This window comes from Leptidea sinapis, chromosome 24 (genome assembly GCF_905404315.1).
Source record: "Leptidea sinapis chromosome 24, ilLepSina1.1, whole genome shotgun sequence".
NCBI lineage: Eukaryota > Metazoa > Arthropoda > Insecta > Lepidoptera > Pieridae > Leptidea > Leptidea sinapis.
Genome location: NC_066288.1, coordinates 9,442,347 through 9,565,005, shown reverse-complemented (window position 1 = coordinate 9,565,005; position 122,659 = coordinate 9,442,347). Strand labels below are relative to the sequence as shown.

At 35.5% G+C, this 122,659-nt stretch overlaps 4 protein-coding genes across 6 annotated transcripts; 2 read left to right on the top strand and 2 right to left on the bottom strand.

Moving 5' to 3' along the window:
* Positions 1–5,123: 5,123 nt before the first annotated feature.
* Positions 5,124–11,136, bottom strand: LOC126971806 (transcription initiation factor IIE subunit beta). The gene is made up of 6 exons (XM_050818232.1): positions 10,886–11,136; positions 10,221–10,322; positions 9,813–9,975; positions 9,107–9,216; positions 7,555–7,732; positions 5,124–5,407 (listed from the first exon to the last, which is right to left on the bottom strand). The coding sequence occupies exons 1-6, from the start codon at positions 10,945–10,947 to the stop codon at positions 5,147–5,149; spliced, it is 876 nt and encodes a 291-aa protein (XP_050674189.1). The 5' UTR covers positions 10,948–11,136; the 3' UTR covers positions 5,124–5,146.
* Positions 11,137–17,222: 6,086 nt separating this feature from the next.
* Positions 17,223–70,585, top strand: LOC126971773 (chitooligosaccharidolytic beta-N-acetylglucosaminidase). 2 transcript variants are annotated; one of them, XM_050818171.1, is made up of 16 exons: positions 17,223–17,368; positions 19,284–19,346; positions 21,588–21,727; positions 22,058–22,188; positions 34,225–34,330; positions 50,435–50,598; positions 56,787–56,895; positions 58,949–59,070; positions 60,244–60,378; positions 61,122–61,227; positions 61,862–62,037; positions 64,736–64,834; positions 65,355–65,480; positions 66,511–66,598; positions 68,624–68,771; positions 69,889–70,585. In XM_050818171.1, the coding sequence occupies exons 2-16, from the start codon at positions 19,291–19,293 to the stop codon at positions 69,968–69,970; spliced, it is 1,788 nt and encodes a 595-aa protein (XP_050674128.1). In that variant the 5' UTR covers positions 17,223–17,368; positions 19,284–19,290; the 3' UTR covers positions 69,971–70,585. The 2 variants fall into 2 exon arrangements, with proteins under 2 accessions (XP_050674128.1, XP_050674127.1); XM_050818170.1 differs by lacking the exon at positions 17,223–17,368 and adding an exon at positions 17,479–17,498.
* Positions 70,586–70,873: 288 nt separating this feature from the next.
* Positions 70,874–117,770, bottom strand: LOC126971817 (transmembrane protein 50A). Of its 2 annotated transcripts, XM_050818251.1 has the most exons (5): positions 117,548–117,770; positions 117,233–117,364; positions 114,284–114,419; positions 105,101–105,247; positions 70,874–71,178 (listed from the first exon to the last, which is right to left on the bottom strand). In XM_050818251.1, exons 1-4 carry the CDS (start codon positions 117,641–117,643, stop codon positions 105,138–105,140), a joined length of 474 nt encoding a protein of 157 aa, XP_050674208.1. In that variant the 5' UTR covers positions 117,644–117,770; the 3' UTR covers positions 70,874–71,178; positions 105,101–105,137. The 2 variants fall into 2 exon arrangements, with proteins under 2 accessions (XP_050674208.1, XP_050674207.1); XM_050818250.1 differs by lacking the exon at positions 70,874–71,178 and having other exon boundaries at positions 103,478–105,247.
* Positions 84,052–103,764, top strand: LOC126971760 (nidogen). The gene is made up of 7 exons (XM_050818152.1): positions 84,052–84,271; positions 92,944–93,434; positions 93,546–95,197; positions 95,286–96,284; positions 96,642–96,816; positions 98,337–98,621; positions 102,064–103,764. Exons 1-7 carry the CDS (start codon positions 84,089–84,091, stop codon positions 102,287–102,289), a joined length of 4,011 nt encoding a protein of 1,336 aa, XP_050674109.1. The 5' UTR covers positions 84,052–84,088; the 3' UTR covers positions 102,290–103,764.
* Positions 117,771–122,659: the final 4,889 nt, after the last annotated feature.

The window sequence follows — 122,659 nt, the reverse complement described above, 5'->3', positions numbered from 1 at the left end:
ACGGAATCCAATCTGTGACTCATCTAACCTTCTGCAGTAGCTCGGGCTGCCAGCACCGCTTAAACACCTTGCCCACTACGGGGCCCAGAGAAATAGACCTATAGTTATTAGTCGAGCTCAAGTCTCCTGTTTTGCACTTGACGATAGGCACAAGTACTGTTTTCATGAGAGGATCAGGAAGGTATGCATACTTCACACATAAAGTAAAGCACATATTGCTTTTAAACCAAATGACCTTACCCGCACATAGAATGTGCTCTATACTAAGATCGTCATGGCCCGGAGGCTCTCCCCACTTCTTTCCACGAATCGCTTTGGCTACATCGTCGACTGTAAACTGTACCACTAGTTGCGCAGCAACAACAGGGCGAGTTGCAAACTCCCAGACTTGAGCTGGCATCGAGTTTACTTTTGAACTTCGAGGCGAATAGTTCTGCTATTTCTCTGGGCTGCTGCAAGCCATCCACAGATACATGCAGTGTTTGTGTTGTAATTTTTTTGCTGCATTCCAAAATTTTGGGAAATTTTTCTCCCTTCTATACATAGCTAAAATGTCCATCTTAATCATTTCACTTTTTATTTTTAAATACTTTTCTACTAGTTACCTACCATTCTATCATATTATATTATGTCGCCCGTGGACAGCCTGCCAGTCACTACCAGCATTAAGGCGACCAGCTTGATGACTTTCCTTGACATGGAGTTTCCATTGGGTTACAGGTTTCCGATTTTTATTTATAGGATATTCCGATTTTTATTACAACTTCTATAGCATTAATAATCCTATCACACACATTCATTCATTTTCACCTTCTCAAGATCACGCTTACAATATTCGTAATAGCTTTCTATTTCATTTCGATTCCCCCAACGTATCTTATAATTATTAACGGGCAGTGCCCGGCTCTCATCTGCATCTACATCAAAACAGCTGGCTGGTGGTCTGACGTGTACACACCGTACATAACACTGACAGACACAATAATGTTGGGCGCCGCCTGAGTCGTCACGTTATGGTCCAACCACCAAGGAGAACCGTGTGCGTCGCTGACAAACGTATTTGTGTCCGAGTTTATACCTAACACGTCAATGTCCGCACTTAGAAGTTCTTGCTCGTCACAAAAAGTCAATAGTTGATATCCAAAATTGGACTAGGGTGGGAATTATAATCACCTAAAATATAGTGGAATGTCAGTTTTCCTCAATGGTGGCACTCATCCACGCCGGTACCTACACACTAAACACCACAAATGACTGTGCACCATTGACCACGAATAGCTAATGACCCTATCACTTGAGCAATTCACAATAGAAACGTTAGGAAACTTTCTCCAAAGCAGCGCGAGTCCGAGTAGGGCCGGCCCCTCAGGACCCCCGCACAGTGGTCTACTTAGGACCTAGCCAGGCAATTAAAATCCTCATCAATGGTGTCCAACATTCCAAGGTCATGTGGCAAGAGCCAGGTAGGGCTAGATCCGCCACTCCACACAAATCCCGTATTTGTTGCATCGACGTGTTGATATTTTTACAATTAAACGCACTTAATCATTTTTATCTCCTATAGTTATATGGTCGTATTTGCCATCATTTTTTATAAATATAAACCATCTTTCATAGATCTCTCACCGGAACATTGTCGTTCCGCCATGGCAGCGAGTGAATAGGTACTGAAAGAAATCAAATCGCGAAGCGCTTACATTTATTACAAGCGAAAACAGACAATGTTATAATCAATCCTAATTACTATTGAATTATATATGCATTATGAGAGCAGACTGTGTGCATACCGCCACTGAAAGAAAATTGATTAAACTTTTCAAAGTGACGTTCTGTCGGTTATAGCCCGCAGAAATCCCCGTGAAGCCGTCATATTATGGTAGTCCACATTTCTTTAAAACTTTTCTTCCACCGAAATATTCCGCTTTACCTCTATAGCTTGAACATAATATAAAATTATAACTATAATTATAAAATATAAACTTGCTTGAACCTTCGGCCAATTGTACTAGCCTTAAAAATTTATTTCAAAGTTTTAATTTGTTCAATGTATTTTGGGAACCTACTAGAATCACTTCTACAACAGCAACCTGTTTAGATAATATTTTTACAGATGTTACTATTACTAGTTAACTCATAATTAATAATCTTCAGTCCGACCATAGTGGGCAACTTATAAAAGTAAATACAAGATTGGACAATGTCAGACCAAAAAAGGTGACGATTATACCAGTTACGGTTAGCCGTCTTGAGAGGTTTAGAAATAATTTGGTAAATACAATACCATTTTTACACTGTGGCGAAACTGCTAATTTTCACTACAACTTAGTCTTCAATTCCTTCTGTGAGGAATTTGACAGGATTTTTACTCCAGTAACGGCGACAGTAAACAACAAACATAGTTTTAATGATTGGGCAACAATGGGTATCCACAAAAGTCGTAAACGCTTATATGACCTTTATTATGAGAAACATTACAATAATAGTGAAGAATTTAAAATATATGTAAAAAAATACTCCAAGCTTTTTAAAATAGTTTGTCATGAAGCGAAAACACGTTTCATTGCAGATAAAATTAAAAACAGTAATAATAAAGTAAAAGCGACTTGGAGTGTAATTAACAATGAAACTGGTAGATCGAATTGCCGTAACACCTCTATCTGTTTAAATATTAATAATCGCGTTATAAATTCGGAAATAGAAATTGCAAATGAATTTGATAAATACTTCTCCGAAATCCCGATTGTCACGACCAAATACCTTAACGCTTCGCCAAAAGCAGCATATGATATGCTTAAATTACACGTACCAGTATCTTCTACTGACTTGAAATTTAAGTATGTTACAGGTAGCGATATAATAAAAATCTTCAAATTAATTAACCTAAAAAATACAAAAGACCTATGGGGCCATTCGACTAATATTGTTAAATACATACTTGACATTATAGCACCTGAATTAGCAATAATATTTAATGAATGCATAGATGAGGGTGTGTTCCCTGACCTCATGAAATACAGCAAAGTTATACCTTTGTTTAAATCGGGCAGTTCTTTTGACCCTGCTAATTTCAGACCTATTTCAGTGCTGCCTGTTTTTAGTAAAATTTTTGAAAAACTTTTGCTTCAACAGCTACAAATGCATTTTTGTAAATTAATGAACAAAAATCAGTTTGGTTTCACTAGAGGCTTATCAACAATTAATGCGGGTACTAGACTCATTGAGCACATCTTTGACGCCTGGGAAGAGTCACAGGATGCATTGGGCATTTTTTGTGATTTGTCAAAAGCATTTGACTGCGTCCACCATGAAACTTTACTCCTAAAACTAAAGCATTATGGAGTGAAAAATAGAGCCCTAAATCTGTTAAAATCATATTTAAGCGAAAGAGTTCAGATAGTCGATGTAAATGGCAAACGGTCTTCGGGTAAACCTGTGGGAATAGGTGTTCCACAGGGTTCTATTCTCGGTCCTTTCTTGTTTCTTATATATATTAACGATCTACCGTTTGTGGTAGATGATAGCCATGAGATTGTATTGTTTGCTGATGATACTTCACTTATTTTTAAAGTGAAGCGACGTGCGGATATTGATGACGAGATAAGCAATGCACTCTCAAAGATAGTGCGTTGGTTTGAGACGAATAATCTGCACTTAAACAGTAAAAAAACAAAGTGTTTACGGTTCGTTACACCAAACACAGCGGAGGTACAAACCAACGTACTTATAAATGACCAGGGATTGGAACTTGTGGACACTACGGTCTTCTTGGGTATCACGTTAGATAAAAAGCTTCAGTGGGGTCCACATATTACCCATCTAGCAGATAGACTCAGCTCTGCGGCATATGCAGTTAGAAAGATTAGAGAGTACACGAATGTTGCGACCGCTAGATTAGTGTACTTTAGTTATTTTCACAGCATCATGACGTACGGTATATTACTATGGGGTCATGCTGCTGACATTGATATAGTGTTTGCACTGCAAAAGAGAGCTGTTCGTGCTATATTACAGCTTGGTTATAGACAGTCTCTCAAAGAAAAATTTAAAGAAATAAATATTATGACTGTTTATTGTCAGAACATTTATGAAAATTTAATATATGTTCACAAAAATCGTCACCTTTTTGCTCTTAATAGTGATTTTCATTATTATAACACTAGAAATAAGGGATTGCTTGTAACTAATTCTAGTAGGCTTCATAAGATACATAATAGCTTTAAGGGTAAATGTATGCACTTCTACAATAAAGTCCCAGCCACTGTTCAGGCATTATCTATAAATAAATTTAAATGTTTTATAAAAAAAATGGCTCTGTCTTAAGTCCTATTACTCCACTGCTGAATATCTAAATGATCGGACAGCCTGGGACTAGATTGTGATTATTTTATAGGGACTGTACAATATTGTATATTTTTATTGAAAAGAGCGCAAAAAAAAGAATGCTGGGAGAGTTTCTTGCGCCGCTTCTTCTCTCTCAGAGCGCCATTTGTTTCCGAAGGGGTAGTAGTATCTAGTAGTATAAGAAATGACATCAAAAAGAATTCTAAAGGAATCAATTTTGAGAAAATAAATGCCTTTTATGCCTTTAGCTAGGTCGAGATCCGAGCTTACCGATACAAGGGCTATCAGTAAGACGTCTGTGAACTCCAATTCCGATTGGAATACTCTCCCACTAACTAAGTCAGTAAATCCTTACAGTTACACTTGTACCTTTTACGATCTACATCATTTTTGTTAGAATATTTTCTTGTTTGGAGACTGTTGTTTACAAGGAACTATAGCTCCTCTCATAACTAGAGACAGACATATTTGGCACCATAAATAGGATAAGTTCTAAAAAACAAACCAATAATATTTTAATTTTTCCAATAGATCCATCGTTCATAAAATTTTGTTTTTCAAGTTTTATGTGTGTATTAATCCTAGAAGTGAGGGTTATCACTTTAAAAACATAACAAATTATATTAGGGTGAAATTTAAAACGTACATTTTGATGCTTACATCTAACAAGAATATTTAGTCGATCTGGGTGTTTCAAAGAATTTCTGCAAAAAGGACTACACATTGGAATAAGCATGAGTAAATGTGGGTAAAATGTGGCAAGTCATGTAATAAATCAAGAATAACACACAACACTGTAAATTATTTATTTAATCGATACTCCTTTTTGTGTCAATGTATTATCATCATAAGTTTCTAGGACATCAGCAAGATGCTCATTATCTCGGGGCTTCTTGAATTGGCGTCTCTTTTGAGAAACCTTTTTCCTCTTTGGCACAATTGGTTTACGGGGACCATGGTCCTGCATAGATTTGATTCCTTGCTTTTCTAAGTATTCCTCAATTTTTGCGTCATCCATGGCGTCTACAGCCGTTGCTCGCCATAATTTAACAAATTCCTCATCAACCTTTAATACAAAATAGAAATAATTCACTATATTATTTGAAAAAAAAAAATGTAAAGCCATTAAAATAAAATAATTTGCAGCATATCATTGATATAAAGAAGGAACAGTGTAGCTGATAGCACACATCCTTCCGGGACACCTGCGTATATGGGTTTTACGTCGTGGCATGCACAGAGGATAAAAATCTTGATGAAAAACTGTAATCATCAAATAATGATAGTGAGCCATTTGCATAGCTTCTGGAGAAGCCATAGGAGGATAGCTTTGCGCAGTGCTTTGTGCCACACCCAATCGAAGACTTTCGCCATGTGCAGACTAACCGAACATCTTCCGTCCATCTTTGAGTGAGATATACAACGAGAACACCAACTGAGTGACCTTAACGAAATCAGTAATCGCTGATCATCTGGTGGTTTTTTAGGTATCCCAAGACTCCATAACTTTGGATAAAAAGGGATGCAATGGGCAGTAGAGCGTATCCGACCTTTGTTAGGAATCTGGTGCACTAAAGGCGCCTTTCACAATTTCAGGACTACGTCTGATGAGTAGGAGAGCCGGGAAACACAAGTAAGGACCGGTGCCAATTCCGCATCACGTGTCCGTAGCACTATCAAGGGAATGCCATAGGGCCCGCTTGATGGATTTCAATCCTTAGATACCGTCGATAGACCCAATCCAGATAGCACTAATGTTTTCGGCGCGGTGTTTTTCCGGAGCGAACAACGAAGGTTGAAATCTGTAAACGACAGGCACCGAAAAAATTGCAGAGTTCAATAATCTACAGTACCATCAGCAAAAGAGGAAGTTCTCAATCTGTTAAAAACTGTCTGCACGAGTAGCATGCAAGAAAAAACCGCATCTCAGTATAATCTGCTGACATTTCAGCAGGCTATTAAGGTCAGATCGGCATGGAGATCCGGGTCAGGCAGTGGTTCTACGACCGAAAACGAGGATTGCTAACGAAATCAGGTGTGATGCAGTGATGTGTAAGCATTACTGTGTTTCGGTCTGAAGGGCACCATAGATAGTGAAATTACTGGGCGAATGAGACTTAACATCTAATGTCTCAAGGTGTCGAGCGCAATTGTAGTGTCGCTCAGAAGAAGAGCTCTCAGGATGTGAGTTCAACAGAAGGTTGAATAGTGATGTGAAAAATCATATTTACGTATGAGAGTCGCGTTGATGCAATAACCGGTATTGAAAAACCATATGATAAAGCAATTTCGAAAACTGATCTTTGCTGGGGAACAGCCCCTAGACAAAATCTGTAGAAATTAGGATGTGCTCACTTGAGCACTTGCTACACTTACACTGCTACTTAGCTCTAAGTTAGCTCTCTCTGTGTTACCACTAAGGGGCCTATACAGTATAGAGGCATACTATGCATAGATGCGGATAGACATCGGAGTCTACTAACGCTGGAAGCGGAACAGCCAAAGCATGGGTAGTTCCTGCCGTTCAAGAATAGGATAAGGCTAGTAACCATAGCATCCATAGTAACCCTAGCCAAAGGCGTCCCTGACGTAATAATATTATTGCAGTTTACACCTAAGGTATGTAAGGACGTAAGGTAAGGGTGGTTAGAAGTATGAGCTATATGCCTTAGTCAAAAAGGCACAGATATCCTCTGTAGCTGAGCAAGTCTGGCTTCTACACCTTAAGATGAAAGTGGATGGCTTTTAAATCTGAATAAAGTCCACAGGGAAACAGGAGCACTTAGTTTTCAGTCTTTTGTTTGGTTTGCTCTAGGTTAGCAGTTCTGCTCCATCCAGAGTACCAGGGTCAGCCTAAGAATCTACCATTACCTGGTTGTGGACATCTAGAGACAGATTCTCCAGAACTAATACATCTGGTAATAAACTAGAGTAGTCCATTTGAAAACCTGTTTTATGTCAAAACTATTTATTTATGAAATAAGTTTTTTTAAATAAGTGACAAAATAAGCAGATGACCTGCTTGATGTATGGGTGTGAAAAGCCATTATGAAATGAAATAATGCATCACAGAAAGCCGACTGTATGCATACACACTGTCTTTCAAGATACACAAATCATATTGAAAAACTTTTTTAATCTTTTCTTATCTTACTTTGATCATATCCAGCAAAGTTTATGTATTATTCAATAATAATAAAATACAATACTCACATCAAAGTTAGCTGTTTTATCATTATAAAACAATATTTTCTTCTTATCTGTCGGCCTGATGATGTACAATATTTCATTAGCTAGATGCTTTAGTGCCCTTTCACAATGAGGCAAGGACTCTTGAACATCTTCTAAAAATATACCTCCCAATCCTTTGAGATCTTGTTGTTTTAATAACCTATACAAATGTATAATATATGGTATATTAATAAAAAATAGTTCAACAACTATAGCAATTAATTGTAGTAATCATTTATGTATTTATTCATCCTCAAAAGAATATAAAAATAATAAACTAGGACTTTTCTTAAGACAGCTTCAATGGATGAGCAATAAGCATGGCATTTCCAACATGGATAACATATAAGAGCAAAAACAGAGGAAGTGAAGAGAGAAACTTGCCTTAGGAAAATCTCTAAAGCTGTTGGCGAAACGGGCCAAAAGGCCAACAAGACGAGATAAATAATGTAAACAAAGTTCCACGGCTTCAAAACATTTGAATAAATTTTATACAAATTATAGACTCCCTATTCTAATCACTGCCGTCTGTATTAGACAAAGGTAATACTTTGGAAAAGTCCTAATCATCTGTATTCATGACAATATAATGAAACTCAGTAGGGGTCTGTTTGTTTACATTCTTTATCTTGTCTCATTGGCCTTAGTATACAAAGTGGCTCTACAATGGGGACATTAAATAAACACACGGGTAGAACAACTTAGCAATATATATATAACAAAAAAAAATATATAAAATACATCATTAGTACTTAAATGAATGTTATACGTTACATTCGTTGTTGCCAGTGTAAACACTGTCATTGGATACCAGGCATTTGTTTCTTCTGACGAATCCGTCAGAACTCGTCAGAACAATTTTTCGTCAGAACTCGCATCCATAGTAACCCTAGCCTTATACAACCACTTAAGGGTGATTAAATTTTTTTAAATATATAAGTAATTTGTTTGTTTGAATATTTCAAGATTTCAATTATTTACTTTAAATTTTAGAATATTTTTTTTACTCACCTTAATAGATAGCTAGATAGCTCTACCAGTGTGTTCATTTAATGTCGCGATTAAAGGGCTACACTATATATAAAAAGCTTCCAATATTATATCAAACAATATTAAAAATTGTATGTAGCTCTGATATGTCTACAATACTAAACTATCTTGAATACTATAGCAAAATATGTACTTGGTATATGACAAACTCAGATATTTGCAAACATCTAGCAATAAAAACAGTTAAGCATGAAGATTTTGGAACACACAACCTATTGCTTGGTAGGCACTAATTGTCCAACACATTCATCAATTATTATTAAGTGTCTGTCGACAAACCTTGCAAATATGTATTGCTTTACCATGATGTAATGTATGCATAATACATGTTTGTTCGAAAATATTGTGCATTTTAGATGGATATTAATTAAGTACTAATATTGAAAAAAGGAAGCCAAAAGAAAATTTTGGAGAAGCCACGTCATAGATTTACATAAGTTAGTCTAGGGAGGGAGGTAGGAAAATTTGTATAATTAGTACTTACCTAAGCAATGATTTCTTATCCTTAATCTTGTACACAGGCTTAAATATATACTTGCTATCTGGTGTGCATTCTATTTTAGGGTTATTTTGTAAAGCCTCTGTTTGAAGCCACTGAAATATATGTTAAGAAATATTACACAATCTCAAAAACTCAATAAAAATTCTGAGTGACACTGCAATTGCACTCATCATCTTGAGACATAAGATGTTAAGTCTCATTTACCCAGTTATTTCACTAGCTATGGCACCCTTCAGACCAAAACAGAATAATGTTTACATATAACTGCTTCATAGCAGAAATAGGTACCATTGTGGTATAATCTAGCCAGCATCCTGTGCAAAGGAGCCTATTAATGTCCATAAGATTAATAGGTCAAGAATAATTTTTATTGCCATGTATCTTAGTTAGTTTGGTCTACTCAAAAGACTTCCATCAAAAGACCAGGACATATGAGAAGTAAATTACCTCTAAAATACAATCGGACATCAGCATATAACACATTTTCAATTCAAGCAAATGTACAATAGATACAAATGTCACTAAGATTAACACTGGGTCCTAACATAACATCTTTAGTTGTGGTAAGTACAATTTCTCAAGATTTGATTTCTATTTTATAACAATGTCCAAAATACATCTTGATTAGACCTCAGTTCTAGCAATGTTTAATTACCACTCACAGTTTTAATTTTTATCAATATAACACCTGCTTTATCTTGTTTCCGACGTCAAGTTGATTTGTTTCATCAAGAATATCATCAAGTGAAAGTGGATGATCATCCCCTTCTTGATGTCTAGCTTTCATGTGCCTCACAATCCTCGCAAGTACACCAAATCTATATGAGGAACTACCCGCCATTGTTTTGTAGCTGAAAATATAAGAATTATTATAATAATAATGCCACTATGCCAAATTTTTTGGCTTTTCAACAATCTGAGTGGTACTGCATTGTAATAGGCAGAGTGTATCAATTACCATCAGCTGAATGTCCTGCTCATCTCGTCCCATATTTTCATAAAATGTAAACTAGAAAGTGTAGCAGCCATTTTGAAACCAAATCAACTATTTGTTGATATTTGAAGTAGGAAGTAAATAGAAAACAATTATGCTTACTTTGATGCATCAAGTTTTGGTCCAGCACTGACCGAACTTGTGGTCTTTTTCTTCTTACTATCATCTTTATATGAAGATTCATCTTTTTTCTTTTTCTCAACACTGAAAAAACAAATTAACATTGAAATTGTGAAATAATGTATGTTATTAGCCCACAATGGTTTGTACCCTGGTTTGTACTGAGAAATGAAACATACTTACCAAAAATGAAAGATAAATTTTATTTATGTTTATTTGCTAATTATGGGTTTAATGTAGTATTGGCAATATTGTTAAATGATTAATTACAAATTAATTCAACTATAATTTTAAAATTGTGACCAATTATTAAATCTATCACACATTTAGAAGTACAGATTTTTGTTTTGATAAAACAAAATAATGATTCCATCACATAGGTCTATCTAATATAAATATAAAGTTGCAGCATTAGCAGCTTTGCATCTAGTGGGGATACAAAAATTCTCATAATAATTGACAGCACTGTGTGAGTCAGTAATCTAAAACATACAGCACAAGCTTAGCACAACAAGTTTTCAGTTTAGTTTGTCATTCCAGCTTTAAGTGTTGAAGAGTGGGATTACTAGAGCTAGACTAGGATTGCAATTATACTTGTTTAATAACATTAATATCATAAAACAACAAGTGCTGGCAATAAAACGCACCTCGGTGTCGCAAGTGCTCTCTTTCTGAAGGCTTCACGTTCTCTTAAAAGGGCAGGGTCCATGCTGAATGTCACTACCTCAAACTCAAGGATCTATAGATTTGTAAGTATCTTTTAATTTTTTATTAAATTGAAAGATAGTCAATAATTTATTGTTTCTACTTTCTACCCATTACTTCTACTCTAGTTTGACTTTGATAATTGTTAATTTGAAAGTTTCGCTTTCTTATACCAATGACCGACGTCGTTAGTGAAAACTGACAACTGTAAATTGTATTTGACTCTTGTGGCGCCACAGAATAGATAATTAAGAATTATAAAGAAGACGACGAATTATATAGAAGGACGTTCGTCAAAAACTTAGTAGATTCCACGTAAAATTATAATGGTTACATTCATGTTTATGGAATGGCTATGGATGGGCACTCCAAACTTTAAAAGAAAGTGATCCTACATCTTCCGTGTAGAACACGGCTTAGCATACATTGACAATTATTTTGTTTACAATTTGCTCAAATATAGTGATAATAATCTAAGCTCAAATATCTTATCACTGTGACGTTTCTCCCGTGAAGCACCAATGCGTCTGTTGATTAGATTTAGAAAAAGGTCACTTAGATTAAATTTAAAGAATTTGATTGTAAACAGTTCTTCTGCGACAAGATCCCAGGTTATGTTCAAAACAGATGTATTAAGTACGTTATTTAAACGAATTGTTAAAAAACGTTATTTTGGTAAAGGTTACTATAACATAAATGACTTTCTTAATGATACCACAGATTGTTGATAAGTTTAATTATACAATATTACTTTGTAAACATAATTTTTTGATGAAAAAATAAAGCCCGCAGAGTTTGTTGCGCGCATTCTTCTCAGGTCTGAGGCATTCGTCTTGAATGTGTGGTAGATTTTTTGGCTTTCAATAAGTGATGTTACAACCTATTTTGAATAAAAATATTTGAATTTGTAGTAACCTACACTGATTTGCTCGGTCATCGGCTGTTTTCCGCAGTTTGTTCATCACACACCTTCCTCCACACATTTTCTTTAGTTTTTTCTCGGTCTGCTGCACCGCCGTGATAAGGTTTTACACAGCACTTTTCTTTCAAAGACGATCAGTTTCTGCTCATGCTTTTGAGTTAATGTCTAAGTCCCTAAATACATGCATATTATGTTCCTACTCTTGTGTTATTTATTTGTACGAAGTGATTTTAGATTTAGTTGCTACTGAACATTTAAGTAAGGAAACAACACGTGTTGCCATCAGCATGTACAATCAATATAGGTACACCGTTATTTTAAAATTACCAAAAATAACTGGTTTATCATTTCCCATAAACATTAAACACTTTTATGGAAAAAAAATCAATGTCAATTTATCATTTTTTGCACGACATTGACTTACTTACTGTTATTGTATGCGTTAGGGCAATTGACAATCTTCTTCGAAAATCGCTTTGCAAATCTGAGCTCGCATCAACTCCCTCGTTTCTGGTCCCACGCTTGTCCCTCCGCGCCACCGCATCGCTGCGGTAAGACAAATAAAATTATGTTGATACACATTAAAACAATTTTACAAAAACAGCACGGTTTATGTTGTTCATAAATATAAATAAATTTTAAGTCTTTGCTGGAAATTTTACTACCTACCTAATTATGTTGGTGCTTTTAAGAATACTGAGTGTTCTTCATGTGCCATTTCTTCTTTCGCCTTCTGCTCTTAACCGACAAAAAAAAGAATTCCAAATTTTTATAAGGGCTAACTGAAAGAAATATTTAGAACTTCAATAATTTAATATCAATTTCTTCATCACTCTGTCATTATTTTCCTCAGAAAATTTATTCCGGCACTCTTATTCCAAAGACGTAGTCCCTGACTCATGGAAGTCAGCCCTTGTCCATCCGATCCAAAAAAAAAGGAGACAGTTTGGATCCGGCAAACTACAGGCCTATTGCCATTACCTCCCTGCTCTCCAAAATCATGGAGAGCATAATTAGCCGCCAGCTTTTAGTATACCTAGAGGGTCACCAGTTGATCAACGACCGACAGTACGGCTTTCGCCATGGACGGTCGGCAGGTGATCTTCTGGTATACCTAACACATAGATGGGCGGCGGCTATTGAAAGCAAGGGGGAAGGCCTGGCAGTTAGCCTGGATATAGCGAAGGCCTTTGATCGTATATGGCACAAGGCGCTCCTCTCAAAACTTCCATCATTTGGGCTTCCCGAGAGCTTATGCAAGTGGACCTCCAGCTTCCTCACTGGGCGCAGCATACAAGTCGTTTTCGACGGTTTTTGCTCGAATCCTAAGCCCGTGAACGCTGGAGTGCCTCAAGGCTGTACTATCTCCCACGCTGTTTCTTCTGCATATCAATGATATGTTGGACACCTCCAACATACATTGCTATGCAGACGACAGCACTGGTGATGCCGTATACACGGGCCATGCAGGTCTCTCTCGGGAAAATGTCGACCAGTGCCAAGAAAAACTTGTGTCTTCTATCGAGTCCACTCTCGAGAAGGTCGCGGAATGGGGTAAATTTAACCTTGTCTAATTTAACCCCCAAAAGACTCAAGTTTGCGCGTTTACCACTAAAAAAACCCCATTCGTCGTATCACCGCTCTTCGATAACACTTCTATTAAAGCCTCACCTAGTATCGGAATACAGGGTCTCGACATCTCGAGCGATTGCCAATTCCGTTGCCATCTGGAGGGCAAAGCCAAATTGGCTTCGAAGAAGCTGGGTCTCATCAATAGAGCACGGCAATACTTCAAGCCGGCCCACATTCTATCGCTCTACAAAGCGCAGGTCCGGCCACACATGGAGTATTGCTGTCATCTCTGGTCTGGCGCACCCCAGTATCAGCTCGATCCATTTGACCGCGTGCAACGCAGAGCAGCTCAAATTGTCGGGGACCCAGTGCTCTGTGAACGGCTGGATCACTTGGCGTTGCGTAGAGACGTCGCTTCATTGTGTGTCTTCTACCGCATTTATCACGGGGAGTGTTCCGAAGAGCTGTTTAACCTGATTCCTGCCGCTGAATACCACCTTCGCACGACACGCCACAAGTTAGGATATCATCCCCACCATCTGGATGTGTGGCGGTCCTCCACAGTGCGGTTTTCAAGGAGCTTTCTTCCACGTACTACAAAGCTGTGGAATGAGCTTCTTTGTGCGGTGTTTCCGGGACGATACGACATGGGTACCTTCAAGAAAAGCGCGTACACCTTCCTTAAAGGCCGGCAACGCTCTTGGGATTCCTCTGGTGTTGCAAGAGAATGTGGGCGGCGGTGATCACTTAATACCAGGTGACCCGTACGCTCGTTTGTCCTCCTATTCCATAAAAAAAAGAGAAAACTTCACAAGTGCCTCATTACACTGGTATTGCAAATGATTATATTGATGAAGTATAACTTGTGGTGTATCTATACTATACATATATCTGGTCAATAGATAGACGCGGTGGAATATTCATAACGGAGCGACGCCCCCTTCCAAATCAAAGGGATCACTTCTCAGTCTCTGAAGCATATTAAAATCTTGCGTTTACATATATGCAGGCACGGTCTTTGCTAAAACACACAAGTTCACGCGGATGTCGCATTCATTTATGTCGACATGTCAATGATTTATAGCTAGAATACAGTATCCGTAGCTACAGTAATCATAATCTCTTGAATGGGTCTAGATAAAATTGAAGATGATAATATTGTTACTAGGCATATCTCATTTCGTTCGTTAGTTTTAAATACAACAGCGGTGAAATACCTCGATTTCAACCGAGTGAATAATTAAGCAGTACGCACTCAAGAAAATACTTTTAATGTTCTGTTGGTACAGATGTTCATAATTCTGACGGCGTAATTAATCAACGTTGATTTCGTTTGTTATTTCTTCTAGAATCTAGAAGTTTACCAGTGAAGTGTTTGAATGGCGCTATAGTCAGTAAAATTACAGGGCTAATGAGTTTTAATATCTTATGTTTCAAGTGACGTGTGGAAGCGCAGTGCCGCTCGTATGGTGATTTTTTTTTAAACCACCTAGGCATTGCTTTGTACGTATGTTGCTCCAGGGTGTATTATTTAACATCAGGTAGACATTTTTATAGTCGCCTAGAAGTTAAAATAAAAACGATCGGGGTTGACTGACATTTAAAAATTTAATTGAAACAGCAATTTATTTTTAAGTGCTTCTTAGGGTTTTAGGTCCCAGGTGAGAGAAATAAAGAACCCTTATAAATAGGATAACTTTGTCTGTCCGTCTATGAAGACTTATTTTCTCAAAAAACTTTGAAAGTATGCAGTTTAGATTTTAATAATATGCGGTTCCTTGCAGCCATAAAAGATTCGAGTTCTTTCGAATTCGAAGTCAGTATATAATATTGATCTAATACGAAAGTGACTGAATAATTCATTTAGAGTACTTTGCATATTTATATTAATTGGCGCAAGCTGGGAATTGATTCACCTGATTGAAATTGGATCGCCTCAACCATGGACATCCGCAATACAAATGAAAAGATGCTTTACCGGTCTTTATTCTCTAAGCTTTTACATGATCTCTTGTATTGTTTAATTCGTATTGGTTCAGGAATACTGCAGTGAGTATTCGAGGCTTGAATCGGGCAAGTGGTTGTGTGAGGCTAAAAGTTTCTTGCGAAACACGTGGTTGTGGGGAAGCAGACATCAAAGTGTGCGGGTAAAATTTCAGATTTTTGAAAAATTGGCCAAAATTTGGCTACTGATTAAACAACAACTCTTCCGAAATTTCCCCGTCATGTTTGATACATGCAGAAAGACCTAACATTTTTACGCAACGTCAAATCGATCGGCGTCGAATCGATGACTAAATCGTCGACGATGAAGTGTGGAACCAACAAATTTAGAATACAGTACAATATTGTATATTTTTATTAAAAAGAGCGCAAAAAAGGAATGCTGGGAGAGTTTCTTGCGCCTCTTCCTCTCTCTCAGAGCTAGTATATTCTTAAAATCAATTTTGATAAAATAAATGCCTTTTTATGCCTTTTTAATATATGTATAAAAATATTCGAAACATGGCTTGAAAGTCGTTACCGCAGGCTACAAAGGATTGCAACAGCACACATTGGGCTGGAGATTACACTTTGGTATAAATAAAACTAATCAATATGAACAGTTCTCGAATATACCTCTATCTATAACTTACATCTTATTTCAAACATTAACTGATAATATTTAATAATATCTGTCGTTATCAATTCTTGTAAGAAAATTGTAACAGCTAAACGTATTGATTTTAGTTCATCGGGTAGGTCACCTCCCTAGACATGCATGATGTGTGATAAAATATGTTCGAAAACCACTTGGCACCATATTTCAATTTAATATTATTTAAAATCACACCTAATTTTACTGCTAACACAATACTCGACTTTTCACATGGTTTATTAGATGTAAATTTTTATGTGTGATAATTTTTTTTTTCACTTTTAACATTTTGTAAGATTAAATTTAATTAAAAAAATAATAAAATCCTATTACTTGTATGTGCTACTTAATGATAGATTTTAAGTCGGTGCCAAGCCCTAAATAAAATATAACTTAACTTTATAAATAGCTTACTTACTGTAATTATCAACAACGACTGTCCACTTGGGTTGTTTGTTCTAGACGAAGCTATCCCGCTCAAAGTTACACGTGGCGAGTGTAGGTACCTCTTTGACATTTGGCTTGGCACCGGCTTCAAACATAAATGGGTTTGCATAAGAGTTGTATTAAATTAAATCTTAAGTTATTTGAAGTCGGTTCTTTTTAAACGTACTTTATTTTAATTTTTACTTTTTAGTGTCTGTAATAGGTTGTTCTGTAAACTGTAGTAGGTTTTCCTCAATGACATCTGGAATATCTCGTTGCTTTATTTTGCCACTATATTAAATAGTATTTTTTTTAAGTACCTGGTAGGCGAATGGTGCCGCGCGCCTCAAACAATATAGATCCCAATAAACGGGAACGCAAAACTTCTATTTCACATTCTTGTGAAGTAATGTAATATCGTGAAGAACGATTGTTAGCTATGAATGACAGGTAGACTAAGACACACTTATTGGGACACGGGCAGATAATAATATATTATATTCAACCTAAATGAAAACTCCAAATGTTAAAACAATTTTTATTCCAAACCGGTTCCAACGAATTGTCTCGTTATATGATTCTCGCATTCGTACTTAAATACATAATTATATGTTCTTTATTTAAGTAGGTAGTAAGAATTCTGAAGATGATGTTTGAAAACAAGTAAGAAGCCTTAAAGTCGATAACTCTAAAGCAATTAGAGTAAATAAAGCAAAGCAAGTAAACATATTCAAGTTAGGATCCAAGTAATGTCTAAACATAAAACAAAGTATAACCAAACATGAGGCACTCAGAAAGTCAGCATTCGCGTGCCCATGCAGACGTGAATAAGGCTTGAGTATATTCTTGGCCGAACATAAATTATTTGTGAGTGTTTTGTTACGTCTTGTTAAGTATTTTTAAGCCTTGGTTTATTATTATCCAAATAAGTGGTTATATTTTTAAATGATTGTGTTGTCTGTAGACATAAACATTGCTGTTGAATATCCACAATGAGGTTAATTTTGTAGTTTTAGTAGCTCTGCAATATTTAATTTTTAATAATATGATATAGTCCCGTAATTCAGGTGATAGTGTCATATACCGAGTTATTTTATTGTTTAAATATAATGTGTTAATTATTGATTGTTGATTATTTGTACTTTAATAAATTAGTGACCTCGTAGGAGAATCACTTATGGATTTGAGGATAAATTTTTCGAGTTGTCCTCTACTATCCGTGAGTTTTTAATGAACTTCGATAGTGCGAAAGCAAATAACAATACTTGACCGATTCGTAGCTTAATTCTTAACAGGCTGTATACAGCAAATATCGTTTTTAATTTATCATTTTATTAACAAGTATATTAAATAACAAAATGATAAATAAAGTACTTAAATAATTAAATTAATTGAAAGTTGAAGTTTCAGAAAAAAGTAACCATGGTCCTAAGTGAAAACTTAAACTTGAAAATTTTATTTGGGTTTTTTAAGACATGTTTTGAGTTGATACGAACTACTTTTTTTTAGTAGAATTAATTTATTGAACGTATTTTAAATGTTGATTAATTGATTATTATTTTAAGTCAATACTATAATATTACATTAAATATAGTGACTTTTGCCTATACAATAAAAACCAATTTATAAATACATAATTATAAGAGTTTTATAAAACTTAAATCATTGTATTTTCAACATTACTCTCATCAATTTTCATTCCTAACGATAAGTTTTCTCTCATTATTATGATTATATTTAAGACGAGTTCTTACAGGCTTATACCACACCTTTAGTTACTTAGATACTTACGACCGTTCCCAATATACTATCAACAGATAGAGATAAATTACTACCTTCTACTGTCAGTAATTAGCTATCAATAATCTGAAGCTGTCCCAATTTACCCGATAAGTCATTCTTATCGCCTTATTGGGACGAGTGAATTGCAATCTCCATACAAACTTCTATCGCTGGTAAGCCATACGTCCTCATTGACAGACAGCGTGTACGGATAAGGTGAGTTACCGTCGATTAGTTTATTGGGACAGAAACCAGAGATAGACTGAATATTGAGAACGGGCCGTTAATCTATCTGTACTGCGTGATTATTAAAATATTTTGATTCTACTTTCGAATTTCTGTCGAATATCAAACGCGTGACGGCAAAGTGGTTGTTGGTAAATTTTTCATAGAAAAAGAAATTGTTTTGTCTGCTCTATGTCATTTATATACTTTTTTCATGCGAGTTACTGCTCTTTAAAAGTGTCAAAGGAAGTTTTCACTTCAACATTTTAACGATAAGTTACCAATGATAAGTAGCAGATAGTCTCCTGACGCGGCGTCGTCTGCTACCAGCTAATGCATCACAAATCCAACTACAGTGTAACGTATAACCCCGGGGGATAGAATGTCTCATGTACTTGAAATATCTATTTTATCTTGGAGATAGTAAAAGTACCTACCATTAAAGAGTACTTCGTATCAACTTTGAAAGAAGTAGACAGCGACATGCCATTGCATGTAACGAAGAAGAGTATAACACCGAATGAATTACTTCGAATAATATTCATAATCACTGTGGGAATTAATATTAACCGCGAAGTAAAGTTATTCCAAATTTAAATATTTTTGGTTTTATGGTACCTTTGTCACTACATAATTACATGAGAGGGAGAAGTTATTTTAAACTTGGAGTAACTTTTCATTGCGCTTATTAATAAGACTAATAATTTGTAAGTAACAGAGTATAAATACATTTAACATACAAACGTAATTTAAATTAAATTTCTTCTTGTTTTAGGTTCACAATGGGGATTCATCGGCTCTATCACAATATTGTGTATCTTCTAATAGTTCTTCAATGGTAAGTGCCAAGGAAATAATATTTTTAAGTTTATGAACACCACGTCAAATATTTATTAAAAATAGCTGTGCCCGCGACTTCGTTCACGTAAATTGGAGTGCATTTGTATAAATGCTTATTTTTAATGTCGCATGAAAACAAATACATTACTTTTATCTCCGTACACCGATATTGAACAAAATTATTAAAACTGATCAAAAACTACCAGCCTTAATGTTTGCTGTACGCTACGCGTAGTTGCAGATATTAGCGAGTTCAAAGGAACAAACAAATGTATATTTTATAATATACTATAGTATCCTACTACTTCTATAATATATAGGTAAACTGAGTACTTTAATATTAATTTTATTTCTATATTATGCTGTCTATCAATGTCGTTTTTAAAGCTTAGGGTTTATTATAGGTTCGTATCATAGGTTCACTTTTTCTACCGTGAAGCTGTAATGTGTAAACATTACTGTGTTTCGGTCTGAAGGTTGCTGTAGCTCGTGAAATTACTGGGCAAATGAGAATAAACATTTTATATCTCAAGGTGGCGAGCGCAATCGTAGTGCCGCTCAGAATTTTTGGGTTTTTCAGGAGTCCTGAGCGGCACTGCGTTGAGCAGGGCGTATCATTTACCATTGGCTGAACGTCCAGCTCGTCTTGTCCCTTATTTTCATAAAAAAAAACTTCAAGCAGAACCTGTTTATTCCATACTTCTTCTTCTTCTTACATATTTATGAAGGAGGCTACTTGACAGCTGTAACAATAAAATCTATACATATAATAAAATCCCAAGCAATCTGCTTCTGTACATTAAATATTAAAAAAAAATAATGCACTTTGTACTTTTCATCGGTTTAATTGGGCACACTGATCTCAGAAACCGCTAAACAGATTTGAATGTTTTAACACTGTTGTATTGTGACATCAGTGTTACAATACAACAGTGTTGTATTTTCTTCTATCAAAATAATCCTTTTGAAAAGCTTGTTCAACAAAGCGTATAAGCGTACGTATGATAAAAAAAAGTAAACTTTAAAACACTTCACGAAAAACATTCAAGTAGGTAACTGTAAACGATCTTCTCCCCGTCGGAACTATTTAATTAAAAGTAAAAACCCCTGAATTATAATTAAAATTTTCAAATATATTAAAACCTTTACCATTACTCTTATAGCCATAAAAACTAAATCGCTAACCGGCAGGATATGTTAAGTGACTTATAAGTTATTGTGGCTTCGGTTTTAATTGGATTTCTTGTGCGAAATCGATTCTAGCCTGTCAGTAGATCGTGGTGTATGGTATTATAAGCGACCCAGATTCTTTAAGCCAGGCCACATTAAGCTAAGTGAGGCGCGGCTTAGTGAGTAATGTAGAATCGTCAGCGGTAGCGATTGAGGCATACAAGATGGCTTTGTCTAAACCATTTTGTATAGATCATAGGCAAACGAGGTATTTATATGTCAGTAATGCATTTTGAAAATAATGGTTTGTTGCTAGTTCAGGAAGGCCGGTATCTGTGCCTCTTTAATGATTCACGTAAATATATTAACATCTGTTTATTTTACCGATCATTAATACGAAATGGGGGCCATCTACTAATATTATAAATGTGAATGTATGTTTGTTTGTTACGCTTTCACGCCTAAGCCACTGGACAATGATGATAACAAAAAAAATCATTTGATATTATTTAAATTGGGAATCGAAATTGCTAGCTGAATCCCGACTTCCAATTCCGAATCTCAATGCTTCTTCCCACGAGTCACCTATTACCATTTAAAAGGAGATTTTGTACCGTATTTCTACATTGTTATTCCTGACTCATTCAACATTATCATATATTCATGACGGAGGTAGGTAAGTGTTGTTTAATAATATCTTGGATTTTCTAGATATTATATTATAATATTTTTCGAGGATACTGTTTTATTAATGCGTTAATCTACTCCTCTACTTTTATCTGTCAATTACAGAGCCACGATCAGTAATACTATAAGTACAAGGTACATACTTTATTGAGTCTTTGAAAAACTCTATACTCTATGGCCTACAAAAGCATTGTTTACGTTTACGTTACGTTTGTGACCTAGTTATACAACGTGTCGCATTCAATGTATTTTAAACGACTAAGTAATTTTAAATAAGAAAGTAACACACGTTAATTAAGTCACACGACTATTCTTTGAAAAAAAAACTCGGATAGGTCTTCTAGTCTGTCTGATAATTTTAAATGGATAATTTTGGTGTTAGCGCGAGTACAGCTGACGAGGATACGTCTCCGTGGCGTTGGGTGTGTGAGGATGGCCGCTGTGTGAAGAAAGAACATGACCCACAGAGCAAGGAGCCAGCGTTGGCCCTGGAGGCCTGCAAGATGTTTTGTAACGAAAATGGTATGCAATCAGGCGACATTTATCAGTAAAGAATAAGTTTCGGAGACGTGCTACGACTTTGTTTTTTTTCTTTTTTGGAAATATGATTCATAGAATTGAATAGATTTATGCGCATTGATTGTCAACAGTATGTTTGAATTTTAAATAGAGAATCAAAGCTACAGACACATCTGATCTATTACTTTTTTTTTTGTATTTAGGATACATGCAAATGCTTCAGTCAACAGCCTAGATGGCCGGATTGTTCATGACTTGACTTAAATTTCTTTTTTCTTTTCGAGACTGTTTTTGGTTTGAATTTCATTAACACGATATTAAAAACTGTAACAGGATTACTTTGGCCGAAGCCGACTGGGGAAGTTAGTCTGGGAAATTTCTTGTCCAAAATCAACATCAACAACATAAAAGTGGAGATCGACAAGCGAGGAAGATCTGATGATTTGATGGATGCTGCTGGAACGGTGAGGCAATTTGACACACACACTCACACATACGCACGCCTTGTTCCCGCCAGGGTAGGCAGAGACAATAGAATGAATGCCACTTGCTTCTATCCTTTTAAACCTCACGGGCTTCTTCTACATTCATTACTCTTTTCATACATGCTCGCCGGTTGCCTTTTCTCAAAACGTGCCCAATTTGGTCGACGAATTTTCTACGAGGTCTCCCACGACCGACTTGTCCACACGCACTTGCCTTATATGTTTGATGCGTCATTCTCTCTTTACTCATTCGCTCCGCGTGTCCAAACCATTTCAGCATTCCTTTCTCCAGCAGTCCTTGTCACAACATCTTCTTTCAGACCACAGCGCGCTCGTATGAGGCAATTTTATCGAAAAGAGCGCAAAAAAAGAATGCTGAGAGAGTTTCTTGCGCCTCTTCTTCTCTCTCAGAGCGCCATTTGTTTCCGAAGCGGTAGTAGTATCTAATTATTAGAAATAACATCAAAAAGAATTCTAAAGGAATAAATTTTGAGAAAATAAATTCCTTTATGCCTTTTATCAATTAGGTACTATTAAGATCCTACACAGTACATTGGACCATATACAACACAGACGAAGGTGTCCACTAAATCATACCATATAATAATTACTAATAGGTCTCAATATACAAATATACTAAATTTAACTCGACTTGTGGTCCACATAATACTACGAATGACCACGAAGGAAAGCTAACCAACGAAAGAGAAAGAGCGAGCATAGACTTAGAATATAGTAGCATATAGTCGACTAGACAGGCTGATAATTTCTGATTAGAGAGTTAAAGTAAACCAGGGTAAAGACAAAAAAAGCGTGTAAGAGGAGGATCTTCAATGGAGATGAAAGAAAAGGTTAAAGCTAGCAATCAGGGTAGGCATAGTATATACTCTTGCATTTTTATTTGTAGTTTATGAACTTGATAGAAGCGTGTATTTTACCTGATAAGTACTTTTTGGTTTGACTGATAAAGTAAATATAATAAAGAGGTATAACAATAGGGGTTAAAGTATGAAATTTCCGTATTATTGTAATAGGTACTTCGAATTCGAATGTCAATTGACATAGAACCCTCGTGGTTTGAGATTTTTGAGTGAAACTTTTTTCACATGGTACCTATGGAGTTCTTCTTTTAAAAAATGTGCAACATTCGATAATCGACTTTCAGTTGTTTTTTTTATTCAAATCAGGCAAGAAAGATGGATACTTCGACAGTTCGAGTAATTTTTGAATACGAGTTCCGACGTGGAACTAAAGCGTCAGAAAGCGCAGTTTCATTGTTGCGTTTGGAGAGGGGCTAATGAATGCACAGTGCGATTTTGCGAACCACGTGGGAGACCCACACAGGTGAATAACAATTAATTGAAAGAGATGGTGGAAGCCGATCTGAGCCAGACTACCCAGGAATTAGCGGCAGGGTTTAACGTTACCTTACCAACAATATAGACTCATTTGCGTCAAAATCAATAAAATAAAAAAATATGAAAAATGTGTGCCTCATGATTTGACTGATCTGCAGAAAGAAACGCGTGTTGAAACTTGTCTGTTGCCTTGTTTAATCGATACAGAAATGAAGAAATATTGGATCAATTTGTGGCATGCGATGAAATGTGGATTCTTAACGATAACCGTAAGCGAAAAATGCAACGGCTGACCCCAGTTCAAAAGCCGCAACAGAGTCTTAAAGCAAAGCTTACCTATAAATGAAAACTGTTTGGTGGTCTCAGCATGGTCTGTTATTTACTATAGCTTTCTGCGATCTGGATAAGCAATAACGGCAGATGTCTATATGCACCGAACTTCGAACAATGACAGCAAAACTAGCAGTGAAACAGCCCCGACTTATGAATCAATCTTCACCATAATACCGCGAGACCTCTTCCCTTCTCAGCACGAGAAACGCTTTGATCTCTACAGGCTCTAAATGCAATTTGAAACCCTTCGTCACCCACCGTATTTGCACGACCCTGCTCCAACGGACTACCATTTCTTTCGTGATTTGGACAATTTTGTACGTGATAAAAAGTTTTCTTCTCAAGAGGCAGTACAAAATCCTTTCACACAGTTTGTCGAATCTAGATCACCACAGTTCTATCGCAAATGCATAAATGACCATCCCATTAGATGGCAGCAGTGTAATTATTTTGATTAAATTAAAAGAAAACAATTTCAAATTTTCAGTACAAATTAGCAATTTCACACATTAACCCCTATATTATATATACGAAACTGTAAGATTTTATTCGACCGATACCTTACAAATTGATGTAACATTAAATATAAGTGCGGGATTGGAACCCAAACCGTATGATAAGAGAACATTAAGGATCTATTAGCATTTAACGATACTGTGGCGCAGCATATAAATATCGACACCAAATGTAAAAACAAAACCACATTTATTCCAATACAGCATTTAATTTACCTCCATGAATAAATTTACAATGTAAAAATGCCTGTAAAGATATTGTCATTGTAACAATTCTCTATTAATATCAGAATACAATCTGTTATTTGTTTCAGAGAAATCTGTAATAGACCTCTGAATAGTTCAATAAAACCATGTTTATGGTAAGAATAGTACATTGTACATATACTATGGGCAATATCTTAATATATATAAATCCAGTGTCCTGATGTTTATTCCCAGTGAACTCCTAATCTAATAAACGGATTTTAATGGGCTTTACTTCATGGGGTGCAATTTAGTCCAACTTGAGCGATAGTATAATTTTTATTTCGATTTACCCACAGTTATTTTTATTTCCAATATTTGTTTTGTATGGACATATTTTCAATGAGAGAATTGATTGACGCACGGTTTGACACGGTTTGTGAAGCAATTTCATTGAAACAACAAGGGGGCATATTTTACGAAATAATTCTTATTGTTAAGAAATATTATTGACAAAATATTCATACAAAACATGATTTTATTTTTATTTAATATATACAGAACAACGTCTGTCGGGTAAGCTAGTACTAATATGCAGCAACGAACATTTCTCCAATATAAGTACCACTAAGTGTACATTTCGGCCTCAATGTGTGAATATCTTCAGTACTTCAAGTGAAATAAAAAAAAATACCCACGCGAGTTATGTTCGGACGATCATAAAAGGTCTTTTTAAAAATTATTATTTATTACACAAAACTAATTACAATGATATTAAAATATGACGTGTTACTTATAACAAGACTGGAGCGAAAGTGAATTATAAAAATATTAAATTATAGACAATCGAAGTTCAGCGTCAGCATCTATTCACTTGTTCAATCTGCCACTCAGCTCTTTCACACCGATGGGGCCCCGGTAACGCCTCCCCCTTCAAGATGGAAGCGCAACTTGCAGCTTCCTCCAGCGTCCTCGCTGGCTTCTTCACTGGCTCTTGGGTTAGGCTTCATCCGCTTGCTCTTAAGCCATTGATAGATCTTTTTGGATATTATCACGAAGCCTATGAAGTATAATATTACTGTAGTCCAACTCGGAGTCGCCATGATGAGGGGCAGATTAACTTCATCTGGATCTTCCACCTCTCGTGCCTGGTTAATAAGACGACGGATGTTGTCTAATGATATATCCTCGATATGCAAAGTGAAATCAGCTGATGACTTATATGAATAGTCTTGTTGATGTGGCAATGGTATAATTTCATTCATATTTAAAAAAATTCTATGAGCTTGAAGTGTTCTATTCATTATTTGAATCACGCATCCTTCTGAAATAGAAATGATTTGGGGTCCCTTTATTTTTTCGTAATGAGTCCTTCCATCACACATTTTCCTCACTAGCTCTTCCGTTGTTGGAATAACAATCCAGCTGTTGTCGTTGATCTTCTGAATTTTCCCACTACGCAAAACCATTTTAGCTAGTGTGCAACTGGCAGGTTTGTGTTGCACCAGTGCGATGATGCAGTCTTCATTTTTCTTTATAGACAATTCATTTAGTTGGCTGCATAGAAGTGTAGTCTCGGAGATATGCCGGCACCCGTCATCAAGGTAAGCGTACCCCTCACTTCCAAGTGCAAGGTATTTGGATTTTGGGATTATCGTAAGGTTTTGTTTATCGGGGATGGAGTACAGGTGAATAAGGTCTCAAATCTGGAGGTCAACCGAGGGGAATTCTAATATAAAATTTAGTGTGTGCATTGTTTTATAAGCTTTAACCACCACAGATTTCTCTATATCATCTATTGTACGTATACCTATTTCCGAGATTGGGTTGAGAAAATAGTTTTCCTTGATACTTAGTAATTCATTAATTAAATTATGAGGATTAATTATACTAGGATGCATGACTTCCATTCGGGCAAACGTAATTGCATTTTCTAATATCATTAGCTTATTTAAAATTAATTGTAAACTAAAACTTAATTGGACGTATATATCTAGAAAATGTAATTGATTATAAACTAAATTAGAACAATTAATTAGAACATTATTAACTATCGAGGCTAGTTTATTCTGATTCTTATTAATCTTTTCTAATTCTGAGGTAAATTCTCTAATAGTATTTTCAGCCAAAAAAAATGATTTTTGTTGCTTGTTTTTAATATTATTAACGGTATTCTGTATAGAACTAATTTCTTGTTCTATTTTTTCTGCGTCATTATTGTCCAAATTTCCAGTTATTGCTTTGACTATTGAGCCAAGCCCGTTTACTAATCCTCGCTTAACTCTATAATTATTAGAATAAGATCTAAATAAGCTAAGTTTCTTATCTACCAAAGTAAAAGTGTAATTTAACTGATCTTTGTATTTTTTATGCGAATCTCCGGATACTGTATTTACTTCTAAAGACTTTGTTATCATAAAAAGTGAAAGTAATTTCAGTGACGAAGATTGAAGTGCTGTAATATTGTATACACATACTAGGCTGAAGGAATCGATCTGCTTAAATACTTGCCCTTCTTTAATAAGTACAATGCCATTTGTATTATCTATTGAGTCTATAACTACGTCAGCTGATGCGTAGAGCACGAGGGCTCCTGCGTAGAGCATGAAGGCTCTTGAGATGAAGATCCTGTAACAAGATGAGGCCGTCTGAGCAGCTTGTAATGAACTCTTATCGATTTGGCATTCGGATGACTACCAATAATTTCGGCTATATTATTAGGATGCAAGTGAATTATTTTATACGGACCTTTATAAGTAGGCTTTGTTTTGTCGTCTCGCGCCGTTTTTGCCACCTGTTTGTAAACAGTTTCACCTACCTTGAAAGCCGCTTCATGTGCTGCCTGGTTCCTCTTGCTAATTATCTGCTCCTTATTTTTAGACATGTATGCTGTAACGCACTCTTGTACAGCTTCTGCGTTATTTTTATGTTTTAGAACATAATTTTGATAGAATTCCTATCCTAATCCTATCCTAATCCTAAATAATCGGGTAATACAGTTCAAGTGGATTCCTAGATGCTGTATGTCCAAACATTAATTCATGTGGTGTATACCCAGTACTGGAGTGAATTGAATTATTATAGGCGATAAGTGCATATTTCATTAATAAAGGCATAGGATCGTCTTTATTTGTCATTCTCTGAATTCTTATTATTTCAGCAATAGTGGAATGGAATCGTTCTATGGGAGAATTTGAGTTAGGGTTGTAAGGGGTTGTAAAATGTATGTTAATATCATGTAATGCAAAGATCTCTTTTATTAAATCATTTTCAAATTTCGAATCCGAATCTGTAGTGATTTTCATGGGTAAACCGAAAACAGAAAATATTTGTAATAGTGCATCTGCTACGTGAACGCTACTTGGTGCAGTTAGGTTGATGGCTTGTGCAAATTTTGAGAAATTATCTGTAACTGTTAAAAAAGTTGCCCCACCTGTGGAGTATAAGTCCATGAAGAGATGCTCCATAGGTTTTGTAGGCGTGTCCGTTAAAGCCAAAGGTGGTCTCAGTGGGTTTCTTTCATATTTAGCTCGCAAACAAACATCGCATTGATTGATGTATTTTTGAATGCTAAATAACATATTTTGCCAATGATATTTTCTACGGAGTTGTTTATATGTTTCTTGTATTCCCCTATGAATTGTTTTTCCTATATGATGTTGTTTTATTAAATCCTCCTGTTCAGTTTTATTTTCCACTAAGGTTACCCGTGATGTGCACTTAAATAATTTTGGACCTCTGTCGTTAAATACTGTTGTATACACACGTGAAAATGCAAGGTATAACTCTTCATTATGAAAAAAACGTATGTTCCTTTAAGAATTTAATTATTTCCTCTTCTGTATTATTTACAGGGATAAACACATCTTTAATTACTTTCCTAGAGCTTGTTGACCTATTTTCTATGCGGTAAGTTGATCCTGGGGTCGACCTAATATGAAATTGTTTTTGTTGTCTATCTATAGCGTCAGATATTATAGGTATACCCCTGTTCTCATTATCTGGCTGTGTGTGATTAGTGGATACGAGTTGTTCAGGGTCATTTGCTACCATTATATTATCTCCTTCTGTGACTATAATTGATGGTGTGACGTTTTCGTTTACTTCAAGGTTGTCCGTTTGCAGTTCGCCTGCCTGTTCCCTACGTGCATGTTCAAATATTCTATTTATTATTTCATCATCATCATTATCATCGAAGTTGACTGCTAACGAATCTATACTATTATGAAAAATTTTTGCCCTTGACAATGCGTCTACGTTAGTGTTTTGCCGACCCTTCTTGTAAACTACTTGATAATCATATTCTGCCAACTTTAAGCGCCAGCGTGTTAATTTTGAGTTTGGATCTTTAAGTGACATTAACCAAGTTAACGGACGGTGGTCGGTGTATATGGTAAACTTCCTACCATACAAATACGGCCTAAAATATTTTACTGCCCATATGATCGCTAACAGCTCTTTCTCTATGGTAGAATATCTATTTTCCGTTTCAGATAGAGTTCTAGACGCGTACGCGACTGGTTTATCTGAACCCACACGTCCTTGGGACAGTATTGCACCAATTGCTACTTCTGATGCATCTGTCGTAAGGATAAATGGTTCATCAAAATTTGGATATTGTAATAGAGGTGCATTTGTTAATATTTGTTTACATTTGTTAAACGCATCGATGAACTCAGGTGAATGAATGACTGAATGATTTTTCTTGAGACAAATGGTCATAGGTTTCGTGAGTTTTGCAAAGTCTTTTATAAATTTTCGATAGTATCCAACCAAACCTAGAAAACATTTGACTTCCTTCTGCGTTTTTGGAAGTGGAAAGTCTAGCACTGCTTTAATTTTGTCCCTATTTGGCTTTAAGCTTTGGTCTGTAAGTTCATGACCTAAAAATGTCACTTGTTTTTGGAGAAACTCTGACTTATCTAGCTGTATCTTGAGATTATGCATTTTAAAACGTTCAAAAACCTGTGTTAGCTTATGTATGTGTTCTTGTAATGATGTAGAAATTATAATTACGTCATCGAGGTAAGGTAATACATTTTCTACACCTCGTAAAATATGGTCCATAAGACGCTGAAAAGTACTAGGCGCATTCTTTAAACCGAATGGCATCCTAAGGAACTCATAATGACCTCTTTCTGTTGAAAATGCTGTTTTTTCTACGTCACTCGGGTCCATTTCCACGTGATGGTATCCGCTAGCTAAATCAAGCGTTGTGAAATATTGTGCTCTACCTACCCTATCTAAAATATCATAAATATTTGGAAGTGGATATTTATCTTCAATTATACGGTCATTGAGTCTTCTATAATCTATTACAAGCCTCCATTTTATTTTTCCTGATGCATCTGGTTTTTTTGGTACAATATGCACAGGACATGACCATGGAGAAATGCTTTCTCTAATTATTCCTTGTTTAAGGAGATTATCTATTTGATTACGAATCTCTTGGCGTTGTTGCGGAGACTGCCTATAACTTCTAACATATACAGGTGTTTCATCCGTAAACCTAAGTTTATGCTTCACTGAATTAAATGTTAATGAAATATTTTCAGAGTGAAATAATTCTCTGTACTGATAACATAAACGTGATATTTCTCGCTTTTCCTCTTCGTTCATGTGATGTGTTCTAATTTTCTCTAAGTTTTTGCAAAGTTCTCTATCTATCTCTGATCTAGTAGTAATTGAATGAAGCTCACAAGAAGTTTCCGTACTATTATTATAATAAGGCTCTAACACGAACGGAGCTGTTGATTTTATAAACCCTTTTTCAGTATTGAAATTTAGTACAGACGTCCGACAATAACCATTCTCTACTTTAATAATTGCAGCAGGACAAATTACACCATTATTCCAAAAGTAATCTTCGTGCAAATATTGGCCGTCTACATAATTTGTAAAACCTTTATTAATTTTTGACATCTTGGTTAAATACTAATATTTCTTTTTGGGTAATCGAAATTAATAGGTATAGTTGCGCTTGACGTACGTAATTCTTTATTTTTTATATCTATATTACTGCATAAGACCTTAAGCAAATCTAGCCCTATTAGACCTTTATATTTAGGATCAAAGTCAAAGATTAGAAATTTGTGGATTAATTCATTATTAAAAACCGGTGGTAATGGAAGGTGAGCTACTAAGTCATGTCTAGTAACACCATGCGCAGTTTTAACTTCAAAAGGTTCATGATCTATACAATGTTCAAAAATTGTACCGATTATAGCGTCGGGTGATATCATCGATCGCGAGGCTCCTGTATCTATTAAAAACTTACCTTTATATTCAGGTATCTCGATATAGGGCAAATGATCTTTATAGTGATGATTCAGTTTTACTAGCTCTGGTTGTCGGTGTTGTTGCCATCCCGAAAATCCAGTTCATCACATGAGGTAATTGCCTGATTTTCCCCAATAATTTGTTTATGAATTTCTTCAGAAGGTGGCTGCTCCTCAAAATACTGGTGGTGATCATAGTCAATTGGGTTACTTACCTGAGAGTAGTCGTTCGGGGTGTAGAACAACTCTTCGAAAGCAAATTGTGGCTTCTCTGGCTTATTGACGGACCTCATACTTACATCTGATACTTTTTGAGTCGGATTTATATTTTGTTGAGGCATATTGGGTTGATGTCCAAAATTATTATGTACATTACCTGAAGTCTTGTGACCTTGGTGAGAATTCTTCCAAGGCAGGCTGGACTGTATCCACTGCTGTCGTTGTTGTGAATTCATATTATTTTGTTGGGGTACAAAATTAGGATTGAATAATCGTGGAGGGTTATTATTAATAGAACGCAAATAATTATTTTGTGGGAATAATCTAGAATGATCTGTTTTCTGTCTTATTTGCGAAGTAGATGCAGTATTTGTACCAGGATTTGCTTGCCTATAATAAAGTAGTTTAGCTTCCTCCTGTCTAGCCGCAACAATCGTAAGCTCTAACGACGTGGGTTTCATAATCCTAACACCTATTCCTACGTTAAATTCTAACTGACTTATATAATGTTCTATTACCATACTTTCATAATAACTTTTATCGGTATGTTTTCCGACTGTAAATAATGTATCTAATATGGCCCTAAGTCGTTTTCCAAATGTTTCGGCGTCCTCCGATTTAAGGCGACGCATTCGAGTAAGTTCCTGCATTACTTGGATCTCGTTTCTCGTTTCTCCTAAACGTCTTAATAACGCATGTTTAACCTCCGGCCACGAGTCCAGTGAGTTTTCGTACGCTATAGCATCTATAGCTGCGCCACTAAGCCTACTCTTAATTAAACTTATTAACACGGGGTGCGCTTGCCAGCCAGGCTCTATTAAACTAATAACGCTCTCTACTTCTCGTATATAATAATTTAATGTTTTGGGGTTACCGTTATATCTCGGAATTAAATCACCCATAGTCTTAATAACACTATCGCAATCTTTAAGAGACATTATAGCTTTCACTGTATCCTAGCCTTACTTAACAATGCAATAATTCTACGAAGTATCCTATATCCGTGTGAAATCCGTGGCGATTTTAGCCTAACGACAACACAATAAAATATATGTTCATATAAAATTCAAATTATTTTCCAATTTGAAGTAATGATTAAAATAATATCTAAAAAAAAATACGACAGGAAATAGAGCAAAGGAACTTGGAAGTAAAAGAGTACTTACCGAAATCTCTGCATCTCCCGCCGGACTTTGCCCCAGAACAGGATTTTCAATTTTCCGAAATTCCCGTAATTCGTCCTTTTAGGTTCTTATATCCCGATCGCGGTTATTACGATTAGAACCGTTCACTTGATTTTGAAAGTGCCGCGATCCTACCGACTGCGCCAGTTATGTTCAGACGATCATAAAAGGTCTTTTTAAAAATTATTATATATTACACAAAACTAATTACAATGATATTAAAATATGACGTGTTACTTATAACAAGACTGGAGCGAAAGTGAATTATAAAAATATTAAATTATAGACAATCGAAGTTCAGCGTCAGCATCTATTCACTTGTTCAATCTGCCACTCAGCTCTTTCACACCGATGGGGCCCCGGTAACGCGCGCCTAAATTAAATAAGTTCCTGGTTATTTTTCTCTTTTTCTGTCTACTTAGGTCGTGTGTGTACGTATATTTAGTTTTTAAAATATTAACAGAAACCAAACAAGATTAAAATATTTTATTTATATTTTACCAAAAATTAAATAAAATGTTAACTTTACTTTTTTCCATCAAAAATTTAATTTTCTATGCGGTTAAGCTACGCCTACACCCAATAAAGTTTAAGCAAACGGCAAAAGTGTGCATATAAAACAATGTAAGCACACATTTCTCCAGTCAACTGTCATTTTCCGAATCGTGTTCTAAATTCAACTTACGTAACCTGAACAGAAGAAATGTTTCACATTGCTGCTCATTCACCAAGAATACTTTAAACAGCTGGAGTAAATGCGGCAATGTATTGATATAGCAGTCATGTTCCATATTTCGCCTTTATTTTATTACGATGTGATTGAACTATTTATATAGAACGTCATTGCCTACACCGCTTGATGATCCCTGTTCGTTGATAACTGACATAAAAATGTCGTTAAATTATCATTATGATTGCAACCATATAATATCTAGTATATTAACGAATATACAAACAATGCATGCTTCCATCTTGCAACATCTCTAACGGAGATACTTCAAGATAGATAGGTATGCGAATCTATAGTAGATTCATTTACCTTTTCTATCTTACTGTAGCTGTAACTGATTTTGTTTGTCAAGTCGTAAACAGTCAGCCTATTATTAAATCTGTGGCCTGATGCTAAAAGGGCCAATGTACGTTTTTGTATGAAACGAGATTGTAATGCCAGTTTATTGCAAAAGTATGATATGTTTTTGTGCTAAAAGGGTGTTAGTGTATTAACAATCTTTCAAAAGTTACTATCTAAACAAGGCGAATGTAGTGTGCCCTTTCATACAGTTAAGTAAAAAAAAATGATAAAAGGGCTGCAGTATACTTAAGCCGCTAAGAAAATAATGATTATTGATATTGTCCCTATTAGCACCAGGCCACAGATATGATGATCTTACAGATATATAAATATATATATATACTAGCTGTCCCAGCAGACGTTGTATTGCCGATATTAAAATCGCGATACAAAAGTAACTGTTGATCGTAGATGGGTGAAAATTTGAAGTTGTATGTATTTTTTAATGCTAACTCATAACCAAACAACTTAAAAATAAACTGTCAAAAAAATTTAAAATAAAAATTTGGCGTGGACCACCCTTAACATTCAGGAGGATGAAAAATAGATGTTATCCGATTCTCAGACCTACCCAATATGCACTCAAAATTTCATGAGAATCGGTCAAGCCGTTTCGGAGGATGTCAAAGTTTAACACCATGACACTAGAATTTTATATATTAGATATATATATCTAGAAAGGACAACATTTAAAAGAAATACTAATATTATCTCTATATGATGTTAATCCTTGTTATGTATCCTAAAATAATGTGAATAATTTATCCAATGCCAACTTACCGCACGTAAACCTTAGCGAACATGTCTTGTTGTAATATATTATGAATGATTATGAAAACAATTTTATTCATTAAATGTATATTTCTGCAGCGTTTCCAGCACATGGTATCTGTAGTGGTACCAGCAGGGTTGACTCCGAAGGCTGCCGGAAAAACTGTCACCGTTTATCTTGTTAACGAGAACCCTGATGTCAGAGGTGAGTTTAGTGCTACTAGCATTATAATGTTAACTTTCACACAATTATCTTACCCCAAACTAGGCATAGCCTGTACTATGGACTCCAGAGGATATACTTACTTAAAATAATAAATAAACAAACATCCATGACTCGGAAACAAACATCCATATTCATCATAATATAAATGTTTGCACCTACTGGGATTCAAACCGTGGTCGTCAAAAATATATGTGTAGACGTGTCGGTTTAATTATAGACATATTATGAGACAATCCATTTTAAGTGTCAGAATGTCGGGTGCAGTTTGAAGAGATCGAGCTTATATTGGTTAATGCTACGCCTTTTTTATGAATATCAGGGTCAAGACTGATCTGAACTGAATCAAGATGGTAATTGATACGCCCTGTCTATTACAATGCTGTGCCGCTCAAGATTTTTGAAAAACCCAAAATTTCTGAGCGGCACTACTACTGCGCTCGTCACCTTGAGATATAAGATGCCCAGTAATTTCACTAGCTAGGGCGCCCTTCAGACCGAAACACATTACTGCGAAACGGTAAAAAATCAAGCTGGCATCCGGTGCAAAGGAGAATCCCACTAGTAAAGCCTTAGGTACTAGCACATTATATTGGCACTGTTGAGCGTCGATACAAGCGCGATTCGCCATAGGTGAACCGTTGACTCTCACTACAGTGCCCCGGTTCGATCACCCGTCACGTACCAACGTAGTTTCGCTTTTCTAATTCATATAATGTACGTTTATTCGACTCTCTATGGTCGCCAACGCTCTTGTGATTCCTCTGGTCTTTCAACAGAGCATACTCTGTTGTCAGGTTCATTCACTTAAATATACATACATTACATAAGTAATGTTCATAATTATATTTTTATTCAAAATAGGATCTGACATCACTTATTCAAAGTCAAAAACTACCACCCATTCCAAAACGAATGCCTCAGACCTGAGAAGAACGGGCGTAACAAACTCAGCGGGCTTTATTTTTTCATCGAAAAAATATGTTTACAGAGTTATAATTTAATAGACTGAGGGCGGTCGCTCCGTTACCAATCTGTGGTATCATTAAGAAAGTCATTTATGTTATAGTAACGTTTTTTAATGAACTTATCTAAATTTATTTAAATATAAATAAGTCCAGCCCATAGGCTGCCTCGTCTTCCATAAAAAAAAAACTTAAAATATCATTTTTCTACATTAAATATTTTTTTTGTACTGCTTGAAAAACTTATATTATAATGTTGAAATCCGGCTTCTCAGGTCAAATGTAAGGCGTCAATTAACGATTTATATTACTAGTGGCTATGATAATATTGTAAAATCCAAATAAATTATATCATCTTTCGCACAGTCGTTATTCGACCTGTTATCCATAAACTATATATAAAACGGGTTACATTAAAAACCTTGGTGTATCCTTTTTATTTTGTTTTCGATTTTTATAATATTGAAGCTTCTTTAATTCGTTAAATTGCATTTTTATTATCGAAATAATGTAAGGTTGTCAATATCTTTAATAAAATAAATCAATTACTTAAAAATATATAAAGGTAAATAAAATAAATAATACCTCCTAATGGATTGTGATATCAATAAAGATAACCAACCATTAGGTTGATATTTAAAGGCTCATTAGTGACGTTAATATAATTGTCGTGTTTATAAATATCTGAACCTTTTCCAAAGTATTCAATACTATTTTTATTAAGGTTTGCATCGAAAACCGATAATTTATTTAAAGTATTTGGCCTTTTGGAATAACCGTCTAACAACTTCAAATTATATATTTTTTACAGTTTAACAAAATTTTATTTTTAAAGCTGATTGACGTCCACCTTTGGTACCTTGCCTTGATCTCAATGAGGATCGGTCCTGTATTGGCCTAACCCAACCTGTCCCGGTGATCTTGACCAGATCACTGGTACAATTTGTGGCTACCAATACTGCGTCTCCCAGTACGTGGTCGCCATTCGTTGACTTTACTGCCCCAATCACCATCTGTCCGTTGAACTATGTGCCCTGCCCATATCATCCGGGCTTTATCAATGACTTAGGTTTACATAATAATCTCCTCATTTCTGATTCGATCACGCAGGAAAACTCCAAGCATAACCCTCTCCATTGCCCTCTGAGCGACCATGAGCTTTCTCATAAGGCCCTTAGTTAGCGGCCACGTCACATTTTTGTTACATTGTTATAATTATACTTAGAAAGTAGGTGTTTTCTTCTTTATTATATATATTACTAGCTGACCCGACAGACATTGTTCTGTATGTAATAAATAAAATAATGTTTTATATGAATTTTCAATAATATATTATAACATCAAAAATTACTTCGTAAAATATGCACCCTGCTGTCGTAATGAAATTATTTCACAGCAGAACTGTTTAACCGTGCGTCAATAAATTCTCTTATAGCAATTATGTATGGACACATCAAAAGAAAAACAAATTTGTTGTTTTAATTTAATTTAGCAGAATTTTCCTATTTATTCACCTTTTAAACCTTCCCTGGACTTCCACAAATAATTGAATACCTAAATTGGCCAAATCGGTCCAGCCGTTCTCGAGTTTTAGCGAGACTAACGAACAGCAATTCATTTTTATATATATAGATTAGAATAAATTATAGTCTCATGGCGTTTCACAACAATTCCAATAAGACAACACGAATGACAAACATTTTTGATTAATGCAATCCCGATCTTACATCTCATTCATGATGGGCCTTTGTGGTATAAATCGTCTTTGCATCAGTTCTATTTCAGCAAACGATACTTATCCGTATTCGTATAATAATTTCCGTAATAAAGCTTTACTGGTTGTTGAGGGGTTGAAAATACTTTATTCTCTATAGAACAAGTATCTCTTGTATACAAGGTGTTCCAATTTCAATGATAAGCTGGTACTATGGCGTGGACACGGTGATGATGATCCCAGGAAGATCCCTGGGAAAAAAGAACAGATTTTTTTCAATAATTATTAAAATTGGACTTTTCCTCAATATAAGGTATTTGCAAAACATAAGTGTATTTTTTATATCAGATTCTAAAACGGTACAATGAATATTGTTGTAGAATTAGTTGAACACAAACAAAAACTTTTATATTTTACAAGAACCCTGCGGATCTTAAATTGACTAGTAAAAAAAGAAGGACTCCGCGCCGTGATATTAGCAAGTGAGGCACCTTTATGCTAGTGTGTGTGCGGATACGGGGGATACCAGTATCACAATTTTGTTCTCCCTTAATTAGTCATTTATGGCCACAAGTTTTGATGTTCCGTAGTATTGTTTTTGCACGTTTTCACAACGCACGACGGCATTTTTAAAATATTTTATTGAGACGCAAACTGATCTGGCACAGACGAAGACAATTCTCATAATGGCCGCCTATCGGCCTGTAATAGTGTAAGTACACACTTACACTATTACAGGCCGATAGGACCACGCACACGCGTGGGGGTATGTATTTACACGTTAATTGGCTTGTTTTGGTGCTACACTGTTATGTAAGGCAACACGGAGTCCTTACTTTTTACTAGCACGGACTAGTCGTGTTATATTTTTAAAAACCTTACTTAATATTATGTTGGCAAGTATAATATATTATCCAAAACTATTTAAATTACGACTGAGATAGAGGTTTTTTTTCAAAATTTTATAATTTTTTCAAATATTCTTGTAATTTAATTCCCCTTACCTTAATTTATCGGAACTTTGTGCGTACAAATTTTAAAATTTGGTATCTTGAAAATAACCATGTTTTAAATCTTAGATAATTTATACGTCTAGAAAGAGTCTCTTGCTGCTGGACAACCGAAGAAACCAGGCCAGGAATATTAGTTTAGTGTGCGTAACATGCTAACTACGACTCTCACTCGCGATTTGAATGACAATTTGTGTTATTTATTATCTTATTATTTATTTATACTATTAATCATTTACAGAAAGAATCTTAAAATAGTCCCGCAAAACTTTTTGGACAGTTTGTCTGCAGGATCAAGTCTCTTGTAAGAACATTGATGCTTATTAGAACATTGATTTTATACAATGTGATTGTATAGTGTAATTAACATTGATAAAAATATAATAAAAATATTATTTTAATTTTAAGGCAGTGTTGACAATAAATATTTCATTTCGGACTCTTTTTTTTTTCTTTCGGATTTGCTCAAAATAGAGTTTAATAGTCAACCTAAATTTTTTCGACGTTTTCACAGCTTTCACAGTCTATCTAGACCATAGTTTCTCAACATTATTCTGCTCACCGCCTACTTTGACAATATGTTTTTTTCTAGAGTATTTTCGTGTATTTTTTGCCTTTTTAGAATATATTTTTTAATCTACCCACGCCCCATCTCAATGCCCCCTAATTTTCTCTGGGTCTTCTACTGCCGCTAGAAATAACGTTTTGATTATTGTCTCGTTCACAAAAGGAAAACAAACAAGTATTTCCCAACTTCCGTTTAAGTGTCTGATTTGATAAATGTAATAATAGTTTTAATACTGTTTTGCGTACACAGTGTGTAAGAAATATTATTGATAACTTTCAGATTATCGCGGAATTTATTGCGTTCACTAGTAAACTGGTCCACTCGTAATATGAATCACATGAACATGTCTCATGGTGACGAGCGCAATTGTATTGCCGCTTGGAATTTTTGGGTTTTTTTAAGAGTCCTGAGCGGCAATTCATTGTAATGGGCACGGCGTATTAATTACCATCAGCTGAACGTCCTGCTCGTCTCGTCCCTTATTTTCACAAAAAAAAAACCTATTATTGCATTTTTTAAATCACACTCACATTCTCATTTTATTGCTGTCAGAGTAATAAAATACTTGTTTGTTTTCTTATCAGTATTTCATAGAAGGAATTGAGCCATGTATATTTTTCTTATATGTAGCGAATTATTTTTAAAGGACATGTTTCTTGAATATTAGGTTTTCTTCTAGTTTTCAGATGAATATCAAAATAGTTAATAATCGATACTGCTAAAAACAATGTATCCCAGAACAAGTGAAGAGGACTTTTTTTATGAGAGTAAGGGACGAGACGAGCAGGACGTTCAGCTGATAGTAATTGATACGCCCTGCCGATTCTCTAAACATCAAAAACCTCTGAGTGCCACTACAATTGCGCTCGTCACCTTAAGACATAAGATGTTAAGTCTAATTTGCCTAGTAATTTCACTAGCTACGGCGCTCTTCAGATCGAAACTATAAATTCGCGGTTCTAATAAAAAGCTAAATTTAACTATTTGTATGATTTTACAAACCAGTTGCAAGACTCGAATACTCCCGGGTTGTATTTTATATCTGTACATATATAGGTCACCAAAAATAGACTGCTTTTTTATATATATTATACACAGTAGGTACTTATGTGAACCAGAATACAAAGTCTTAAAAGTAATGTCTGTCTGTCGTCTTTATAAGAACAAGGTAGTACAATACAAGGTTGAATAATAATGTAATTATACCGCTCTGCAAGAGCATAGCAACATTATAGGGCTGATATATGATAGCCATGTCACAATGGCATAAAAGGAAATGCACTCGATAGATTGATTTCATATGTAAACAGTTGAATTCAGAAGGACGCCGTAAATGCCAGGAGACATCCTGGAACTCCTCAGTACGGGGTACCACAAGGGTCTATTCTTAGACCGTTCGTCTTTCTTATCTATATATATGATCTTCCTATCCTAATAGAAAAATAACATGAGGTAGTATTGTTTGCAAATGACACTTCACTGATATTGAAGGCAAAAAGAAACCAAGTTATGTATACCGAAGTAAACGCGCTAATAATCTATTGTTAAATAGCAAGAAAACTAAATGTATAAAATTTACCTAGTTACATAAAATTTATTGTACCAAATGTCAAAAATGTAGATACAAATGTTTTTTTAAACGGAGAGGTGATAAAACCGGTGGAATATGCTATATTTCTTGGCATTACTCTGGATTCCAAGTTACAATGGGGCCCATATTGATGAATTGGCTAATAGAGATAGTTCTGCAGCACATGCGGTTATGAAATTATGCAGTTAACTGACAGTTGACTGACTAGACACGGCGCGACTAGTTTAATTATTTTCATATTGTTATGAAAATAAGGCTACTTATATTGCTATGGGGTAACGCTGCGATATTAATAGATACCTAATAATTTGAATTTGAAATGAAAGAATTTGTGCTGCAGAAGAGGGCCATTCGCGCTATCTATAACCTAGTCCTACAGAAACATTGAGAGCAAAATTTAAAGAAATAAACATCTTAACTGTTGCTTCTCAATATATTCTTTATAATATTATGTATGTACATAGGTACGTGCATTTGCTAGAAACTGGCATAACCATAATGTTAACACCAGGAACAGACTGTATAAACATTCTGAATAACGGTGCCGAGTGATGAAACTACTGACACGGTTGCGTGTGATATTTTAATTTATGTCAAATGTTATTATTTTGTTTGGTAGAATATTTCCGAAAAAATTAAACAATAAATCATGTCCAGTTTCACCAGTGGGAGGCTCCTTTGCACAGGATGCCAGCTAGTTTATGGGTACCTCAACGGCGCCTATTTCTGCCGTGAAGCAACAATGTCTAAATCTTACTGTGTTTCGGTAAGAAGGGCGCCGCAGCCGTAGCTAGTGAAATGAGACTTAACATCTTATGTCTCAAGGTGATGAGCGCAATTGTAGTGCCGCTAAGAATTTTTGTGTCTTTCAAGAATCCTGAGCGGCACTGCATTGTAATGGCAAGGCGTGTTAATTACCATCAGCTGAACGTCCTACTCGTCTCGTCCTTTACTGTCATAAAAAAACGGCAAAAATAATAAGAAAATTTCGATGATCTCAGTTCAATTGATCCAGGGGAATTCAATCCTGTACTCAATTTATTCAAATTGTTAGAGCCGATTTGATAAAACGCAAAATGTAGATAAAAATATAAATCGTTGAAAATTGTGGGCCTGTCCAGTGGCGGGTCTACCAGCAGGCTGAGTAGGTTGCCAGTAGGCTGAGTAAATTTTTTGTTTCGATTTACAAATTGAAAAAATAACATACACACACAAAATACGATTTTTGAAAATTGGAGAGAAATTAAAATATTTCACAAAAATCGAAATATTGTTCTATAAACAATGCAAAATAATAAGTATCTCTACATAAACAATTGCTAAACGCTTTATTAATTAAAATAACAATTTCTCGTTAAATCCGATATGAGTCTATCTATGACAACGAGAAATGTGCTAACCCTGAAATAATATCGAATCGCTATTGCGTTATTCTAAAAATTTATGATCTAACACGGTAGGTACCATAGTTCTCAATGATACTAACCATACGGGAAAATTTGATGTAACGAGGATGATGGAGCACAAATCATAAAGTTGGAAATTTATTGATAGAAAATTGATATGATTTTGTGGACTAAAGATATCAAAATTTTGAGGCGGCAAAAATTGAATAGCCTGCGGGCGGCAAATCTGTAAATCCGCCACTGGGCCTGTCGAATTACGTCGGTATGAGTATACTAACAATCTAATTAATATAATTATGAATTTAATACATGTGCATCATTACATTAAGTGTTTTTACTTGCTTATATAACTTGACAACAATGTATAAAGTAAAGATAAACACGAAAAACTTTTAGTTTTTTAATACTAAAATATTATCCCAACTATCAGTTCAACGGTATGACTAAACAGCGCCAAATCTTTTAGGAGTTGCGCGGGACGAAGTTGCGACGTGGGGGAGGGGAGGTCGCATTCCTTCGAAGTCCACACGCATTTCCGTGAAGTATACAAGAATTGCTCGTTTAAAAAAATATAAGAGAACCTAGGGACGACAAATCACGTTTTATAAAAAATGAACATTATTCTAGATCATATGTTCGCCCACACTAGCAGCTATTTCTAAAATTTCAAACAAATCACTCCGAATTCTGTTAGATATATATTGAAGCTTATTAATCAACATTTGAAATGATCAAAATAGATTGCCGATTGTAAATTCAAACCGCGTAATATGTTTCTATATAGATACGTATTGGTGAATGCTTGTCAAGCAATGTCGAAATGAGAGGTCAACACACAACAGAATGGTGAAAGTGTTTCACTGTCAATATCACGCGTGTTATTATTGTTTAAATGTTAATAATTAGAAGCTTTGTCATTTAAAGTATAATGTAATTCTCTGTTATAAGTTACCAAAGCTGCTGTATTTGATAATGTGAACATGAAAACATTGGTGGGAGTTATGAGGGAGAGAGAGTTGGTATTTGGTTAAAAGGCATAAAAGGCATTTATTTTCTCAAAATTGATTCCTTTAGAATTCTTTTTGATGTCATTTCTTATACTACTAGATACTACTACCGCTTCGGAAACAAATGGCGCTCTGAGAGAGAAGAAGCGGCGCAAGAAACTCTCCCAGCATTCTTTTTTTTTGCGCTCTTTTCAATAAAAATATACAATATTGTACAGTCGCTATAAAATAATCACAATCTAGTCCCAGGCTCTCCGATCATTTAGATATTCAGCAGTGGAGTAATAGAATTTACGACAGAGCCATTTTTTTATAAAACATTTAAATTTATTTATAGATAATGCCTGAACAGTGGCTGGGACTTTATTGTAGAAGTGTATACATTTACCCTTAAAGCTATTATGTATCTTATGAAGCCTACTAGAATTAGTTACAAGCAATCCCTTATTTCTAGTGTTATAATAATGAAAATCACTATTAAGAGCAAAAAGGTGACGATTTTTGTGAACATATATTAAATTTTCATAAATGTACTGACAATAAACAGTCGTAATATTTATTTCTTTAAATTTTTCTTTGAGAGACTGTCTATAACCAAGCTGATATATAGCACGAACAGCTCTCTTTTGCAGTGCAAACACTATATCAATGTCAGCAGCATGACCCCATGTAAGTAAGTTAGGCTTACAATGCGAAAATTAGCTAGCTGTCACACAAACGATGGTGGTATTAAAAATAGTAATGAGTATTTTTTAAGAGTTTGGAAGAAAGGAAATAGAAGTCTACATACGGCCTTAGAGCGCTTTCGCACTTCGTCCGATCCGTACCCGTGAAAAACGGTCTGGTGTAGTCGTAGAACTATTTGTCGGATCTATTGCGTGAAATACCATAGAAATAGTTCTACGACTATTTCGGACCATGTTTTTACGGATACGGATCGGTTTCGGATCGGCCGTAGTGCGAAAGCGCTCTAACAAATAAACTTGGTATAAAATTATGCCTGAGAATAAACGAGGAATATGCCAAATGTTGACTATATCGCTGACACTACTGTCAATACAATGATAATTCTGTAGTTTTCCGAATGTCAAGCAGCCTTGCCAATAAACGCGGGAAACATAAAACGTCCGAATAAACCAATCCTATGCAAAATGTCTATTTGTAAACATTTGGCATTTTGGAAGTTTATTCTCAGGTATAACTTTAAAGTTTATTTGTAAGGCCGATACAGCTTAACAAATTTGTTTGTAAAAATTCTCTAAACAATGATTACAATTGGAAATCAGTCGTAAATCTCAAAATGAGCTGGAGTAGCGTACTGCGTAACAGCTCTGACGCTCTCTCACGTCACAGTGATACTGAGGTCTTTTTCCAGAAGGTATCTTAATACGAAAACGGTACTTATGTGTATATGCAAATTATATTTGAAAACAAAATTTTATGAATGGAAAGCGAGAGGTCGTGGGTTCGAGTCCCGCATCGTTCATAAAAATTTATTTTTCAAATATAATCTATACTCTTGATCCCAGATTACGTATTAAGACACGTCCTAGAATACGTACCTATTAGTTACGAAGTAGTTCAATCTCTATTAAACCTCCTTGACGATGTTGATTGATTAATTTCTGTTGTTGATAAATGCCAGTGTTTATTCAATTAAGATAGTAAAGGTCGTATAAAATAGATTCGAACTGCATTAACGTAATCAAATCTATTGAAAACTTTCGAAAAAGTACTGTTTCTGTATTTCTGATTATGAGATCTGCTGATAGGTCTGGTAATTTTATTACTTATATCATTTTAGGTTACAGAAATTTGACATACCTCCACTGAATACCTTCTACACACACACACACACACACACACACGCTATATTATTTTGCTAGTAATCTAACAAGCGTATAAATTATCTCGTTTATAAAAAAAGAGATGGTATCTCATATTATAGGTATGTGCAAACTGCACTCAATACAATTGAAATGTCAAGTTAGCTACCTATCTGTGGCATGCGTGATATTGACGTGTTTATCAACATTACATTGTGTACAAAATTAGGTTCTGATCTGAATGTACTTTACTCTCTGTTGAGTTTATTGTACAATTATGAATCATTTAGTAGTGTAGATATTTCTGTTCGGTTCTTGTGTGTAAACTTTTCGAATAAATAATTCTTTTTTGTCTCAATATGTACATTCAGTCGGGAGAATAAATTGATCTAACAAATATTCTTCATATAGAAAGCCAATTAGATAGACTGCAAGTGGTAGGTTTACCACTGGGAGGCTCCTTTGCACAGGAAGCCGGCTATATTATGGGTACCACAACGGCGCCTATTTCTGCCGTGAAGCAGTAATGTGTAAACATTATTGTGTTTCGGTTTGAAGGGCGCCGTAGCTAGTGAAATTACTGGGTAAATGAGACTTAACATCTTATGTCTCAAGGTGACGAGCGCAATTGTAGTGCCACTCAGAATTTTTGGGTTTTTCAAGAATCCTGAGCGGCAATGTTATTTATTATTGTCATAAGAATTATCTATATATGTATGAGCCATGTGCTGTGTCTTGATCTGTTTCTAATTAAATAATAATGAAGAACTGTATAATAACTGAGTTCCAGAAATACTCAATATGAATTGAGAACCTCGTTGTTTTTTAATCCATTTTAATTTTGTATAACGATCTTCTATGTATGTAGAATTGAAGGTTGAATTTCGCATTTCAAGTTGCCTCTCGAACTTATTGGCTGTTATAGCTATTGAGAACAATTTCATGATATGGCTCACAAATGAGCGGTTTTTATTTTATTTTATTTTATTTTATTTCATTCAGAGACATCTCCATATATATTAGTAAATGTATTAGTAACAATATTTATTATGAACTACGTTAGTATTATTAGTGAAATATATTTATAAACCTAGAGCTAACTGTATCCAGTGTTTCTGGAAGGAACAGTCAGCTCTGGCAGCAATCATCTTTAGGATGCTGTTACTGCTTACACGTAGACGCTGCAACATGGAGACCGCTTTATTGCGCATTATGGCATGGAAACCGTCCACACATGCCTCAGCAAACATTCCAGAAGCTCTACAACGCCACGGCAGCCCTAACAGCCTCCTAAACGCATTATTATATGTGACACGTAGAACGCTATAAGCCCCGCGCGAATATGACACCCTCAAGCTGCTCGAGTAAAAAGACTGGCAGAATGCTTTGAATAATAACGCTTTAACATTATTTGAGCTTCGAGCAAACCTGCGGGCGAGCATATTACTCCTAACTGACAGCGCTCTACGCTCCCGCTCTATATCATACATAGTCATCTCTTAAGTCATTCGAAGTGATGTGACCTAAATATTTGAACTTATCAACAATCTCTAGCTTTTTATTTGCGAGAAATAAGCATGGATAATTTCGTGACTTGTGTTTTGGAGTTCGAAATATCATAACTTGACTCTTTAATGAGTTATATTTTAAGCCGTGAGCCGCTGCATAAGTCTCGCAAATAGAAATAAGCTTCCTAAGTCCTCCGATTGAGGGACTAAGCAGTACCATATCATCTGCGAAACTGAGATTATTGCAACAGGTTTCATCTATGTGACATCCAACGTGTGTGCTGCTCAGCTCCTCAATTAAGTGATTCATATAAAGATTAAAGAGTAACGGAGACGTTAAACCTCCCTGTCTAACGGTTTTAGTATAATGTTTTATTGTAATACTAAGTAGAAAAAAACTGTGAGTGTTAAAGACCACACGACGGTAAAACTTCACCTTGGTTACGTTAATAATACATAATAAACCTATTTTAATTGTTTTAAATTCAAACAAAATATAAAATTATTATTGTGTATCACTGACCTGTATAAATACCACTGGACAGGCTGTTCCATATGTTTGACAGCAAATTTTTTGTGCCTATTTGAAGCGCCACTCGCGAGTGTCCAGAGAACAAATTTTGACGTATAATACAAATGGCTCCAAATGAACGTACAAAACTCTTGAAGTATTTTTGCATTTTGAATTAATTTCGTTCATTTTCCTTGTTATTTATACTTCAAGAATCAACGTAATAAAGTACACATTTTTTTTTTCTAAATAGTTTCCCACCATCTATCGATGTTTGCTGAGGTTGTCTTCAATAGTTTTAGTACCGCAGACTACTCGCTACATGGCCAACAGCGCCAAAATGGCGAATATCAAACAGGCACAAAAGCACTTTGACAGCCGCCAGTCAAGTGGTATATAGTAGAGGTCAGTGTTGTGTATAAATAACTCGTTTAACCGAACGAGCTTAGAGAACGAGCATAGGCAAACGTCATAATACAGTATCACTCACCCGCAGAATAATATGCTCGGCCCTGAAAAGACATAACTGTAGTGTGAAGTCATGGACTTTTTGCTTACTATTTCTATAATGTTTATTATTTTGTTATTAGTCTGTTACTTCAACAGTACGGAACTCTCGCTGTACGAGTCAAGCTAAAGCCTCTTTTCCACTATCGGCGGTAATCGTTACTTGTACGATCGTCTGTCATCGGCAAGTTAATCGTTGATCACAGTGTAAGTATCTACACGATCATCCGTGGACCGTGATCATTTATTGAGCGGCAGTCCTTCAAGATGGACGTGTAGTTTATAGCTGCTCCTACCATTCAATTAATTTCAGTATACAATATTTATGTTTGCGATTCCATATTGCTGGGTAGTTCTGATAAAGTTCAATGAATTTAAATATTTCTTCATTTGACCACCCAGTAGACATTGTTATCGTACTCGCGCTATGTAAATAAAAGGAAAACAAAACAACGCCGCGACGACAGCGACCAGGCGAAGTTCGTACGGCTTCGCTCACTGTCCAGTGTCCTCCAGTGAACGATTCACCGGCGATCGTGTGGGCACGCGCACGCAACTACACGCGAATTCCCTTTGATGCGTGCCCGAAAAACCGACCAGTCCCCGATCGTCGCGATCACTATGGCGATTATAGACGATGATCGGTGACTAGAAGCGAATAAGCCGTGCTCGCGTGTAATAGCCGATTGTGAGAAGGGGCCATTACACTAATTGTCCGCTCTTCTTAAGGTAAACGTAGGTTACCTTTTGTGTTTATATTTCAGCTTTACATTGAAGTACTTCTCTCAATGCGCTTTTCTTTTTAACGTCCGATTTCTCGTGTTCATTGTTCCGAGAGCATACTTTAAGTATTTTCTTTGTTTTCCGTTTTTCGCATAACAATAGTTTGGTTCTAGGTCTGAGTAATGTCCAACAAAGAAATAGCTTGGCTAGTTTGCAATTGCTTACTTAAATTTTCACAAGCGTTCGAGTCATTTAATGATAAGTGATCATGATGTTCAAAGTCAAATAAACTTTATTCAAACAGGCTTAAGCTAAGCGCTTTTTTATCGTCATTTGAAGTGATTTAAATTACTGAATCTACCATCGGAATTCATGAGTGTTTTCCAATTGTTGTATGTAGTATCCTTACATATCAAAATATTACTTTGTAAGGTTTTTTATCCGAGATATGATCTTTTACATCAAATATTTCATGGAAAATAATAAAAAAATCTGTAAAGATATAAATTTTCATCAATCTATAGAACTCATTGTTTGTGTAAGGATGCATCGTGAACATGATGGTCGTGATTACTGTCATAATTAGTAATCGCATCAAATTAATACAATAACAGGTCGACTAGGCTCTACAAGCAGCACTCGTTCACGAGTTTAGGAAGGCGTGAACAACGTGTTTTCTGGCCTAAAACATTCTTTATGTAAATCTGAATTATGAAATTAGAATTTTTTGGTTTATTTCCATTCCACAGTTAATAGGAGGCGGTTAAGTAATAGCTACAGTACAAGCAGCATTCGTTCATGAGTTTAGGAAGTCGACGATCTGGTATACGATGCCGCCGCAAGCGTTGCCATTTTGTTAGTGAGCGTGTTTTCTTGAAATACCAGAAGAATTACCGACACACTTAGCCGGCTTTTTCATCCGAGCCGTTTCCCGGCATCTCTTAAAACATGCAGTATTCGGGTGCAGAGCTTTCGAACCTTGAACCAGAGGGTGATGCAAAGAGTCTCTTGTACTTAGCTCATTTTATCAATAATAATAATACAGTACGAATTTGCGGACAAGTAATTATTTTCATCAGTGTCAGTGAAATTCAAGTCGAAGTAAAATGCAAATATTTTTATACAAAATAGATTTTTGAATTACTTCTTGAACGTTCGACTACCCATTCGAAAATGGACGCCTCAGACATGAGGAGAACGACCGAAAGAATTAAGAAACTCAGCTGGCTTCTTCTTTTATTTAAGTATTTTATAAAGTCTGAATGTGTGGCGGTCATCCACAGTGCGGTTTTCAAGGAGCTTTCTTCCTCGTACTACAAAGCTGTGGAATGAGCTTCCTTGTGCGGTATTTCCGGGACGATACGACATGGGTACCTTCAAAGAAAGCGCGTACACCTTCCTTAAAGGCCGGCAACGCTCTTGTGATTAATCTGGTGTTGCAAGAGAATGTGGGCGGCGATGATCACTTAACACCAGGACCCGTACGCTCGTTTGTCCTGCTATTCCATAAAAAAAAAGTCGAATTCTAGTCTTTGAGTTTTATAGCTTGAATAGTCTGTCAAGCCGTTCTCAATTTGTGGTACAATCTGTAGACGCATATAAAAGAATGCGTTCACTAGGGTACAATATATTATTTTTATGTATGTGACACGTATAACAATTAATTATTATTATATTGAATAGACCAATGATTATTTGCGATCTAGTTAACATAAGGTGTACAAAAAAAATACGGGTTGCACTCAGATAGTGCCGGCAGAAGTGAAAACTTAAACATTAACGTGCATTTTTGAATATTTTGAGATGGTCAGGGAATAATTTCGCACGAATTGCTTTATTTATCAGTATAAAAGTAGTAGCATTTATGTGGTGAAATACAATAGTCATTTATTGCAGTATCGAACACAAAAACGACATATTTATCTATACATACTTTTATAATCTATAGATATAAATAAAAAGGGAGTGTCTGTTTGTAATATTGAAATAACCGTTTCCAACTACATGTATATGAATATGTATACATACATTAAAATAACATTTTTTACAATTTTTGTCTGTCTGTTTGTTCCGGCTAATCGCTGGACCGATTTTGACAGAACTTTTATTAGCAGGTAGCTGATGTAATAAGGAATAACTTAGGCTACGTTTATTTTAAAAATATCTTTTACTTTAGAAAAATAAAGTAATGTTGCAATGTCAAAGATACGGTCTAACTCTAAAAATAATTTATATGGCAAATCAACGTTTGCTGGTTCAGGTAGTATTACATAGAACATTTAACACTTCAGAACTATTCCAATTATTTTACATTAAATAGTTTATCTCTCGGAAAAATCAACTTTTATCCGTAATAATCTGTAAAAATATTTCACGGCTTAGATTCGATCCTTCGACCACGCGATGTTTCGTCTACGCAATCACAATGATTCAACCACTGGTCCAATGACCGTATGATCATTTAGTTGAAATAGCTGAATTATAATTAATTTGGAGTATAAATCTTTGATCAATAATTGCAACGACTGTCTTACGAATTTTCGATCAGGCCACGTGTCCTGACGCGAGTTTAACATTTTATACCCATCCTCTGCAAAAATCATTTCTAAACTATTAAAGGGGTAATTTAGTTATTTCACTCCATGCCATTCAGGAACAAAAAATCCTACAAATGCAATAAATCATAAGAAAAATTTGAATTATGGTCGTATGGCTGAACTTTAGTAATTATTATTTAACTTTACTTTCAGAGTTTTCTCTGGAAGCAGACGAGGGTTACAGCATCCGAGTAGCGGCCGCAGCAAACGACAGAATCAACGCCACAATTACCGGGCGCACTTTCTTCGGTGTCCGCAATGGCTTGGAGACTCTCTCTCAACTCTTCGTCTACGATGACCTCAAGAATCAACTTCTGGTACAAATACCTTTATTATCTAATATTAGCTTAAAGTATTAAATATTGAAGGTATGATAAGGGCATCGTCGTGGAGATCTTTGGGGGGGGCCTTTGTCCAGCAGTGGACTTCTTACGGCTGGAATAATGATAATTATGATTAAATATTAAATTTTATTACTCTAATAAAAATTTAAAACAATATTTATGAACGATGCGGGTCTCGTACCTGCGACCGCTCGCGTTCCGTGCGAGCTCTTCCAACTGAGCCAATCGTTCGAGTGAAGTATCGTTTATTAATATTATGTTCTTTGAACATGGCATTTGTACAACGTAACAGATGAGTGTTAATTAAAGTAGTGCACAAAATGGCCCATTTTTAACCGACTCCAAAAAGGAGGAGCTTCTCAATTCGATCGGTATTTTTTTTTCATCTCCGAGATAAACTCGTCTTGTGGAGAGTAACGTCTGGGAGGAGGGGGGAGGTTCTTACTTTCTAGATACTTATAAGTATGTAGTCGAAACATAAGTTGATGTATTTAAAAAAAAACAAAATGCCTACCCTTTGTTTAAGAGCTCTACAAAACTAAGCGTTTTATAAGAATTATTAATTTAATAATATCTTAAAAAGCACCCCACCCTTTTTTTACCCCACTATTTTCAATTTAAATTTATTAAAATTTATTTTCTATGTTTTAGTTGAATTTTATATAAAGCGTGTTTTTTTGTTTTTTTTTTAAACTATTATTTATTTTTCATTTTTTAGTTAAATTTTCTATAAAAGCGTATTTTTAAAACTATTAAGTACTTTAACATCAATTCCTGCCTTATCGACTCGACTATAGATAAAAAATATATAAATTGACAAAAATCTTAGTTTGCAAATTGAATAATGGAATAATCTTATCAAATTAGTGTATTGTCATCGGTCCTCGATAAATCTACAAAGTTTGAATGAAATCTGGCTGTTTAAAGTGGGTCAAAATCGCGTCTAAAGGGACTCCTTAGAAACCTAAGTGACTACTTAGAAACATACATACGAACATACAAGTGAAGCTAATATAAAGCGTATAAAAATACGATTTAAGAAGTAGGAAATATTTTGTAAATATAAAGTTTTTTTCCTTAGCGATAAAGTCGACCGGTTAACCTTATTAGATATTTTCACTGAAACTATCGACAGTTCTTCTGAATGACGTTGCATAGAGACGTAACTACATACAAGTGAAGCTAATATAAAGCGTATAAAAATACGATTTAAGAAGTAGGAAATATTTTGTAAATATAAAGTTTTTTTCCTTAGCGATAAAGTCGACTGGTTAACATTATTAGATATTTTCACTGAAACTATCGACAGTTCTTCTGAATGACGTTGCATAGAGACGTAACTTCTCTGTGTACCTTCTGCCGCATTTATCAATTTCGACGAGCTGTTTCAAATGATTGCTGTTCCCAAATTCGACCATCGTATCACACATCACAAAGTAAAATATAATCCCCATCTGGTTCGTAAGGATTTCGAGGAAATTTATTTTACCTACAACTTTTTAAACTACCTTTAGCTGTGTTTACATGCGACATGCGAACGACCTACATTCATATAAAAGGTAATGCTCATGTGATTCTTCTAGACCATCACCATCAAGTGACCCGTATGCTCGTTTATCCTCCTCTACAATAGTCGTATAATCACAGAACAGGTAAAAGACAAAAGCTAATTTCGATGAAATATGATCCGCTGATCATATACGCGGCACGCCTGCCCCGCCCACAAGGCCATCCTAATCTCTTTAAACTGTCCTGTGCTTATAATGATGTTAAAGAGTTCTTAAAAAAAGAGTACCTATTTGAGATCGAATTTAATATCCAGGTATGTATATTAAGAGGTAAATTTTATGAGAGAGAATTATTTTTTATGAGATATATGATAATCTCTGGATCTACTGATCCGGATCTTAACAATTCTGTTACCAACAGAAAGCCACATTATTTAGACTGTCATAGGCCATGCATTAACCCGATAAATGAAAGCACTTTTCTTGTTATAGTCTGATTTGGAAAGTAAGTAAGAGATAAAACAGTCGGAAGAAAACGTTTCCTAAATAATAGTTTTAAGGGTAAAATAATATGCTTTATTTAAAATGGCTCTGTCGTAAATCCTACTACTCCACGGCTGAATATATAAGTGATCAGACAGCCTGGGCTAGTGCCATTATGATTATTTCGTAGCAATAACAATGACAGGACAATATTGTCTATTTTAAAAAGAGCGTAAAAAAAAGCGAAGCGGTGGTCGTGTTAGAAGTGACATCAAAAAGAAATTCTAAAGGAATCTATTTTGAAAAAATAAATGCCTTTTATGCCTTTTACGAACTGCTTGCTGCCTTAACGATGAGAGATATAGGATTGTATTGTTTATATGCATGTGGCAGCATTGGAACACCAACTAAAATGGTAACACTAGTTAAGTATTAATTAAGTAGTTAAAAGATTTATATAAACGTCACGGACGAGTAAAAAAATAAGGACTCCGTGTCACCTTACATAACAGTGAGGCACCAAAACAAGCCGGTAAACGTGTAAATACATAGCCCTACGCATACACTTACACTAATACAAGCCGATCGGCCGCCATAATGAGATTTGCCATCGTCTGTGACAGATCAGTTTGCGTCGCAATATTTTTTTTTAAATGCCGTCGTGCGTTGTGAAAAAGTGTAAAAACAATAATATAAAAGTATTTGTGGATATATGATTATTTAAGGGAGAAAAAATTGTGTAACTAGTATACCCCGTAACCGCAAACAGACTAGCATAAAGGTGCTTCACATGCTAATATCACGGCGCGAAGTCCTTCTTTTTTTACTAGTGCGTGATAAACGTATTATAATTACTTATTCACTGACGTATAAAAAGGTGACAATTCGAGATGGTTCGTCATAATGGCGACCGGGCGTGAGCGAAGGTGATCAACCTATCTTTAATATTCGACCTCCTTCGACCTGTCATACAATAAATATGTAATTATGATATTGTGTACGATACCATCATGTTTCTCGACTGCGAAATGGCCGCGAACCGGTTGAAGTTCGCTGACTTATTAATGTCTTTGTAAACGAGGTACGGTGGCATTTCGACTGTCATTAAAATAAACTAGATTTTTATACATCTCATCGTAGATTAAGGATTGGTCTAACTACGTCGCACTACCTAAGTAGCAATAGCTTGTGTGCTTGACACTCAATGGCATCTTTCAAACTTGTAACATACGCTTCGTGTTATTTTACATTGAAATTAATAAAATACAAAACAATCGCTGATGATATGTGATCCCAGGGTCTTTCTTGTAGTTTTATTTTTACAAAGGCTTACTGCGCAACCCGTCATTTTAGTTTCAATTATTAGCAAAGTTTAACAGAACATGTGGCACGTCAACTACTACGTACTATTAGTCGCCGCACTTTGCGACTACGCCTGCGGTATTTAGTTGGAGCGCAGTGGAGACCAATCCTTTATCTACGCATCTCACTGTCTGTAAAAAAAGTTAGGAGTTTTCTTGAAGGAGAACCACTTCGACCCTTTTTTTGCCTGCGAATGAGACATCCTCAGATGATGAAATGACTCGAGAAAGCTCATAACGTTTGATCATTGTTGAATTCCGCAAAATTAACGCCTAATTTAATAGATTTATCCGTCAAAACATTTTTGTTCAAAAGTTGGTTCGAAGTTTACGAAGCATCCTTACACAAACAATGAATTCAAGCTCTAAAGGTTGATGTATACAATCTACGATAACTTATATTAATTTTTATGAAATAATTTATATTATTTAAACACGTCTAATTTATTATGTATATTACAGCCATTGTAAAATACTCTATTTTATTGAAAAGAGTGGCCGTTGAGTTTCTTATATGTTCTTCTCACGAACTCAATTTTTAATACGAACATATGGTATATAAGTAATTTAAGAGAAAAATTGGTAGTGGCGATTCCAAATAACGTTTATTTGACTTTGACTTTGAAGAAGTTGAACTTTTAGGTAACATAGGGCTAGGTACTATTTACTATGTTAAGTTATATCGATAAAATATAAGATATTAGTAAAAGACCCCCTTTGGTCTTCCTATTCTGAATAGGTTAGATATAAAGATACTGACTTATTATTATAAATATGTGCCACAATATACACGAAAAGCTAGTCATATTGAGCTGCCAATAGTAAAAAGTAATTATGTTAAAACAGACAATAATAACCTTTGAGTGAGCTCAGATATATATTTATTCAGTTGTTTGGAACCCACAAGAGAGCAAATATATTTTAATGATCGAACAAGTCCATAAACAGTTCCTTAGACATTTGTATAGGAGGCAATATGGATACTATCCATTTATGTACCCAACACTCTTTTAAGAAGGACATCTGGGCTTTGAATCGTTTCAGTTACGTAGGTATGTGGCTCTCACTAAATTTGTTCTCAAAATAATTTGTGGCAGAGTGGACTGCACATTCTTATTACAACGTTTGCTGCGTTTCTTTGTACCTCGTACGTACGCGCGCGGCGACATGCACTGTTAAGTTTGGGTCCCATGGTCCGAAAAATCGCGGACGCACGCAGACCAGCTCGCACGACGCACTGTCGGACTGGCCTCGTCCGTGATAGCACAGACACGTCTGTGGCGGTGCGCCGGTATCCATCGCTAGTCGGTAACTTCAAAGGTGCGGTCAAGATATGGTCTGGCCTGTGATGACACAGGCCGTGGGACCCCACCCTTAACATGTTGGACTGGCACTAACGACAGGCCGGTACAGACCGACACGCACCGTTGGAACGGCCCTGCCTGCGGTGCGTCGCCGTCCGTGCTCGTCGACTGTGCGTGGCTGATCCGTAGAATAGCGGACCGTGGAACCCCAGCTTTAGAGCAGCTGCCTGCACGCACTCAAGCGCATAAGCAGACGCCTGCAATACGAGCCATCTGTCTTCTAAACTCTGTAGGTACTTGATGTAGCACCACAGTGTGATCTATTTGCCAGCTCGATGGGATATTTGGTCAAAGAATGTAAGAAAATATTTGAGAGTGTGATGCCTGTAAGAAGATATAAAATAAGATAACTAGTTTTATAAATTGATTTAATCTGTAATGTTACATTGTTTTTTTTTTAAATAAATAACAACCTACCCTCAGAAATAAGAAATGCCAAAAAATTAACTTCTTGTCTTCAAAGGCATATACTCAATAATTTATATACCGGCTAGATTATGGGTACCAGAACGGCGCCTATTTCTGCCGTGAAGCAGTAATGTATAAGCATTACTGTGTTTCGGTCTGAAGAGCGCCGTAGCTACTGAAATTAATGGGCAAATAAGACTTAACATGATATGTCTCAAGGTGACGAGCGCAGTCGTGCATTGTAATGTGCAGGGCTTATCAATTACCATCTGCTGAAGTTCTGCTCGTCTCGTCCCTTATTTTCATAAAAAAAAAAAAAAATATGAAACGATCGGTTGTTTTATGTTTTATCTATTTGCCTAACATTGTATTGCATCCTGTACCTACAAATATCATTGCTTGTAAGTAGGTACCTACCTTAATAGTTAAAATATTCATTTCTCATGTAAGTGACAATAATTCTAGAATAAATTTATTCAAACCTAATATAAATCTGTGCATGTAATTACATTTTTTGTGACAATTCTACGAAATTCTGTCTGACAGTGTAAATGTTCTGTTATAACTCATGAACGGCTTTCATGATCTTGATGACTATTGTTACAGGCTAATGAATTGGCTATATCGAAGACGCGGGACTCGAACCCGCGCCATTCAGGTTCTTACTCTTACCAAATAACAATAATAAATAACAAACTCAGTGACATCTCAAGTCAATTTCCTATTATGAAATTATTTGGGTCGAGAAGGTTATCGACTGTAAATTAGATCCTGTAGATGTAGCCACAACCTGAGAGTTGAAGAACAACCAAAATTTCGGTGGATGCGTCATTCGGATGGTTGGCTTAGTTGGTAAAAGCTCTCGGCCGAAACCCGAAATACGCGGGTTTGATCCCAAAAGTGATGGATCACTTGAAAATAGCAAACTGTTTATCCTTGAACTAGAAATGCACCCAACTAGTTTGTGAAAATGATATTTAAGTTTGTTGCGTGTAAAAAAATATACTTATACTAATGACATTACATTTTAATTACAGTTGGTTCGAGATGTTTCTATAACTGACCAGCCCGTGTATCCATACCGGGGTATTCTGCTCGACACAGCGAGAAATTACTTCAGTCTGCAGTCCATCCAAGCTATCATTGGTAGGTTTATACTTGGTTAACAATTATTATATTAAGTACACCAATATATATGTCACATTTAGATTAAGTATTGGTCTCCTCTGCGTTCCAACTAGATACCGCAGGCGTAGTCGTAAAGTGCGGCAACTAATGCTACGCCCAAGTGGGCGTACTCGAACCAGTCTCGAACAATATGTGACGTTGACGTGCCACATGTTCTCACTTTGCTCATAATTGAAACTACAAAGCTGAGCTGCGTAGTAAAACTTTTATTAATTTCAATGTAAAATAACACGAAGCATATATTATAAAATTTGAAAGATGCCATTGAATGTCAAGATGCCACGCACACAAGCATCTAACAGTTGCCGTAATAAAAAGCTATTGTGATTAGGTAGTGCGGTATCTACTTGTAGCGGAGATCAATCCTAAATCAAAGATGTCACATATACATAACAGCCGATCAGCCTTTCGTGCAACACTTTATGCTACAATTTCTCGAAAAGTGCTCATTGACGTGACTACCGGACCGAAAGTACGTCACTTATTACGTACATTAATATTATGTGTGACGAAAGTTGTATGAAAATCCATTACTACTTCTAGTACATAGTTTATGTATGTACACACATTACTCTGAGATTTATGATCAGATTTACGTAATTTTTCTTTTGTTTGATGCGAAATAGATGCCATTTGGTCCCATAAAAATTTTACATAGTTTGGCCCAGTAGTTTTCATTTTATGATCATTTATGTGAAAATTTTCGTCTACCTGGATGACATAATTGTTTTCTGTGTACGGATTTTCTTTGGAGTTTTCATTCAGGTTGATTATATATTATTATTAACTGGCACTAAAATGTGAAAAAAAAAACGTTTAAAAAAACCGACTTAAAAAACTGTAAAGTATCACTGACTTAAAACCTATCAATAGGTAGCACATATAAATAATAGTATTTTATTAATATTAAAGATAAAGGTTTGCATAAGAGGTGTATTAAATTAAATTTATAGTTATTTAATACTTTACAGTTTTTGAAGCCGGTTTTTTTAAACGATTTTTTTTTGATTTGCGTATTGAATGTTTTCATACGCCAAAATTCTATAAACAATGAACCGCAATTCCCGCTAGGACTCTTTCGCAATGCAATCATCAAAGAATACTTCAGGTCTTCTTCTATCTTTGATATTCAAGACATGCCTTGAATATATCCCTTCTGTTAAAGATAGTGGCTCAATTGAAATGCTTGCAGTCACGAATCGTGGGCGGATAGTAGTTACAGAAAGGTCTTTTCACTCATGAAACATTTGAAGAGCACTTCAACAAGCAAAATGACGATGAAGTATTCGCTCATAGCTCCAAAGTGGTCAGCAAAGTATGACGTCATCATCCTGCGTCCATCATAGTTTACTATATGATGAAGTTTCAGTTTTGAGCAAAAGGAGTGAAGACTTCACACAAAGCGTATCAAGAGACTGTCTTAAATAGTGTTGTGAAACCTCTTTTTTGAAAATCGACCATTTACTTTCCACCAAGACCCTGCACCTGGTTACAAGGTAAACTGACAAGCGTAGCTGGAAGTCATCATTCCGGACTTTACCAGAGCTGAATCTATGACCTTTTGGACTACGATTATGTTCAGTTTTAAATGACACAATGGTCGCAAGGTAAACTGCCAAGCATGGGTCATCATTCTGGGCTTTTAAGGGCTGAATCTATCACCCTTTGGACTACAATTATGGGCAGTTTTAAATGACAAAACCTATACGATACGCCAATATCCAGTCGCAGAAGAAATCTCAAGAACAAGCAGTGACTAAAATCTCATCGAAACAGTGCTTTAATCCTCAGATTTGTGATCAAGCAGATTAAATGCCTGCATTATAGCTAAAGGGATTTGAACAACTTGAGAACATTTAGAATAGAATTGTTTTTTTTTTTGGTGAGGCAAATATTCAATGAAATTTTTCAGACAAGCATTGCGAGGCCTTTTTTCCTTTTTTTTCCAATGGTCAGGATTAAAACGTTAACCAAAATCATTAGTTGATACAAGGTATTTGATCTTCAACAGAGGCCATGGCTGTCGTCAAGCTGAATACATTCCACTGGCACATCACCGATAGCCAGAGTTTTCCGTTTGTGTCTCGACGAAGACCCAACCTTACCAGATACGGAGCGTACTCTCCTAGACAGGTAAAATAGTTAATGTTCACTAAAAGTTACCACTGTAGAATTATTTTCCTTTTATATCTTCTCTCCAACTGTAAATCCAAACTAATTCTATTGCGAATCCTTTTACGCTTTCACGTGATAACTAACGTAACCGGTATTATGAAGTTTTGCACACGATGCACTTGAAATGTTCAAGAGTTTCCCAAGAAGTAAGATATGAATAGAATTCGGAATTCACCGAAAGAAGCTATTAATATTGTAAAGAGGAAAGATTTTAATGTTGCCTTGTAATGGATAAACGCTAACTTAACGAATTTTAAATCCTTTTATCTATTTAATCGCTGATAACAGCGAGTAAAATGCTGTATTTAATTTCCAGTTGAATATTTCAAAAATGTATCTCAAGGTATAAAACATTGAGCTTTGCTTTCTTCGAATACATCAATAATGTATCTCAAGGTAATAAATTACACAATAAAAAATTAAGTAGCCATAAACCATCTAGGATAAATTTCGCATCGAATAGTGGTAGTTTCATGTCGATACGATTAGTGGTTTAGGCGCGAAAGAGCCTCAAACAATGACCATTTTCATTATATAAATATAGATTATAATGTCAATAACCTCTCGCTAAGTTTCTAGTTCGCAACGTTGGCCATTTCAGAAAGTTGTGCAGTAAATTTATTTTTTTACCATTTTGAAAAAGGATGCCTCAGACCTGAGAAGAACGGGCGCAAGAAACTCTTTTTAGGGTTCCTAGCCAAATGGCAAAAAACGGAACTCTTATAGACTCGTCATGTCTGTACTATACTAACTATACTGTTGGAACTTGAAAAGTAGATGTGAACCGTATTAAGATTTTCACACAAAAATAGAAAAAAACATTGAATTTTGGGGGTAAAATGTTACTTGCTGCTACGGAACCCTTCATGGGCGAGTCCGACTCGCACTTGGCCCCTTTTTTAACCTCATTTCGACAAAGATAAAATCGAACAATAAAATGTTATACTAAATAACCTGAGAGTGGTCTCTCCAATCTACTAGTAAGTACTTGATAAAAATAATTGAAACTAAGAAATACAAAAAATAGGGATTGACGGTGGCATGGCATACGCCTGTGACTTTTTCCTTTGGACAACTTATAAAATATATACCTATGAAAAATGATAACATCTATTTCACAACTCCTGATAGATATACACTCGAGAGATGATAGAGGAGGTGGTTGAGTTCGGGCTGCAGCGAGGAGTGCGAGTGATGCCGGAGTTCGATGCGCCTGCGCACGTGGGCGAGGGTTGGCAGAACACCAACCTGACCGTGTGCTTCAAGGTAATGTTGTAGATAGATACATTATGGTCGAACTTGTCTATCGAGGCAATACTCATACTGCCCGGGTAATATGAGTGATGACTTCCGTGTGCTTCAAGATAATGTAGTCGATAGATACTTTACGGTCCAACTTGTCTGTCGAGGGAATACTCGTACTGCCCGGGTAATATGAGTGATGACTTCCGTGTGCTTCAAGGTCATGTTGTAGACACGCTACGGTCCAACTTATTTATCGAGGCAATACGTATACTGCCCGGGTACTTCAACAATACTAATTTTAACATTAGGTATTTATGAAAATATGTGGCTATTACGAATATTACCACGCCTAAGTGATAACTGGTGAAAAATATATATAAATACTATAATACATACATTCCCACTGAATAATTTATATAAATGTGATTTGTTTAGTAAAAGTCCGGTGAATTTCTATATTCCTAGACGAGACGTGATGGTAATTGATACGCTCTGCCCATTACAATGCGGTGCAACTCAGGATTCTTCAAAAACCCCAAATAGTCTGAGCGGCACTACAATTAGGCACGTCACCCATAGACATTAGATGTTAAGTCTCATTTGCCCAGTAATTTCACTAGCCACGGCGCCCTTCGGACTGAAACACAATAATATTTACTCACGGCAGAAATAGGCGCCGTTGTAATACCCATAATCTAGCCGGCATCCTGTGCAAAGGAGCCTCCCACTGTTTGATTTGTTTAATGATGATATTGGTATGTCAGGCGGAACCGTGGAAGTCCTACTGTGTGGAGCCTCCGTGTGGACAGCTGAACCCGACCCGCGAGGAACTGTACGATGTGCTGGAGGATATCTATACTGACATGCAAGGTATTAATAATAACATAACATTCATGAGCTTTTAGGTCTGTGTTCGTAGGTAACACCAATACAATAGAGGTTGCTACTAATTTAAGTCAAAAGAAATTTAATTAATTTCTTAATAAGCCGAATTAAACCAAATCTATCAAGTGTACTTTGTTTCATTCCGCTGTTTTTCGCTTTTAAATAGAGAATGAATTCCTACTTAGCTCGCCGACATAGCAAAATGATTGCGAAACTGAAGTAGCAGTGGGCAGGGCACTAAGTTACACAATTACATGGCCGGTGGGTCCTCGAATGGCGATCACGTACCGGAAGATGCAGTGTTAATAGGTACAAGATGGACCAACGATCTGGTCAAGATCGCTGCAATACGTTGGATGAGGGCAGCGCAGGACGGATCGTCGTGGACATCTTTGAGGGAGGCCTTTGTTCAGCAGTGGACGTCATCCGGCTGATGAAGAATTCCTACTTATATACTAAATTAAGAATATCCTCGATTCCTTCAGCATGAATCAAAAATTTCGAGTTTGTCAAGTCAGATTACCAAAAAATAAGTAAAAAGATATTGATCGACCATAATTCTCACAAAGGAGCTAATCCTGTTCCTATAAATACTATGGAACTCTTTCTTCTATTTCAGAGGTATTCAAGCCAGACATCTTCCACATGGGAGGTGACGAGGTCAGCGAGCGCTGCTGGAACAGTTCCCAGGAGATCCAGCAGTTTATGATCCAGAACCGCTGGGGTCTGGACAAGACTTCGTTCTTAAAGCTCTGGAATTATTTCCAGACCAAAGCCCAGGATAAAGCTTATAAGGTAAAGCTTCAAGTTCTAATTTCAACTAAGTATTTAATTTTTATGTCTCAATATTTTTTCCCCTTTCGCTCCAGTCCGTAGTATCATTAAGAAAATCATTTATGTTATAATAACCTTGACCACAAATTCGAATTTGAACAATTATTTTAAATTTTGTAACACATTTGATTTTTTACATTTTCTGGGATCATGTTGTAATAGCTAATTATCTACACCCATACTTTAAATCCTGTAATAAAAATTCTAAAACAGTTAGCTTACTGCCAACATTAAAACACCGAATGTCTTATACTAACTATAGTAGATTGTTAACCGAGGGTCGAAAGAATCATTTCCCGAGGTATTTAGGCTATAGTCCGAGTAGGAATTGATTCTTTTACCCGTATTAAACACTGTACTTTTCATTTCGAATATGAGGAAAATAAAACTAGTTGTTTATCTAAACTATTTTTTCATAATATATAATAGTATTAGTAGTACCTATTTAAAATTAATTGTCAAATTAGGACAATTCGTGAAATTAAAAGTTACATTTTTGTTTGGAATGTTTATGCTCTTTGATATCTTATGACATATTTGGCTGTTCTGGATATCTGTAAAAGTGGATCTGTAATCTGGAGACTCTGGTATTTCATCAGACGATGGATTCAATGGCGGATACTCCTTGGAAGTCGTCCGCTGAGGCAAATTAGGGAGTATTTTTATAGTTTCAGTTAATTTGGTTGAAATTTTAGTTTTATTTTGGATTGAATCCTCAAACTAGCCTTCGGCGACTCTGGATTTCCAGCCTTCATGTCTTTTTAACGTTGTCATGTTTGCCCCAGCATCGGCTAAAAGTGTTGCTGACGTTCGTCTATAACAATGTCCGGCTCAAAGCTTGGTAAATCCAAATATGTTGCTATCTGCTTCGCCTGAGATTTTATTGTTACCGATCACTTGTTTATAGCATTTTCCCTTCAGACAGTTGAGAAAAAAACGGTCCGTTTTTACATCACTAGGTCTCATTTTTTGATATTTATTTACTATTTGTGCAAACATTTCTTTTACTACAAACGAGCGCTCAATATTTGTTTTTGTTTTAGTCAGTTTTACTAGTAATAATTGGCCTTGACTTTAATTGTCAAATTTGTGAGTTCACTGCTTCTGCAAGCGCCGTTTTACCGAGTATCAATACCACCCGTGAAACACATGTAATTTTTTAATATTTGTGTAAAAAATACGTTCATTTTTAGAATAAATACTTAGGTAAACTTACCTTCACTGCCAAATATATCTCGTCAAGAGCATCATTTAAAAAAAATCCACTTCATGAGAAGTGAAAACCTTAGATTTCCTACTCTTGAATCCCTGAGACTGTCTTTTCAAAAATGATGTTAAATTATGGATTTTTTTCAAATTTACATTGTGTTTTACACTAAGTGTACTCTTGAGCATTGAATATCGGCTCCATAGCGTAGAAGGCTGTAGTTTTCTACACAGTCCTTTAAAATATGTAAGAAATACACTTTCGGAAAACGATTTTTAATTCTTCTCTACTCGCCACTTCATAAAATCATTGTATGTGTTTATATGTCTTTGTATTGAGATTTCTGGCAAGATATTTTCTATAACACAATTTGCCTCTTCCCTAATTGAATATGGTGTCAACATTTCAGAATCGCTTGAACTCATTTTTAATATTCAAATATTAGCATAAAAGATTATAACTTATTTTTTTAATTCCGTCACATACATAACAGATCAGTATCCCGCCAATTTATGTCGATTTTTTAAATTTTAAATATGGAACTCACCGCGTAATTGTTGCGGCTTATTCCGCTCAAACAAGTTTGCGCTAAGTTCACACTGGCTGTTTAGAAAGTCACATGGCATTTCTTTTAGTTTTTATTTACATAATACTCTTCATAGCTGACAGCAGTTCTATTTTTAAAGTTCATTCCGGCCCTTAGATGGGAAGTATTTTGTATGAGGTTTTCCCTCTCTATGGAGGGAAGCAGCATTTTCCACCCAATAATCAGATCGAAATAACATTACTTTCCGAGTATGAGAAATGAAAATAAACATTACATCATCCAAATGAGTGTTGTAATGAAATTCAGTACAACATTATACCATCCGTTTTCATAATAACACTCCTTTGGATGATATTATGTTTACTAGGACTGGCTTTTTTAATGTTAGCAGTAAGCTAACTGTTTCAGAGTCTTTTATAGAGGATTCATATTATGGGTGTAGATAAAGTCTTGTATGCAACAGTTGCATAATAATGCTGAATTTTATTACAACATTCGTTTGGATGATGTAATGGTTATTAGGACATTGGGTGTTTTAAAGTTGGCAAGAAGCTAACTGTTTTAGAATCTTTAATAGAGTATTTAAAGGATGGGTGCATATACATCGCCTTATAAAAGACTTAACCGAGTAGTATGGTATGGCAGGCATAACAAATTCTTTAGGGCCTTGGTTAACTAACGAAACATTATTCTTTTTTGTTTAATTGTAATGTGTTTGTCAAAATAGCTATTATATAGAACAGATATTTGTTATATTACATGATTTGAAGTGCTATTGTTGAGTTTCTTGCCGATTTGTTTCAATAAAAGCAGCCTTTTAAATCTGTTGTAGTGTAAAAAAAATTAAATTAATACGGTCACGAATTTAAACAAGCGCATGTATTTAAAATATTTTTTTTCGACAGGCATTCGGCAAACGTCTTCCGATTATTATGTGGACTAGCACACTCACGGACTACACACACATAGAGAACTTCCTCAATAAAGATGATTATATCATTCAAGTAAGTATCTTAAGAGTCTTAAATGACTCATGTAGATGTTTTGAAATAAATCCTTGGTTCAAAAGTGACACATATTTTTAAATCTTTACATCTAAGATAGGAATTTTTACATAGATCGATATAAAATCACTTATTGAAAGTCAAAAACTACTACCCGTTCCAAAAGGTATACTTCAGACCTTAATAAATAAGAACAAAATATTTATTAATATCTTATGGGTACCACACCGGCGCTTATATCTGCCGCGAAGCAGTAATGTATAAGCATAACTGTGTTTCGGTCTGAAGGGCGCCGCAGCTAGTGAAATTAATGGGCAAATGAGACGTAACATCTTATGTCTCAAGGTGACGAGCGCAATTGTAGTGCCGCTCAGTATTTTTGGGTTTTCCTGATTCCTGGTAATCCTGAGCGGCACTACATTGTAATGGGTAGGGCGCTACAATTACCATCAGCTGAACGTCCGGCTCGTCCCGTCCTTTTTTTTGATAAAAAAAAGTAGACCTATATTTTATTGTACAGGTGTGGACCACGGGAGTTGACCCTCAAATAAGAGGTCTGCTGCAGAAGGGGTACAGACTTATCATGTCCAACTACGATGCGCTTTACTTTGATTGCGGCTTCGGTGCCTGGATCGGGGAAGGTAACCTTTTTATATTATTAAAAGCCAGTAATGTCACACTATATCTTAATATAAGTATACTGCAGCTGACCCAGCAAACGTTGTATTGCCATATAAAGTAATTACAAAAATATTCAATAATTAATATTTTTGGGGTATAAAAAATAGAAGCAACCGATTCTCAGACCTACCAAATATATCGTACCTACTACAATTATTATTGTATTCGATTGCCATCTTGCAACCCTATAGCGGATTTGTGGATGGAATAGAATAATATAAAAATCGTAATACAAAAATAGATGTGGATCGTAGAAGAGCGAAAATCTTGCCAAAAAAGTAAAAAAGATATGGGTTATCAGGGGCTATTATCATTTAGGGGTATGAAAAATAGATGTTGGCCGATTCTCAGACCTACCCGATGTACACACAAAATTAACTCAATAACTTAAAATTTGAAAAAAGTTTTATGAACGATGCGGAACTCGAACCCAAGACCTCTCCGTGCGAGTGCTCTATCGACTGAGCTAACCGTTCGAGTGACGAATCGTCATAAAATCTTGTATGCTTTGTACAACTCTCAGGTTGTGGCATTCCCGCATCGTTCATAAAATTTTGTTTTCAAATTTTATTTGTGTATTAATCCCAGAAGTGTGAGTAATCACTTTAAAAACATAACAAATTGTCATTAATTCTTGTTTTTACGTATTAATTTACATTAACTGTTTTGGACTTACTCGTCTAAGGCGTTGAGTATTATTTTTGTTGCATCACTTTACTTAAATTGTAACTGAAATAATTTGTAAGTAGATTAAGCTGTAAATATTGATTTAAAAGAGTCACAATAAGTTTCGTGCCACTTCTTCTCATTAAGCTTTTCTGAAGTGGCGGTAGATATAAAAACAAAAGAAAACTCTTGACATTCAGAAGTGTCATTTCTTTGACCTACATGACTAAAGTGATCACAGGATTCAGGCTAAATGCTGCCATAGCAACGCTTCCTGTGGGAGGCCTAAAAGATCTCGTGTTTTTACTTATAATTCGATTGAAGGTAACAACTGGTGCGCTCCATACATCGGCTGGCAGAAGGTTTACGAGAACAGTCCTCGGGACATGGCGCAACAATACCAGGATCTTATTCTAGGTAAGCAGGTCTTTCCTAAGCGATATATTTTCCTATACGCTTCCAAAACAAAATGGAATTGATATAAAAGGATTAGAGACAATTTTGAAAATTGCAAAATGTCCTGTATTTTAGGGTATGATACCAGAAGCGGTGTAAATAAATTTTCGCTGTAATAAGTGTTAAGTTACAGTCTTATAAGAATTCTTTGTAAATTTTAACAACTCGTGTTACTAAAAAATAAAAATGATTGTGTGGTTTTCTGAAACCACGGTAAAATTGAAACATTTTTTCACATTATAGACAAAATAGTGTGGAGCACTGGCACAAATGAGTAATAGTCTGTACACTACACGGTCAGCTGTTGCGAACTATAAGCGCCGCCCGTCACGCGACATGCAACACACAGACGAAAAAGTTTGAGACGATGTAATAAAAGATTCACTTTAAATTTACACAATTTTTATAAATATTATAAATACAATAGTTGAATATTTGAATTAAATTGATGTTATAAGTAATTATGTGAAAATATTTAGGCTTTATTATGTGTATTTTGTATAATTTGCACGTCATAAATATAGCTAACATTATACTTAATAATATTATAAAAACAAATAAAGACTGACAAAGAGGATGTAAGACTCAGTAAAAATTGAAATTTAGTTTAGTATGAAACGTACAGTGATGCGACATAAGTTTGAAATAGTAAGTACAATAATATTATGGCAACAAAGAATAATCCGGCTAAGTTAGAATGCGAACAGAACCTCTCTATCCTTAGTTTAATTTACTAGAGGTAGACAAATCTATCCTTTTACGCTTACTTATATTTCAATAACCTCTCGACAGATTGCATTGGACTGTAACTAATAACAATATTAAAATGCAGGCAATATTTTCAAAATTCTTGCGTGGAAAACAGTTTATATGCTTACAATCCTCGTTATTCACTACTAATCTGAATAAATGAACCTACACAAAAAAGTACAAGCTAAAACAATAACTTTTTTGAGAGAAGTACCAAAAAATGCGTCACGCCATGCCAAAAAACTTGTTTAACTTAAAAGAAAATTGTTAGTTAGTTCAAAAGGCTCGGCAGTGTTAACTATGACCAACAGCAAGCATTAGCAACCTTCAAATAAGACTTAAGGATATGTATGACAGGATTAAGTAAGTGATCATAGCTCGAAATGCTATACTTTCACCACAAAACTTGTCTAAAAACACCATGTTTGCGTGGTTTCTGCTTACTCTTTGCCTTAAACGGTTACAGCAATTTATCCGTAATTAGATATACGTTATTGAAAGGCCGTCGGCCGTAGTGGATTTCGGCTATCTCCGTTTTGTACAAGATTATAGCCGTCATCTGTCAATCTATCAATGACTACACGTTTCATACAATTGCTTTTTTCTTACGGTCGTTCCCAATGTACTATCTACAGATAGAGATAAATTACTAACTTCTACTGTCAGTACGTCCGTTTTTTGCACTAATGAAAGTAAATACAAACCTGGGTAAACATTGTCCAATCGAGCGAATTGCAAGAGAATATAATGAGTACCTAAATAAAATACCAGACTTGGACATTGGTGCAGATGGGTTTACAATATTTATAAATAAATGTACTAAAATTTATAAGAAGTAAATGCTGTTGTTTTGTATTGGGCTTAATTTTAATTTTAACATAATATTTAGATAAACTGTAATCTTACTAATAATATTTAACTTTAAACAAGTTGTATAGTATGCTCGGGAAGGTAACAGATAATGAAAGATGTGTAACCCTGTAAGTCATCTGTACACTTAGATATATATTTTTTTTTTTAGTTTTGTAAGTAATTTATGTATTAGTGTGCGATTGTTGGGTTTCTGAATAAATAAATTAGCTATATAGAATCTGAAGCTATTCCAATATACCCGATAAGTCATTCTTATCACCTCATGTTGGGACGCGTGAATTGCAATTTCTTAGTTATTTCGTTCGTGTTTCGTCTATCTTGACAATCATATATATTTTATTAAATAAATATATTATAAATAAGGTGGTGAAGCTGCTTTGTGGTCCGAGCAAACTGATTCATCTACTGCTGAGAGTCGACTGTGGCCGCGTGCCGCCGCCATGGCAGAGCGACTGTGGGCAGAACCTCGCGAAAACTGGCGCAGCGCTGAGCGACGTATGCTGGCAGTCAGGTAGCTAGTCACCAGTGGGAGGCTCCTTTGTACAGGATGTCGGCTAGTGAAATTACTTGGCAAATGAGGAAACTTAACATCTTATGTGTCAAGGAGACGAGCGCAATTGTAGTGCCGCTCAGAAGATTGGGTTTTTCAAGAATCCTGAGCGGCACTGCATTGTAATGGGCAGGGCGTATCAATTACCATCAGCTGAACGTCCTGTTCGTCTCGTCCCTTATTGTCATATCTCAATATTATTACCAACAGACGGAGAAGTCACATGACTGTGCAACCGTGTGAGAAAGGGTTGCATGTCGCAATTTTTTTATATCTGATGCCTGACTCCAGAGTAGCTCTAAGGCAAAAGGACCAAGTTAAATGATCAAGCCTTCGACTTTTGGACAAAAAACGCACTTTTTTATATAACAGGGAGCAAACGGGCAAGAGGCTCACGCAATAAAAAGTAGTAAGGCAACCCATTAACATCCGTAGCACGTAGATGCGTTGCCGACCTTTAAGTTTGGGAGCATCATCTAGCCTTGAAGGTCGTTTAGTGGTTATTTAGTTGGTTAAGTTTTTAGTTTCTTCTAAATAGGTATATTATGTTTATACAATATGGCATCAAACTTGACTTTCATTTTCGTACAAATGAATTAAGATCTATCCTTTATTCAAACAAAACCTTATAACTTATATTTACAATACTACGATTATATAAAATTAAAACTATCATTACGTGGAAGCGTACCAAGAATACTGGCAGCATTTCCGCGTTGGATAGCTAGGCTGAGCAGTTGACCGAAATAGCTGCCAGCGCTTGGGTTTCCAGTAGCCTTATTGAGGCGCGAATACTTTGTATATTCTCTGGGCCCCTCGGGCGAAGTGTCTCGACACCAAACGGCACAAAGATGTATGACTCACTGAGACCAACATATTTGCGACGCTTGCTGTCTTCAACAGTCGAAGCAGCAGCCTCAACACCAACTGACGTAACTTGGACATGAGAAGGAGGCAGAGTGTCGATGCAAGTCGCGTCCTACACCAGCGCCCTTCACGCAATGAATAAATAAATTTAGATTTATTTCATTTCAAATGGGTAATATGTTTTTAATTGTTTTTATTTTTTTATTTCTAGGGAGCGTCTTGTCAGACTGGGTATACAAGCGGACTCGGTGGAGCCAGAGTGGTGCTATCAAAATGATGGCTACTGTTATTAAACAAATATATTTTGATTTAAGTACTCAAAAAATTTATTCTATGAGATTATTATACAAAAAAGTTGCTCGAAGCTTACTCATACTGCAGGAAATTTTTCTGAAGAATTCTCTCATTATTTAGTATATTCGATTTTAATGATGAATATTGAGTAACGGCCGTTCCCAATATACTATCTACAGATAGAGATAAATTACTACCTTCTACTGTCAGTAATTAGCTGTCAATAATCTGAAGCTGTTCCAATATACCCGATTAGTCATTCTTATCGCCTTATAATGGTACGCGTGAATTGCAATTTCCATACAAACTTCTATCGCTGGTAAGCTATACGTCGTCAAATTAACAGACAGTGTGTACGGATAAGGTGAGTTGCCGTCGATAAGTTTATTGGGACAGAAAAGTCAACAATAGTTACGATTTTTATCTCAAGTAAAAGATAGACTGAATATTGGGAGTGGCCGATAGATTAGATATATATCAAGTCAATATTCGTGTTATAACTTGTAAAATAATACTAGGTCTGCATATATGATTTTCATATTAAATTATGTTACTCAATTGAGATTATGTTTAATGTAAGTAACAATCTGATCATAATAAAACTCTATTTTGTATTCAGTATTTTATTTCAACATCGAAAATACACATTTTACTTATTAAATAACAAAATTATGACATTCGTGAAGTCTTTAATGTTGTGATATTTTATTTTTTATTTTTAATTGACTTTCTACACAGATATTTTATAAACTCATATGTTTTAATAATGTGCCATAGGTCCATATGGTCCATTGTTGTAGTAGATTCTGTCAGATACTGGAATTTCTCTGCTCACGCCAACCTCTGCTTCGCCAGACCCATATTGGACCGACCCCATGCCAAACATTGGCAGTTCGCCTTGAACATCAACTGTTCCAAGGAACGGCATTGAACCCATTACAGATACAACTCCGTTAATTACTAAATTATCAGATGAAATCATAAATTTCGGTCTAGGTAACTGTGAGATGGCTTCCATTGTCAATTGGCTTGTAAATCCCTGTTGCATACAGGCCGTATCAAAGAAAGTCTCTCTGGCAAGTTGTCTGGGGTATTCTGGCATGCCATAATATAACGGTTCTCGTAGCGGAGTATCATAGAGTCTGTTTATTCGTGCCATATCAAAGTAATTTGTTGGTGTAAGTCCATAAGTTTGAGCTATAGTTTCCTGTAAACAATGACTTATTTAAAACAATTTTACAATTTAATAGTTTTGTACTGGCTTAGATAATTTATACGTCTAAATAGAGTCTCTTGCTGTTAAACAACCAATAAAAACAGGCCAGGAATATTAGTTTAGTGTGCGTGACAAGCTACGTCTTACGCTCGCCATTTGTATGACACTTTGTGTTAGTGTGCGTGAATTACTCAAAATAGAGGTTAGTTCTAAACAAAATTTTTTTCAACATTTTCACAGCGATCATAGTTTATCTAGATGTATAAATTAAAAAAAAAATATACAAAAATTAAAAATTGGTTTACTTAAATAGCAGGCGAACTTTAAGTATAAAATATTTTTGACTAGAGAGTTCGTTTTAAAATATATAAATTAAATATTTAAAAAATATATATATGGCAAATATGTATATGTACGTTAAGTAATACATAATTATTTAAATGTGACATCAATTAAACGTTTTTATCCAAATGAAAACTATGACATGATTTTGCTTGAGTAGTGTTAGCACAGTTGGGAACTACTTAAAACATTGCTGCATTCGCCAATTATTTGCCATACAAGAATTGACTTTATATAATATTATTCTAGCTGACCCGACAGACGTTGTTACATAATAAATAAAATACTGTTTTTATGAATATGACAATAATATCTCATAACATCAATAATTATTTCGTAAAATATGCTGCCTGTTGTGATTAAATTATTTCACAGCAGTACAGCCAATAAATTCTCTCATAGAAAATATATCCATACAAAACAAATATTGGAAATAAAAATAATTATGGGTTCCAAATCGAAATAAAAACTATCCTATCTCTCAAGTTGTACTAAACTGCACTCCATGAAGCAATCCCCAATTAAATCCATTCATTAGTTTAGGATTTCACCGGAAAGAAACATCACGACACCGGATTTATATATCATCATCATCAGCCGGAAGACGTCCACTGCTGGACAAAGGCATCTCCCAAGATTTCCACGACGACCGATCCTACGCTGCCCTCATCCAACGTATTTTGGCGATCTTGACGAGATCGTAGGTCCATCTAGTGGGGGGCCTACCAACACTACGTCTTCCGGTACGTCGAACTATGTGCCCTGCCCACTGCCACTTCAGTTTCGCAATCATAAGTGATTTATATATATTAAGATTTAAATATTATCTTATTGGCGTGGCGTACCTACCAGAGTATTTTAAACTTTGGCTCAAAAAATAATCCTCTCTTGTGCACGCTTGTAAGGTACACCACCAATGGTAAATGAATACCAGTATACCAGTAGGAAGTTCCTTTGCACAGGAAGCCGGGTAGATTATGGTTACCACAACGGCGGCTATTTCTGCCGTGAAGCAGTAATGGGTAAACATTACTGTATATCGGTCTGAAGGGCGCCGTAGCTAGTGCAATTACTAGGCTAATGAGACACTTAACATCTTGTCTCAAGTTGACGAGCGCAATTGTAGTGCCGCTCAGAATTGCTGGGTTTTTAAAGAATCCTGAGCGGCACTGCATTGTAATGGGCAGGGCGCATCAATTACTATCAGCAGAACGTCCTGCATCGCGTCCGTTATTTTCATGCAAAAAATGAACATAAATGAAACCATAGATTGACAATATACTAACCCCCTTATTCATAATAGTCTGCTAACTTAATGCATTGCTAATTCTCACTCTGTCTTCTTCTATTGACCTGAGTCAGAATGAGAAGAATCACTCCTAAGCGGCTGTTTAAAGTTAGCGGACCATTATGAATAAGGGGGTATATCTTTAACGGAAATACAGCAAGATAGAAATGGTAAGCGATTATATTATGTTACTGTAACTGATTTTGATTGATAAGTCGTAAACAATCAGACACGCTTGGAATTCGCTCCTTTGTATTTTGAATATTAAACCACTAACTAACGCACACATTTAAAATTAATGTAATTGCTCACGCACGTGGATCGGGCTGTCAGATGGTCTATACGCTAATATATTTCTAAGTCAATGGATGAACGTAAGGCTGGAATGCATCATATTAGCTGTTATACTCGTAGTTAAGGCTAAAGTCATAACAACTAAAAATTTAATGTCTGGGAGAGTTTCTTGCGCCGCTTCTTCTCGCTTCAAGCGCCATTTGTTTCCGAAGCGGTATTAGTATCTAGTTCCTATATTAGAAATGACATCAAAAAGAATTCTATAGGCATCAATTTTGAAAAAATAAATTCTTTTTATGGCTTTTAACGCTAACTTGAACATAGACTGCGGAATGTGTTGCACCATCGTATTCCTTGGCATAGTTAAAGTTAAAAAGTGATATATCAAGTCAGTATCGAATATTTAATTGAAACTTTTGACAGGTCACTATTTAGCTATTTAACATTTAGCGATAGCTTTGACCGGCGAAGATTGGACAGTTACGGTTGACAGTTAAAAGTTATGTCGTCATCTAAAAATTGTCAAATGCTGCAACGCATTTTTTGCTTAATCGGTAGTTTAACAGTTATTTTTCATGAAAATAAAGGACGAGACGAGCAGGACGTTCAGCTAAGTTAATTGATACACCCTGCATACAATGGAGTGCCGATCAAGGTTCTTGAAAACCCCCAACAATTCTGAGCGGCATTACAACTGCACTCGTCACCTTGAGACATAAGATGTTAAGTCTCATTTTCCCAGTAATTTCACTAGCTACAGCGCCTTTCAGACCGAAACACAGCAATGCTTACACATTACTGCTTCACGGCAGAAATAGGCGCCGTTGTGGTACCCATAATCTAGCCGGCATCCTGTACAAAGGAGCCTCCCACTGGCAGGTTTGTTATTGCTAAAGTTAGTTGGTGCAACACAGCCTTAAGAAAATTTACAGCACTTACCTCAAATACAGAAACTAGGAAACAGAATAGAAACACTTGAGCCCGCATGTTATTTGATAATGTCACACTTTTGTTGACTCGATACATTAACCCAATGCCCTATTTATACACAAATATTTATACACAGCACTGATCGCGTTATAAAAGACGTTACAACACACTTACGTGTAACACGTATTTAATGCTATTCATTACAAAATTTATGATAAGGCAAAGCAAAAAAGTCACACACTGCAGTTTAGTTATAGAACAACAATACAGTGATTTCGTCCGTTTCAAAGTCGATTACATTCCGCCGCTAAAGGTAGGCCCTATTCAAAATTTTCGGAATTGTCTGGTGTCTAAGTATATCACTTTGCCTCATATACAGGTTGTCCCAAACTTATGGGACATGAAGGGAAAGTGCCTTAAATATCGAAGATAGGCTTTTTTACTGAAAGAAGACTTTATGTTATTTTTAAAAGTTAGTAATTCTGCATTCAAAGATTTTCTAAAAATTACTTGCTTCGTCTGGGAATCGAACCGACTTAAATTAAAAAAAAAACACCACTTTTATGATGCCAATCGAAAGAATAGCCAAAAACTAATAACTCTTTTTAAGTAACATAGTATTTTAAAAGAAAGTAGTCAATTAAGTGGGTATTTTTTTGTAAATTAATTAATTAAATGCTCAAAATGTGATCCCTCTTGTCTTACCCAAATCGCCAATCTTTTAATGAGACCTCTGCCTGTTGATTTTCTTATAATTTTATGGTGAATACTCGATGTGATACGGCACAATTCTGTGTGTAACTCGCCCACGTTCTCGTATCGCTTTTTGTATAGCATATCTTTCACGTATCCCCAAAAGAAGAAATCTAACGGTGTAAGGTCCGGGGATCTGGCCGGCCATCTAATCGGTCCATTCGTACCAATCCAAGTAGGAAACATTCATTTTACGTTGTTCCTTTCTTTTAAAATACTATGTTACTTAAGAAGAGTTATTAGTTTTTGGCCATTCTTTCGATTGGCATCATAAAAGTGGTGTTTTTTTTTAATTTAAGTCGGTTCGATTACATTAGTGTTGTGTGTATCTTATACTCAAATTGAATAGATTTAGTGAAAAGTTCAATGTGTATTTACTGTGCATTGTTGAAATTGTATTTTTGTTTGTTTAATATATTATTCAAAATAAATTTTAAAAATAAATTAAAAATTCAATAGTTGTTTTTAAACATAATGAAATTTCAAATTTGAATACTTACTAATAGATCTAAGTTTACACTTCTATCGACAGCCTCTACAACTGCCTATTGTTTTTCACAGCTAGACGGTTATAATATTTTTTTAAGGCAATAAGGGACGAGACTAGCAGGACGTTGACGAATTGATACGCCCTGCCCATTACAATGCAGTGCTGCTCAGGATTCTTGAAAACCCCAAAAACTCTGATCGGCACAACAATTTCGCTCGTCACCTTGAGACATAAGATGTTAATTCTCATTTGCACAGTTATTTCACTAACTACGGCGCCTTTCATAGCGAAACACATTAATGCTCACACATTACTGCTTCACGGCAGAAATAGGCGCCGTCGTGGTACCCATAATCTAGCCGGCATCCTGTGCAAAGGAGCCTCCCACTGGCAAATATATTTGCAAAGGAGTTCTCCAAAGTGAAGCAAATTAATTTCTAACTGATACATCGCTTGACTGAGGGATCACTTAAGCTTAAATTTTTACTGACAAACATAGTCACATGTCGAGTTTCAAAGGAAAACAATAATAATTAATAATAAACTATTCTAATAATCTAACCAAAATCTAGAATATTCCGGAAATGTCTTAAATCGAAGTATTATATTCGAACTAAAATATTTGTCGGTGCAACAGTTTTTATGTGCTGGCAACTTGCCGAATTTTAACAAATTCCAATCCATACCGTTTTTATATTTCAGACATTCATATATTTACAAGACATGTTTATTGTACAAGTGTGGTGATAAATACTGTCAGAATTCCCGCATTGGATCGGGATCAGCCTACTATGGAAGTAGCTGTGTCCAAAAACTGTGTGTCTCTAACGGTTTCCAAAAGTTCTATTGAAAGGCACAGATAGTAGAGACATTTGTAAGGTACCTGCAGCGTTTGCCATCGTCAGCAATCGATGCAGCAGTTGAACTGATAAGATGGAGCCAGACTGTACTGACGTAACCTTCACCGCACCAAGCAACCAGCGTCATACAACCAGGAGTCTTGTAATTACGATGAGTGAGAGAGACGAATATTTGACTCCAGAAAAGCTTGAATATTTAGAAAGACATTTGCCTGGCAGTTGACATTTTTGGCAGCTGGCGTGGCGACTGTAACAGTATAGAAACGATAGATCCTGATGTCCTTGTAACATCGACCGGTAGACCAGTCCGCTGTTCAAAGTCAAATACTCATTATTCAATTACGCTTAAAAAAGCACTTCTGAATCGCCACTATAAAGATTTCTATTAAATTACTGAATCAACCATATGTTCGGAAAAAGTAGAGCACTTGAGAAGATACATACAAGAAGCTCGTTGAATTTATTATTACAATAGTATGATAACTGAAATTTGTTGAAGCTGACAATGACAAATGAGTTATATGGATTCTGGTGGCCAATCACACATTAACCAAATCATTAAGGTACTATAATTCTTTCTGTTATTTAGACATTATTGCATTATCCATTCCAATTAATTAAAACAAATGTAATTATTTGTAGCAGAACTTAAACGGCTAACGGGGTTCCTATCCGGCCATTGCAAGCTGAATGGGCACCTAGCCAGAATCAAACCTGTGCAGATTCTGCTGCGAAGCCGTTGAAGACATCCTTCTGGATTGCGAAGCCATTGCCAGAATCAGGCTGGGGTGTCTTAAAATACCTTCACTTGTAGAAGACGACGTGCCCTGCCTAAACCCTCTGAGGATCCTACGCCTTTTAAATATATAAGATCTCAAGGATATAATTTAAATCTCGGCACAGTAACACGTTCCCTAGCTAGTAGCCTCGATTCTCCTCCTTAACTTTTGAGTTGGGGGTAGGCGCACTAGCGCAAGCAGGGGGCACAATAGATCATAATGATAATAACAAACGGCTTTGGTATCAGCTTTACAGATACCTAAATCAGATATTTGTATGTGAGTCACCACTTCGCCCGCGCCGGTGCGTTTCCCATTTAGACGAACTAGTCAATTAATTGTGACTAGACCAGGTCCAAAATACCACAGTGACTGAAGACGAACTTTTAATCCCATAAGTCTTATTGTTTGAACACCATAGATATAACTTGCTTTTGTTTTTTTTTTTTTTTTTTAGTTTGTTAAGTTAAGAAATTTGTTTTTCTTTTGTCTTTTTAATAATGTACTTAGATTATAATGGGGCTGACATGTACATACGTATAAAAGCCCCTAAATCAATAAAGAAAAAAAAGATAAGGTTTAATCAATATTATAATATGTGTTGCCAGAGATGACGAACGGAACGCAGACGTGCTCGCTAACTATGGGCCTTATAAGGAAGATCATTGTCACTCAGAGGGCAATGGAGAGAACTGTCGAATCACAAATCGTGGTCTGTACGAGAACCAAAGTTACCGACATAGCCCACATGGTTGCGAAACTCAAGTGGCAGTGCACATAGCTCGACGGACAGATAGCCGTTGGGGTAGTAAACTCCTCGAATGGCGACAACATTGACCAACGATCTGATCAAGATCGCCGGAGTACGTTGAATGAGGGCAGCGCAGGACCGATCGTCATGGCGACCTTTTGGGGAGGCCTTTGTCCAGCAGTGGACGTCTTCCGGCTGAAGTGATGAGATCAGGGATCACGGTTCACAAAAGCTTTTGTAGTAAGGAGCTGCTGGTTTCCGGTTATACTTCTGCTCAGTTTGTGATTTATCGGCTAGCAAAATAAGTTAAACAAACAAAATGAACAAAGGAATACAATAGAACTTAAAGGGCATGTCAGATAACGTATTTCGCGGTAAACATTCATCAAATCCGTTTATTGTCTTATCAACAGCTGCTATCCTACTTTAACTGAACTGGGGCCCTTTGAATACAACTCAATAACATTACAAATACGAACATATCAGTTTTAACTTCGTATTTCCATTGTTGTATTTTAGAATATTACATCAGTGAAAAATATGTTAGCTAAGCCATTTTTTTTATAATGATATGGTACAAGACGAGCAGGACGTTCAACAGTAGTGGTAAGTGCCGCTCAGGATTCTTGAAAAACCCAATAATTCTGAGTTTGCACTACAATTGAGCTCGTCACCTTGAGACTTAAGATGTTAAGTCTCATTTGCCCAGTAATAACACTAGCTACGGTGCCCTTCAGACCGAAACACAATAATGTTTACACATTACTGCTTCACGGCAGAAATAGGCGCCGTTGTGGTACCCATAACCTAGCCGGCATCCTTTGCAAAGGAGCCTTCCACTGGTAAAGTTGAAGGCAACAGACCAAAGAACGCTTTGAAGCGATCGTTGAATGTGGAGTACGTTCCCTCTTTTAATCCTCAACATAGCATCCGTTCTAGATAGATTAAGAAGTCATTTTAAGGTGGGTACCCATGACCTGATGTGTCCTAGAAACTTATGTTGTAAAGATTTGTTCACTTAACTAGTGGCCATAAGTTTCTTGCCATTTCCAAGCTCAACTTTTACGAAGTGGTGGCAGAACATATCTTAATATATTATATAAATCCAGTGTCCTGATATTTGTTCCCAGTGAACTCCTAAACGAACGGATTTTATTGGGGATTACTTTATGGAGTGAAGTTTAATCCAACTTGAGAAATAGGATAGTTTTTATTTCGAATTGGAACTCATAATCCAATATTTGTTTTGTTAGGATATAATACTTTCTATCAGAGAATTTACGGCTTGCCAGTTCCTTTGTGAAACAATTTCATTATAACAACATGGAGCTTTTTTGACGAAATAATTCTTGATGTTTTGAAATATTATTGACAAATTCATACTAAAATAATATTTTACTTATATTTATTTTAGAGCACAACGACTGTCGGGTCATCTAGTAAGTTTATAGTTAGGAATTGTAACAGTAAACTTACGTAAGTAAAATTTACGTATACTTAAATAAGTGCAAATTATTGAAGTAAATTAATAAATATTTTTGACGTTGACAAATATCACAGCTTAAGATAAATGCTTCCCAATATACCTTAAAAATGATTTAAATTTATAAATAACGTGTCACGTTCTTTGTCCGCGATGGACTCCTAAACTAATGAACGGATTTTTAATGGGGATTACTTCATGGAGTGCAGTTTAGTCCAACTTGAGAGATAGAATAGTTTTTATTTCAATTTGGGTCCCATATTTGATTTGTACGGACATATTTTTCTATGAGAGAATTTATTGACATACGGATTCACAGTTCTGCTGTGAAACAATTTCATTACAACAACATGGAGCATTTTTTACGAAATAATTCTTGGTGTTAAGAAATATTATTGAAAATTTAATAAAAAACAGTATTTTATTTATTATGTACAGAACAACGTCTGTCGGGTCTAAATATTTTTTGATGTTGACTTAAAAATATCACAGCTTAAGAAAAATTGCTTCCCAATATAGCTTAAAAATGAATTAAAATACTATAGTACACGAGTAACAGGGAATTGTTAAAATGTGAATGTCAGGGACACAAGATAAGTAGAGGTTGGTCATTAACTTGACCTCTGGCTGATTTAATTTCAGAATTTAAAGCTTGGTATATATTTAAATGTGAAATTAGTTTAGTTAAGGATAAAACACTAGGTACGTAATTGTATATACCTTAGAACATTGATACGTCTAGATAGATTATCGGCCGTTTCCAATATACTATCTACAGATAGAGATAAATTACTACCTTCTACTGTCAGTAATTAGCTGTCAATAATCTGAAGCTGTCCCAATATAGCCGATAAGTCATTCTTATATTGGGACGCGGACAAATTGCAATTTCCATACGAACTTCTATCGCTGGTAAGCTATACGTTTGCATTGATAGACAACGTGTACGGATAAGGTGAGTTACCGTAGATAAGTTTATTGGGACAGAAAATCCAACGATAGTTACGATTTTTATCTCAAGTAAGAGATAGACAGAATATTGGGAACGGCCTTTAGACAGCTGTGAAAACGTCGAATAAAATTGAGTTTACAATTACTAACCTCTTTTTTGAGTAATGCACGCACACCAACAAAAAGTATCATACAAATCGCGTGCGTAAGACGTAACTTGTCATGCACACTACACTAATATTCCAGGCCTGTTTTTATCGATTGTCTAACAGCAAGAGAGTCTATCTAGACATATAAATTATCTAAAGTAACTAAATACTTCTCCAGTCTTCGTAGTTATTGAGATATCAATGTCATGTGTATGTATGTCAATGTAGGTAAGCAATTTTGATAAAATTTTACTAAAGCGTTATTATTGTAAGACTTTAGCATATAAAGGTTTCAGTAATACAGTCGCATCATTGTTTTGTATAAAAATTCAGCAAAACTCTGTATCGTATAAAAATATCGCAAGATGAAAATAAATGCATTCCGTTTCACGACGTGTGCGGTATGATCAGGGTTACCAACCTTTCTGTAAGAAGTAGAGTATTTCTGATTACAGTGAGGTTAGTATTACATTAGATTGTACTTTGACTGACTCGTTGTACCTTATAATATCTGTTTTGGCGCATTACTAGCGCGAGACCATAGCCTTAAGGAAAATCTATCAGAGTGAATTTTTGCGATGCGCGCGAACACCGACATCCAAATTCGACACCCTGACGTTAGTTGGTCAACTAGACCATTTGTATCATACTTCACACTAAAATAACTAAACTATGCGGTATGATAATATTTTCATTAGTTGTATTTAATGTCTACTTTTTTACAATATTATTTTTTCTACAAACACCAAAGAAGTTTAAATTCTTGCGTGCGTACTTTTTTATTTTTTGTGTTATGTTGATGGGCGTTGGGCATGAAAAAATCAGTTTTTGTACAAAGAGTATTTTAACGTGCTCTATAATTAGTGTTATACTTCATAAAGTATACCTACATGAAACAGAGAACAATACTCTATTTTAAGCTACGGCTGGCAGCCCTAAATACGATATAGAAATAACGTAGAATATATTGAAAACCTCGTTCGTGCATTAAATGTATAATTCGTGCGTAAACACGTAACAGAAAGTGGGCAATTCCACGAACAAGTGTCATACAGACTATTGCTCATAACCTTTTAAAGATTACTGGCAACACCAAAAAATATTGGGTTAAATAATTTTTAACCAATTCTCAAGTCTTATAACTAAGTCTCTCTATTCTACACTCTGTCTGCCCATGGACTGTATCTCATAAACCGCACTTGTTAGGCAGCTGGTATGGATATTATGGATACTTACGCATTATTATTGCTGCCATAATTATAGCCTACATTTTTTCCTTCAGTTATACTGCGAAAACTACTAAACCAATCGGAATAATACTTATACCATAAGATGCAGCGTTTTTCGGAGAACGTTTAAGTATACAATTTATGTCGATTACGTATCCGGAACCTATATTTTCTGACTTAGAAATTCTTAGTTATCTTAATATTTATAAAAAATTAATATACTTAAATGAGAATGGGACATTAGAGAAATACATCTCTCAACATTACATTACTAATGTGTGGTAGAGACTGAAAGATAAAATAACGGATGTGAATAGGATGTATTTGTGACACTGTATAATGTATATTATGACTTAAATGAACATGGACAAGACGAAGATCATGACAAATGTCCATGTTGCACTTACTGCCGCAACAATTTGGAACCGTACTCTCGAAATTGTTGACGAGTACGTCTACCTTGGACAAACATTCCAGTTATGCAGGTCCAATTTCCCGAAAGAGATCACTCGTCCAATCCAACTCGGATTGGCAACGTTCGGGAAGCTCCGTAATATCTTCTCGTCCCAAATACCACAGTGTCTGAAGACGAAGGTGTTCAACCAGTGTCTGTTGCCAGTGATGACTTACGGTAGTGGTCGCTTACTGTAGTCCTGATGAGAAAGCTCATGGTCGCTCTGAGTCCTCGAATATCCCACAAGATGGACCGATGATCTGGTTAAGGTTGCCGTAATACGTTGGATGAGGGCAGCGCAGGACCGATCGTTGTGGAGATCTTTGGGCCTTTGTCCAGCAGTCGACGTCTTCCGACTGGTGATCATAATACATACGTAAGAACTATGTCCCGCTGATTAGTATCAGAGCCTTTGTAAGAAATATATTATATAGAGTTTTAGTTATTTTAAAAATAGATTTAATTTCTTACGTTTTTATTTTAAAAAACAAACCTTACATATCGCCTCGCTTTGATAAAGTTTTCACTTTTGCTGTGTGGTCTTATGAAGACAGTTATGATGAGCACGTTAATTACAAACAATAGACTTGATAGTGACTCCCTGGTATGCTAACGACTATTTTGAGTCATCAACCATAATATTAAAATCTTTAGAAGACGATACGTGCACCTCATATCATTTACCTTCCGTTCGCTGTTTGAAGTCCTCCAGATGCGGTCAGAGAATTAACCTAGTTTACATTTAACATGTCGTAAATATTTAACTTCTCTTGCATAACCATTTAACCAGTCAGTTTAAGTGTTCAGTTTGACTATTGTGTATCTTATTTTATTAGATTGTTAACTTTTTAGCTTCAGGTCTGTTTCAATCAAAGATATATAAAATATATGTTAAAAAGGAGCAGATATTATGCTAGTATCGCGTGCATTGGATAACTCAAAAGTGTCCCAAGACCCAATATCTTAACAAGTATGAAACAAGACTCAGTTATTATATAATATAGTCAAAAGTCAAAATCAAATAAACTTTTTTCAATTACGCTTAAGCTAAGCGCTTTTGAATAGTCACTATAAATATTTCTTTTAAATTACTGAATCTGAAATATGTTCGTAAAAAGTAGAGCTCGTGAGAAGAACATACAAGAAAGTCAACGGCCACTTTTTCAGTCAATAGACAGCTTCAAAATGTCTGTAATATACAAAAATAAAATAGTTTGTAAGGTGCTGCATCCTATATATGAATTGTGTTCAAAGTTAGAAGTGTTTTAAATTTGTTTGTGTAAGGATACTTAATGAACATGGTCGTGATTACTGTCACAATTAGTAATCGCATCCAACAATTACAATGATTTATTAACTACTTGCTTGTACCCGCGACTTCGTCCGCGTTGAATAGTTATTTTTTAGGATCCTTTTCACATAATACACATACAAATTACTGCTGTTTCCGCTGCTGGCAGCGCTCTTCATACTATACAGCGCATATCCCTTGACATTGAAGACACATTGTAGTGTCTTTAGTAGTATTTCCCAAAAGTACTTCAATTTCCTATTTCATCCCCATGTAGGTCAAAGATTCAAAAATGCTTATCAAGTGCCTAAATACAAAGTTTTATTGTTTTATCTTCGATAATGACGAATTTCCATATAAACTGCCGTCCCCTATTTCAACCCCTCTATTTATTTTTTTGCAATAAAAAATAAATTAGCCATAATATATCATTAACTTTTGACTATTATCTATGTAGTAGGCCAGGAGATTCATAGCACAGTTTGAGTTCTACCTAGTTTACCTAGCTCCTGTCTCCCAACTATAGTTGCAACTATACTACATATTGGGAGAAATAAGGGTATTTGGTTTGATTTGATCTATCTAGTATTCTTATTCTTAGCAAAGGCCTCCGCTTATAGTTACAATTGAAACCTATAATGTACTAGCCTCCAAATCTAGTGGGCTCTGCAAGACACAAATATATCGACAATAACCATAAATTTATATATCACAAAAACAAATTAATATAACTGCCTATTGTCTAATCGTCAACGGAATCAGTCTGAATGTATCGCGTATGCAAATACGATTAGTCCCGAGTTGTTCCCAACGTCCCAACTCCCCGAAGCGGTCAGTTTATTTTAAATCGAGACGAGATGTGGTCGGTTCTATTGCTGCTGGTGTACGCAGCTTGCGCTACGGCTATCACCCGTGACCAGTTCTACCCCTATGGCCAGGGTTTGGATCAGCGATTACCCCGTGGAGCGGAGGTACCGTCCCCAGAAGTGCCCCTAAATGTGCCTATCGCTTTCTACGGAGAAATTTATGAAAGCGTTTTTGTGAGTACATTTTCTTTTACCATTGTATCACAAACTTAGTATATTTCTCACAAAAATTAATGAGTAAAATTGAAAAAAAAAAATACATCTTTAAATAAGTACCTACATAATGTTATTGATTTTTAATTTAATTAAAAAAAGTATTCCATACTTTGACATGTACTTAGAGTTTTAAGTTATTGATTAAGAAAACTGTTGGTCTTAAGTTCTGTTACTTAAGAAAAATGTAAAACAGTAAAATTGAAGACATCTTAGTAATTATATTAAAAAATATTCCAGACTTAAGTGAATGATACTTAAAATATCTTGAAAGGTGCAAAGTTCAAGATTTGAAGAACGAAATATTACAGATACTACTTATGTTATCACCATTGTTTTAAATACTCATTTTGTTGTCTTAAAATTACCGCAAATATGTCGCATGCATCAAAAGCTATGCAAAACAAAATAAAGAAAACATCCGAGTGCATTCAAAAAAAGTCCCGAAGGGAGAGGTCTCTGCCTCGCATAGGTACGCATAAATTGGGAAGGATTTATTTCTCCTCTATTACACGTTATGTAAGAATTATCTTTTAGATTTAGGATGTAAACAATTTGTTACGTTTTAAAGTGATAATCCTCACTTCTGGGATTAATACCCAAATAAAATTTGAAAACAAAATTTTATGAACTGTGAAATGTGAGTGCTCTTCCAACTGAGCTAAACGCTTTGTTCAACTCTCAGGTTGTGGCTACATCTACAGGTTGTATTTTACAGTTCAACTGTTTTTAAGTACATTTGAAAATTTTATTTGTAATTTAGAATGTGTCAGAGAAATAGTTAAATATTGAACAGTAAAAGCTTACTTTTCTGGTCACATTCGATTAAATGTAGATCTACTGATTGTGGTTTTTCCTAACTGTTGGAAAGTGGAGTGCGAGGATCCTTCGCACAGGATGCCGTGAAGCAGTAATGTGTAAACTTTATTGTGTTTCGGTCTGAAGGGCGCCGTAGCTAGTGAAATTACTGGGCAAATGAGATTTAACATCTTACGTCTCAATTTGACGAGCGGCATTGTAGTGCCACTCAGAATTTTTGGGTTTTTCAATAATCTTGAGTGGCGCTGCATTGTAATGTGCAGGGCGTATCCATTACCATCAGCTGAACGTCCTGCTCGTCTCAGCCCTTGTTCTCATAAAAAAATTGCTATCACTCTAGTTTAAACAATTTAAGAAGATTTTTAAAACCATGGACTGTTTTGCTGGCCGTACTATAAGGATAACTGTTGTGTGAAGTAAGACTGATGCTTTTAGCATTTGAAGTACGCGTGTTTACGCGTACTACAGCCAGTACTAGATGGAACCTACCTTTGTGTGGTTACTACTAATGAATGGTTAACAATATTAGGGCAATGACCAAATTACAATATTTAACAATGGATTGTGTTAATTAAAAACAACCCTGGCGCCTGAACTAATGTTGCTTAATCACTTCCCAGTTAATTATAATTATTTAAATCACATTTTGTATTCACAAAGACAATTGTTATATTTTATGTCGGTTAACAATTTAACTTTTAATGTAGGTGATAACGCTAACTTAATCATGATAAGCAAAATATTTTATTTTTAAAGTGATAACCCTCACTTCTGGGATTAATTACACAACTTAAATTTGAAAACAAATTTATGAATGATGCGAGACTGAAATCCGCGACCACTCGCGTTCCGTGCGAGCGCTCTTTCTGCTGAACTAACCGTTCGAGCGACGATGTTGACAAATCTTGTATGCTTTGTTTAACTCTCTGGTTGTGGCTATACAGTTTATAACCTGCTCAACCCCAATATTTGCATATTAAGAACTTGACTTAAGATGTCGCTCTTTCAGATATAAACAATTTGTATTTTTTTTTAATGTAGATGCAACCACATCCTGAGAGTTGAACAAGAAATTTTAATTTCAAATTTAATTTAATTAGTTTTTTACGGATTTTCAAAAATATAAATACATTTAAATAAAACACTTTTTAAGGGATTAAAATTAATTGTACCTTTGTTTTTACATTAGATTTTTGCGTAATAGTTAAATTTTTATTACTATTTTAGTTAACCCGACGTTTTTAGGGGGACTGTAGATGAAATGAGTAAAGATAGTATTTGTCCTAGGTATTTGTCTTCGAGCTCAAAAGTATGATAATAGTTTAATAAAACACTATTGTTTGAATTTTCAAACGGTAATAACTTTTGAATGAATGGACCGATTTTCGCGCGGTTGGCGGCATTTACTCAGTTTTTTCCTCATAAAGAATCTTTAAGTTTCAATTAATCGAACTCGGAATTTCGAAGTAATTTTGAAGTTGTTGAAGAAAAAACACTTTTTTCGGTTTTCTTTCGTCAACAATAACTAACGAACGAATCAACCGATTTTGACCCGCTTGGTGGCGATCGACGTGGTTTTTTTATGTTAAGCGCTGATCAGAATAGATTATTTAGAATTGATCGTAAAGCAGTTTAATTTTTATTCCAAAAAAAACAAATATGAAAAAAAAAAATATTGGTTTTATGAGATTTCTTTAAATATATCGGTCCGAATTGTATTCAAAATCTAAGTTTTGTCAAGTCCTTTCCAATGACACTGAAATCAGTCAAGTCGTTCAAAAGTTAAAAGATTTTTACATCCATACATACACACACACACACATACATACAGACGTACGGACACCATCGCGGGAATAGGCAGGGAAACTTCCTAGGACCTTAAATTTTCTTCGCGGGAAGTTAAAAAATCATTTCGACCGGACACTCACCTAATAATTCAAAAAATTTACCAGAAATAAGTATAATACGTTTAGAAAATCAAAGTACAAGTCAGCCTTATTTCAGTTAATTAATGTAGTATAAAATAAATAAATTTAGCATACAAAAAAAATAATAGATATGCCATTTGAATTGTGTTAAATTAACTGATAGTGTGTGTGCGAAATGCAACGGAAATGCACGTGGGCAGTCGATAGCTTGGGTCACTGACTCGCTTATCCAACCATTGATTTTATACCAATTTAATTATTGACAATTTTTTAGAGTTTGAAATATACATCGAGGTGTTTATATTTATAACTAGCTGCGACAAACGTTATTCTGTATATTATAATAAATAAAATAATGTTCTTATATGAATTTGTCTATAATATATCATAACATCAAAAATTACTTCGTAAAATATGCACCCTGCTGTCGTAATGAAATTGTTTCACAGCAGAACTGTCAAACCGTGCGTCAATAAATTCTCTCATAGAAATTATGTATGGACACATCAAAGGAAAAACAAATTTGTTGTTTTTATTTAATTTAGCAGCATTTTCCTATTTATTCCTTTTAAACCTTCTCTGGACTTCCACAAATAATTCAAGACCAAAATTAGCCAAATCGGTCCAGCCGTTCGCGAGTTTTAGCGAGACTAACGAACAGCAATTCATTTTTATATATATCCTATTATCAATATTATAAATGTGAAAGTTTGTATGTCTGGATGTATGTTTGAACTTCTTTAACGCAAAAACTACTGATTGGGTTTTGATGAAACTTTACAATAATATAGCTTTTACACCAGAATAACATATAGGCTATTTATTATTTATAAAACTATCGCGTGAATTATACTTTATATGGCAAACAACGTTTGCCGGGTCAGCTAGTAGATAATATAACTAGGATCCCATAGTCGCTCGTGATACCGCTTCGCTGCGACGTATATTCGTGCAAACCTGATTCGAAAATAATCAAAGGATAGCAATTAAAACTTATTGTGATTTCATCAATCGGCTCAATTTTTAAATAAATATAAATAGCGCGTGCTAATTTAGAATAATTTTGTAAATCTTGTTTGTTTTTAATTAAAATACTTGATTGAATCAAGTTGAAATTCAAAATTCTGTCTCGACCATAACCCATAATAAATAAAATAATAATTCAATGAGTTCAAAAAATTTTAAAATCGGTCCAGAAATGGCCGAGAAATAATTTAACACAGAAATCAATTGGAGTCACCTGGTGGGAGCTCCGCTCAGCTTCGCGTCACTCAATTAATCAAAAAACTCCGAAAACACCTGGCAAGAACTTGTATACAAACTTGGAATACCAGCGTGGAAGGAGCGCTTCGGTCTAAGTGGGTTACTTGATAAAGTAATCACCGCCGCCCACATTATCTTCCAACAGACGAATTAAGACCGGCCTTTTAGAAAGTACTTAAAGCCTCACCAAAACTTTATAACGATTTTTTGCGATGCTTGCAAGTTCACCTTTCTTAAAATTAAAAAAATTTATGTAAGTTACACCTCATACATCTTAGATCATACGTCTAGATAGACTATGACAGCTGTGAAAACGTCGAAAATAATTGAGTTTAGAACTAACCTCTATTTTGAGCAATTCACGAACACTAACACAAAGTAACTCCCGCAAATCGCGAGTGAAAGACGAAGCTTGTCACGCACACTAAACTAATATTCCTGGCCTGTTTTTATCGGTTGTCTAACAGAAAGAGACTATCTAGGCGTATATATTATCTAAGTCATACATCAGAAAACTTAGCCATATACAATGTATATATTATATGACTATGTTCTATGATGCATGTATGTATGTATTTGAGTATATAAAATAAACTACGTTTAAAAAAACCGACTTTAATATTAATAAAATACTATTATTAATATGTGCTACCTATTGAAAGGTTTTAAGTCAGTGCCAAGCCCTAAACAAAATAAAACTTAATATTATAAACAGCTTACTTACTGTATTTATTTAGGTTGTCTGGTCTTGCGTGTCTGTCCGCTTGGGTTGTTTTTTTCTAGACGAAGCTATCCCGCTCAAAGTCACGCGTGGCGGGTGTAGGTACCTTTATTACATTTGGCTTGGCACTGACTTCAAAGCTATCAATATGTAGCATATACAAATAATAGTATTTTATTAATATTAAAGGTAAAGGTTTGCATAAGAGGTGTATTAAATAAAATGTTTAGTTATTCGATACTTTTCAGTTTTTGAAGTCGGTTTTTTTAAACGTAGTTTATTTTTTATTTTATACGTTTTAGTGTCAGTTAATAATAATATATAATCAACTTGAATGAAAACTCCAATAAATGCCTCCACCTGTCATCCAGGTAGACGAAAATTTTCATATATGTGTTCATAAAATGAAAACCACTGGGCCAAACTATGTAAAATTTTTATGGGACCAAATGGCATCTATTTCGCATCAAACAAAGAAGAATTACGTAAATCGGATCATAAATATCAGAGTAATCGGTGTACATACATAAAAAAAACGATCGAATTGATAACCTCCTCCTTTTGGAAGTCGGTTAAAAAATATTATAAACCAATAGGGTTTTAGTTTCAAAGACACAAAGTGACATTTTTTGTAGCGCGATTCGTATTTAACGCGCGATGTCGCGGGTAAAAGCTAGTGAATTATAAGTAGCAATGAAGTCAATTTATATTTACTAAACGGTTTGTTATTTCATTTACTATCTAAGAAGAAATTTATACAGCAAGTAGGCCTACGGTATCTGTACAGACGACCCGACTGATAACATTATCATACCAGAACTCGAGAGGTCGAGACATTTGTAAAAGCACGATAGTATATTTTGCGAAATTTAGTATTTTATCTACACCCATGCTTTAATAGTTATTTATGCAACTGTTGTGTAATAAGGGGTATTAAAACACGAATGTGGATTTGTGATGAACATGAGTGTTTTAATGCCTAATTATCAATAGTTGAATACAAGACTTTATCTACACCCGGAATATCCTCTAAAACATTCTGGAACAGTTGGCTTACTGCTAACATTAAAACACCAGTCCTAGTCACCTAATATCATTCATTACTGATTATATAGAAATAAACTAAGTATTAATGAAACAATTATTTGTTTTAGTAGTAATTTACATTTTGTATAGTGCAATAATGAAAATTCAAATAAATATGCCGCAAACAACTATGTTTTCAGCAATATGGATATCGTGTCCGCGGTTCTCGAGGGTGCAGAAAACAATTTTGGGATAATTTTTAAATTCTTTTGCAACTTTTAAAATGAATCGCTCATGTTTTGTAAACAAAACAATAAAAATATCGAAGAAAAATGTAATTTCGAAATTTATCTACACCCATGCTTTAAATCCTCTATTAAAGATTCTGAAACAGTTAGCTTATTGCCAACATTAAAACACACAATGTCCTAATAACCATTACATCATCCAAACGAGTGTTGTAATGTTGTACTGAATTTCATAACAACACTCCTATGTTTTTTTTTCGATCCATTCATGTGCAAAGAATTTCATCAGAAACAGCCACATTCTGGTCGATGCGTATTATCTGTATGAATTTCAAAAAAAGAACATTTTCGTTCGCGCGTTCCACGCTACCAGAACGTCGCGCGCCGTAAAAAAAAGTAGGTTATTCGAATCCCCGCCATTTTTCTTAGAAATTTTTTAATTGTTTTGTTTACAAAAAGTGAGCGATTCAAGTTTTGACAGCACACCGCCAGATATTTTAAACGCTGCAAAAGAACATAATATTCAAGTGAATTTTAATAATTGCACTATACAAAATGTAAATTACTACTAAAATAAATAATTCTTTCATTAACACTTAGTTTATTTGTATATACCTAATGAGTAATGGATGATAATATTAGATTACTACTAAGACTGGCTGTTTTAATGTTAGCAGTGTTTCACAATCTTTTAGAGGATTCAAATTCTGGGTGTAGATAAAGTCTTGTATGCAACTGTTGATAATTTGGTATTAAAACACTTATGTGATACTATTATTACACTCGGCTTCACCTCGTGTGATAGCCCACATTCGTATTTTAATACCCCTCATTACACAACAGTTGCATAAGTAACTATAACAACACTGTTTAGTATTATATATATATACTATAATATTATAGGCTCAGTTATCAGGGAAAATCTCAATTGTAAAAGATATAACAAAATGTTAAAATTATTTCACTATTTTTGAGGAACTGTTTTATTTTCAACCAGTGGGAGGCTGCTTTGCACAGGATGTCGGCTAGATTCTAGCATTTTATTATAACTTTAGAGTACCACAACGGCGCCTATTCCTGCCGTGAAGCAGAAATGTGTAAGCATTATTGTGTTTCGGTGTGAAGGGCGCCGTAGCTAGTGAAATTACTGGGCAAATTAGACTTAACATCTTCTCTCGAGGTGACGAGCGCTATTGTATTACCGCTCAGAATTTTTATTTTCAAGAATCCTGAGCGGCGCTGCTTAGTAATGGACTAGGCGTATAAAATATCATCAACTGAACGTCTTGCTCCTCTCGTACCTTAATTTCATAAAAAAATCAAATTATGTATGTGCAATATTTATTTTGGTTATATTTACGTGTTATTTTACTATAAATAACATTACAAGACGTGATAAAAATTTAGAAAATTAAAATTTTTAAATACTTACTCTGAAAATGAGATTACAAAGTGTAGATACACTACCTACCTACACTTTGTAAATCTTCAAAACTACAAGTTTATTTATATAGTTTAGTACTTAAAGCGCTATAGTCCTAAAAAGTAACATTTTTAAAAATCTACTTAAAATACTTCTACAAATACTACGGTTCCAATTTTTTGACATGTTTATCTTCATTTCTTTATCTAAATTATCGCTGTTTCGAAAACACGATTACGAAAAAAAATCTCGATAGATTTATTTTTTGAAAAATAGTCTTTCTTATTTGAATTGTTTATATTATCATAAAACTATGATAGCTATAAACACAAAACTTATTTTATTCGATAGTTTATTAGTATTAATAAGTTTTCACTGTGGGATTTATCAATACGCTTTGTGAATTATTTTATAAAAATTTTTTTCGTAATAAACCAAACGCGACGCCTTGGTTGCATGCTCGCTCAAGCCAGCAGTACGCCCGTGACCACTGTCAATATTATTTTGAATATTATGCCACGCGGGATTTTGTATATATGTACTTTAGGGAAGTTAGATAAATCCAAGATGACCGCCGCACAAAATTATGATTTCAGCAATATGGATATCGTGTTCGAGGTTCTCGAGGGTGCAGATAACGATTTTGTGATCATTTTAGAAATCCATGATGGCCGCCGCACAAAATTATGATTTCAGCAATATGGATATCGTGTCCGAGGTTCTCGAGGGTGCAGAGAACGATTTTGGGATCATTTTTGAAATCCAAGATGGCGGCCGCACAAAATTATGATTTCAGCAATATGGATATCGTGTCCGAGGTTCTCGAGGGTGCAGATAACGATTTTGTGATCATTTTTTAAATCCAAGATGGCCGCCGCACAAAATATGATTTCATAATGTTGAAATCATGATTTTGCGCGTAACATAACATTTCTCTCATACGTCGATAAAAAAGATTTACTTCAAAAATGCATAAAAAATATTATCACAGTAATTCCGTACTCTAGCACAACTGTAAGTTTTAAAAATATTACGCGGTCCTTCTGGATCGGCGGTCGTTGACCCACATCGCTCGGTTCGTTCTCAGCCATGCCCGACGCCCGTGTCCATGCGTACCTATCGAATCTAACGTTCGCGCAATTTTTACCTAAAGTGCTGGGAAAACCTCGCCTTAAGTATTAGTACATCAGAATTTTTTATTGCAGGTTAACAATTATGGAGTACTTTCATTTAGAGCTGATATTCCCAGCTTTTTAAATGCAGAATTCCCTCTTCCGTATCCATCTATAGCGGCATTTTATGCTAACATCGATACAACAGAGAGTGGAAATGTATATTACAGAGAAACTAACGAGTCATATGTCTTACAAAAGGCAGAGGAAAGCGTTCAGAACAATTTCCACGAATACTACGATTTTAAACCGAAAAGTGTATTTATAGCGACATGGATTGATGTTCAATATGCGAATAATGAAAGACAGGATAAGAAAAACAGTTTCCAAATAGCTGTTATAAGCAACGGCACTGAAAGCTTTGTAGAGCTCTTGTACCCCGAGCGAGAGATACAGTGGTTCCAGAGGGAAACTCCAGTAGGAAGTCTGCCCGATGCTAAGGCACAGGCGGGTTTCATATCTGAAGATGGTAGAATATATACTCTAAGAGGGTCGGGCAGCCACCAAATTCGAAATATAGTTTCGTAAGTATTTATAGCTTATACAGAACTGGTAGCTCTATATTAAATAATTGTTTAAATAATTAAAAAAATAACAGCTTGTAATAAAATATAATCTTTTTAAACGAATTCCAGATGGTCGAACTCTCAAGAACCAGGCAAATATGTATTCAGAGTCGGAAATATACCTGTTAATGAAACTGTTGAACTCCCAGATCAATACGACGAAAATGAAATCGAAATTGAAGAAGAAAGTAAAACATGTGCGCAGAGTGGGCCTAGTGTATGTCACATACAAGCAAGATGTGTCGATTATGAAGCTGGTATCTGCTGTCAGTGCAATGAAGGTTTCTACGGAAATGGAAAGTCTTGTATTAAAAGTGACGTGCCGCTACGTGTCCATGGAAAACTCAATGGCGTGATTAATAACGAAAATCTAGACGATGTTGATGTACAAGCATATGTTGTTGTTGCAGACGGAAGATCTTATACAGCCTTAACACAGATACCACTTTCGCTGGGTAATAGTTTGCAACTACTTAGCGTGTTTGGAAGTGTTGTAGGTTGGCTGTTCGCAAAGCCATCAGATAACGTCAAAAATGGCTATCAACTTACTGGAGGCGTGTTTAATCATACAGCAGAAATACACTTTCCTGAAACTGACGACAGAGTAGTTATAAATCAAGATTATCTTGGACATGATGTATTTGATCAACTTACATTAGACGTTGATGTTCGTGGTACTATTCCTGTAATACAAGCAGGCAGACTTGAAGTTACTGAATATGAAGAACAATACACAACAACACAAATTGGAACGCTGCATAGTGTATCAAGGAGAGTTTTTACCAACAAAGTGACCGGGCAAAAATATACGCAGATAGTTTCGCAAATATTCACATTTAACACATGTAAATTTGCAACGTACTCTGAAGATGACCAGGTGCCTTCAACTATGAAGGTTATTAAAAACTATTTATCATTTGACGCAAAAGATAATATAGTGAGGTATGGCTCCACTAATAAAATTGTACCTACAGGTCAAGAGGATCCTTGTATTCAGGGCAGAAATAGCTGCGGTCCACACAGTACCTGTGTAGCTCAAGGCGATTCATTCAGTTGTATGTGTCAAACCGGTTTCACTGGTATTTATTATGAAGAAACAACAGCGTGTGTCGATATAGACGAATGTGCTGCTGGAACACATAATTGCGACTCAAATGCTGAATGTTTCAACGAAGACGGAAGCTTCCAATGTCAATGCCGTGAAGGTTATGAAGGTAACGGAGTCACGTGTACGATCATATCTAGATGTAGAGATAAGATTTGTGACCCTAACGCCAAGTGCATCGATAATCCTAATGAAGAGCCTATTTGCTTGTGTAACCCAGGGTACACTGGAAATGGAGAAAGATGTTGGATCGCATATGATATACCAACCTGCGGTAACTGCTCCCCTAATGCTCATTGCGGCTACTCACAGGATACCAATACTTATATTTGCCAATGCAATCCTGGATTTACGGGCGATGGTCAATACTGTTCTGAGAATATATCTAGTTTCCCTGAAACAAGTCATGCTATTGGGAATACTCCTTTAGAATCATCAACTACTTTGACAGAAGCTGAGTATAATGAAACGTTCGTATTGCCTAATTGTGACCTTTATGGTTGTGTCTGCCCTCCTGGTTATTCGAATTATGACCATGGTGGCAATGACTTATGTCGCATCAATGATTATAAAGACTCAAGTACACCTACATTAACTAATGAAAATGATACTACATGTAAGTATTAACAGTAACTACCTATTACGGATATCTAGTAATATGTTTGTGAAGCTAAATATAACACCATAAACTTTTTAATTTTTAGATACTTGTCAACGAGACTCTGACTGTCCAACAAACGCGGTATGCTCTTTTTCTACAGAATCATATATCGGAAGTTATCAGCCATATGGTCAATGTGTTTGTTCCGAAGGATTTGAGGGTGATGCGTACGAATGCATTGAAAGAACTGGACCCAGTTGCTCATGCGGTCTTGGTGCCCATTGCATAGAGACAGGCACAGGCGATCTAATATGTGTATGCGATTCGGGCTATCACGGTGATGGCTATACATGTCGGCCGAACTTCATCTGCACAAACAGTTCAGACTGCGAATTAAACGCCGAATGCCGGATAGATATAAACACCCGTGAATATATCTGTCAGTGCATAGAAGGGTACATAAAAGATCAAAGCGATGCATGTATTCCAGACAAACAGCTATGTAATGGCGCAGTCTGTGCAGAACATTCCTCGTGTCTTTACGATGATTCGGTTAGAGTAAATTATTGTCACTGTAATGATGGCTACGAAGGTGACGGAACCTCTCAATGTGTTCCTAAAGGTAGGAGTTGTGACTACGCAAATGACTGCGATTACAATGCAGTGTGTACGCCAGTGGAAGAGTCATATCAATGCATTTGTAGTGAAGGTTATATAGGAGATGGCTACATTTGTCTTCAAGAAGTTAACTGTCGAACGAATCCATATTTTTGCGACGTGCATGCGTCGTGTCTGAAGACCAGTGATGGTTATGAGTGTGAATGTAACTCGGGGTATAATGGAAATGGTACAAATTGTGTATTAAATCCTCGACAAGCTGGTAATTTCTTGGTTGTCAGCGACGGTGCGTCAATATATCGTGTACCATTTGTAGTTACTCCAAGCGACTTTGCTAAACCATTTAGCAGTGCAAATTACCAAGTTGCAGTCGGGATTGATGTTGATTGCTTGAATGGAAAAATTTATTGGGGCGATGTTATTAGCAGTGCAATAAAGCGAACTTCGTATGATGGATCAGGATTTGAACAGTTTCTATCTCAGGGTAAGTTCAATACCCACCAATCTTATTAGCTATTCTTAAATTTGTGTATTATTTGATTAACGAGAGTATCACACATTCAAATAAGATATTTAAAAGGAAGAAGAAGAAGCGAAATATATGGTTAAGTAATTAACTTCTAATAAAAAATACAGATATATTTACACCTGTTTTAATGCTTTTAACGATAGTTTTATTTAAAAACCACTTTAAAGATATTGTTATTCGAGATTATTACAAGTTCTGAACTAGAACGAATCTACCAAACGTCCATGAATATTTAAAGGGACAATTGAGTTATCTTTAGTGTTGTTTCCAAGTTTTGACATAAGCATTTAACAAAATTGTTTTCTTTTTTAGATATACAATCACCTGAAGGCTTAGCCGTAGACTGGTCTGCCAGAAATATTTTCTGGACAGATTCTAAAAAGCTGTCTATTGAGGTAGCTAATTTGGACAGTAAAGTAAGAAAAGTGCTATTCTCAAAAGTTGAAATTTATAACCCTAGAGGGATAGCCGTTCATCCGGGGAAAGGGTAAGTAAATTGCAATAATATTATAAGAAATAAAACCTTAGGCTGCATTGGGGTTAAGTTGATGGCCCGGGTAATCATAGTATGATTCGTTCGTACTCTCGCTGAACGTTGGCTAAAGCTTCACGCACAGACTTCATATAAGAAACCAACGTGTCAAACCAGATATATTTATGTCAGAAAACAAGTTTATTATGTTTCGATATGAATTCGTTATTAATCAAATATGTTTTAGTGCAGGCTTTAAAGAACCACTGCCCTTCATTCAATGGTTAAGGCAATATATTTTCCCTTTTCAATCCTATCATCACAAATTCAACTTTGCTGAGTTGAAGTATTATTTTAGTAAGAGGATTTGGATGTGCAATAAGCCAATCTAATCTTTTGAGCCGCTCTGTTTATTCCGAAATAATAACAGCTATAAGATAAGATCCGCTAAATTGTCGTTGAAGAGATCTAAATCAGCATTATTTAAAATTATGGAATTCTATGTGGAACAAATCCTATAGAAAGGTGCATTCCGTCCAATATTAGTTCTCGTAACCGGTAAATAGAAAAAAATTGTTTTATTTCGAGTATTACGTTGAGGTACTTGAAATGTTATACAATTTAATACGTCCACATAATCTATTTTATTGTCTACAATTTTGTACAGATATGTAATGTCAAGCATACGCCGACGAGCTGCTAATTTTTGTAAATTGAAGAATTGTAACTTGCTATTATAATCAAATCTATTGCTTATGTTTTTATTGTTTTTACACAGATGTCGAGTAAACGTACGATTTATCCTCTCGATTCGGTCACTATGTACTGAATACTATGGATTCCATATTGTGCTGCCAAATTCGAGAATGCTCCGCACTAGTGCATTATATAAAATAATTTTAGGTTTGGTGCTCTTAAAATCTTTTGTCGCTCGCCATATAAAGCCGTATATCTGAGCAGCTTTAGAAATTATTTTATTGTAATGTGGAATGAAGTTCAATTTACAATCTAAAATTACACCCAAATCTCTAACCTCTTCTACTTTTCTTAAATTTACATTTTTTAAACTATAAGTTGTTTGAAGTGAGGACCGTTTTCTGGTAAATGATATGTGATGGCACTTGGAAACATTTATAATCATTTTATTTATATCACACCATACTTGAATTCGGTCAAGTCTTGTTGAAATAATATAGCATCGTCCTCTGTTTGGATTATTCTATATAGTTTCATATCAGCGGCGTATAATGAATACTCTGAGTGTTTAATGCATGAACTTATATCATTTATAAACAATGCAAAAAGCAGAGGTCCGAGGTTAGATCCCTGAGGTACTCCAGAATAAGGAATAAATTTGGACGAAGTTAATAGAAACAAATTGATACCTATTTGTAATTAAATTCTTCTAATGTATTTTCCAGGAGATAAACCAGAATCCTAAGCAGGAGGTTAATCTCATGAACCTACGATCTAGGTGAAAACCGAGGAATACCTCGGTTAATAACACAGGTGGTTTAATAACTATTTGCTTTCAGAAAAATATTCTGGTCGGATTGGAACCGCTCTGGTCCAAAAATTGAATGGGCAAACATGGACGGAAGTGAAAGGGGCATTTTCTTGGATCAAACAGATGTAAAGCTGCCAAACTCCTTAGCGATTGACTGGGTCAGAGATCGTCTTTGTTACGCGGACGCGGGACTCCTCAGTATTAGATGCGTTGGAATCGACAACATGGAGAAAGAAATAGTTGCAGCTAACTGTTCTTATCCATTTGGACTCGCAATCAATGGAGACAAATTCTACTGGAGCGATTGGAAAACGTAAGTATCAAAGATAAAAAGACCAAGTTATTACTGTTTGTTGATGGGTCGTTGATTAATTATTTTACATTCCTACCACCAAGAATATGTTCCAATAACATAGTAAATGCAGAGATGTGGAATAATATACAAACAAATTATTCAGCCATTATTAAACGAGCTTTAATTCTTTAAAAATAGGTACCTACTTAGTATTAATGTATGTACATACCTGTCGCAAGTGCGTATTATATATATACGCTTTTAATATAAAACTTGGTGTTAAAGGATAATAAAATTTTACCATCGGGAGGCTTCTAACAGTTACAGAATGCTGACGAGTAGGCCGGTACCATAGCGGTGCATTTTTCTGACATGAAGCAATGGTGGGCTAGTATTATCGTGTTTCGGTTTGAAGGGCGCCGTAGCTAGTGAAATTACTGGGCAAATTGGGCAATGGAATAAATACAATTGGATCAGAAAAGTTATAGAATATTCAAAAACTTATATATTAAATAGATAAATAATCCAGTTATTCTTTAAGACATAAGAATGGCGAATATTCCTGCCTTTAAAAACTAATGTGCAAGCATTATCGTGTTTCGGTTTGAAGGGCGCCATAGTTAGTGAAATTACTGGGAAAATGATACTTAACATTTTATATCTCAAGGTGATGAGCGCAATTGTACTGCCGCTTAGAATTTTTGGGTTTTTCAAGAATTACTGGGTTAATGAGAAAACATTGTATGTCACAAAATGACGAGAGCAATTGCGATGCCATGATCAATGGGACAGTTACAGAAAAGCTGTTTAAAGTTTAAATAATAATTGACAAGAAAACAAAGTGGCATGAATGATGATGATGAATGAAGACACACCATGATTTTGGGCACCCACAGAAACATGCCCTGTACTTTCCCCGGGGCGTAATAACAATAGGGGAGACCCAGGCCCATGGGTGTCGTAAGAGGCGACTAAGGGCTTTTTAGAAGTGGGAGACTACACCACGGCACCCCGCTCCACGCTCAACGTGGACTTTTGCAATATCAGGGGAATTCACTCCAATTTAAACGCCGTCCACCACAACTTTTTTGCCTCATGCCGGGGTATGTATCTACGTTAGGGAGGATATCTGCTTTCGCCGTCTCGGCAATTTTGAGGGTAGGAACCTGTCTACTCTCTGGCTCCGCGTAGATTTAGAGTACCACGTCCGCATCTATGCGTGTGTCTACAGGTCCTATAGTGGTAACGCAGAAACCGATCAACTCATGGGCTGCGTTCAAGCGGCAATTGACGACGTGCTTGCACAGATCCCCTCCTCTGAAATTGTAGTGTTGGGTGATTTCAACGGGCATAATGCCGAATGGCTTGGATCACGTACCACAGACTACGCAGGGCGATCTGTGCATAACTTTGCATTGGCGTATGGTCTGTCCCAATTGGTTAAGCCGCCAACGCGGCTCCCGGATGTGGATAGCCACATGCCGTCCTTATTAGAGCTTCTGCTGACTACACATTCCGATGGTTACCAGGTCTTTGTCGATGCACTCTCGGAACGTCCGACCATTGCCTGGTCAGGAGTGTAGTACCTATCCAACGCCAACGTCTCAGACCACCAGCGACCCGCCGCGTTTGGCACTACAAGTCAGCAGATAGGGACAGGATGCGTTCCTTTTTTGCATCCTACCCTTGGGGCAGGGTTTGTATCCCTTCGGCTTATCCTAGTGCCTGCGCCGTTGCAGTAGCCGATGTGATACTACAGGGCATGGATATTTTTATACCAAGCTCTGTAGTACCGATCGGTGGCAGATCACAGCCCTGGTTCGATGCGTCAATTTAAGCAGCATCTGACTGCAAAAAACAGGCGTATCGAACTAGGGTTGCGGCGCTGGGCATAAAGGATCCGAACTGCAATGTTCTTAAGAGGAAATATAACCGTCCCTCCAGATTTTTTAAGTGGCAAATCGCCCGTGCGAAGTCAAAGCACGTCGTCAAAATCAGCGAGCAGCTTTCCAGTTACCCGACCGGAACACGAAAGTTCTGGTCGTTGTGGAAAGCTGCTCTTAGTAACTTCAACCAGCCGTCCATGCCGCCGTTGCACATGAGGAATGACACCCTGGCCCATACACCAGGTCACCAGTTGATCAACGACCGACATCACGGCTTTCGCCATGGTCAGTCGGCAGGTGATCTATTGGTATACCTAACACATAGATGGGCGGCGGCTATTGAAAGCAAGGGTGAAGGCCTGGCAATTAGCCTGGATATAGCGAAGGGTTTTGATCGTGTATGGCACAAGGCGCTCCCCTCAAAACTTCCATCATTTGGGCTTACCGAAAACTTGTGCAAGTGGACCTCCAGCTTCCTCACTGGGCGCAGAATACAGGTCATTGTCTACGGATATTACCGAATTGTTGGACATCTCCAACATACATTGCTATGTAGACGACAGCATTGGTGATGCCGTATACACGGGACATGCAGGTCTATCTCGGGAAATCGTCGACCAGTGCCGGGAGAAACTTGTGTCTTCTAACGAGTCCTCTCTTGAGAAGGTCGCGGAATGGGGTAAATTGAACCTTGTCCAATTTAACCCCCAGAAGCCTCAAGTTTGCGCGTTTACCACTAAAAAACCCCATTTGTCATATCATCGCTTTTCGACAACACTTCCCTTAAAGCCTCGCCTAGTATCGGAATACTGGGTCTCGAAATCGCGAGCGATTCCCAATTTCGTGGCCATCTGGAGGGCAAAGCCAAATTGGCTTCGAAGAAACTGGACATCATTAATAGAGCACGGCAATACTTCAAGCCGGCCCACATTCTAGCGCTCTACAAAGCGCAGGTCCGGCAACACATGGAGTATTGCTGTCATCTCTGGTCTGGCGCATCCCAGTATCAGCTCGATCCATTTTGACCGCGTGCAGCGTAGAGCAGCTCAAATTGTCGGGCACCCAGGTTCTGTGAACGGCTGGATCACTTGGCGTTGCGTAGAGATGTCGCTTCATTGTGTGTCTTCTACCGCATTTACCACGCGTAGTGTTCCGAAGAGCTGTTTAACCTGATTCCTGCCGCCAAATTCCACCTTCGCACGACACGTCAGAAGTTAGGATATCATCCCCACCATCTGGATGTGTGGCGGTTCTCCACAGTGCGGTTTTCAAGAAGCTTTGTTCCACGTACTACAAAGCTGTGGACTGAACTTCCTTGTGCGGTGTTTCCGGGACGATACGACATGGGTACCTTCAAAAAAAGCGCGTACACCTTCCTTAAAGGCCGGCAACGCTCCTGTGATTCCTCTGGTGTTGCAAGAGATTGAGGGCGGCGGTGATCATTTAACAACAGGTGACCCGTACGCTCGTTTGTCCTCCTATTCCATAAAAAAAGTGGTAGCATAGTAGGGAAACATTCAAATAATTTGTTAGTAATAAATAGTTTTTTAACAATCAGTAATTATTGATTACAGACTACAAATTGAGTCCATAGACACTTTAACGGAGGTGAGAGGCCGCGTCCCCATCACGACAGCGTCTAAAAGGTTGTATGGCGTGTCCGTCGCTCCTGAAGAATGTCCGGCATTGACAAACGCTTGCCAATACAGGAACGGGAACTGTGGAGCGAATCAGATATGTCTTCCTAATGGCCAGAGTAGGACATGTGTGGATGGCGATCATATTCCCGAAAATTATTAGGCTAAGATAGACACAAACCCGCAACATCAGAATAAGAAGCGACCTTTTGATCCAAAGCAACCTAGATGATATATTTTCGGGTTTTCATTTTATTTGCTTTAACAATTTTTTTTGCTAACGCTACTTAGCTTACGTTGGGTATAGGGCCCCTTGATTACCGCGAGTGTTTTACATTTACGCTACTTTAAAAAGGGATTAAAACGCTTACGTACCTTATTGTAACTGTATTTTTAAATTAGGTTTTTGCGTAAAACTTACTTTTATTTATTTATTTTTGGGAAACAAACAGTATTTAAAAGATTTTAAAAATACATATAAATTTGTACACGCACCAATAAAGTTTCCACTAAAATACATATTAAGTGAGCAGCAGTATAAACAAAACAAAAAACTTACAAACTCTAGAAGACAAAAAAAACATACGGATTATTGCTAACTTAAATGAAATTATTTATACAAGTATTCTCGAATATCTTTCTTAAACTGTTTGATCGAACAAGTATGTAAATCAATATTATGACATTTTATATTATACTAATTATTACAAGCCCAATTATATAAAAGTATTTTGAACATATTTGGTACTTGTTGGTGGAGCATAAAACAATGACTTAGGAACATTATTATTTTATTTAACCCGACGTTTAGTCCCGAGGCGACTCCTGTCAACCCTCTGAAAACGTACTCTGCAATAGTCACGAAACGTCGGGTTAGATAAAATAAAAATAAAACTTTTAGACAAAAACCTAATGAAAAGTTACAGTTAAAATTACACGCGTTTTCATCCTTTAAAAAGTATTTTATTTAAACATTTTAAGAATGGTCAATAGTGTTTTGATGGCGCGGCACGGCGTGCGGATTATATGTCATTATTTACAATAGATTACACAGGATCCATATTTTGTAAGTCCTAAGATTAACGCGTAACAAATAGTCAGATCGGTATTAATTTATTTCAATTATTCATTCACTTTCCATATCCAATCTATAAAAGATTGGTTTTTAAACTTAACTGCTTCTGTTTTTATAATGTTTACGTCACAAACGTATATATATTTTTATTACTGCATATACCTAATTTATTAAATATTCACAATTTGATAAAATAAGGTTGTAATTGAAGAAAGAAAGAAATTTGTACTCAAGCAAAATCTGCAAAAAGGCGACCATTGACGCAAATGAAACACATTTTACCATAATTTTAATAAGATCTATATTTAGATAAGTTTAATGATCTAATACCAAAGCAATAGTTATTATTTATGTTATAATGTTATATGATTCGGCATAATTAATTATTTAATGTGTACATGAGATATACCACATTCATATTACTTACTTCTTAAGAGCTATGCCGAAACCTATAAGCAAATTAATGTTGAGAAAATATGTTACAACATAACGGTTTGAATATTTCTTTTAACAAATAAAACATTTAAATGTTAATGATGTAAATATACTGATATAAAATATAACATTGTTTTAATTTGACAAGTCCGTAGATATAATACTGTATTCATTTTCACTGGTAATGTAAAAATAGGTATGTACCCTTTCTTATACAATTTTTTCATGAAGAATGAAACTCAGTCTGTAGTAGACACAATAAAGAAATTGTGGATTTTATTTTCTATGTCTTAATTAGAATGTTCATAAGTCTATATTCATACTGAGCAGTTTCATCTGCTCAAGTTCAAACACACTGATAAAAATCTCATTTGCCAATGGAATGACAAGATAAAATATGTTTGCCATTTTATGATTAATATAAGCACACAAATTATAATATCTTTAGTAAGTGGTAGTAGGGATAGGTTTTTGGATGATTATCATTAAGGATGTAGAGGCAGTATCAAATGGACAAAGGCTTGAGTATTTCACAACATATTTTTGGGTAACTCTCACAGTGGACAGTAATTTTAATGACATTTTAATAAACTAAGCAAACCCGGTGCAACAAACCTAGTTACAAGATTCGCCAACCAATAAAAGACTAATCTTTTTTAATAAAACACTAATGTCGTAATTGGTTCAGATCGTGTTGGCACATAATTTTTTTTATTTAATCTGCAATTAGATGCACCTCATACATTTTAGTTATTTATGCAACTGTTGTGTAATTAGGGGTATTAAAACACGAATGTGGGTGTATCAAACGAGGCAAAGCCGAGTGTGATAATAGTATCACCTGAGTGGCTACGGAGCGAAACGAATGTAGACAGCTCGTTGACCAATTGAATGTGAGTCACGATCTGCTGAGGGAACGACTAATAAGAGTGAAACACGTGTGTGAAAGTGAAATTCGGCTATCAACAATCCCCGTGAATATATACGTTAGAAGATTGTTGTTATAACACTTGTTTTATAGGCAGGATTAATCTATCGAAAGATAGAAGTCGATCTGATCCCAATTGTGTAGAATTAATTATTACACCATTATTAAAATACTTTAAATATTATAATTGTGTAATAAAAGAGATACTTTGTTTCTCCGCCACATTGACTTAGTAAAATATGGTCTCATCTGATATTTGTCTCAATTTTGGGTCCCACTAAAATAACCGGTAGGTACGTAGCTAGATTCCATAATTTTGCCTGCTCTTATAAGTACCAGATCCAAACCTGACCCATATCTAACTTATCTAGGTTGTGTAATAATAAGCAATTACTTAAAATCTGTTAATCAAATTATAAACATGAGTAATAAATCAATTTGTGACTCAGATTTTAAAGAATGATAATTAACATTCAGAAAAATATAGAAAAGAATAATAAAATTAACAATGATTGATACAAAATATTTTATCTTACATTATCTATTATGCAACTGTTGGAGCAACTGTCATCTTTAGCCCCACATATCTTCAGTACGGCCAAACTTAAATACGAGAGATCCGATGAATATGAAGGCGTTTTGTAGAAATAAACTTACGCCAGGCCACACGTGTTTGTCGTTTCCTGAAATATCCAAAATACATTTAAGTATATTCATTTTATACCACAAACAAAATTATGTTTATAGCAGTTGGCCGCCGAGGGGAGCTCCGCTGGGATGTGTACCAGTGGGAGGCTCCTTTGCACAGGATGCCGGCTAGATTATGGGTACCACAACGGCGCCTATTTCTGCCCTTGAAGCAGTAATGTGTAAGCATTACTGTGTATCAGTCTGAAGGTCGCCGTAGCTAGTGAAATTACTGGGCAAATGAGGCTTAACATCTTATGTCTCAAGGTGACGAGCGCAGTTGTAGTGCCATTCGGAATTTTTGGGGTTTTTCAAGAATCCTGAGCGGCACTGCATTGTAATGGGCATGACGTATCAATTACCATCAGCTGAACGTCCTGCTCGTCTTGACCCTTATTTTCATTAAAAAAAAGTCAATTTACACTAAAATCCTAGAAAATCATTTTAAAACAATGTTTTAAAATGCCAGATTTCAATGTTGTTATTCTTTGAATATCTACCTAGGCTAGCGAAACTCTCTAAGAAAAAAGCGATTCACTCGATTGTATGAAACGTTCAGTCTTTGACAGATGACGGCTTTAATCTTGTTAACAACGGAGATAGCCGAAATTCCACTACAACCACACTTTTAAGCAACTGTTCGCTTTAAAACTTAGCCGGATTATATTTCGTGGCCAAACGCGATACTGTAATTACTACTATTTCAAACTTGTCAAATGACTGCACGTTTCATACAAAACAAAACTTCAATTTTTACTTCGGCAGTCCCACCTCTTATTACGTAGTATTTACATCCTCTTTGTAGGTACCTATTGTTTATGAAGGGTATGTTCCGAGATGCACTTCGACCACTGTACAGTGTGACGTCAATTTAGTATACTGTGAAGCCGTTCCTTTCTAGCCAGTTATAGTGGTTACTATTTAAAACGGAACGCTATCCCTATAAGTTTTCTAGTTCATACAAAAACTACTGTCAAATTGAAAATATTTAATTCATATTAATTGTAAATTGAATTTATAATATAATATAATAATAGCGTTAGGCACTCGAGTGGTTTTTACTGATCACGTGATCAAAGTACTGCGAGTACCTTACCTCGAAAACGCCAGGGCTCACAGTAGAATATGGCGGCGATTTATGACAAGGAACGAATTTTTCTACAGTGATTGCACTGTGCAGTGCTCGCAGTGCATTTCGGAACATACCCTCATTTCATTGATTATAAAATTGTGTCTGTACTGGTCTGTACTGGTTACAATTAAGACTAATGTATATTTAGAAACACTTGTTACACCTTTTTCTTGGACTTTTGTTTTTCTTTTTAGTTATAGATTTACCCTAAAGTTAACGTGCATGAGTTAAGGGTGCTAACCCTATAGATTTATGCTTTGTCAGCCAAAGTAGAGCATAGCAACAAGTCGTAGGTACATTTACTTTACACGTGTAGAACCTTCTGGAAACAATATTGCTGATGTACCAAATTACTTTCCCACAGAAATATGACTCTCTTTGTTAGAATAAGCTATATAATGTAAGTTTCCGTAAAATTAAGTATTCTGTGTTTAGTCTTAGCTCCGTAAACATTGTAAATCGGGTTTATTGAATAAAGTAATTTTTTTATAAAGTAACCATTCAGTTATTCCTTGACTGTGTTAAGTGACCTTGTCGTTTGGGTCCTCTATGCCATCGCGAATAAAAATTTTCGGGCAACAAAGCAGACTCCTAACGTTCGTTTTAACGATTAATCGGGTCAACGAACCAAAAATAAATTTGTCAAGAGAAGACACGGCGCGGAACAAGCTGACCAGAATCACTGATCACAGAAGGAGAGCGGAGAAGCGGGTTATGTGAGTAAATCTTTTCACTATCCTGTTAAATTTCCTTTTATATTTTCCTGGTGATCTTTATATGTGTTTCGTGTAATAATAGGGATTAGAAAAAGCCCGTCCAGCACGTTGCATATATAATTTAGTTAGTAAAGTGATTAAAATCTCACGTTAGTTACTTATTTTGTATTTGAATTTATTTAATAAATAAAAATGGAAGGAATCGTAGTTGTACCTTCGGAAGTTTTGAAAATAATTCCAGTATTCAGTGGAGAGACAAGACTCTTATCGTTGTTCATCCGCAAAACAAAATGAATATCTTTTTAATGCAATTACTAGTAGATTAGGCGGGGAAGCAGTTAACTTAATTGGTGAAAGAGAATCAATACAGACTTGGGTTGAATTAAAACAAATATTACAGGATCATTTTGGGGATCCAAGGACGGAGGATTGCCTTGTCCTTGAGTTAGAAAGTTTGAAAATAAATAGAGGCGAAAGTTATTTAGATTTTTGTAACCGAATACAACAAATAAGGAGTATTTTAATAGCCAAAATTAATGAAACTGTCGATGATGCAGCTGTTAGGTTATCTAAACAAAATATATACACGGATCTTTCTATGAAAATTTTCTTGTTTAATTTGCCGAAATATTTAGTAAGGTTAGTGCGATTGAAAAATGTCTCAACATTAGAAGACGCATTAAAAGCTGTTCTAGAGGAACAATATTTTCAAGAAGTTTATGATCAAAAACAAACAAGGTCCACTCAAATTAATCAAAACTTTCAACGGCGAAACATTCACCAATATAATTTTAATCAACAAGCATCGACAAGTACATACAATAACTCGCCGAAATTGCAACGATCTATTAATAATTTCACCTCTCATCGTAATAATTCACCACATTATGCATTTCAAACAGAAAATGGGAATAGGCCCCGTAATAACTTTTCTCCGCATAATTCATTACAATTAAGAAACAATAAGAGGAACCAGAATAATCCTTTGAATCAAAATAATCCATCCTATAATAATTATAATACATTGGAACAAGCGAGGCCGCAGTTCCCACATCGGCAAAACGCTCGTCGCGGCTCGCAACACGTACAGCCAACGCCAGCGACGGGATCAGGTTGCAAAACCGATGTAACCATGAGAACAGCTAGTTCGAGACGTGTGAACTATACTGATTATAATTATAATGAAAATAATGTGCTACCAAGTACTTTTAATGATAATGAACAAGTAGGAAATTTTTACATAAGGTCCCCTACACACGAGAACGGATAAAATTAAATTGATATATATTAAATCTCCCGCATATACGTATACCAGAAATTAATGCTATCTTTATGATTGATACCGGCAGTCAACGCTCGTTTATAAGCCCAAAGTTAGCGAATCAATATTTTTGCGACTTCAAGCGAAACGAAAATTTTGAAGTAGTTAGTACTCATGCTAGTAGTAAGCATAATGAAGTAGTGTTTATACCTTTACCTAGATTATTTAAAAGTGATGAATGGCACAAATTTTATATTTACTGTGTTGATGATAGGTATGACGGCTTAATTGGTAGTGATTTATTGACTCAACTTCACGCAAACATCGATATGAAAAATAAAAAATTATTTACGAAGGGCACTTGCATACCGATTATTTATAGTCCGCCAAAACGTGAAATTTATGTGTTACCTCCACGTAGCGAATTGAGGATCAAAATTCCAGTAAATTTGTTACATGGTGAGGGCATATTAAACTTCACAGAATTCTAACAGAATGCCAACAGCTTTAGTAAACTGTATACATGGTTACGCGACAACTGTTATTCAAAATTCCAGATCCGAGCAAATGGAATTAACAGTGAGTTCTTCTTTTAAAGTCGAACAGTACTCAGGAACGAATTTAGAATTTGATAGGGTAAATTTAAATTTTACTGATAAGTTTAATTATAACATAGATCAACTGTTAACAGATAATCTCTCAAAGAGTAGATCATATGAATGAGGAGGAAAAGCAATCAGTAATTAATATTTGCAAAGAATTTAAAGATATTTTTTATTGTGTGGACGTACCTCTTTCTTTTACTAATGAGGTAAAGCACAAAATTAGGACTAAAAATGAAGATCTAATACATATTAAAGCCCATAGGTTACCGCCTACACAAACAGCAGAAATTAGGAACCAAGTAGAGAAAATGCTCAAAGATAACGTGATTCAAAAGTCTTTTTCACCTTGGAGTGCACCGGTTCATCTAGTACCCAAGAAAGTAGATAATTCAGGCATTAAGAAATGGAGGATGGTCATAGACTACAGACGCCTTAATGAAATAACTATTGACGATAAATACCCTCTTCCGAACATCAATGATCTTTTTGATATGTTAGGCAAGAGTACATATTTCACAACTTTAAATTTAGCGAGTGGACACCATCAAATAGAGGTGGAAAATGAGGATAAAGCCAAAACAGGATTTAGCACCCCTTTTGGTCACTACGAATTTAATAGAATGCCATTTGGCCTAAAAACGGCACCGGCTACATTCCATCGAGCAATGGACAACGTTCTAAGGGGATTACAAAGTATCCATTGCCTCGTATACCTTGATGACGTAATAATCTTTGCTAAAAGTATTCAAGAGCATAACGAAAAACTTAGGGCTGTATTTGAAAGATTTCGCGAAACCAACTTAAAAGTGCAACTAGATAAATCGAATTTTTTACGTAAGGAAGTGTTATATTTAGGACACACGATAACTAGCGAGGGCTTAAAACCTATTAATGATAAAATAGAAGCCCTACTAAAATATCCTATACCGAAAACCAGAACGGAAATCAAAAGTTTTCTTGGCCTTATAGGATATTATAGGAAATTTATTAAAGACTTTGCGAAAATTACAAGGCCGCTAACAGTCTGTTCGAAAAAAGGTAAAAGTATCGATTTAAATGCTGATTATATAGAAAGCTTTGAAACTTGTAAAAAACTTCTCTCAAATGCTCCATTATTACAATTCCCAGATTTCAATAAGCCTTTTATTTTGACCACCGATGCATCAAACTATGCAATCGGGGCAGTACTTTCACAAGGCACTATAGGCTCAGACAAACCTGTGGCATATGCTAGCCGAACTTTGAGTGATACAGAGTCTAGGTATAGCACCATAGAGAAGGAACTTTTAGCAGTCATCTGGGCAGTAAAGCATTTCAGACCGTATTTGTGGGGTAAAAAGTTCCACATTTATACAGACCATAGGCCCTTAGCCTGGCTTTATTCACTTAACGAACCAAATAGTAAACTCACTAGATGGCGCCTTAGACTTGAGGAATATGATTTTGAAATTAATTATAAAAAAGGGTCACAGAACTGAAATGCAGATGCTTTATCTCGTGTAAAAATAAACAGCTTAAGAGCGGATAGTAATAATATCGTAGTTAGTTTAAATGGTAGACAAATTAGGGAAATAAAGGTTAATATGTTAGATAATGACAGCGAATCAATGCAAGTTAATATAGATGATAAAGAAACTACTAGAACTTTAGAAGATAAAAATGAAAGTGAAGTAACAATTTGCTTATCAGAATCGGACTCAGATAGGATGAGTATAGATAGAAAAGAGATGCCTGTCATAGACATATCGGAATCAGATGACAGAGCTACTGCTCACTCAATAACGAATAGGGAACATGAAGGCATACCAATTTTAAATGAAGCCTTATACATAAATACTTATCTACATTTGGTATAAAAATGACATCAGTGTAAAAGACATTTCTAATAATAGCCAAAAAATAATTGAGGTTCACATGCCTGCTATTAATAATGAACATTTAGTTAAACAGTTTTTAAAAGAGTATATAGACTTTAAACAAAAGTATTTCATTTATTTCGAAGAGGAAATATTTAGGAAAATCTTTAATAAAGTAGTAACAGCTTTATATAAAAAAGGCTCTCAAAATTTAATAGAATGTACAGAGAGAGTAGTTAATGTAACAAATGAAGAAGAGCAAAGAGAGATTGTTATTAAATATCATGAGGGCAAAACTGTTCATCGGGGTATACGAGAAACATTCACAAAGCTTAGAAGACACTATTGGTGGTCTAACATGAAAGTTATGATTTCTGCCATAATAAATGCATGCGAGCAGTGTAGGAAAATGAAATATGGTAGAAAACCCATTAAGCCCCAAATACAACTCACTCAAACACAGTGTATGCCATTTGAAGAAGTTTTTATGGATCTTTTGTATATAGAAAATAATAATTATTTAACTATAGTGGACGCGTTTAGTAAGATAGCACAAGCATTTAATGTACCCAATAGAAGTACGCCGGAAATTGTTAAAGCATTAATTAAGTACTTTAGTATCTATGTAGTCCCAAAAAAGATAAATAGCGACCCCGGCACTGAATTCAATAATAATCTAATTAAAGAATTACTGAACTTGTACAAAATTGAAATGCATGTAGGGACACCAAACAACCCCAATTCAATGGGTATTGTTGAACGTTTTCATTCGACAATTCTTGAAATTTATAGGTTAGCAAAATATGAAAAAAGCGACCAAGATGCAGCATCAGTAATGACATATGCTATTATGGCATATAACAACACTATTCATAGCGTAACGAATTTCACACCTTTTGAAATAGTATTTGGACACACAGAATCAGGAAATGCGTTTGATATAGATAGAGATAAAAATTTATTACAGAAATTAGTTCAGGATCATAGGAAAAGACTCAAGGTATTATATGAATATGTAAGCGAAAAGATTATAGAGAATAAAAGTAAAGTGGTAGAGAAAAAAGGCGGTGAAAAGCCTCCAGAGATACAGGAAGGAAACGAAGTTTTCATGAAAACAACTAGGAATCGAAAAGGCAAGGAAATGCCACGGTACGAAAAAGCCAAAGTTATAGGGAAAATTGATAGGAATATTGTACCGGTAAAATTAGGGAAAAGGAATACAAAAGTAGCAATAAAAAACGTAAAACGCCCTCCACAGGTGGTGGCAAGCAGTCTTGACGCTCCTGGTCCTAGTGGAATCAGCAAGCAGCGTAAACCTGCAAGATATGAATCAGAATCCGGGAATAGCGCCGTTACGAAGGACAGAGAACATTCGGTAGAAAGAAAACTGTCACTTATGCAAAAGGCTTTCGATAAGCTTGTTAATGTTTCAGATGATTTAAAACATAACTTACTTCGACTGAATATTAAAACTTTGCAGCTACGAATATTGCAGTATAATCAGTCAACAATACATAATATAGTCAGTCAAATGAATACTCTTTATCAAATCTCAAATAACTTTCGAACTATCTATAATGTAATACAAGAGATAGAAACAGCAATAGCCTTTAGTAAAATACATATACTTCACCAATCTATAATCAATTCTACAGAATTATTTAATATATTATTAGAAATAGAAAAATATCATAGATTAGTGTATACTGTAGGTAAAGACAACCTAATGAAATTAGAAAGTACTATAGTTCTTAAATCGTATTCTGATAATAATAAGTTAGTTTTTGTGTTGGAAGTTCCCCTGTTAGACACGATCACACATAATTATTACAAAATTATCCCGATACCTATATATAATCCTATTTCTTTAAAAACATCTGTTATAATTCCCGAGTATCCTTACCTCATAGTGAATGGATTGAAATACAGACCCGTGTCAACTCCATGCCAGCAAATAGAGAATGAACGAGTACTTTGTAAAGAAGATAACATCGTGCAATACGCTGACACTACGTGCATAGAACAAATAATGCTTCTTAAAAACTATTTTTCATGTCATAAGAATGTTGTACAAATAGAGGACCTTAGAAGTAAGCCAGGAAATACAACCTAAAAGGAACATTTTTGGTAATTCCCAATGGAAGCTGTAAAACACAAATCGGCGACAAGATTATCAGTAAAGTAGCTGAAACAAGGACACCCGAGGTGAAATTGCTGCTAAATCCTGTAACGATGCCAGAGCTGCAACAAGAAATCAGAATAGAAGACAGCCAGGTCGACCTTCGCGGTGTAGACCTTAACGATATCAAAGATATTCTCAATAGTGCAAAATACAATAGTGAAAGTGGAAAGTGAAAGTAAAAATAAAATTTCAGTGACCCAGGATATAAGTGTATGGACAATAAGTATCATAGTAATAATGTTTGTGTTTTTAATAGCCTTTGTAATTGTTAAATTAAAGTTGTTTAAGAAAATCCTTCAGATACGTCGAAATCATCTGGAACCAAAAGATTCGTCTCCAGCTGATTTCTCTCTTAAGGGGGGAGCAGTTAAGGGTGCTAATCCTATAGATTTATGCTTTGTCAGCCAAAGTAGAGCATAGCAACAAGTCGTAGGTACATTTACTTTACACGTGTAGAACCTTCTGGAAACAATATTGCTGATCTACCAAATTACTTTCCCACAGAAAATATTGCTGATGTACCAAATTACTTTCCCACAGAAATATGACTCTCTTTGTTAGAATAAGCTATATAATGTAAGTTTCCGTAAAATTAAGTATTCTGTGTTTAGTCTTAGCTCCGTAAACATTGTAAATCGGGTTTATTGAATAAAGTTATTTTTTTATAAAGTAACCATTCAGTTATTCCTTGACTCGTGCGTAAGTAAGCGTGCCAAACAATGCATTAGCTTGGCAATGCACAGAATGGGTCTCAATGAATCAAATCTCTGCAGATTCTGTTGACCCCATACACATCCTTCTGGAATGCGAGGCCATAGCCAAAATCAGGCTGGGGTATCTTAAAGCACCCTCACTCATAGCAGAGGATGTGCCCGGCCTGAACTCTCTGAGGATCCTACGCTTCTTAAAAGGAATAGGTCTCTAATTTGAATCCCGGCACACATCTCCTACTCAGTAGCCTCAAGCTCTTTGTCTTAAGACACAAGTCGAGGGTAGTCGGGCTAGCCCAAGCAGGGCGCACAATAGACCTAGTACAGATTATCCCCTACTCATAATAATAATAATAACCCTAAAGTTATGGGAATTCAATATAAACATGTTTGGCCTTACTAATAAACTTGGTATAAAGTAAATACCTGAGAATAATTCAAAAACCTGTATTAACAGTGTTGTCAGCAATATAGTCAACATTTCGCATATTATCGTAGGTATATTCTCAGGTCTAATATTATACCCATTTTATTTGTAAGGCCAGTTGTATATTTTATGTGTAACCTCACCTGCATTGACATATTCTACAAAGAGAATCCAACAAGAGGCAATGAGTGATGCAAAACCAACTACAAAGCCCATAAACAACCATAGCCGAGCCCCACATGGTCCCATGCAGCCTCCAGTGTATGTCTCACCTCTAACCTGGAAAGATATATATTAAAAATTTTTTAGAGAGCTTGTTGATGACATTCTTACTTTGTCATTAATATAACTATTCTTTTTTATTATTGAATAAAATAAGATCGTCATTACTATTTCATTTTATTTTAGAGGTCTGCCAACAGGTAAAACATTAAGCATAGCATTAAGGTATCCTAAAGTATTAGTGCAGATGGTATTCATTACTTTTTTTATGAAAATAAAAGATGAGCAGGATGTTCAGCTCATAGTATTTGATACACCCTGCCCATTACAATGCAGTACCACTCAGGATTCTTGAAATACCCAAAAATTCTGAGCAGCACGACAATTGCGCTTGTCACCTTGAGACATAAGATGTTAAGTCTCATTTGCCACCAAAATTTCACAAGCTACGGCGATCTTCGGACCGAAACACAATAATGTTAACACATTACTGCTTTATGGCAGAAATAAGTCGCTGTTGTGGTACCCATAATCTCCCACTGGAACTTGAGTAGAATATAAAACCAATTAAGCAAACTCAACATAATATAGAAAGTGAGTATTTAGTTTATGCAATAAAATGGTACCTAGTAATTGATTATTTAAATGATTACATTCATATGTAAAAATCTATAGTTTGGAAAATAAAGCCTGAATCTGTTTGATGCCTTCCAGAAATCACACTGAATGAATGTTAACTTTCTCAGATTTGTAGAAGCTGTTAGAGTCATGACAAAATTTTGGAATCACATTTTGATAACCAAAGTAAGTCATGAATTGTTTTGCTGCAAAATGTTGTATTTGAACTGACCCCACAAAGCAATAAATGAATCATCTCAAGCAACAGAGGACACTCTAGATGATTCAAGACCCGTTATAGTCATTTGAGTCATTTTACTCAAAAAGCATAATACATCTATTTACATTATTTAAAACAAACATTAACAGAATTTTTGACGACCTGTATAGCCGAGTGGTAATTGATCCTATCTACTAAGCTAGAGGTCCCGGGTTCGAATCCCGGTAGGTGCAAGCATTTATATGATGAATATGGATGTTTGTTTCCGAGTCATTGATGTTCATATGTATTTATGTATGTTTAAGTAAGTATATTGTATTAAATATATTGTTGTCTTGCAACCCATAATACAAGCCTAATTTGGGGCAAGATAATTTGTGTAAAAAGAGTGTCAATATAATTATTAATTTGGGCTAGTGTCCTCCTGTAAGCAATTAATGCCTGTATTGAAAGACTCAACTTTTCCTACATTAAATTCTTAATGTAGATTAACAAATTAACTAAAAATGTAAACAAACATAATCCATCTATTATATTTGTTTACATTGTTGTTGGTGTGTGTGCAAGTGTGTATGTGTGTGTGTGTAGTGCCAGAATATGAGTGCATACATGTGGGTGTGTGTCTGTGTTTTGTGAAAATATGTACAGTTGTCATATCATTAAATTAACATTGTTAAATTTTTATTTCTTTTTTTATTCTTCAGTTCTTATGTAATCAAGCCTAACTGTGGTAACATTGAATAAGTAGATTTTAATGTGAATTGTCAAAAAAAAGGAATTAAGTATGAACATTTTCAACTCTAGTGGCACTGATAATGAGGACTCTAATTGCTAGAACTGTATTCTAATATACAAGCTTAGCATCCTCAAGTTAATCTTAAAAAATTATGCAATTATGCCATATATAAAAAAAATTTCATAAGATTTGTTGATCATATGATAGAGATGGACAAAAATATATAGCACCTTCTTCTAGTTTACAAGTATCTATATATACTAAGTAGCCACAAGGGAATTATGCTTTTGATGAAATTTTAGTGTTTGATATAATTTTTGTTTAATGGAAGTTTGTTTAGCTTAGTCTTAGATGGGATGCCTAGCAATATTTTTTCATATTGACTATCTGTGCATCAAAACAAAAATAGTAAATAAATGACGGTGCCTGGACCAAGACTCATGGGAAGAGCTTTATATAATAGTTTATAAGTTTTGTGAATATTTTACTTTTTATCTTTATATAATGTATTAAAATATCATTGTACCTATTTGTTTCATAATATGTATACTGGGTAATTTTGCCTTGTAATGGAACATTACTACAGCATAAGGTAGTGGTTGAACCTGCCTTCGTGCTTATGGTTCTGAGAACGTCGCTCCACATCGAACAATTCCTATCTTCCTGGCGCTGGAAGATCACCTCATCCAGATCGCCAAGGGTGACTGAACGGGATCTCGCAGGAGAGTACCAACTATAGCAGAATCCGATAGAACCTACCACGACTTTCTTTTTTTAATCCTACCTACCTTACCTACCATAAATTTTTATTAAAATTAAAAAAATTAACTGAGGCACTATCCTTTGTTTTTTTTTGTATTCAATTTTAAAATATCAAACGGTAGGTGTCACAGCCTTTAATAAAAACTTATTATTATTAGTCCTTGTAGTCATACCCAAGGATCAGTAATCACATTATATATTTGTAGATTGAGTACCCTCTGCCATATTATATTCTAAAATATGCCAACCTCTTTTGTTCTAGAATGAGCCAGGAATAATATCATATATTTATTATTACATAACTTCAATCAGAGTCTAATTTAGAGTTAGGTGTCAGCAAATTTACTATGATTGTTGAATGAATTGTTATTTATTAATAACTACAGATATATTTTGGTCATAAAGGTAAAACAACAGCTGAGGCTCTTTACAATGCCATCAATCTGCATCAAATAAAAAATTCTGTCACATGGGACCATCTTAATGGCCCTAATTTAATGGCCGATTAAAATGGGCCATTATTGTCATACATACCTGTGCATTGGTTACAGAGTTGACCATCACAAGGGAGAGGGTTGCCATGACTCCACATATATGAGAAGAACCTATGAGCTCACCAGGGTACACTGAAGCAGCATCTATTATGAACCACCAACCAGCAGAGAACTGTAAAATTAAAAGTGTTTCAAGTGACTCTCTCTTTTGGGTGTTCCATTTCACAGTTTTACACAAGAAAAAACTTAAATAATTTGCAGCCATAGGCTCGCAATCATTGTAAATACCATTTAGTTATATCACAAAGAGGAAGAAAAAATGATTACAATAATAATGAAGAAAATTGAGTCATACCAATATACCAGAAATAATGGATGCCAAAATGTTACGTTTTTCACCGCTTTCGAACCAAACACAGCTAGGTAATGTAACATTATCAAGACAATTCATTGTGGAGGTTATAGAAATAGGTTTTACTTTATTATTATTATTGTTTGGCTTTTATATTTGATTTTTCTTTGCTTTATAAGGTAATTTTTGTAAACATAAACTCAAAACTCAAAAGTCATATGTCAAAACCAATTTCTCCGTTTTCGCGTCAACTATCAACTTTCAACATCACTGATCATTCTATGACTGATGACAGTTGACACCTCATGATTTTTATTTAAGAATCTTTTATATAGTTTTTTTTATACATAAAATTTAATATCCATTATTTGCCGATCTTTTCTTGGTTCTCACGTCTTGTCTACTAATATTATGTATTTATGTAAATGTCACTAGCATCAATTAAAATATGTACAATGATAAACAGAAAGTTTATAACGTGTATAGGCGAGTTGATTCTATTCATTGCGACAGTTAAAAACCAAAATAGAATATCTTAGCTGGCCTCGTTACCAATGCTGTAAGTAAATAGGTAATTCGTATTATGCCCAGCTAAATATTAGTGCTAGCTCGCACTACGAATTTTATTCGCACCATTTCTCCCGCAAAATTCTGTGGCATATGAAATTGAATGAAGCCGCACGTTCTCGCGGAAAAAATCCGCGCGAATATTTTACCACAAACAATCCGCGATGCGGATTATTTACGTTGACGTGACCGCTCACTCGCGTATCGCTTATAAATGAGAGTAGGATGTCGTGCTCTTCGCCTGTTGTCTTCAAACTAATGATTATATTGAATTTTGAATGAAACCATTCCTAAATTTATCACATTTCATAGCGCTGGGGCGTAGCTCTAGAAGTGCAGGTTAGAACCCCACATCGTCGATAAATTTTAGTTCAAATTAATTTCAATTTATTAGTAATTGTGCTGTGCAACTACGATTTAAGGACAAACTAAGTAACCACAATCTATGCTAATAAATAAATTGCTTTTCATTAACTCTAGATATAAATATAATTTAAAATTCTTAAGCTGTAAATATGAAGAGAAAGTAGCTAACCATATTTTTCTTGCCACTTCTCCTTAAGAATCTACTTTTACCAGGTGTTGGAAAACGGCAAAAAATATATTAAATATGTAAAATATACTAGCATCACAATACATTGCCTATTATTTACGCGATCACATGTTCTATTTAGAATGATAATCTATTTTTTTGATGTGTGTATTTACAAACATCAAACAAGTCTAAGCAACATGTACTAATTTAAATTGTATTTATTTTTAAAATAATATTTTTAGGGTCCTAAGTATGATGTAAAAATAACAGCTGTTGACTTTATAAGTTCTTTTAATAAAATAAATTAACAATATTAGAATATACTGTAGAAACTAAGAACTAACTAACTGAAATTTCTAAAGAAAATCAATTTATTGTGAAAGAATAGGATAATTTAATACAAAGTATGGCCTCCTCTGTTATTCAGAACTTGTCGGCAACGATTATTCATTGAATTAATGAGACTGTTTATGTCATCTGGCGGTATTCGCTCCCAATGGAATTGTAGCAAATTCTTCAGCTGTTGGGTTGTTGTCACTCCGTCCACGGCCTTCAAAACACGTCTCTGGAGATGTCCCAGGCGTGCTCGATGGGGTTGAGGTCTGGCGATTGTGCAGGCCAGGGCAATACCCGGACGTTCTCCATTGCCAAGTATTGACTGGTTCGCCAAGCTGTATGTGAACACGCATTGTCATACATTAAAACGTAAAATAGGAGCCAAAGATTTGTGCAAATGGATGGACTTAAGGTCTGAGAATATCCACAACGTAATTTTCAGCGTTCATCTGTCCATTTACCAAAACGAGCTGTTCGCCTGTTCTTCATAATACCCGCCCATACCATAACTGTTGAGCCGCTGTATGGATGAACTTCCTGAATGCACCTGAGCCTTACAGTATTTCCGGGCCGACGTTACACTCGAACCCTTCTTGTATCAGGCCTAAACCCGAATGGCGACTCATCGGAAAACATAATTTTATCCCATTAATTAAAAAAGATTAAGAAAAGCGTTTCGACGAGCGCGATTCCCGTGCCGTATTGGTGGGCACCTAATTGGGCGTCGAGCTCGTAGGCCGTACTCAATCATAGTCGATTTCGCACAGTTTGGTGACTTACATCAACACCACTTGTATTTTGTAGCCTCAAACTTATCTCTCGAGCGGTTAACATCGGCTCTCGTCTCGCAGTCAGGTGTACGTACCGGTCATGTCGATTGGTTGTACTCCTTTTGTGGCCTGAATGTTGTTCAGCAGGTTCCCTTGTATTTTGTAGCGCTGACAAAGACGACAAATAACACTTCTATGAATGCCAAAATGCCGAGATACCTGAGATTGATTACTTCCCGCTTGCAACATCCCTACAGCTCTTTGCATTTCATTTGCCGTCAACTGACGTCGCTCCATGACGTAAAGAATATCTAACAATTCAATTTTGTCGCTAACTTTATTTAAATTGTTGGTAAAATTATAAAATTAAGACTAAACGTAGCAATAAAAACGCACTTAAATTGAAACAAATTCCCTTTCATTTATTTTTATGAAAAAAACAAAACATATCGATTTTTTTTTACAACCAGCCAGTATGTCATCAATATCAAGAAAGTTTAAATACATATGCACTTTGAGTGAATAAAGACTTAGAAATTAATTAATATAAATGGTAAATTTGTAATATCATGTATGTTGCTTAGACTTTTTTGATGTGTGTATGTACTAATCATCGTCAAAACCGGTCAAGCCGTAATTGAGTTATAAACGTCACAGACAAAAATTAGTAACAATTAAAAAACACTGTAGATTCGCATCGGTGAGTAGTAAAAGTAATGGTTATCATAATAATTTAAAATTAACATAAAATTAAAAAAAAAAATATGTACAGACAGAGCCTACAGACATATACATTACATGAATATATTATTTAGATAGAATGATACATATCTACCAGTACCACCTATTAATTTGCCTAATTTTATTTCATTGTTATTTTTGTTATTGACACAAGTCGTATGGTCAAATGGGCGGTAAAAATTAAACAAGCTTAATTTCCGTCCGCTATTTAAGAAATAATAGTAATCATTTTTTCGTCCTCCAGTACCTTTTGAAACGTCTTAATAGGTACATAATACAAGGCGAAATAATTATGTGTTGTTGTCAATTTACGTGCGTCCATAGATAATACACTATATACCAGAGACGTGCGTCTCGGCTGAGACCTGAGTACAAACTGACCAAAGAGAATAATAAACTGACTCTAGTACCTATATACAAAGGTACTCTGTGAACTGACTCAAATCGCGCGTAATTTTTACAGCAGTGCGTGTTAGTTGAAACTTAATAATAATAATAATAAAGCCTCGTTTAATCCAAAACTCTTTTTACACAAGCGAATTATTAGTAGTATTAGTAGGTAAGATATATTTCTAATAGTGTGGTGTTAGTAAGATTAGTTGCTTATACTTTATTTGAGTTGTGAATCTCGTTAGAGTAAAGGCCTCCTCCATGTTTTTCCATAGTGTTCGATTTTTTCTTTTATGCATCCAGTCTTTTCCTGCTATCTCTATTAAGTCGTCAGTCCATCGTTTATTTGGTCTGCCAACTCTTCGTTTGCCTAATGTTGGTCCATTCCATCTTGTGGTTAGGATTGTCCATCGATTATCAGTATATCGTGAAATATGCCCTGCCCATTGCCACTTAAGCTTCATGGCTCGTTTCAGTGCATCTGTAACTTTTGTTTTTTGTCGTATGGACTCGTTTTTAATTTTTTGTTTTTTGTTTATTTTGAGAATGCTTCTTTCCATTGCTCTCTGCGTAGAAAGTAACCTCTGTTTCACTTTATTTGTGTATGTCCATGTTTGACACCCATATAGTAAACTCGGCAGGAGGCAGGTATCCATTACAGTTCTCTTTATGTTCATACTAAATTTTCCTTTTAGAATTTCTTTAAATGACCAAAACTTTTTCCATGTAATATTTATTCTTCTTTCTACCTCTTCTTCGTTGTTTGTTTTTAAAAACGATATTTATTTTCCTAGATAGATATAGTTAGTTACATATTCCATAAAGTTGTTATTTATCTTGATAGGTATTTTGAGGCTGTTAGTCATTATTTTTGTTTTAGTTTTATTCATTTGTAGGCCTACTTTTTGACTTTCTTGATCTAGTGTACACAGCATAGCTTGTAGTTGTTTGGATGTTTCAGCAAAAATAATTATGTCATCTGCGAACCTGAGGTGACACAATCGACGTCCATCTATATTGATTCCAAATTTTTCCCAAGATAAGTTTTTGAAAATACTTTCCAATACAGCTATGAAAAGTTTTGGTGATAAAGGATCGCCTTGTCCAACTCCCCTTTCTATTTTTATCAGTTCACCTCTTCTTTCAAGTTTAACCCTGCTCGTACTGTTTAAGTATATATGTTCTATAATATTAATGTATTTATTATCTACATTTGATGTTTTTAATGCGCTCCAGATGGAGCTGTGACTGAAGCTGTCAAAAGCTTTGCTATAGTCGATAAAAGCAACATATAGCGGTTTATTGTATTCCATATATTTTTCTATTATTTGACTCACAGTTTGTATATGATCGTTTGTGCTGAAACCTGAGCGAAATCCTGCCTGTTCTACTGGCTGTGAGGCGTCAATTTTTTCAGCAATTCTCTTTATTATAATAGATGAAAAGAGCTTGTATACACTTGCCAGTAAGCTGATTGGTCTGTAGTTCTCAATGCTTAAAGGATTCCCTATTTTGTATATCAGTATTATATCAGATGAACATTGATTGCTTAGGCACTGTTTCAGTGTCGAGTACCATGTTGAAGAGTATTGTTAAGTATTTGAGTATAATAGGGGCTCCTAGTTTAAGAGATTCGTTTGTTATGCCATCTGGTCCTGGGCTCTTTTCATTTTTAAGCACCTTTATGTGTGAGTACACCTCGTCTTCTTCTATTAGTTTAAATGCGGTGGACTTATTATTCTCGATGTTATATTCACTCTGTAGGTTGTCATTTTC

Coding starts and splice junctions, on each gene's coding strand:
- LOC126971806 (XM_050818232.1), bottom strand. CDS start 10,947: ATGGACCCTGCCCTTTTAAGAGAACGTGAAGCCTTCAGAAAGAGAGCA. Junction 7,733..9,106: donor GATAAGAAATCATTGCTTAG/GTAAGTACTAAT, acceptor ACATTTGTATAG/GTTATTAAAACAACAAGATC. Junction 5,408..7,554: donor ATAAAACAGCTAACTTTGAT/GTGAGTATTGTA, acceptor TTTGTATTAAAG/GTTGATGAGGAATTTGTTAA.
- LOC126971773 (XM_050818170.1), top strand. Junction 64,835..65,354: donor AAGATGATTATATCATTCAA/GTAAGTATCTTA, acceptor TTTATTGTACAG/GTGTGGACCACGGGAGTTGA. Junction 65,481..66,510: donor CCTGGATCGGGGAAGGTAAC/CTTTTTATATTA, acceptor ATTGAAGGTAAC/AACTGGTGCGCTCCATACAT.
- LOC126971760 (XM_050818152.1), top strand. CDS start 84,089: ATGTGGTCGGTTCTATTGCTGCTGGTGTACGCAGCTTGCGCTACGGCT. Junction 96,285..96,641: donor TGAACAGTTTCTATCTCAGG/GTAAGTTCAATA, acceptor TTTCTTTTTTAG/ATATACAATCACCTGAAGGC. Junction 98,622..102,063: donor TACTGGAGCGATTGGAAAAC/GTAAGTATCAAA, acceptor TATTGATTACAG/ACTACAAATTGAGTCCATAG.
- LOC126971817 (XM_050818251.1), bottom strand. CDS start 117,643: ATGAATTGTCTTGATAATGTTACATTACCTAGCTGTGTTTGGTTCGAA. Junction 117,365..117,547: donor CCATTATTTCTGGTATATTG/GTATGACTCAAT, acceptor TTAATTTTACAG/TTCTCTGCTGGTTGGTGGTT. Junction 114,420..117,232: donor ACTCTGTAACCAATGCACAG/GTATGTATGACA, acceptor ATATCTTTCCAG/GTTAGAGGTGAGACATACAC.